Here is a 137,351-nt window from a genome sequence, read left to right as displayed (position 1 = left end):
CCCATAATTCATGCCCTTGTATAATTCCCTCCTGTTGAGTGTGGACAAGACCTGTGACATGTTTCTAATCAATAGAATGAGGCCACGGTGATGGGATGTCACTTCTGGGATCATGTTACCTTATATAAGATCCTGGCTTGCTCGCACACTCCCTCTAGAGACTTTCCTTGCTGTCTTGATGAAGTAAGCAGCCATATCATGAGGTCCACAGGCAAGGAACTGTGGGCAGCTTCTATGAACTGTATGGTCTCTAGGAGTTGAGGACAGCTTCTAGATGTAGCAAGAAGCTGGGACCCTCAGTCCTACCACTAAAAGGAAATGAATTCTGCTAACAATCTAAGTGAGCTTGGAAGCAGTTCTTCCCCCACTCAATCCTCCAGATGAGACCACATCTTGTTTGTGGTTGAGTGAGACCCTAATCAGAGGACCCAGCTAAGCTGTACCCACACTCCTGACCCACAGAAATTGTGAGACAATAAATGTTGTATTTTTATTTTAAGCTGCTAAGTTTGTAGTGATTTTCTACACAGCAATAGACAATACGCCAACTCTCTAGCACGGTGTTCTTCCAAGACAAGATGGTTCTCTCCTGAAGAGAAATTTTGCTTAAAACCTGTTATAATATTAAAATAATAACAATATCCCTACATTATGATATGCAAATTGAGAAACAGGCTCAGAAGGATTTACTGAGTATATTAAGAGGGGTAATTAAGGAGAATTTAATAAAGGGTCTGTTTATAATAAAGCTGTGGCCAGCTCTTAGGAAAAGCAACAGAGCCAGAATCAGTGGGAAAGTTTTACCATCATGTCTGAAGGAGAAAGAAGCAGTTACTAAAACCAGGGACGCTGTATGGGAAGGGATCTGGGTAGGTGGGAGCTAGCAGACTAAATACCCTGACCTCACTCTCCTCCCTCCTACTCCAGCCAGAGCACTACTTTTGCTGAATTCAACCAAAGCCAGAAGGAAAGAGGCCCCACTGATGTAATTCATCCAGGCTAGCCTCCCAGGGCAAGGAGCAAGGTGGAAGAGAGTGAAAAGCAAATCTGTAGGGGACATTCAAAGAAATCTGGTACAGGGGCTTACCCAAGATCTCACAGGGAGTTGGTGACAGACATGGGACCAGGACCTATGCCTCTGACCTCCAGACCTATCTTCTCTGGCCCAAAGTAGGTCAGAGACAATGGGGATGATGGGGTGTCCAGAGGAAGAAAAAGTCGCCATTTGTAGAAGGTTTTCCTTCTCCTAAGTAGTGTCTGGTATACAGTACATCTTCAATACAATTTTACCAAATGAAGAATATAAGTGATTAATGAAAGAAGTTTGACCAACTCAACTTCTACAGGGATTCAGCCAGGCATGTTCACAGACCCCTCTTTCTCCATAGGCATGAGCTTCCCTAACACCATTTCACCCACCCTGAGTGAGCCAAGCACCTTTGGGTGAAGGCAGGTCACTAAGTCCCAGGCTACTTCAGTTCTCTCTCCACCTGGCAGTACTTGACAGATGACCCCAGCATCTACCCAACCATGTTTGTCCTCAGGTATCATATGGCCCTAAAACAACCTTCTGGTCACCAGAAATGCAGAAGAACATTAAGGGCTGCAGCCAGATCCTCTTCTACATAAATTCTATATAAGTTGTGTGTCCAGACACAGGTGAGTAGGAAGAACACTGGAATAGAAGTAGGCTGAGCTGGGTCCCAGTGCCCTCTCTGTCCATAGTTTATACATTCGTTTATTTATTCAACAAACCTCTATTGAGAACCTCTCCTGTATCAAGCACTGTGCCATGTGCTGGAATTACAATGATTTTTTTTTTTTTTTTTAGCGATACGCGGGCCTCTCACTGTTGTAGCCTCTCCTTTTGCGGAGCACAGGCTCCAGATGCGCAGGCTCAGCGGCCATGGCTGACGGGCCCAGCCGCTCTGCGGCATGTGGGATCTTCCCAGACCAGGGCACGAACCTGTGTCCCCTGCATTGGCAGGCGGACTCTCAACCACTGCTCCACCAGGGAAGCCCCACAATGATTTTTAAGACCCTGTATCTACCTTCAAGGAGTTTATACTAGCCAGCTGGTCAATTCGGGACAACTCACTTGACTTCAGCTTTCTCATCTGAAAAATATGGATAATAACACCCACTATACTTCACTTCCTTTTTAACAGCATCAGTTTATAGATGGATTTCACACAGTTGTTAGGGAGCAAAATAAAATGACTTATAGGAAAGTGTTCTGAAGAGAAGATTAAATTCTATGCAAACTCACCCTTCCATGCAGAGAATTAAAAGACGGCCCTTTCCGGGACTTTCCTTGTGGTCCAGTGGTAAAGAATCCATCCTGAAATGCAGGGGATGCATGTTCGATCCCTGGTCGGGGAATTAAGATCCCACATGCCGCGGGGCAACTAAGCCTGCGTGCCGCAACTGCTGAACCCACACGCCTCAACAAGAGAGCCCACCTGCTGCAAACTACAGGGCCCATGTGCTCTGGAGCCCGCACACCACAGCTATAGAGAGAAAACCCACACGCCACAACTAGAGAGAAGCCCACGCGCTGCAATGAAGAACCCTCATGCCACGACAAAGATCCTGTGTGCTGCAACTAAGAGCTGACACAGCCAAAAATAAAAAATTAAATAATAAAATAAACAAACAAAAACAAAATGCTTAAAAAAAAAGACTGTCTTTTCCTTTGAGCACCTGCCTAAATGGGAAACATTCTTTGACTTGAGATAAAAGGCAAAAAATTTATACCTATATTACCATTATCATTATAATTATTATCATTATCATTATTCTTTATTCTTTCCTATCCCCAGATTATCATTATCATCCCCAAATACCAGCAGCTTAGAGCCGAATTATTTTTTGTTTGTTTTAAACATATGACCACTCCAGAGTATATCCAGAAAAAAAACCCCACTAATTCTAAAAGATACATGCACCCCAATGTTCATAGCAACACTATTTACAATAGCCAAGACATGGAAGCAATCCAAGTGCCCATAAACAGACGAATGGATAAAGAAGATGTGGTGTCTATATACAATGGAGTATTGGAACCATAAAACCATAAAAAAGAATGAAATTCTGACATTTGCAGCAACGTGGATGGACCTAGAGAATATTATGCTTAGTGAAATGTCAAAGACAAATACTATATGATACATGGAATCTAGAAAATAATACAAATGAATGTATATGCAAAACAGAAACAGATTCACAGATATAGAAAACAAACTTGTGGTACCAAAGGGGAGAGGGAAGAGAGGAGGGACAAATTAGGAGTATGGGATTAACAGATATAAACTACTATGTATAAAATAGATTAGGGACAAAGATATATAGTATAGCACAGGGAATATTATATATTTGTGTTACATATTCTCTATATAAGGAGGGTGTTTAGTGGTTCTCTATATCATACCCCCTTTAATATACATAAGTATCTCAACCCTTTCTGTAGTTTGTTTTAGAAAAAATATATAAAAATTTTAAATTATAACCAGTGTATTGAATAATCCAGACTCCACAGTGTGCAAGCAAAAAACAATGTAGTTTTTTCTCCCCACTGCCCTTGCAAATCCTCTCTGATTGTTCTTTTCTGTCCCTTGGATGAAACCTTTGGCAGATCTCATAGCTTTTCTTGCCATTCTTGGTAATAAAAGAACATTCTCCTCGTTTTCAGGTCTTAAATAATCCAGTTCAGTGAAACATCTAAACTCTCATGTGATTGAAAACATCTCTCCTCCCTCCTTTCTGCTCAGATGAAATCAAGACCTGCAGGGGTGATGCCTCAGTTTCTTCTCTCTGTCTCATGTTATCCTACCCCCCACCTGCTGGCTGCAGTTTAGAAGCCTTTATAGGTTTGGAGCAGGGGTGAAGGAGAAGCATAACAGGCAGGAACAGTCCTTGATGAGTACAGTTTTAATCTGGGTGTGCCAGTTTCCAAATGCATCCTCTTTCCTTCTGGGGAAACATTTTGGGTTCTCTAGTGAAGCCCCACCCTATCCCCCTCTGTACCCTCTCGCCTCTGGGATCAGCTGTCTCCACTTCCTTTGATGTAGGTGATGCCTCCTTAGGGGACCCAGACTCTGCTTCCGCATCTGAAGGTTCATCTGTAGCTTCTTCCCGCTGTGGTTCCCTCACCCTTATCAGAAGGCCCTCTTGGGCATGGCCAATTTCAAGACAACAACCCATGCCCAGGTTTAATCTGCAGGGTCCACTCTAGCCCAGGAGAAATATGCTTGTGTTCTTGACCCGCTGAACACTTTCTACCCTGTCAAATCCAGGTGCAACCCCTCAACTTCAGACTTTTCAGGTGTGAGTTCAGTGTCAAGCTCTGTGTCCCCCCCAACTCCAGGGATGTATGTCAAGTTCTCCAAGTGGTTCCATTGAAGCCTATTGCACCTGGCTTCAGCTGAAGGTTCAGTCTCTCCCTTCTGCATCTCTCCTTCTTGGGGGCAAGAAGAAATGCACAGAACCCTACCCTCCTCCCAAGTCTCTTTCAAACTTGAATGCCCCCTATTTTCTCAGATAGTCTGGAAGTGGGTCATGGGCGATGGCAGCAGGATGGGACCATCCTGAGGTAGCCTCACTTTTTCTTTAGGGTGTGAGAGTTATTAGTACTTTTGTATTATTTTTGGACTTTGAAACTGAAGGGATTTAGAACAAGCCTCCCCAGAATGTGCCAGTTCGGTCAATGGATTATTTTGAGTTGAAGACAACAGAGGCTCGAAAGACTTAGGAAGAGCTTTTTTCCTCCCCCTTAACTGCTTAAAAGAATTTATTTTTTAAATTAATTTTTATTGGAGTAGAGTTCCATTACAATGTTGTATTAGTTTCTACTGTACAGTAAAATGAATCAGCTATACATACACATACATCTCTTCTTTTTTGGATTTCCTTCCCATTTAAGTCAACACACTGCATTAAGTAGAGTTCCCTGTGCTATGCAGTATGTTCTCATTAGTTACTTATTTTATACATAGTATCGATAGTGTATATGTGTCAATCCCAATTTCCCAGTTCCTCCCACCTTTCCCCCTTGTCCCCACTGGTATCCACACATTTGTTCTCTACATCTGTGTCTCTATTTCTGCTCTGCTAATAAGATCATCTATACTATTTTTCTAGATTCCACACATATGTGTTAATATACGATATTTGTTTTTCTCTTTCTGACTTACTTCACTCTGTATGACAGACTCTAGGTCCATCCATGTCTCTACACATGACCCAATTTCATTCCTTTTATGGCTGAATAATATTCTGTTGTATATATGTACCACATCTTCTTTATCCATTCCTCTATTGATGGACATTTAGGTTGCTTCCATGTTCTGGCTATTGTAAATAGAGCTGCAATGAACATTGGGGTGCATGTGTCTTTTTGAATTATGGTTTTCTCAGGGTATATGTCCAGTAATGGGATTGCTGGGTCATATGGTAATTCTATTTGTAGTTTTTTAAGGAACCTCCATACTGTTCTCCATAGTGGCTGTATCAATTTTCATTCCCACCAACAGTGCAAGAGGTTTCCCTTTTCTCCACACCCTCTCCAGCAGTTATTGTTTGTAGATTTTTTGATCCTGGCCATTCTGACTGGTGTGAGGTGATACCTCATTGTAGTTTTGATTTGCATTTCTCTAATAATTAGTGATATTGAGCATTTTTTCATGTGTTTGTTGGCCATCTGTATGTTTTCTTTGAAAAAATGTCCATTTAGGTCTTCTGCACATTTTTGGATTGGGTTGTTTGTTTTTTTGATATTGTGCTGCATGAGCTTCTTGTATATTTTGGAGATTAATCCTTTGTCACTTGCTTCATTTGCAAATATTTTATCACATTCTAAGGGTTGTCTTTTCATCTTGTTAATGGTTTCCTTTGCTCTGCAAAAACTTTTAAGTTTAATTAGGTACCATTTATTTATTTTTGTTTTTATTTTCATTACTCTAGGAGGTAGGTCAAAAGAGATCTTGCTGTGATTTATGTCAAAGAGTGTTCTGCCTGTTTTCCTCTAAGAGTTTTATAGTGTCTGGCCTTACATTTAGATCTTTAATCCATAGATAAAGGGCCTGGTCCAGGAAGAATGTTATCACCAGAGACAACTACAGGGAATATGAGGTAAGTGTGATGGGCTGGGGGGAACTGGGCAGGGCCTGTTTATTCAAAGTCCTCTCTGTCTCCCACTGTCTCTGCATGGCAAGGCAAACATTTGTTTACCAAACACTTGCTCTTGTCATCTTCTTGCAAATTGTTTTCCTTCCCTTAGAAGCCCCAGGACCCTACCCCCTTCTTCTTAGCTCAGAAAGGCACCTAAGCCTCAATTGTCTGTCAGAAGCCTCTCATTGATTTTGTGGGGGTCCTATACATACGTAATTAAATTTGTTTATCTCCTATTAATCTCTCTTATGGTAATTTAACTAATAGAGCAGCCAGAAGAACCTAGAAGGGTAGAGGAAAAGTTTTCTCCCTTACAAATCTTCTGCTGAAACTTTGAGATAACAGGAAAAGTTCATTTAATATCCAATTCCCAAGGTATATTATAATATTAAATAAACTTTAAAAATGAATATTTTCTCTCAGAGATTCCTAAATACTACTTCCAGGGGCAGTGCCCATCCCCCATGTAGTTGAGGAAGATCACTGTTTGTTTTTGTTTTTGTTTTAGCTGTGCCAAGGCTTGTGGTATCTTAGTTCCCCGACCAAGGATAGAACCCCTGGGCTCTGTACTGAAGCGCGGAGTCTTAACCACTGAATGGCCAGGGAAGTCCAGAACACTGTTTTATACATAAAAAATATTAAATCTTCTTGAGCTTTTTCTTGGGGCCCCAGGCATCTTTGAATCCACCCAAATTTGGTACCTGGGATCAAGGATCTGTAGGGACCTCTACCCAGATAGAGGTAGATTACTTTTAATTTGTAAATTTATTTGGACATTTGGACATTCCTTTTTTGCCTGTATATATACGTGGTTTTTTTTTGTAAATTCGGTGAGTTGTAACTGGTGGTTGCATTTGACAAGTTTTACAGCAAAAACTGAAAATGCTGAGACTCTTCGGCCATGCTACAGTTACAGTCCCCTAGGTCATTAGAACTGGAAAGGCTCTGTCTGTCTAAGGGGTCAATATGACCTGAGCTTTGAGAGATCATTTCAGCCACTTGTTTGCTTTCCTTACGATCAGGAGCAGCTTGGGGTTGGAATGCTCATATAAGGCCACGAAGTAGAGTCAAAATGACTGCACCCTGGAGATCTGAACATACAACTTTAGCCTCACAGGCCCTATTCTCATGGCAACTGAGCTCACATTGCAGAGAGCAGTGAGTAATACAGTAGCTGTCCCTAGAATGCTGTTTCTCCCTTTGCCGAGAATGGTTCTAAAATATTTGCAGCTCTCCTCTTGACTAGATCATCAATCTAAGAGTCTGGATTTTCCCATAAAGTCTATATCAATATGATTCTTGGTTTTAAAAGGATTTTAAAGGCCCAAGGAGATATATAAAGGAAAAAATATTCTACCAAGAAGGCTGTAACTCTCAGAGTACCACTCCACAGGACATGATGCTATCAAAGTGTTTTGTTACCAAGGTATCTCTGCTAACCCCAGGTGGCAGCCCAGTAATAGAATAGACACAGTAGATGTGGCATTTCCTCATTGGAGGAATCAGTTCATTTCCCAGATCTTAACAAGTCCTGATGGATTTGGGAATTGGTTTGAAATCTCCTCTAGGAGTTTCTACAAAATTCTACTCTGGATAGGAGCATGTATGAAGTGGTTTCTATTTCTTAAAAGCCCTGAAGAGCAGGAGCAGCATTAATTCTGTGAGTTACGGCTCCTATTAGAGCAGTGCTCTTAATCTTCCAAGGTGGTTGTCAACCGGGAGAAGAGGTAGTATCTCCTTCTGAGACGCTAAATGCCACAGTGCAGCAACTCTTTGTCTTAAGGTTGTACATCTCAGAGTCTGACCACAGAGAGGGGGCACAGGATTCATGAAAATGCAAATGAGACTTCTTTTGAGCAGAGGTTAAGGGTGGGTGATAAATGAAAATGATTTCTATTGCCTAACCTGTAATGATAAGTAATTTGGAGATGATTAATCTATTTTTCTTTCCTATTCTTAGATAAGTCTCATCACTCCTGGCTGCCCCCCCAAACTCCAAAACACACACACACACACAGTTAATGGCTGTTTACAAGTGAATGTCAACCTCAAGTCATATATGCCCTAGATTGTGCTCCACCATGTTGCCTACGAAGATAATAGACCTAAGAGTGGAAGCAAATCTGATTGTCTCAAGTATTATTCAACTTGAGCCCTGACAAGTACAGAGTGTCAGTGTAACAGCAGCTGAACTTTGAAAAATTCACGTTTTTCTCTTTTGCCTTTCCTAGTCATGACCTTCCCTTTAAAGAGTTAAAGCACCCATCTTTGGGGAAGGGTGGTAATTAGGAATGAAAGAAATAACAGGCAGCTTCTGACATGTAAACTAGGATTTTACAACGAGAAACAGTCAAGGGGAAGGAGATTTATTTTCTACATCTCTCTGGCTCCCACTTAACATGTTAGGAGCTAGACTTGGCAAACAAAATCATAGAGCTTTTCCTCTTTCACTTAAACACTATGCCAAGAAACTTCCTACTCTGTAGGTGTGTAGAAAAAGGATAGATAGAGAAGTAAAAGAAAACCTTCCTCTGTGGTCTCTGGGATGGTGAGAAGGAAAAGAGGGATCAGAGGAAGGGAAAGTGGACAATGAAAAACTCATGCTCCAAGGTAGTCATCTTGTCCTTGTGGGATTCCGGGAGACTTATGCTGAGTGGCTTCACTTCACCATGTAATGCCCTAGTATGATTAGAAGACTGCAGTGCTGAGGTCCCTCCCTGAGAGAAAGAGAGAGAGAATGAGAGAGAGAACATAATTTGCACTCCAAAGCCTACCTTGGTACCCATGTAACATGGACACAGAATTGGCAGCCAGAAGCTTGCCATGGGACCTGTTGTGGCAATGGAAGAGATGATCCCACTGTATTTTCAGGATGGACAGCCTGGCCGGGGGCTGGACGGGGGAGAGAACCAGAGGGTCTGCAGCCAGAGAGAGTTGAAGGAGGGCCAAGGAAACAAGGAAGGCATGACCAAGCCCTGACTAAAGCAGGAAAAAATAGACAACTTTAGGAGCAACTGAAGTCTGTAGCCAAAACTTGGATGAACTGACCAGTGCAAAATCAAAAGCCAGGACAGACAAGTCCATATGGACCCCCTCTCCCAACCCCATACCATAAGAATACAAGAAACTATACCCTTCCCCATGTATTTTCAGATAGGAGGGCAGTGAGAAGTGAAAATGTGGGAAATCTCAGAACCTGAGAAGTATCTAATGAGGTGGTTTAAATTACTGGATCGGAATACATTGAAACCAGATCAAATCAAGTTAGTTTTGTTTTGTTTTTTCTTTCCCACCACCTACCAGGTCATAAGACCAGATCATCTATAAACAAAATAAAGAAACTAAATTTTTTCTAAATTTCTGTTATCATGAGTAATTTTGCAATCCTGCTACAAAAACACTGAAATCAAATAATAAGTTCACATCCTACTGCATTTGACCCCACAAAAATAGTCTTTTATTCCTCAGAACTTTGTTACTGATAAAGTTTTTTCTTTATGAGAGGCTTTTGTGCATGAAGAATGATCACTACTATTTGTGCTTTGGTTATTATCCAATATTTTTATCTCGTGGATGTATTAAATGTGGTAGACTACATTATTTGCCCACAATTCTTCCTTCCCTCCCCTCTTCACCATGGTTCACTGCAGGCAGACCATTCTTCCTTACCCCTTTGATGTTGGCCGTGGCCATGTGACATGCTTTAGACAATGGAATATGGGTAGAAAAGAGAGCCTGTCAGTTTTGAGCCAGGGTATTAAGGTAGTTACCTGTTTCTACTCTTCTCTTGCACTTCTGCCATCTAGCTTGAAAAGATCCTTGAGTAGCCACTGGTCCCACAATAGAAACACATGGAACATACCTAAACTCAACACACAACCTGAAAGAGATCCTCACCAGACCCCAACTACAGGCCGTGAACATGAAATAAGCGATTTGGGTGTTACACTTTACACATCAATATTGCAGAAGAAACCTGACTGATGCATTAAGCAATTTGCATTTCTTTAAATAGTAAACAATCAACATTATCCTAAATATTCATACAACATTCATACTGCTGATAAATCAAATCGCAGATTTACAAGTCAAACTTCTCAGATATTCAAACATTGATTATAAACTTATTTAATTATACTCTCTAGATAATGACTTAGGGACTTCCCTGGCAGTCCAGTGGTTCAGACTCCACGCTTCCAAGTCAGGGGGCGCAGGTTTGATCCCTGGTCAGGAAACTAAAATCCCACGTGCTACACAGCCAAAAAATTTTAAAATAAAAATAAAATAAATAAATAATGAATTTAAATCACAAATTAACATAGGTTCTTATAAATGTTTTAAACAACTTATAATAAAAACAATACACACACACAATATTATACTGATTAGTAGCACTAAAGGGTCTGGGTAGGGCTTCCCTGGTGGCGCAGTGGTTGAGAGTCTGCCTGCCGATGCAGGGAACACGGGTTCGTGCCCCAGTACGGAAAGATCCCACATGCCGCGGAGCGGCTGGGCCCGTGAGCCATGGCCGCTGAGCCTGCGCGTCCGGAGCCTGTGCTCCGCAACGCGAGAGGCCACAGCAGTGAGAGGCCCGCGTACCGCAAAAAAAAAAGGGTTTGGGTAGACAAATGACTGCTTCTCAATTGGATTTGGAATCCAATCACACAGTTCTACCCCAAACCACTGATTCTACCCCAAACCACTGGTTACTAAATTAAACCTCTATTATAGTGAACACTCACTCTTACTTTTAATTAATTGCCTTTCTTATAGATTTTAATTTTTTGACACATGGTTTCTCTCTACAAAATGATATGTTCTTTCATGTTTTCTATGTCTGGCAGTATATAACCAAATAGCTTACCACTCTGACTTAATAGTCTAACCTGAAGGTTTAATTGACGACTCCTGTTTCATGAGTACCTCATTATAATTAGCAGAATATCTAGATCAGGGTTTTGTAAACTTTAAGGTACATGCAAATCACCTGCGAATCTTGTTAAACTACAGACTTTGATTCAGTAGGTTTGGAATAGGACCTGAGATTCTGCATTTCTAACAAGCTCCCAAGTGATGCTGATGCTACTGGTCCTTGAAACATACTTTGCATAACAAAGATATAGAGATGTCTTCTCCTGGGTGGTTAAGGATTATGTCTATGTAGCCAATTCTCTTCTTTGGGATAACTGGCTCTTTTATTTTCTTGGAATACATTATCTTCTTGCACGGCTATTGTATGCGCTGAATAGTTGTCATACCCCCATTCTATTGGTTACTTCATGTGGCTGCTGGTGTTGAAGAGTTTCTTGGAACAATATCTACTTCTTCTGTTGTTCCCTGTGTATATTCTTTCCTGTATACAGACATAAAAATAAGGACTTTTATATACTTCATAAACAGACTGCGAGGAAAAATTGTGAAAGACTTTGAAATCAGAAAAAAAAATTATTAACTCTTCTGTCTAGCACAATTTTCCACAGTTCACTGATGGGGTTCAGGACACACTACCACAAAATACGGCAACTTGGCATATTGAATATATTAAGCTGAAGAAATTTGAGAGATGGCGTGTGCAGGAAGGACTTTCTGAACTTACTCTGAAGCAGTTTATGAAACCCTTATGTGAGAAGTGCCTTCCCTGTACTTGGAGGAAAAGAACATCCTTATCTCCAAGACTCTGAGAGGAATCTGAGCAGGCCTTGCTGTTTACCTCAGTTTTCTATACTTAGCTCATATCCCTTTTTTGTCCTATCACATTTTTCCGCCACTCTCTACTCTTTATCAAACCTAGCATTAAAACACTCAGGTATGGGACTTCCCTGGTGGCACAGTGGTTGGGAATTTGCCTGCCAATGCAGGGGACACGCATTCGAGCCCTGGTCTGGGAAGATCCCACATGCCCTGGAACAACTAAGCCCGTGTGCCACGACAACCAAGCCTGTGCTCTAGAGCCCGCGAGCCACAACTACTGAGTCCATGTGCCACAACTACTGAAGCCCGCTTGCCTAGAGCCAGTGCTCCCCAACAAGAGAAGCCACCACCATGAGAAGCCTGCGCTCCACAATGAAGAGTAGCCCCCGCTCGCCACAAGAGAAAGCCCGCACGCAGAAACGGAGACTTAATGCAGCCAAAAAATAAATTAATTAATAAATTAGAAAAAAAAACAAGCACTCAGGTGTAACCACTTCAGGTCTTCATTTTCTTATGAAGTGTCTTGTGTCACATAGAACTTATATTAAACAAATTCATATGCTTTTCTCTTGTGAATCTGTCGTGTTCTTGTCCCAGCCAAGAACTTAGAAAGGTAGAAGAAAACCATATTTTTCCTCCACTGTAAACTATTTTACAACTCTGTAAGCTGTAGTGAACTAATAATAATACAAAGGATTTTTGTCTATAGAAATGCAAATTAACAGTCGAATACAATTTATTATTGCCTGTGGATATATGTCATTTCATCTATTTGTAAATTTATTTGGACATTCCTTTTTTGCCTGTATATATACGTGTTTTTTGTTTGTTTGTTTGTTTGTTTTGCGGTACACGGGCCTCTCACTGTTGTGGCCTCTCCCGTTGTGGAGCACAGGCTCCGGGTGCGCAGGCTCAGTGACCATGCATGGCTCACGGGCCCAGCTGCTCCGCGGCATGTGGGATCTTCCCGGACCGGGACATGAACCCGTGTCCCCTGCATCGGCAGGCAGACTCTCAACCACTGAGCCACCAGGGAAGCCCCATATATACGTGTTTTTAAAATTTTCCTTTGACCAAGTAGTAACATAGGGCTGGTACCCTCATTAATGAATGAGTCACATGGATTTATTTTATGTCTACATAAGAATGTCATATAGAAATAATGCCCGCTTTTAAAAATTATTCTTTAGCAAGACATAGAAATTGAAAAGAAAAAAACTACTTACTGTCTTATTCACTATTTAATATCATTAATAAGTAAAAATTAAACAAATCTATTCATCGTCACCATTTTTTTGTCTTATATCCACCTTTTTTCTTACATTTTATTATTTTAACTTTTTTCTTTTGAGTATTATTGTGAACTTAAAAAATAAAAATAATCATTTGATTCTTAATTTTTCAAAATTTAGAATATGGGAATGCCTTTAATTTATACCTATGCCCTTTCAGCACTGATTCTAATGTTTTTTTTTAAAGAATCTTTGTCTTCTGTCAATAGAAGGATATTTCCTGACCCGTTTCCATTTTTTTTCCTGTCATCTGGGAAACTGCTACCGTCCAAGGAGTCCAGGCTCCTTTTGGTGGAGAAAAGTATCAAAGACCCAAATATGGGCATTATAAGTACACATGAGAGTTGGTGGTGAGTGAATGCTACTGCTGTTGAGGCATTGGAGAAGTCACAGAGTTGGAAAATATAAGTCTTTTTGGTGTCTTGAGTTCATACTCATTTTCCCAAGTATATTAAATTGCTATGTCTTACTTTTCTCATAGGCTGGGGTTTTACTGACCTCTGAGAATTTTTCCCATGCTTCTGCTAAGGAAAACATGCTAAACCCACAGAAAAACACAAGAGACATAGGTTTCCAGATACAAAGGAGAATGCTTGGGGGACAGCTGCAAAACAAAGCTTTCTATCTTAATTCTAACTTATTTCTTTCCCTAATCTTGTATGGATAGTTATTTACATATGACAAGAGGAGGGAAGAGAGTTGGAAACCGCAAAGATTTGGGAAAATCACTTAGGGACATAATGAGGACAAGATATGAACCATGAACAAGAACTCAAATATTCTGTCTTAAACAATCTCCGTTCCTCTGGGTTCGAACTAGATTCCCAAATTGGATGAAGTAAAATATTCATCTTAACCTCCCCCTTGGTAGCGACAGAGAGTCAGTGTTCTCCAAGACCACTGTAACTGTGGCTTATGATCCCCTGGAGCTTTCTCTAAAGCAGGAAATACAAATTTTTTTCCACTGTGAGGTTTTTCACTTGGGCTATGAAAACCAAGTACTACTTGATTCTAAAGAGTTTTCCTCTTACCAGCTAATTCCCCACTGAGTTTCCTCCCCTTAGCTGCACTTTTCATCATAACAAATTGCATCTTGCCCCACCCAGAGAACTGGAACCGTGACTAATGGCAGATTCTTGGATCTAAGCATTAAATACAGCCACGTCTGAGTTAGAGGGCTCAGGCATCCTCTCAGTTCCCATGTGAGGCAGCCAGAGGGTGGAGAGAGAGTACAGCTCCTGTCCCCATGGATTGGCTGTGCTTTAGCACGGAGCTCATGTGACTTGGGGCCAACCTCTCTCTTAAAATCTAGATTGTTTATCAAAGACAATCAAATCAAAATTCAAGTGCCCCCCCTTCACACAGACATACACACACACACACACTCAAAGAATGAAATGTTGTTGTATTACAATAAGATTCTTCCTAAAACTGTATCACAGATTACCAGGTAAAGAATAGACTTGAATGATTTGTATGCACTTTGTGGGAATACTGTAGGGTCTGTCAACTAATATTATATTTCCATCTTGAAAATGACTTCCTCTCTGCTTGTCTGAAGCAAGCAGCAGTTAATGTTGAGTACGAAGCAACAAAGTACTCTGTTCATTTCTAATCACTGGGAAGTTAATATTACCCCAAAATAAGAGAAGTTATCCTTTAAAAATCACAAATGAGGGACTTCCCTGGTGGTCCAATGGGTAAGGCTCCACGTTCCCAATGCAGGGGGCGCCGGTTCGATCCCTGGTCTGGGAACTAGATCTCGCATGCCACAACTAAGACCAGGCACAGCCTACATAAATAAATAAATAGTTTAAAAATAAATAAAAGTGATCACTTAATCATTCAAAAAAATCACAAATGAACCAAATTTGGGGACACATTTAAGTTACTATCTCTTTGAATCATTTGTAAGAGACAAAATTTGGGGTACCTAGCCTCACAAATGGAGGAGGATGAAGTAATGTATAAAAGATTTTCCATAATCCATGATTATGGATGATTTTCCATAATCAAAGTAATGTATGAAAGATTTTCCAAACCTCATGAGGGTGAGGATAACAGGAGACCTTATTGCCTTACTTTCTGAAAAGATGCTGAAATTTGAACAGGCAATTCACAAACTCCATTTATCCAGTTTTATCACATTCCAGTACTAGGTAAAGTTTCTAGACAATAAGTATTTATAGTCTAATTAAATTTGTATATGCTTACTTCATTTACTGAATGTCTACTATGTGCCAGCCCTTGTGTTAGGACTAATGATACAAAGGTAAGGAGGAAAAACAAATCCCTGACACCAGAATTTCTTTTGGTCCTGATTTTATAAGCAGATCTTTGACTCTTGCATTTAAAAGAAGCAGCATTGGTTGTGAAGGCAGCTAGAAAGGAACAGTCATTTTGCCTAAATATTGAACTCAGTGGGGAATTAACTGGTGGGTAATAGACGTTTCTGAGCAGCCAAAACCAATTTCCCACATTCCAAATACTGAAAGTCATAAGTTGAATCCCTAGACATGCCTCCTGGACCCTTTATTCCTATTTTATACACAATTTTAGCCATGGTGGTACAGGAAAATACTGGCTCCCTTACAAAGACATACTGTGAGAACTTTCAATGGAGGAAGGGAGAGTCTCCAGCGGGGAAACAGAGTGAAACTGTGCAGTCCTGGTTTACCTTCATCTGATTCTAGTAGCTTTGTTTTCAAAGTATGTTTGACAAACAGCCCACAACTCATAAAAGGGCAAATGCTGCCACAGCCCTATAAAGCTAGAGGTTACCCTGAGGGATTTGATAAGGTGTTATGATTTTATAGCCTTCAGAGAAAGTAACGCAGAAGATGTTATGGTTTTATTGCCCTGTAGCATGTTATCCAGTTTTGTATCTCAATTAGCCACAATTTTTTTTTGTGAACAGTATACACATCTGTGTGTGTGTGAAAGCATTCAAGGAAACCAACTCTTTTGTCTAATTGCCTAATTCCTGATTCCCTCACTAATAAAAAGTAGGTACATTCGAACAAATACACTTGTTCAAGAATTTTGTTTTTAAAGCTCTGTATTGTTCCACACATTATCTGAGATACTTACCTGCCCTTCAGATACTGACATAAATTCACAGGTATCTCATCTATCTTGCTTTCTTCTTAGCTCCTACCCTGTCTACAGAAAGAGGCAGCCATCTAAACATTCATTCCAGAGTATGTTTTATTGATAGTTTTGATGGCTTTGTGGTTGGGACCAAGAGAGATGTATTCTTAGCTCACAGCAGCTCCCCAGACCTCTCCTTCCCAGCCTCTCATCAGCTGACTGCACCATGAAGGACCTGACCTGGACTTTTTAGGTACATCAATGTAACCATCTGACTATAATAAAATACCAAAGCTCTGTGCCAAGAGAAATGTACCCGGGTCATTTTCTCAAAGAACTTTGCAGTATGTGTAACTCCCATATATTTGCTGTTTCTGTTACTCCTTATTTGTTTCCCTAAAATAAGTGGTAAAACTTAAAATAAGAAGAGCCTATGTTGAGGGATTTTGAGAATAAACTTTTCCTTTTTTATTTCTGTTCAAATATCTCTCATCCCCTATATATAAGCACTGTTAGCAATTTGGTTTATAATTTGGTTTCCAGACAGTTTTTCTATGTATTTTCAATGTGTTCTGCTATCTTTCCATATCAAAGCCTGTCTTTTTGAATAATTTTCTCACAATTCTGAAAGATTTTCCCAAAAGACTTTGAATGTTGGTACAGCAATGGAATACTTGGAAACTGTGCTCAACCTATTTGGGGATTTAGAAAATTGCTTGTAATTTTTCTGTTTTGTCTATTGTTGGAAAGATTTGTGGCGTATGGGGAAAGGTAGGTGGAAATGTGCAGAAGACGATAAGACGAGAAGCTTAGAGGGCTTCCCTGGTGGCTCAGGGGTTAAGAATCCGCCTACCAATGTAGGGGACACGGGTTCACGGGTTCAATCCCTGGCCTGGGAAGATCCCACATGCCACGGAGGGACTAAGCCCGTGAGCCACAACTACAGAGCCTGCACTCTAGAGCCCGTGAGGCAAAACGACTGAGCCCGCATGCCTAGAGCCCGTGCTCTGCAACAAGAGAAGCCACCACAATGAGAAGCCCGCACACTGCAATGAAGAGTAGCCCCCGCTTGCTGCAACTAGAGAAAGCCCGCGCGCAGCAACGAAGACCCAACACAGCCAAAAATAAATTAATTAATTAAAAAAAAAAAGCAGGGTGGTCTTAGGCATGGGAAATGTGACTGGAGGTAGGCAAAAGGTGAGGTAATCAGTGCTCTGCAGAGGCATATCTGCGTTACATGCCTCTTCATGGGACACATGTTCAAAAATGGTGCAGTTTTTAGTCTTCTGATGTCAAAAGGTCATTTACGGAACACCTGGGCAGGCCCAGTTTGGGAGTCAGTGGTCCCAACCACTCTTGGCCAGTTTGAACTGGTCCGTGGGAAACAACTTAAGTCCACCTGTTACTATAGTGACCCATACATCAGAGTTGTTATCTATAGGGGTGGTTAAGGAGTCCTGTAATATATTATCTAGGCTATGTGAAGCTTGGAGGGTAGGCAATTAAAGAAAAACAACAACTAAAGCAGGTTAATTAGTAAAGGCAGGTTACAAACAGAGGGGGTAGTGCATTTCTCCTTTGTACAAGGAGGAACAACCATAGCCTGGGCTAGGACCTGTGGTGGAATTAGAGCCACCGTTGTTTAGGTTGGCGTAGGTCAGCAGACAGCAATCCTGAGGTTCAGTGTCAGCAACAGCAGTGCCAGTGCAGATGGTCACTGGGCAACAGCAGCATGGCCTGGTCAGGGCATGCCTTCAGACTGCTCAGGTTTCAGAAGGCAATGTACCAGGCACCTTAGTCAACACTGCGTCAGCAGCAAATTCTGGAGTTACAGCATCAGGGCTGCTCTGTGGAATCCTCTGGCCTCAAGGGGGCACACTGAGTTTGGGGTTTGCGAATCAAAAATAGCTGGAAGGACGAACATTTGGACATGAACCAGCTTCTTGGATATACAGTATTTGGGGAGGAAAACTAAAAAAATACTGGACTTCCTGCAGTCATGCGTGCCACACTAAATTGTATAAAAAAAGGAAGCATGGCTTGTGAGGATCATATGAGGACATGCTTTTCCACATCACTCTTCAGAGTACTTCTTTTTTGCCTCTGCTGGATCCTTTTCCTCCACGAGTTCTAAATCAGTATTCTACTTTCCCTCATTTGTATTCTTTTATTGGCGTCCTCATCCTGAGTCTTCAATGACTTACTGGATATTTAACACATATATTATCTCACAGTTTACCTAAAACCCACCTTAACAAAGAATGCTTGTAGGTGAAATTCAGCCTCTGTACCCTGGTACCGAACTGAATCTCAGAGACAGAGTTTTGGGTGAAGTAGAAAAGAATAGCTCTATTGCTTTGCCAGGCAAAGGGGGCCATAGAGGACTAATGCCCTCAAAACTATGTGTCCACCTGGAGGAGGTAATGAGGAGTTGTTTTTTTGGGGTTTTTTTTTTTGCGGTACGCGGGCCTCTCACTGTTGTGGCTTCTCCCGTTGCGGAGCACAGGCTCCGGACGTGCAGGCTGAGCGGCCATGGCTCATGGGCCCAGCTGCTCCGCGGCATGTAGGATCCTCCTGGACCGGGGTACGAACCTGTGTCCGCTGCATCGGCAGGCGGACTCTCAACCACTGCGCCACCAGGGAAGCCCTAAAGCTCTTTTTAAAATGGTGATCCCAACGCCTCCAAGCTTGCAGTCAGTTTCCTTTTCCACTTAGGACTGTTTCCTCCAGGTGAATGATCCCTCCATTCGTTAGATATCTTTACAAAAGGAACAAAGGAGGTCTTCTGACATTTAGAAAAGCTAAGAAACCTCAAAAGGTACCCTACTACAGCAAAGTAGGCCTAATCAAGGTTCAAGCAATAGGTACAGCAAGTCTTCTCCAAACACTTAATATGCAAATATATTTGAGATTTTCTCTGAGAATGACATGTTAACTTATTTCACAAAGTTGTATTCCCAGGGATACTATTTCAGGAGAGGAGAGAGGAGAGGGGGATGGTTCACAGCACTAGTATTCTGAAGAACACGTTTGGGGAAATGCTGGATTAAATAATAATAGTTAATATTATTAGCTCAATAAAGTAATACTGTTTGTCTTGCTCTGGCACCAATGTAAGCATTTTTGTAAACCTTATAACAGTGCCATGGAAGGTTCTATTTTTACAGGTAAGGAGAGTGAGACACAAGAGATGTTAAGCAATTTGCCCAAAGTTGAACAACTAGAGAGTGGCGAGTTTGACTTTGCATCCAGGCAAAGCCTAGTGCCTAACCTCTGTGCTATATAACCTCCATGGTCTCTTTAAGCTCTGAATCCTAAGGCTCTTCTGTTTGGTGTTCTATATTCTGTAATACATGAAAGGACTATTCCAACATCAGGTAGAAAGGATGCTGCTCCTTGATTCCTTTACCGTGTTACAGAATAGCACTCCATCTCATCACCAACATTTCTGCCTTTGAATCATGGATCCTTAGTGTCTGCCAAGGCCTTAGAGTAAGAAGACAGATTTCCACTTCATTTCAATTAAAAAATATTTAAATACATTCACTCTTCAGTATCCTAGGTCATTTAATAAGTAAATGAAATTTTCCTCATTTCTAATTCCATTAGGAACAAATGGCTTCCATTGCCAGGGTCCGCTCTAAAGCCTCAAGTTAGAGCTTACTCTTGAACAACAGGGGTTTGAACTGCACAGTTCCACTTACACATGGATTTTTTTCAATAAATACATGTAGTACTACACGATCCATTGTTGGTTGAATCACCTGATGCAGAAATATGGATATAGAGGGCTCATTATGGGACTTGGAGCATTCATGGATTTTGGTGTCCCCGACAGGTCCCGGAACCAGCCCCCCTGCAAATACCCAGCGATGACTGTATTGACTAATTAAAATAGAAGATCTGAGAACCTTTAGATGAAAAGAAAAAAGAAAAGGCACACAAAAACATAAATGTCTTATTCTTTTGTAGAAATGTAGGCTTATATGCCACTTGCTCTTTCATTTGAGTTATACTATATTGTTTTGTTCTCATCAGGAGAAAGCATATTGCTTTGATAGTGTCAATTATTTTACTTAAAACGTTTCTATGTATTCCTATATGGACTTAGGTAGCAAATTAAAGAGGTATGTATAAGTTTTCAAAATGTAAAATATACAATTTCAAATAATCTTCTATATTATCATATACTAGAAAGAATAAATTATTATAGTTACAAAAAGCATGCTCCTGAGTTCTGTGACTAAGTTCCGTGTTTCTGTAGAACACTTGGGGAAGCCTAATTGAAGATTTCTGGACCTGACACCTGATCTTAGTCTCAAACATTGAGGAGTAAAACAGCCTAAGCAAGCAGGCATTCTACATCAAGGAGACATCAGTGGGGATTGTGTGTTCTTGCCTTATGAATCCCAAGCAAATAAATCTTGTACTCCATGCAATAAACCTTTAACTTTCAGTATGTGATAGCCTTTCCTCATTTCATAAATATTTATTGAGCGCCTGCAATATGCCAGTCTCTGATACAGCAGTTAAGAAAACACCAACCCTGCTCCTACGGAGCTTACATTAATGGGAGACTCTTTAATGTGTTCTGCCACCCAATTATCAAAAAAAGATAATCTCGCCACGTAATCCAATTGTGTAAAGTCTGTCTTGGGCAAAGGGAACGGCACACGAACCCTCGGACAACCTTGAAATGAAAACTCAGCCTGTAAAGGAAGGACGCAGGGTGCCAAACGCAAGAGGGCGCCCTTGCCTCGCGCCGCTCGGAGCGGCGCGCCGCTGTGACGCGTAGGCTCCGCCCCCTGCTCCCTTCATAGCGCCCCCGCCCCCTTGAGCGAAGTGCGCAGACTCCCCCTCCGGGTTCTGCTTCTGCAGGAGACGCAGCCGAGTAGCAGGCGTCGCCTCCTCGCGTTCTTCTGAGGGTGGCTGCCGGGCCTTGTCCTACCGCAGTGGCCGCCTCGCGCGGTTCGGGAGCAGGACGCTGCAGCCGCGGTCCCAGCCTCGGTGTTCGGTAAACAGAAGCTCCAGCGTGCCGGGAGCGTGCAGCCCCTCGCCCGGCCCGGCGAGCCCCGGGCGTGAACCGCGTTGACGGAGGATGGCAGCCTCCGGGGTGGAGAAGAGCAGCAAGAAGAAGACCGAGAAGAAACTTGCTGCTCGAGAGGAAGCTAAACTGTTGGCGGGCTTCATGGGCGTCATGAATAACATGAGGAAACAGGTACCGCCTCTGTGGGAGTGACCGACGGCGTCGGGGAGGTGGTCCGGGACTCGGGCCCCTGTCAGCCGCGGCTGAAACCCGCGCCCCGGGGATCGCGACCCTCTTCTTCCTCTGTCCTCGCCCTTCCTTGCATTTTCGCACGCCAGCGAAGCCGCTGTCGGTGGAGGGTCGCGTTAAACAGTTCTCGAGCAAAAGTGCCTCGTCGTCCGCCGATGCTGTGGCTCCTGACTCCTATGGGGCCCCGTGGGCCGGCATTCAGCGTTGGGTATCGGTTGTATAACAGCTGTGCCCTAGTTATCTCTTTGTGAGGCGAGGATCCCTCCATTGGCCAGCCGTTTTAAGGTGTCGTGAGATCTCGGGCGAAGAACCCCATTGGCACAGCCCAAACTGAAGCCCCCCAAGGAAGGGAGAAGCATTGCTGGCCTGACATCAGCTCCTCTAAAATAAGGATCCCCGCCCCCCTTCTGTGTTACCAGGGTGGAGCTAGTAGAAGACAGACCCTCCTGTACGTGTTAATTTAGAGCAGAAACAGTCGTGGATAAATACCGTGCCGCCTTTTAAGGGCACCGTGCGCCTCTGTTAAGAGGAGTTCTTTGTTCTTTGATGTGTGGCGTATTAGTGAAAGTCTTCAGCACGTCGGCGAAAGGTGGGTTATGAAAAGAATGGGTTTTAACGCCAGAGATTGTAGACTAGAGAATCTATTTGTTTTTAAATTCCATAGCATCTTATACCAGTAGGCGTAGAAAAGTCACTTGGTTATTTTCTCGTCCTGGAAGTGGAAGCTTTATTTCTAGAAATATGCATCCAGGAAGATTTGTGGGAATGTTTCAGTTTTGTGACCGTGGTCCTGTTTTTCATGACAGAAGCAGGACATGAGTATAAGTAACTGCAAAACCTAGTTTGCTCATCTGGTGGTGCTGAAACCACACAACCCAGGCAGGGACTTGAACCCACCGTCTTTTAATTGAGATCACACACCTGGTCTCAGGACTTTAATGAAGCTCAGGTTCTTTTTTTGTTTGGGGGGTTTTTTTGGCTGCGCAGTGTGGCTTGTGGGATCTTAGTTCCCCGACCAGGGATTGAACCTGCGCCCTCGGCGGTGAAAGCGCAGAGTCCTAACCACTGGGCCGCCAGGGAGTTCCCAAAGCTCAGGTAGTTTATGTCTCAAGGCAGAAGGAATTCAGTGAAAGACAAGGTGATAGGTAAGAAGTGGATTTATTTATAGAGATATACATTCCATAGACAGAATGCAGTCTGTGTGAAAAGGCGAGAACGGCCTTGGGAGAAACACACTCCACAAACGAGTGCGGGCCATCTCAGAAGGCAAGAGGCCCCAAAATATGGGGTGGTTCGTTTTTATGGGCTGCGTAATTTCATAGACTAATGAGTGGGAGGATTATTCCAACCATTTGGGGGGGAAGAGGCGGAGATTTCCAGGAACTGGGCCACCACCCATTTGTTGGCCTTTTATGGTTAACCTCAGAACAGTCAGGGCACTGGTGGGTGTGTCATTTAGCATATGCTAATACATCACAGTGAGCGTGTAATGAGGAAAAAGGTCCACTGGAAGTCAGATCTTCCACCATTTTGGACCTAGTTGGTTCTAACCAGTTTTTGTCATGTTCTATGGCTATGTCATTCTTTTAAAGGTTGTGCCCTGCCCCCTTTCCTCCTGTTTCAGTTCTGATGGGACTATGGACAACAGTAGAGGAATTTAAGAGTTTTATGAAGATATTAACTTTGGTTTCTTTAAGCAAACTCTGCTGGGGTCTTGTCTTTGTTCATCAGCTCCTGACATTGTGCATGAATGCAGTAGATATTTGTGGGAGTGCCTTTAAATCTTGCCTGGTCTTTGGGCTGAAGTAGCTGTGAATGCCTGAATGCAATATTCTATGTGACTTTCATGTATCTATTTCCATGTATACATTCATGTTCCTTTCCTGTGAACCTTTCTTACATTTAGGACACCACCGACTTTGCATTGCTGGTGCATTTAACTAGTGTCTGCCTCTGAAAGGTAATTGCACTGCAGTTCACCAGTGCCCACATTTGTTTCCAACAACCCTCCCACTCCCCCAAATATGTGTTTGCATACGCAGACTATAGCATTGTAAAGCATTGCCTCATTTCCTATGTACATGGGGTGCAACTGGGTTGCAGCATCAGATGTTTACTTGAGGAGAAGGGGATTGTCTGAGACTGTATGTTTAGCTTTGGGGGTTTAAAAATTGATTCATATCCTTTCTTAGACTTGGCTTTAAACAATATTAGCATCTACTTATTTACTGTTAAAACAGAAATAAAGTTACTGAGATACCAGGTTTCTGTTACTGAGTAGGAAGGGGAAAATGGATGCTGGGTGAGACATCAGGAATTTCTTCGACAGTGGTTAACTGGCCTTAATCTGGAGTTTCTCCTTTTGTCATTGGCTTTGCTTTGTTATTCAGACCGTTCTCCAGTAACACTTTTACCAACTTAATGGAATCCTGCATCTTTTGTAAGATGGGCAGCTTCACTTTGCAGTGGATTTACATTATACATGTATCATTCTGTTTAACATAACACAGAAGAGGCTCACCAAGAATGACTGACAAGGGCAGTTGATGGGAAGTGGCAGAAATAGAAGCTGTTCTGAGCCAGAGGAGGAATGTTTGAGTGAGGACCAGTTTTAAAAGTGTTCTTCTATGGTGAATACTTTTGTGTTATTACTATTTTTGCTTTCCCTTATGATCTCATTACTTTGGGATCAGGATAATGAGTGCCTGGATGACAAGGGCCCCCAGAAACATCCCTATACAAATTTAAGAACACTTAAATTCCTGAATCCCAATTCCTGCTCTATCATTAATTAGTTTTGTGATATTAGAAAAAGATATAGGTCATTTCATGTCTCTGTAGCATTGCAACCAGTCTATACGTAGTGGTGAAGGGGTTCTGCTGAGCCCACAGCAGCCTCAGCTTCCTGTGGAGCCTTTTCCTCCATTATCCTTTCAGTCATTTCCAGCCTTTTGTTTTTAAGTAAACTTTACAATGAAGTATAGGATTCACGAAAAGGATCCAAATCATAAATGTGCAGCTCAAAGAATTATTGCAAAACGAACACACCCCCTCCAAGAAAAAGAACTTGGCTAGTACACCAGGAAGTCTCCACCTTATGCCCTTCTCAATTGCTACCCCCTCAAAGGTAACCACTATTCTAATTTCTACTACCATAGATTTGTTTGTCCTGTTTTTGAACTTGTATACATGGAATCATACAGTATACACGTGTGTGTCTTGCTTTCTTAAAGCTAGCATTTTTTTGAATTTTATTTATTTTTTTATACAGCAGGTTCTTATTAGTCATCCATTTTATACATATTATTGTATAGATGTCAATCCCAATCTCCCAATTCATCCCACCACCACCCCCCCGCCGCCACTTTCCCCCCTTGATGTCCAAGTCTAGAAACTGTCATACAGAGTGAAGTAAATCAGAAAGAGAAAAACAAATATCGTATATTAACGCATATATGTGGAGCCTAGAAAAATGGTACAGAAGAACCGGTTTGCAGGGCAGAAATAGAGACACAGATATAGAGAACAAACTTATGGGCACTAAAGCTAGCATTTTGTTTGTGAGATTTATCTATATTGTTGTGTGTTGCTCTAGTCCATCTTCATTGTATGTAATATCCCATTGTATGAATACACCACAATTTATCCATTCTATCATGTTGGGTATTTGGGACTATTAAAAGTAGCACTACTTTGAATATTTTTGTACATTTTGTACATGACTTTTGATTTGTATATGTATGCATTTCTGCATTTCCGTTGGGAAATACCCAAGCGTGGAGTTGTTGAGTCATAGGTTAGGCTACATTCAGTTTTAATAGATCCTGTGGTACAGTTTCCGAAGTTGTGCCAGTTCACACTTTGGCCAGCTCTGTATGAGAGAGGCTTTTTTGCTCTACATCTTTGCTAACACTTGATATTGTCAGTCTTTGTAACATTAGCCATTCTAGTGGATGTATAGTGGCATCTTGTTTAATTTGGTTGAGCACCTTTTCATTCATTTTTCCAACTTTTTTTTAGAGTACTGTTATTATCTGTTACACTAGAAAGGGGCTCTACAAAGTAGGGCAGGGTCATAGTCACTCTTGCAGGTACCCAGTGCTGTTGCTTTTGTGTTAATGACGTCCAGAAGACCTTAACAATTGAGAGATGTTTTGAGAACTTTCTGAGTACCACTGCAGTTCACAGTTGCCTCAGGTTAAATGAATTAAAACATAATTAGAATTTAAAAGCTTATGTTAAAGCCCCATTGAGAGTTAAATGAGAGAACCACAAAGCTGATTTGAGGATCAGATGCTGGGCAGTCACCTGGACTCACTTACTAACTAAAATGACTCAGCTTCTGTATACTCACCTCTCCAAGACTGTCAGTTACTACATGTCATTAATCTTTAGGGTCTCTTGTGAATAATCTAAACCTTCTGTATTAAATCCTCAATAATAGAAATACTTCTCGAGCACTTATTCTGTACCAGCCATTCTCCAAAGTGTTTTATATGATTGTCTCATTTAATTTTCATAACGACTCCCATTGACAACTCCCATTATCCAGACCTTCCTATTCTTAACTCTCTTCTGTTTTCTCTTTTTGTCTGTCCAGTTTAGGAGATATATCTCTCTCTTCACTCTCTCTTCAATGTCCTAAGCTTTCTTGGCCCTCAGTCCTTTTTTCACATCCTTTGGGCAAAAAGCATTGATGACTGTTTACCTTCTTTGTGCAACGCTTCTAAGCACAGCTGAAGAATATCCCATTACTGGGCAGTCCTCTGCCAGGTGAGTCCTAACTTCAGCTGGGCTGGCAGTACTACTGGTGAGCAGTTCTACTTACTATTTATTTTACTATTTTCCTGTAACCCAAGCCCTTACTCTGTATCCTCACTTTCAGTACATCATCCCTCTTTTGACGTCACAAATAAATAGAAGTCATTAGTCTGGAACTATCTAACTTTTAACTTTCCACCACCAAATCTATAAACCTGTTTTGGCACTTTTTAAAAATTCTGCTACAATGGATAAAGCCATTTAAAGCCAGTACTTTCACCTGGGCTTTGACTTTCTCAGTACTAGTGTAGTCAGATAAGTTACACCATTGGTTATTCTTTCTTTGTTAGGCATCTTTAACTTCTCCTTCTCTTCTGGATTCTAGCCATCAGCATTTAGGCATTTTTTGTTTGTTTGTTTTTTTGCGGTACGCGGGCCTCTCACTGTTGTGGCCTCTCCCGTTGCAGAGCACAGGCTCCGGACACGCAGGCTCAGCGGCCATGGCTCACGGGCCAGCCGCTCCGCGGCATGTGGGATCCTCCCAGACCGGGGCACGAACCTGTATCCCCTGCATCAGCAGGTGGACTCTCAACCACTGCGCCATCAAGGAAGCCCCTTTAGGCATGTTTTAATCTCTCTAGCTTTTAAACCAACCAACAAACCAATACACTTAGTCTCAATATTTCCCTGTAAATAATATCGCTCTCCCCCTTGTTAAAACCAAAAGGGTGGGTAGAATCACTGCCTCTTGGCTCACTGTTTATCTATTCCCCTATTTCAGTTTGGCTTTCTCACTTATCCATTTAGATGAATACTTGTTGAGAACCCATTGTGTGAGACCTACTTACCATAAAATGGCAGGTACGAGAGACTGATAAAAGGCCAGTGTGACTGGAGCACAGAACATAAGGGGAGGATGGTGCAAGATGAAATTGGAGAAGTAGCTAAAGATCTGCCCGTGTATAGCCTCATAAGTCAAGTTAGGGGGTTTTGCTTTTATTCTAAAACCCTTTCAAATATATATATGTGTATGAGAGGAGGAATAGGTGTATCAGTTTTTCTTTTGAAAAAGATGATTGACTGCTCTACGGTGAATGAATTAGCTCTCAGAGTAGATGCTGGCAGACCAAACAGGAAGTTGTTACAGTAGCGCAGTGAGATGGTCCTTTGGACTAAGGTGATAGCAGCAACAGCAATATCAATGAAGAAAAGATGATATATTCAAGAGATTTAGGAGGTAAGATCAGCAGAACTTAGTGATGGTAACGATATGTGGTTGTGATGACTAAATTAGAAAACCAACTTAAGATAACTTAAAACAGAACCTGATAATGAGTAAGCTCTCAATAAATGTTGGCTATTTTTGCTGTTGTTGTGATGGTGGTGGTTGACTGGATGCTGAGGGGTTCTGTACAAGATGTCATTTATGACCTTCAGGGTTCTGAAATGCATAACTAGATGGATGGTGACACAGTTCTCTGAGAGGGGAGATACTGGAAATGGATCAAGACTTTGAGGAAAGGATTATAGTTTGTGTTTTAGATAGTTTAGTTTGCAGTGCCCCTGAGACATTAAGGTATCTGATGAGTTGACAGGTCTGGAGAGTTGTGGGTTAAAAGTATAAATTTTTGAGTTATCTGCATATAGAAGATAAACTTCATTGAAGCTCTGGACAGTTAAGAATCTAGGATAAAGGCTGGGTAGGGAATGAGCCTGTAAAGAAGACAAAAAAGTAATGGCCTGGGGGCTTCCCTGGTGGCGCAGTGGTTGAGAGTCCGCCTGCCAATGCAGGGGACACGGGTTCGTGCCCCGGTCTGGGAAGATCCCACATGCCGCGGGGCGGCTGGGGCCATGAGCCATGGCCGCTGAGCCTGCGCGTCCGGAGCCTGTGCTCCGCAACGGGAGAGGGCACAACAGTGAGAGGCCCGCGTACCGCAAAAAAAAAAAAAAAAAAAAAAAAGTAATGGCCAGAAGAGTAGGAGGAAAATGAGAGTTTTGAGAATCGGAGAAGAAATTGTTTCAGAAGGGAGATGACAAATTTTGAAGCCTAAGAGAAGTCAGAGTAAGATTAGAGCTAGAAATGTTCAGAGGATGTAGCAACAAAGAGGGGTTTATTGACTGTGATGAGAGTTGTTTTGATGGGGAGACGGATGGAAGTCAGATTAGTGTGAGTAGGATATGAGAAGATTGAGACAGTTCATTTGAGATTTGGCCCTGAAGGGAGTGAGGGAATCAAATAAAGCCTTTTTAAATGGAAGATGTATGTGTGTTTAAAAACTAGTAGGAAGAATTCATTTGAAATGGCGAGGTTTAATATATGTGAAACAGAATGGGTGATTGATAGGTGATTCCTGAGATGAAGTCCAAAAGTAAAGGTGGGTAATCTCCTATGGGAGGAGGATGGTTCCTCTTCTATAGGAGTGGGAAGGAGGAGAGGGTTGGTAGGTACATAGGTGGGTGTGTTTGGAATCAAGAGAATGAAGGAGTTCCTATCTAGAGGCTTTTGTTTTCTCTGAAAAGTAGGAGATGAGATCATCTGCTAAAATGAAGGAGGAAGAAGATGAAGCTGGAGGTTGAGGAAAGTTGTTTTTGTGAAGAATAGAAATGGTATGATGGCTGGCAGTGTGGTTTGGTTTTGTTGCTGTTTTGGCTGCACCATGTGGCGTGTGGGATCTTAGTTACCCGACCAACCAGGGATCAAACCCATATCCCCTGTAGGAGTACTAACCACTGGACCACCAGTGAATTCCCAACATCTAAGTCGTCGTCATCTTTTTTTTTTTTCCACACCGCATAGCTTGTGGGATCTTAGTTCCCTGACCAGGGTTTGACAGCAGTATTTTTTGAGGTTAATTATCATGAACTTATAATGAATATTTATCCTTAACTTGGCCTTCAAAGCCCTGTCATAAAGGTTCTATGACTCGTTTCCCTTCCGACTCATGCTTCAGTTCTTTATTTTTTTTTTTTTAAGATTTTTTCATGTGGACCATTTTTAAAGTCTTTATTGAATTTGTTACAGTACTGCTTCTGTTGTATGTTTATGGGGTTTTTTTGGCCCCGAAGCATGTGGGATCTTAGCTTCCCCGACCAGGGATTGAACCCGCACCCTCTGCATTGGAAGGCAAAGTCTTAACCCCCAGGGAAGTCCCTCAGTTCTTACTTTAAAAGCCACTTCTTCCCTGAATGCCCTAGATTATGTCAATCCCCTCTATTACATATGTTCTTACAGCACTCTATTCCTTTCTTTCGTGCACTTATCAGCTCTATAAAGGCAATAAACACTATTTAGTTTAATGCATGTCTTTGCTACTAGGCTCTAAGCTCCATGAGGGCAGGGACTGTGTTTGGCTTGTTCAGCTATATTGCCAGCATCTACCACATAGGTGCTTCAATATTTGTTAATACAATAGTTGATATCATATGTATGGTTGATAACACCTAGAGGATGAGTGGACAGAGGATCTGGGTAGCATCAGCATTTTAAAGGATAGGCAGAAAAGTGCATTGGAGATTAAGGTGTGGGAGGAAGGAAGACAGCAGGGAATAATGTCATTGAAACCAAGCTTAAGTTACAAAGGAGAGCCAGTCGGGAGTATCCAATGCTATAGGGAAGTCAAAAAAGAGATTGTCCAGTGAATTTGAAAATTGGTGGTTTTAGCAAGTAAAGTTTTAATGGCATAGTGGGGGAAAAATGCAAATTTTAGAGGACAAAGCAGGGACAGAGTGGGGAGTACATGGAGAGCAAATTGCCCCCTTTGTGGCCCAAGCTTTCCCAGATGGTATCAATGTTCTGCTAAACTCTATAGTATCTAGTGCATACTGTCATCATGACACCATATGTGTGTTGAATAAATGAGTACAGAAGCACATCTTAAGAGAGACATGATTGTATTAAAATTACCTTCTGAGAAGAAGGGGGACAGTCAAGATTTGGGAGATGCAAGGACCAGGGTAGCCCCAAAAGCCTCTGGCCTTTTTCTAGGACACTGCCTTCATTGCACCTCAGCTCTGACCACTTGCAGTCTGTTTCTCTTTCAGAATTTCAGATCTTGGAGAGAGAGGATCTGATAGACGTAGTCTGGGTTAAATGTTAATCCTGTGAATAAATTATCCTAAGCAGAATAGGGCCATGTAGCACAAACGTGCTCTTGAAAGGCCCATGTATTGAGGCCATTTCCCGAGAAGGAGGAATTGTAAGTCAGGTGGCTACTCCAGTTGGCATCTACTACAAAGATTCATATTAGTGAAATCACTGATAAATTTTTTAGTACATAATAATATAGCATATAATTTAGTTACATTCTGTTGAGCTGTCAAAAAATGTGGTTGATTAACATTTAAGAGAGACACTCTTAAGAATATGCCATCTTAAAGACGTTTTAAAAAAAAAGAATATGCCATCTTATTTCAGGTTAGCTTACTGGAAAATGGTATGCCAGGATTAAATGAGTTCTGCCTTAGACCTTCTCTTTGAGTTGCAATTAAATTGAGTCACAATTTAATATTACACTTTAAGTTATTACTGTGAAAAATTATTTTAAAATGGTTTTGTGTCTTCTGTAAAACTTCTTTTAGCAATTTTGCCTTTAGTCACTCATTGCTTTAGGAAGCAGCACGCTATAGTGGAAGTAACATGGACATTGGATTCAAACAGATTTCTGGTTTTGAATTCTCTGTCTTCTTACTAATTGTGTGTGACGTTGAGCAGGTCGATTCTTCAGCCTTTTATGTTCTTATGTGCACAGTGATCATAATATCATACTAAACCTACCTTACTGATGTTGGGACTAATGAGAGAAAGAATGTGAAAACTCTTGATAAATTATACACTGTTACACAGATATTGTTGGTATTGTTATTATCACAGTGAATCTGCTGGGATTCTTGGTTACCAGCAACAGAAACCATTCTGTCTTAAGTAAAAGTAATTTATTGCAAGGGTATCGGGAACTTACACCATTCACCGTAGGCTGGAAGATGAGCAGTCCTGGCAAACAAGCCCAGGGATTCTTTGGTAGCTAGGCTGCAGAAACCCTGGAGTCAAGGTTACAATGCAGGAATAGTCTTGACGACTTGCTGGTGCCACCATAAAGACATCCCGTCGTCCCCCACACACTGCCCCATCTTACTGTCATTCACCCAAGATTCAAAATCCTGGAAGTAGGTATCTGATTGGTTGGCCTTAGATTGTTTGCCAGATTAGGGCTCTGCTAAGGAATGAATAGAAGAATTATCTGATTTACTAGTTCCATAACGAGAGGCAGGCTCTGAGAATTGCCCTCTCCCCAAGATAGTTCATAATGAGGATTTTTTCCAGAAATGAGAGTTTGGGGTTCTAGGAGGCAGGGGAAATTGGATGCTAGATTGCCAGAATCCACAAATATCCACAATGACCTATACCTTAGGTTGTCCAATGCAAACATGCATGCTCTTATTCTGTCCTATAATTTAAAAAAAAATTTTATATATATATATATATCACCAATTAAATTTTTTCACTTTACCATATCTAACTCCAGGATCACTTGGTGATATCCATTCCTTCTATAGGCATTTTAAGACCCTAAGGATATATGTAATAATAGATTCTTTATATGATCGTGGAGGGGAAAGGAAACTAGTTAAAACTTAGGTAAATATAAAAGCAAAGATGAAAATAAAAGTAGAAGCCACATTCATTGTTTATTATTTTTTCATTGTTGTATTTGTGACTTCTTCCTTCACTGGCTATTCCTATTCTTTGTCTTTAGCCGACCCCTTAAGGTTCTTTATCTGATGGGGTGACCTGGTCTTTTATTCCTAGGTATCTTGAAACTTTGGTCTTGCCTGTATAGGTTTACTTTAGTCTTACATTAACATTTACCACTGCAGTTGGCAGTACTAGTGTTGGGTCTGGGATTTGATTTTATGCTACTTAAAAGCTGATTAGTTAGCCTGTTGCTGTTTAATGGATGCTGGCAGAAGACATGAGACTCCTAGGTCAGAGACAACAGACTTGATTGTTCACAGCATCACCAGCATCAACATGTATGCATCAGTTCCCCTTGCCCCACAAGTACTATGAGGGTGACATGGTGGGACCCAGATGGATGTTAGGGTTTGTGTTACAGCTAAGGAATAAACAGTAAGGAATCTGCCACTTTTATAGCAAATGATAGGCAAGCTTGCTGTTTATCCTGGAGGGGAGACATTATCTCACCCTTATGGTCGCTTTCTGCCAGCAAAACCCTGAGAAATGATGGCCTGGGTAAAAAGTGGTGGATCCTTGCATTCTTGGCATGTCCAGGAAGATATGCAGGAACTCGAGACCCATAGAGAACTGTCTCTCCCAACAACCAGGAGGTATCCAAGGGGGTCCCCCGAGTTCCAGTCATCTTCTGTCCCATGGAGGAAGAGCAACAACTTTTTTCTTGATGGCCAGGATCAGGCGCCTACCCAAATGTAATAACTTTTTACCCAGTGGCATGAGGAGGCCAAAATGGCCAGGTCACAGTCTTAACTGTCAATTCTGTGGAAATGTTGTTATATCGCTTGATTAAATGATTCTTCTTTTGGGTCCCCAAATCTCTAAACTGCTAGCAGAACCCACCTCCAGAAAGACTAATTGCTGAGATCAGAAACAAAATGTTTGTAAATGAATCCTTAAGCATATTAGTGAGGGGAGCCTCTTCCATGCCTTGGTTGCCAGGCTAATTCTGGCTAGAACCCATTCTACCTATACAAATTAAGTGAAATCCACTTAATTTATATAGATAGAATGAAAATGGATTGAAAATGGATTCAGCTACTTAAAGAAAAAGGTTTGAAAACCACTGATCTGAGGCTTTTCCCTGAAAAGAGAATAAACTGTGTGTGTCTTTCTGTGTCTAAGCGGTGTTGAGAACAGAGGATTTGCAGGGGTGGTCTTAAGCAAAGCCTCATCTTCCAACTTTATTTTACTAGAGAAGCACTGCATATGGGGGATTGCCAGGTAGTTGCCCATCTGTCAATAGGGTGTTCTATTATGTCACAGTTGGCTATTGATCTTTACATAAACTCCCTGAGTTGAGAATCTCAGAGAGCTGAATGGTAGAATTCAGGCACCAAATCCCCTCACAAAAGTTGGCTGGACAAAGTACTGTGAGTTCGAATTCCCAGGTTTGCTTTGTGTTTTAGTTGTTCTGTTTTCTTACTGGCACAGGGAGTGCTTTGTTCTATCTTAAAGGCTGACAAGGCAGCCTCTATCAATGGCTGTTCCTTTTTGTAGCCTCTGAAGAACAGTTGAAGAGGTTATTTAAATTTTTACTCCAGAAAGCTCTGGAATGGGTCGATACCTCTTAAGTTAACTCTAGACTGGAAGGTCATTTCCATTTCTCGTCTCAGAGTTTTCTCAGCCAAGATGTCATCCATAGCTCTCCGGATTGTCTGCAGTGAACCGAATGACAGCACTCCATCTAATTCCATACTAGCAACAGAAAGTCCCCCAAACTTGTCTGTTATGAACCCTCTTATTATTAAATTCCCACATCTGTAATCTCCATGTAAATTAAAATTAAAGCAATTGAAAGGCAAAAGTCTGCTCTCCCTGGTTTCTTAAACTGCTCAGTCTCAGCCAGAAGGCGTTCACGTAAGTGTTTGGGTCAAGTCAGGGTAACTTCTTCAGCAGCTTCAGCGTAGGCGGTCTTCCATTGGAATAGATTAAGTTAGTTTAGCACCTCCAAAGCCGAACATCTCCAATTTCAAGGTAGTTTGTGTCACATGTTTTCAGTATGTCAAAGGGTCTCTGGGACTTCTAAGATTAGCATAGTGTCACCCCCACCCCTAGAAACCTGAAAAGATACAAGCACATCTCCTCTCTCTACAATAAATAGTGCAGATGTTGACACATTATTATACAGTCCTAACCCACCTTATTGTTCCCAGCCAAAAACAGAAACTTCCTTTCTGGAGGAGCAGGGTTCTCAAAGTAAGAAAATCTTGGCTTTCGGTTTTGACAGATTGCCAGTCTGTGTCAGCTCTCTGTAATTGATAGACCCTAAGTAAGACTATACTCAGCTGGGAGGAATCACTTAGCAAGAGGCTAATAGGGACACTATGTGTACTGGATAGGGAAGGAATTTCACATATGCATAATAATGTTTCATTGGCATATGATACATTGTTTCTCATGGGCAAAATATTAGGTAATTGCCAGGGGGATTTCTCAGCTGCTCAGTCTCTTAGAGTTTCTTTTTTCCCCTTGTTGTCCATCCTGCATGTTTAAAGATTAATTTTCATTTCTTTTTTGAACCCTGTGGTCCTGGCTACTCAGTGCAGAAAGGATTGAGTTTTGTCTAGTGACAAACTCTTCCCTCCCTTTTGGGAGGAGAGTGATCCACATTTGTAACAGGCAGTTGTGCAGAGCACAGTTTGTGGCCTTGAATTCTCTACAGTTCTAATCCTTCTGGTTGTTCTGCACCTTTGTGACCTCATTAGAAGCCTCACCTCCTGTGAAATTCCTTATATATATACATATACATGTATATATTTAAAATATATTGAAGTATAGTTAATTTACAATGTTGTGTTAGTTTCAAGTGTACAGCAAAGTGATTCAGTTTCTTTATATACATTAATCCTGTCTCTTGGAAGAGCCTTTTCTTTTTTCCCCTCCATTTGTCTCAGCTGGAGTGTGACCTTTAACAGATTCTTCTAAGGCCTGTGGCCCTTTACAGTGTGCTCCTCAAAACCTTGCCTTTCTTCATTTTTTGTTTTCCAGGCCTTGGAAACTTGGTGGTAGCAGACACATTCCTTTCTGTTACCTATTTGTGTCAAAATAGGCTGTCTTTGTGTCTGTTCCTTCCACACAGCCCAAGCTGAGTTATTAACCTGTTTTTAAGTTGAATACTTTCCTATCCTGTAGAGCTAACATTGTTTAGATCAAATGCCTCTTTTCCTTTTCTTTTTGGGCCCAGATGTTTTGCTAACCTACTTCTACTAGTGCCTTTCAAAGTCTATAGATTTTGCCATGGTGGAAAATAAGAGGTCTGTGTGTTCATGATTACTGCCAACCCTTAGCACCCTCAGTAAGGTAATTTTAATTATGGGGAAGCCCAGCATCTAACTTAGGTCTGGACTATGTCTGAATTATTTGGCTTCCCTTAAGGTGACCTAGTACTCTCCCTTAGTCTTATCTCCACAAACTTCCCATATACGTTGCACTAGAGCATATACCGTTCCTGTCTTCCCACCAGATCACCTTGCAGATTATTTAACAATGCATGAAATACTCTATTGCTGCTCTTCCTTTTCCCTTTTCAAATCAATCTGAACTTACTGTAATCACCTACTATAATTGTCCCAGGCTTTTGAGGGCAGTCCTTTAATTATGTGTTTGATTTCTTACCTTTAGCTTTAAAAGAAATCTTATTAAAAAAATTCCAGGACCAAGCTTCTTTCTGAGAGAAACGATTTAGTCTGCTCCTGAATTCTTTCTTCCTTCATTATATCTCTTTGGTCCATATTGCTTTTGTATAAATAACAATAAAAATAACTTTTTTTTGTTTCCTAATTTCGTCTTTTAAAGAACAGTTATACCAAAGTTTATCTCCTTTCCCTTTCAGAGCTGTTTGGCCTAGCTTGTCATACATATGTTTCCCTTAAAGAAGGAAATCCCCTTTTCCTTTATTAATCTAGGTGTGTTCCTTTGTTTTTCTTTAACTTTCCCACTTGCCTTATTGTGATTATACATGTGTTTAAGCCCAGTGCTGTTTTTCTTGCTTTTCTGAACAAGGATGATTTCTAAAGAGGCCTTTTAAATTTTTTCTCTTAACCTTTGGGTTTATTATGGCTTTGTTGAGACTTTTCTAGTATCTCAATCCAACATGATGATTTACCCTATATAATAAGGGTTCCATTTTCGTTTATCCTTTCAGTGATTTAAATCTACCACCCAACTATAGTTGAATCTACAGTCTACCCAGGGATTTGTACCCAGGGTCAACTTGAAATCACGCTGGGAGGGACTGATTGCAGAACCTTGTTGACAAGCTACATAAATCCAAAGGTTAGTCATTCCTCAGTCCTCTCCTTGGGATACAATAAAGAATAGAATTTGGGACAGCTGCTTGCATGCCTCCTACTAACGCCAGCACATATTGTTAAAAGCTAGAACCTCATGCAATGCTGTGGAGCTTTCAGGAACCTAAAGTGCCTTTTGCAGTCCTGTCTGGCAAATACATACAGAGAGCAAATGGTTATTCCACTAATGCATGCCTAAAATGCTTGCCTGTTTTGAGGTCTTTCCAAACCAAAGGAGTCTTCCCTCAAAAGTGTCTAATACTTGCAAACACTAAAGTAGCACCAAAGTTTCTGTTTGCCTCTGTTTGAGTGTCTCTGCATATGGATTTGAGGGGCCCTCTTCTTCTGGTTCTAAATATTTGAGAAGTAGAGGTAGGAGACAGATAAATTAATGGTGATGACAGACTGGTGAACATGGCGTTGAGTTGAGCATAAAACGGGCTTCCTCTTCTTTATCCCCTTAACTAAAACCTTACCCAGTCTGAGGCAGAGCAGCTGAGGCATGGGAACAGTCCTCTCCTGCCTTAGTTAGGGGCAAGCCTCCCAGTGAATTACGTTCTTCTTTGGGGGCAGGTTAATGGAAGAAGAGTGAGCCAGGAGGCCTGGCTGTGTGTGGTCAGTGACCTGTACCGTGCTCTTGCTCATCCTGTAGTCACTTTTCGACAAGCGACAGTTGGAGAAAAGGACTGAAACTTCCTTCCCAGTACTGACCTTCCCCAGAGGAAGAGAGAGTACTTCATGACAGAGAAATCTGTTGTTTCTCAAATTGATATGTTATCCCATTTTTTCAATGATCAAATCTCTCACCACGTTTTTTAAATTAAACTTTTCTTTTTAGAGCAGTTTTAGGTTTAACAGAAAAATGGAGCAGAAAGTGCAGTTTTCGTTTACCCCCTTTGCCCCTCCCCCTCACCCCAGTTTCCCCTATTATTAACATCTTGTCTAAGTGTGGGGCATTTGTTACAATGGATGAGCCATTGTTACATTATTGGTTCACTCTTCGTGTTGTACATTCTGTGGGTTTTGACAGGTGTATAATGACATATATCCACTGTTAGAGTATCATACACAATAATTTCACTGCCTTAAACATTACCTGTGCTCCACCTTCGCACCACATATGTGAAATGGTATCTTTATCATATCCAAATGCCCATTAATGTGGATCCCTCACATTTCTTAGGTTTATTTCTCAACATTTAATTATTTTGTTGCTGCTATGACTGGGATTTTCATTTCTCTCATTTATGTGTTTTCTAATGGCATATTACTCACATCTAATTGCTTTTTCATGTTTATCTTATTTGTCTAGCCACCTTACTAACTTTTCATATTAGTTCTACAAGTGTTAAATTGATTTATCTTTATTTCCTTAGCGATATGGTTAAAATTTCCAGAACAATGTGACAGGGTGTGTGTGTGTGTGTGTGTGTGTGTGTGTGTGTGCGTGTATATTTCAAACTTGAATGAGAATGTCTCTCCTGCTTCACTAGTTTGCTATTGATTCTGATGAATGACCTTCAACATACAGATACATCATTTTCTTTATTAAAGAATCTCAGGAAATAAATTTTTAATTTTATCAAACACGCTTTTGCCCATATATTGAAGCTTTTCTTTTTTCTTTTTTTTTTTTTGGCCAAGCCTCACGGCATGCAGGATCTTAGTTCCCTGACCAGGGATCGAACCCGTGCTCCCTGCAATGGAAGCGTGGAGTCCTAACCACTGGACCACCAGGGAATTCCCTGAAGTCCTTCTACATGAAAATTTTCTCTTTTAACCTGTCAGTATGATGAATTACATTTATAGAATTATCATTCTTGAACCCTTCTTGCGTTCCTGGAACAATACCCTGCTGGATTCAGTTTGCAAATACTAAATACTTGACAGATCTGTAAATGAGACACGTAAAGGAGGAAAAAGTCCAAAGAAAATGTGACCGAAATAGCAACCGACAGTTTAAAAAAAAAAAAAAAAGAAGACAGCAAGGAAACAGAATAAATAGTATTGGGGCTTCCCTGGTGGCGCAGTGGTTGAGAATCCGCCTGCCGATGCAGGGGATACGGGTTCGTGCCCCGGTCTGGGAGGATCCCACATGCCGCGGAGAGGCTGGGCCCATGAACCATGGCCGCTGAGCCTGCGCGGCCGAAGCCTGTGCTCTGCAATGGGAGAGGCCACAACAGTGAGAGGCCCGCGTATCGGGGAAAAAAAAAAAAAAAAAAAAAGAATAAATAGTATTTAAAAAGATGGCATATGTAAGATGAAACATAAGTTATCAGTAATAAATAGAGATTCAACTAAACCTACTAAAAATAATCCTTAGATGGTGAGAACTTCAGACTAAGTTACACAAAAATCTATACTGTTTATAAGAGGCTAAAGATTCACAAGCTGAAAATAATAAATACAAAGATATAATTTTGGGAGGACATAAACAGAAATTGCAAAGCTTTTTGGTTTGTTTAATCCAGTGAAGATGTATTGTTCAAAAGGTAGTTTTGTTTGTTTTGTTTCTCTTCCATTCACCTAGGACTTGTTACCTCTCATTCTCCAGATCACCTGAATCTCTGTCTCTTCCCATTTCCTGTCTTTGCATACTCCTCTTCCCCAGGGGATTGATAGCAGGAGGGACCCCTGCCTTTAGGTCGGTCTCATTTCTTGTTGAATAGGACCTATTAATCTATTGTAGTCCAGTCAAATAAATGCACCATTTGGATATAAAAGATTGCTCCCATTTCACCTCCTCCTACTCGCCACACACAACGTTAATATCTGGCTAGAGATTAATCTTTGGCTAAGACTAAATTGTACAAAGATCCCTCTGATTTCTCTAACTTCCTTCAGTGCCTGTAAATTCACTACACTAACATTCCCCATTCCTGAGTATGCCTTGGAAAGGTTTTTTGCTACATTTCAGTTTAGCTTTACATTTTCTGGAACTTCCCATCAGCAGCCATAGGTCCCTCCCCTATCTAATTTGCTTGCTATTCTGTCAGTATTCTTTCTTCCTCTCCCTCCTTTTTTCCTTCCTTCCCTCCCTCCCTTCTCCCTTTCTCTTTCTTTATCTTCAGCAACTTGATCAGCTTGTTTTGATAGTAACCAAATAGTTGGCTTGGTTTTGCTACCTGGTATTTTTGGGTGTGGCAAAATCACCTGAGAGCTATGCCTATTCTGTACCCCCTCCCCAAGTAAAAGGAAATTAAAATTTAAAACACTGTTGGAATAACAGTAGCTTTAACTATAATCTGCATATAATTTCTAAGCAATAGTCTATAGGCCTTATAAAAAAATATTTAAGTAAGCTGTAAGAGTGAAATGTACATCCCTTAGCCCATTAGTTGGGACCCATTTCTTTTCTCATTCTAAGCATTACCGTCTTATTTGGGTTTTTTATTCATGAAGTAATAAAGTAGGAAATAGCAGTGATTTATCTATCAGAAACTATATCAGTAGTTTCAGTAAAATACTTAAAATTGGGAAAACGCCATATCCTCTGAGCTCTTGAGCCATTATTCAGTTTTGTGAGTGAAATTACTCTGAAAATATTATTTACCTCATATTCCCAGTGCCTAAGAGGGTGCTTTACAAAATTTTTTCTGAGCCCAAGCTGTACATTGTCTTTAACTTCATTAAAAAATTGAAATTTTATTTGATAAAAAAGACATTTCTTTTTCCTTGAAATTCATCTTTAAGGGTTCCAGTGAATCTTAAATTTTTCCTTAATGTACCCCATTTTTCCAACATTTTAAGTGTATAATCTAGATCTGCTTCTTTCAGTAACCTAGAGTGACACATTTTGGCCTAGGTCAGAAATCACAATTTAAAAGTGGCTGCTATCCAGGTCCCATCAGAAGTGCATTTTAGAGAGATGTTATTTAAGGAAAGAGTGCTGAATGGACATTTGGTTCATCCACTCTGTATATTCTGAGTTGTTTCTGTTGCAGGTTAGATCTATGAAGGCAACTTTCTTGGAAAATGCAGTGTGCACCTGCATTTTATCAAGAACAATTTTTAAAAAGCAGATTGTTATATTTGAGAAACCATCAAGGACATTGCCATTAATTAGGTCATTTAACGACCCCATAAAATCTCACCATGAGAAATATCTTAGAATTTGTGTCAGAAAAAAAAATTTGGCTTCCCCTAAAGATTAGTAGACTACTTTTTTTCTGATTATAAAGATTTTTTTTTTTTTCTGACTGTTGGGAAGCTAAGTGCCAAATTTTGATACAGCACACTCATGACAGCAACTCTGTAAGTCCTTCCTAAATAGGTTTTACATTAAAAACAAAATCTGTGCTGGAAAAAGACTGGATTTAAATACAAAATAGAGATAAAGCATTTGGCAAGCGCCTGTTTTATATCTTTGCTAAGCCATGCCCATTGAACCCCTTTTAATTTTATTTATTTCTCTCTTGATTAGAAAACATTGTGTGATGTGATCCTTATGGTCCAGGAAAGAAAGATACCTGCTCATCGTGTTGTCCTTGCTGCAGCGAGTCATTTTTTTAACTTAATGTTCACAAGTAAGTATCTTAAGATAAAACATAATATTTTTTCTATGAGAATTAGGTGTGGGGTCTAATTGAAAATATGCCATTTTTCCCAGGTTTAAAAGCACTTAAGTTAAGGCCACAGAACAGTGAAGAGATTAAAGAGTGGTCATGGTGATGATTGATCAAAGGAAAACTGTCCTTTCGTTAGCCCTAAAGGCCTGAAGTCTTTATTAATGGAGATATAGCTTCTGCTTGAATACCAGGTTTTTTTCTTAACCTCCGGTGGAAAGGCAAAGGAGCAGATAAGTCTTATGGCATTTTATCTAGCAAGTTAAACTAAATAAAAATGAAACATATTATACTAGAAAGAACCCTAGTTTGGAGTTGAGAATTGGGTCCAAGTCCTGGTTCTACTTAGTGCTGCTTGTGAGCTTGATCAGGTTATATAATATATCTGCCTCAAGTTTTCTCTTTAGTGCTCTGGCTACCTACCAGGGTTTGGGGGAAGAATGAGAGCTTTGCTAGTGAAAGCTGACTATATATATAATTGTCATTGTTCTTGTAGGTTTGTTCTGGCTACATCAGAGGCATTTTCCCCATAATAATTTAGGAGAATGCTACCAAATTAATTTAGGAGTTGGGGAAATATTAAATGCAGTTTTATGTCTCTCTGTTCACTTGGGCTTTTTTTTTTTAGAAGTACACTAATCCACTAATTTCTTAAATTATTTTAAGGCACATGTCAAGTATGGAGAATGAATTTGCATTTATTATAGGAATGTGTTGAGCTTTCTGAGGTATTTTCTTTCAGAGAGGTCTCTGTCCTGTTATTTTTCTCCAACATTTAACACAGCCTAGAATGATCGGGTTCTTCAGTTAAACTCAGGGTAGTACTCATGCCATTTGTGTTTCTTCTCTTTGTATTAGCTAACATGCTTGAATCAAAGTCCTTTGAAGTGGAACTCAAAGATGCTGAACCTGACATTATTGAACAACTTGTGGAATTCGCTTATACTGCTAGGTAAGTTAAGGATCGTTTCTGTTGTGGAGGAGTAAGGTCAGGATCTGCCATGACAAAGCGTTGTTGTAACAAATTGGTGTGCTCCAGAGTCTTCAGAATGAAAAACTACACGGGCAGTAGGGGCGGGGTTTGAGGATCCTATGCCGTACTAATTCAAGGGCTGAAGAGTTTAATTTTTTGTTTAATTTCTGGGGCTAGAAGCATACATTCTATGGTAGCATTATTTAAATAATAAATTGTAGAAAATTAACATTCACTTTAACTTACTTACAGAATTTCTGTGAATAGCAACAATGTTCAGTCTTTGTTAGATGCAGCAAACCAGTACCAGATTGAACCTGTGAAGAAAATGTGTGTTGATTTTTTGAAAGAACAAGTTGATGCTTCAAATTGTCTTGGTAAGAAATGAGATTCCTATTTTTTAAAAAAACAAAAAACACCATTAATGTGTATTTTAATAAAGAAAAAAGCATGGTTATAAGTGTCCTCATTTAATCTTTTTTTTACCCTCATTAAATCTTTTTTTTTTTTTTTAGTTTCTGCTTTATAACAAAGTGAGTCAGTCATACATATACATCTGTTCCCACATACCCTCATTTAATCTTAAAGATGTTGTCCACTACAAAATTTTCTAGTAATATATTTTATTTTATTTTATTTATTTATTTTTAACACCTTTATTGGAGTATAATTGCTTTATAATGTTGTGTTAGTTTCTGCTATATAACAAAGTGAATCAGCTATATGTATATATCCCCGTATCCCCTCCCTCTTGTGTCTCCCTCACACCCTCCCTATCCCACGGCTATAGGTGGTCACCTAGTAATATATTTTAAGAGGAGGTTAGGGAGGTACATACTAACCTGGGCAGAAACAAGCCATAAAATACCGTATCAACATTTTCCAAAATAAAAAATAGCCTCAGTAATGAGTTTTTGTGTGTTTAGGAAAAGGAGTAATGATTTACTTCAGAAATGACAGAATGATTCAGTATTAAAAAACCAAACATAATATACTATACTAACATGCTATAGGAAAAAAATACTTAAAATCATAGCAACAGATGCTGAAGGCACTCTTATGTTTTCAGTACCCATTCCTAATGTTTAAAAAAAGCTCTTAAACTAGAAATAAAATACCTAAGTTAACCTGTATGTGTCTGAAACCTAAAGCTAATATTCTTTGCATGGAAGCATGCTACCGTTCAGCTTCATGCTGAAAATTTCCACCAATGTAGTCAATCAAAAAAAATAAATAAGGTAACAATAAAAGTTTCCTTATCAGGCATAATCATAGCAGTTGTTTGTTGGCTAATTTAAAATTTCATTAATGCAGTGAGTGGTTAAACAAGATTATATCTGCCGTAAAGGTGTTATTTTAGTGTAACATAAAAATACACCAATCTGCCAATCTGTGACTGTAAGACCAAGTCTATGATTTGAATACTGATCCATTGTCTGTCTTACCTAAATCACATCAATAATATATTATCTATGATTTTTTATTTTTAGTTTCCTTAAAACGAATTGATAACTGAGCAAGACAGTCTGATTACAGAATCCCTCTAGAATTTTGCAGTGTTTTCCCAGATTTTATCAGGTGTCCTGGTCATGCTTAATTCGAGCTGTTTTCAAGTCTGTTGTAAAGCTTTGAATTAGTTTTCATAGAAGCAACTGCTTTCTTTTCACATTCATATTTTATTGATCTGCATGATATTTAATTGAGTTGCATAATTACAACAAATTCAACTGCCAAAAGTTAATTAAAAAACAAATACTGGTTCTTGGTGTAAATATCATTTCCCTGGTGGGAACATAAATGTTCAGATGTAGCAGACTGAGCACATAGCATGCCATGGCATTGGTCAGTACATTTAGAAAATTGCAACTAGTCTAAGTCACTAGCAGGCATCAGTTATGAGAACCTTTATGGTTATAAATATGAAAGTGTCAAAACTATCTGAAGACAACATGAAGTTGAAACATGGAAAATCAAAGCTAATAAACTAAAAAAATTCAACTGATGACTTTGAATGGAGGCCTGCCACAAGATCATATACAGTAATCAGTGGTTTTATTTAGCAGAGGTTGACAAACTTCCTATAAGGGCCAAATAGCCAATATTTTAGGCTTTGTGGGCCACGTGTCACATGTGGTCCTTGTTGCTCCTCTTCCTACTTCTCCCTCTTCTGCTTCTCCTCTCCTTCCCCTCCCCCCTTTTCTCCCCCACTCCCCCTTTTTTCACAATCCTTCAAAAATATGAAAAACGTTCTTAGCTGCTGACTCTACAGCTAGATGTGGGCTGGATTTGGCTCATGGACAGTATTTTGCAGACTCCTGATACAGAGCATTAATAATCAATTAGGGGGGATCTTCCCTCCTAAAGAGAAAATAAAGTAGCTGAATGGAAAAGATATGGGGTTTCTATGAAGAAAACTGTTAATTACATTGAAGATCATTAAAAAATGTAAGTGGAGATCTATGTCATGTTCCTAAGTGGAACTCCTCCATGTTGCAGAACAGGCAACTGTCCCTAATGTAATCCAAAAATTCAGCAATCCTAATTGAAGTCATATCAGGATTTTTTAAAAGTAGAATGTTATAAGCTTATTTTAAATTTATTTGAAAGAGAAAATGTTATACCTGTAGCCAAGAAAAGTTTGAAAAAATGCTGAAGGGGGCCTGTCCTACAAAGTACCAAATTCAGCCACCCATAAGAGAGTGTATTGGCATAACAATAGACAAATCAGTGGAAAAGAAAAGGATCCAGATTTATGAAATTTATTGCCTCATTTTCCTGGAGTCATACTTAATCTTTAGTGTATATGTGTTTGTTTTTTAACGCATTCATTTTTTATTCATTTGTTTTCTTTCTGTGTTCAGGTATAAGTGTGCTAGCAGAGTGTCTGGACTGTCCTGAATTGAAAGCAACTGCAGATGACTTTATTCATCAGCATTTTACTGAAGTTTATAAAACTGATGAATTTCTACAACTTGATGTCAAGCGAGTTACACATCTCCTCAACCAGGACACTCTGACTGTGAGGGCAGAGGATCAGGTGACTAAATTGGCTTCTCACATTTTTCTTAGTAAAAATGTCCCTATGGATTTCTTATGCTTCATTTTTGGATACATGACAAAAGAATCATATTAGGAGAGAGTGTGTTCTTTACACTAATTCCAAATTCTGTTTCATAGGAAAAAATAACTTTTGGGTGCTCGTAGAGGCTGGCTCTTTGAGAGACAGGGCACTTGTAGAGATGCTGTTGGGTAGGTAAAACAATGCCTCCCCCAAAGTTGTCCACATCCTAATCCTTGGAATCTGTGAATGTGTTACCTTACATAGCAGTTGAGACTCAGCAGATGTGGTTAAGGATCATGAGAGGAGGAGATTATTGGGTGGGTCCAATGTAATCACAAGGTGCTTAAATACGGAAGAGGGACAGAAGAGTCAGTGTCAGAGTGACGTGATATGAATTAGACTTGGTTGGCCATTGCTGGCTTTGAAGATGGCGGAAGGGCCGCAAGCCAAGGAATGCAGATGGCTGCTAGATGTTAGAAAAAGCAAGGAAATGGTTTCTCCTCTAGGCCTTCAGGCAGCCCTGCTGACACCTTGATTTTTGCCCAGTATGTGACCCATTTTGGACTCTGACCTCCAGAACTGTCAGATAAACAGTCAGAGGTGTAAGCTGGGTACAGGTGTTGGGAACTGGATGGGGTAACACTTTGATATGCAGACATTCACTTAAACCCTGTTTTCAGTTCCCCATCCTTCTCTGTATTTTAAGTCAATAAGTTTGTAATAATGTGTTATAGCAGCAATAGGAAACTAATAGAGGTACAGTAAGATCGCATGCTGTGAGTTACTTTTGTTCTAGAGATAAAAGGTTTGCACTGAGCCGTATTCTTTCTCCCAATCTTCGTGGCCCAGAGTATTAGTTTGCAAGTTGACAGGTTGGACCCGGAGAACCCGAGTAGGCATAAAGAAAAAACAGTTATATGAGCAAAATTGACTGACTTATATATAGTATAGAAAGGGAAGAATAAGTAATTTTAGACTGAAGAAACCTGACAAACTTGATGAACACTACCTACAGGTTAATATCATCAGTGATATCATGTACTCTTGTGTAACGAGGATGGCATGTTACCTCTGTGTCTTCCTCCCAAAAAAACTATAACCCCAGCCTAATCATGAGAAAAACATCAGACAAACCCAGATTGAGGGACAGTCTATAAAATACCTGATCAGAACTCAAAGCTGTCAAAAAGTCCTCAAAAACAAGGAGGGTCTGAGAAACGGTCATAGTCTAGAAGAGCCTAAGGTGACATAACCACTAAATGTAATGTGGTATCTTTTATGGGATTGTGGAACAGAAAAAGAACATTAGACAAAAAGTAAGGATTATTTTTTAAGTATGGCCCTTAGTTAATAATAATGTATTAGTATTGGTTCATTAGTTATAATAAGAGTTTCATACTAATATACTATTTTAACAACTGAGTGCAGGGTGTATGGGAACTCTGCACTATCTTTGCAACTTTTCTGTAAATCAAAAAGTGTTCCAATAAATAGTTTATTTAAAAAAACAGACCAATTCCCATAAAAAATTAACTGTCTCAGACTTAGGGCTTATTAACACCAACCCAAAATAACTAATGTAACTAACTCAAATGTGTGTGGTAGATGTGTATGTATATGAAATAATGGGTTTGTTTTCAGTGTATTTAAACTAGTGATTTACAAATCCAATTATGTTACTAAACTTGGGCTTGTTTGGTACAGTTAAATGAATGCTACCATATTATTTTGGAAAGCAATTCTTATGTAAATATCCTGTAATTTATTTTTTATATATAGAATTTTTATATCATAAAGTTTCCAGAAAGTAAGTCTGTCAATTCATAATTCAGGAATAAAATCATAGATGACCTTCATATCTCTTGGGGTAGAAGGCCTCTGAGGAAATTAACCTGTTTTCCTGGTACCATATGAACACATATTGAAACTCTCTTTGACCAATAGATTTTTTTCAATGGAAATGTACATCATATCTCCTTCCAAAAAGGAGGCTATATTTTGTTTAAAAACAATTATAGATTCAGCATCCTACCTGTCATTACATTATGTAGTAGTAATTAGTTCTAAAACATATTACCTAGAAGAATCACTAGAGCATTGTGTAAACTGTTCTGAAGTACAGATGGTGTTTGGGGATGAAAGCAAATATCTGAATAAAATATTGGGAATAAGAAGTTGTGTCTTCATGAGACTCTCCCCCTTCAACGTGAGAGTAAACATAGGTAATTGGAAGTGCTGCTGCCTTCTAAGAACTTTACTATGCTGTTTTTCTCCCCTTAGGTTTATGATGCTGCAGTCAGGTGGTTGAAATATGATGAACCTAACCGCCAGCCATTTATGGTTGACATCCTTGCTAAAGTCAGGTTTCCTCTTATATCAAAGAATTTCTTAAGTAAAACAGTACAAGCTGAACCACTTATTCAAGACAATCCTGAATGCCTTAAGATGGTGATAAGTAAGTTGCCTTAATATCCATTTATAACTTATCGTGTAGCCAGTTTCTCATGGGCTTAAAACCCTTCAGAATGGATCAGACTCGGTAGCCAGGGAGAAACACTCAAGACTTTGCCCTTCTGGATAATTAATCTATTGGGGTTCTCAGCTGTCTGTCCGGAGGGAACTTAGCCTCAGCCCTTATTTTACAGGAACATGTGTGATAGAAGTTTAAAAATTACTTATGCTTTGTCTCCTTTTGTGTACAATAACTTTCATTCACTTTGTTTTTTGTGTTTCCTTTTTCAAATAATTTAACCAAGTAGTGTACTGTGATCACATTTTCTTTCTTAAAGAAAAAGGTTTGTTTGTTGCGCGTGGAGCACCTTTTTTGCCACATTTTTTTTTTCATTTACTTAATTTTTCTTGACTTGCAGGCTAAGTTCCAAGCCCTCTGTAAAATGCCTCTTAATAAAATTGTCTGTACAATTAAACAATCTATTGCTTTTATATTTTGGAAACACATTTCTAGAGCCTTCCTTCTGCCTATTCCAGTATGGAGTGTTTGCTTTTTAGGCTTAAGGCACAGTTCTTGTCCTGGGACTTCCCTTCTCTGCCATACTGGGATGTTCTTTCACTCCTAAGTTAGATTCACTATCTTCCTCAATCTCAGGTCTTCACCTTTCTTAATTCTGTTTGATTGAACATATCCTTAAAAGGTTCCTGAGAGGGCTTCCCTGGTGGCGCAGTGGTTGAGAGTCCGCCTGCCGATGCAGGGGACACGGGTTCGTGCCCCTATCCTGGAAGATCCCACATGCCGCGGAGCGGCTGGGCCCGCGAGCCATGGCCGCGGAGCCTGTGTGTCCGGAGCCTGTGCTCCGCAACGGGAGAGGCCACAGCAGTGAGAGGCCCGCGTACAGCAAAAAAAAAAAAAAAAAGGTTCCTGAGAAAGGATATATGATCAATAAATATTTGGAGATTTGACAAATCTCATATCTTTATCATAAAATGTTGAAGGATAGTTCAACTGGGTATAGAATTATGTTGAAAATCATAGGCATTCTCCATTATTTGCTAGCTTTCATTGTTGCTTTTGAGAAATCTGATGCCAGTTTATTTATTCTTCCTTGTAAGCATTTAAAATCTTTTTTTTTTTTATCCCTGGTGTTTTGAAAGTTCACAGTAATGTACCTTGGTGTGCATCTTTTCTTTTTTTTTCTTTTTTTTTTAAGTTATCATATTGGGCATTTTCTATCTTTTCAGCCACAGATTTCTCAGTTCTTTATTATTGATATTGTGATTCTTTAGGCATTGAGTCTCTAATCTTAAATCTCTCTTGTTATCCACCTTTGCCTCTTTGTTCTATCTTCTTGGAGATAGGCTTAATTTTTCCTTCAGCACTTTTTTTTTTTTTGCTGCACCGTGTGGCATGCAGGATTGTAGTTCCCTGACAAGGGATCGAACCTGTGCCCCCTGCAGTGGAATTTGAGTCTTGACCACTGGACCACCAGGGAAGTCCCATTAAATACAGTAATTTTATATTCTGTGTTTGATAATAGCAATATCTGAAGTCTTTGAAGACCAAATGCTGCTGTTTTTTCATTGACTTATTCCTGGTGGCTTAATTCTTTGTGTTTTATAATTTTGGATTGTGAGCTTTTTTTTTTTTTTTTTTTTTTTTTTTGCTGTACGCGGGCCTCTCATTGCTGTGGCCTCTCCCGTTGCGGAGCACAGGCTCCGGACACACAGGCTCCGCGGCATGGCTCGCGGGCCCAGCCGCTGCGCGGCACGTGGGATCTTCCGGGATAGGGGCACGAACCCGTGTCCCCTGCATCGGCAGGCGGACTCTCAACCACTGCGCCACCAGGGAAGCCCTATGAGCTTTTATATATATATATATTTTTTAATTTTATTATTATTATTATTTTAAATTTATTTTTGGCTGCGTTGGGCTTTCGTTGCTGCGCGCGCGCTTTCTCTAGTTGCGGCTTGCGGCGAGCAGGGGCTACTCTCTGTTGCTGTGCGCGGGCTTCTCATTGCAGTGGCTTCTCTTGTTGCGGAGCACGGGCTCTAGGTGCACAGGCTTCAGTAGTTGTGGCTCGTGGGCTCTAGAGCACAGGCTCAGTAGTTGTGGCACACGGGCTTAGTTGCTCCGTGGCATGTGGGATCTTCCCGGACCAGGCCTCGAACCTGTGTCCCCTGCATTGGCAGGCAGATTCTTAACTGCTGTGCCACCAGGGAATTCCCGATATATATATATTTTAATATTTATTTATTTGGCTGCTTCGGGTCTTCCTTGCGCCGTGCAGGATCTTTAGTTGCAGCATGTGGGATCTAGATCCCTGACCAGGGATCGAACCTGGGCCCCCTGCATTGGGAGTGCAAAGTCTTAGCCACTATACCACCAGGGAAGTCCCATGAGCTTATATTTGATCGATCTTAATCTCCAGAGATATTGGGAGGTGTGGTTTGTATTCCTCCAGGTTTTCCCTGTTTTTCTTAAGAGGAGAATAGTGTTTGCTTTTGCCAAGTGCCCTGGGCCACAACAATCCAGGACTACTTTGAATTTTTCTTGGCTTATGGGTTTCTAGACTTGTAGACAGGTAAATTCAAACCTCAAACCTGTATCAGCTGTCATTATAAATTCTCAAAAGAGAGAGACTTTACCTCTGCCTGGAGGTGAAATTGCAATAGGCAGATTACTAGTTTTCCTTTGTGCTATTAGACAGTTTTCTTAGCTTATCTTCATTAAAAGTATAACCAATACAAGTGATCCAGCTTTAGATAGAGCTCTCAGTTCTAACACTTGTGCAAATCCAAGACCTAATCTTATTTCCCTCATGCAGCCAATAATATCAATTTCTAGGTTTCAAGTATTATCGAAAGCTCTCAGAGTAGCTCCAGGGTCTCTTAATGCTCACTCTTCTGGTGTTTAGTTCACTCTCCATTTTTGGCCCTCTGCTCTTAGCTATGCACTTAAAAGAACATTTGTTTTATTCTTTCCAGCATTATAGTAATTTTGTAGCAGAAAGTTATTTCTGAAAGTCTCAACTGTCATACTGCTGTAAGTGGAAGTTCAGCTTGTTCTTTAAACGGGCCTGAAATGTGTAGTGTATGACTGTGATATGCTGAGATAAGTATGCTCCTGCTAACTCTACCAGGCTCTTCTTGAGTTCCCATTCATCTTAAACCAAAACCACATGGACAGTATCCACACATGGGATAGCAGTATAGGTTTCAATTAATATGTAATGAGCAAGAAAGCCTCTCCTAGAAGGTATTTAGAAACCTACTTTGAAACCTTAAGTTGTTTTTGGCATTCATTTGCACATTTCATTTAAGGTATAGCTGGTTTCAGACACAAAATTAAGGAAGGAAATAAAAGAGAAATGAGAACTTTCATTCCTGCCTAAGATACCCTTCTCAAGAGTGGCAATAAGTTTGAGTGCCCTGATTAATTACTTTAATTAATTACTTTAATTAAAAATTACTGGGCTTCCCTGGTGGCGCAGTGGTTGAGAGTCCGCCTGCCGATGCAGGGGACACGGGTTCGTGCCCCGGTCTGGGAAGATCCCACATGCCGCAGAGCGGCTAGGCCCGTGAGCCATGGCTGCTGAGCCTGCGCATCCGGAGCCTGTGCTCTGCAAGGGGAGAGGCCACAACAGTGAGAGGCCCGCCTACCGCAAAAAAAAAAAAAAAAAAAATTACTTTACTTGAATTAATAATTATTACTTCCAATTATTAAATTGGAAGTAAAGTAAAATTTCTATCAAACTTATCACATAGCTACTACTTAATATTGTTGTGGTTTTAGGTAAGTTGACCCAATACTGTCCCCTAGTTTGGAAAAGTATTACAACATATCCATACAATGGAATGCTCTATATTTACTAAAAATATTTTAGATGAATATCTAATAATATAAAAATTTTTCATGAGTGGCAAAAGCATAAGACAGTGCATGGTATAATACCTTTTGGTTACAGTTATGGTGTCAAGGGAAAAAAGAAGAGGGTATGAATCAAGGATACATCCTTGTGAATATCTACATTTAAGGGGTGGTAGACAAAGAACCGGGAAAGGAGAGTTCACCAAGCTACTTGAACCACAGGCTGGTATCTTTTTTTTTTTTTTAACATCTTTATTGGAGTATAATTGCTTTACAATGGTGTGTTAGTTTCTGCTTTATAACAAAGTGAATCAGCTATACATATATCCCCATATCCCCTCCCTCTTGCATCTCCCTCCCACCCTCCCTATCCCACCCTTGTAGGTGGTCACAAAGCACCGAGCTGATCTCCCTGTGCTATGCGGCTGCTTCCCACTAGCCATCTGTTTTACAATTGGTAGTGTATATATGTCCATACCACTCTCTCACTTCGTCCCAGCTTACCCTTCCCAGGCTGGTATCTTGATAACCAAGATGTAGGGAGTTTTAAGAAGCACAGCATAGGTTGCCACTAGTTTCTTGAAGTACAGGGACGTGAAAGAAAATCAGGACCAAGAAGATGCCTTTAGATTAGGACTTTCATCTTTTGGATTTCACAATATCAGATTTTTTGTTATGCCTCTATTTGCAAACTCTGTTATATTTCTAGTTTCATTGGGTAGAGAACTGCACCTGTTTCTTCATACATGGTGTAAGCTGTTGAAGATAAATTAGCCAGTCTCAGTGAAGTATTTAGTTCTTATGTGGATTCTGAATTGATTTAGAAACAGGATACCAGGATTATTCAAGAAATCCAAACGTGTGGGGATTAGGGTCTTGAGCAGGAATCTATGTTTTTTGTTACATTTTTTTCTTTTTCTTTTCCTTTTTTGTTTTGTCTTTTTCTAATAAAGAACTATGAGTTCTAAAATTCCTTGACTAGGCACAAGCAGCTGAGACTCTTTCAGGCTTTGGAGCTTGGGTAGAGCTCAGTGGAGGAAAGAAAGCCTCCCTTCCTCAGATCATCAGTTACCTTCCTACCGTCTGATTTAGGGTCTGCCTTTTGAGAGAAGAAGAAAAACAAAAGATGATAGGAATATAGAATAAAACTAAACTGAAAGAATTTACAACTAAAAGAAAACAAGTCATAAAAACAAAATGAAGAACACAGTCAAAACCCTAACAAAGGGGCTTCCCTGGTGGTGCAGTGGTTAAGAATCCGCCTGCCAATGCAAGGGACATGGGTTTGAGCCCTGGTCTGGGAAGATCCCACATGCTGCGGAGCAACTAAGCCTGTGCACCGCAACTACTGAGCTTGCACTCTAGAGCCTGCGTGCCACAACTACTGAGCCCACGTGCCACAACTACTGAAGCCTGCGCGCCTAGAGCCTGTGCTCTGCAGCAATGAGAAGCCCGCGCACCACAACGAAGAGTAGCCCCCGCTCGCCACAACTAGAGAAAGCCCACACGCAGCTACAAAGACCCAACACAGCTAAAAATAAATAAATAAATAAATTTATATTTTAAAAAAATAACAAAGGGTCAGACTAAGCTCTTATTCAAAATTTGCAAATGACAGTACCTGACTCTCAAAGGAATAACTCCCAAAGGAATAAGCCTAAGGAGCAAGGCGTTTCTCAGGAAAAGGTGCCAGAGAGTTTGTCCCCAACCCTGTCCTGGGAGAGAAACAGCCCATCAGTGAAGGAGCCACAGTTTGTGCTTCCTCCAGGGTTGACCTGGTTAGCCACAGTCAGCCACTTTTAACCAGTGGCCTGTTGCCTGGAACAGTTCCGTCCTGTTTCTCTCCTTCCCTGCTGCCTGTCTTCTCTTGTTGGGAGTATTGTGTTCATAGATTCCACAGTACACCTCTGACCTGTGTGGAGCCCTCACTAGAGCAGCAGCTCTCAAACCCCATAAGATCTGTTCAGGTGTAGTGTTCAATCATTTGGATTTCTAACACGTTTCCAAGTGATGCTGCTAGTCAGGGAACTATATACCTTAAGAACTACAGTCTTAGACCTAGAGTGAGAGAGGAGGGAATGTGGAAAAGTGGTTTTTGTAATTGTAAAGGATTGTAAAAAGCAAACAAATGAAGAATATATGATAGAAACCATATGTGTCCTGCAGAGCCTAAAATATTTGCTGTCTGGCCCTTTACAGAGAAAGTTTTTTGACCCCTGACCTAGAGCAGGCTGCTGAGTGTTCCAGCTGTTCTAATGCACAGTGCTTCTACTCATACTCTGAAATAGAAGGAGATGCTAGAAATATTGATACTGATTTTCATTCATTCACAACCTGTTTTCCAAACGTGTCTTCTCTATCTCTTATAAAGGCCCAACACAGCCTCATGAACAGAAGTGTTTTCTGCATGTATTGAGAATTGCTTACATTATCTTATTTTTGGATCAGTAATACTGCACATCATCTACAATTCAAAAAGGTATAAAAGGGTATATGGTGAAAAGTAAGTCTCACTGGAGGTAACCATTATTATCTTGTATATCCTTCCAAAGGTAGTCTTGAGTTTGTGCATATACAGTAATTTACTGACATGTATAAATTATGTATAAAACTATATATGAATAAAGATATAAATTTTTAAAACAAATGGTATCACACTCTGTGTACTCTTTTATGTCTTGCTTTTTTTATTTCTTTTTTTTCTTTTGGCTGCGCCTCATGGCTTGTAGGATCTTAGTTCCCCAACCAGGGATGGAACCTGGGCCCTTGGCAGTGGAAACCCTGAGTCCTAACCACTGGACCACCAGGAAGTTTCCCATCTTGCTTTTTTTCATTCCACATTATTTCTTGGAAATCGTCCCATGTGTACATGTTACCCTTCCTCGTGTTTCTCAACAGCCACATACAGTATTCCATTATGTGGATATACCGTAATTTTTAACCACTTGCCTGACAGTGAACTTTAGGTTGCTAAAATCCTAAAAGGGGAATTACTGGCTAAAGGGTGTGTGCATTTGTAATTTTCACAGGTCATCCTGTATTGCCTTCCAGATAATTTGTACCCATCCACATCCCCACCAGCAGTGTAGGAGCGTGCTGCTTCCTTTATCATACCCTGTGTTCCAGATAGTTTGATCTTGTAAAATCTGTTGAGTGAGAAAGTATGATTTTAATTTGTATTTCTCTAACTAGAGCAGTTGGGCATCTCTTCATATGTTTGAGAGTTATTTGTAATTAGTTCTTCTTCTGTGAACTTTGTTCAGATTATTAATCTAATTTTCTGTTAGTTGATCGTCTTAATATTATTAAGGATATCTTAAGGTCTTTTATATGATTTATGAATACTTTCCTAGTTTGTCATTGTCTTTTGATTTTGTTTTTTCTTTTTGCCATGAACTAGTTTAACTTAAAATTTTATGTGGTTCTGCATATTTTTTTCATAGTTTCTGTGTTTGTCTTTTCTTACGCTTCCTCGTTCTGGGTCTTTTTTTTTTTTTTAAACTATCCGATTTTTCCTATAGTTGATTTGTGAGGTTTCTTACATTTTAAAATATTCTATTGATTTGGAATTTGCCTTAGAGTAAAATATGAGGTAGCGGTACAAATATTTTCTCCATATCATTGTCTAACATCACTTATTGAACAATCTACCTTTCCCACACTGATTTGAAATGACATCTTAAAAGTTTTTAGCTGTCGAGTGTCCCCTGACTTGACAAAATTAAGGAATTGCTTAAAGGAAAAGGGTCATGTTAGATCACAGTCGTTCTGAATCCTCACTGCATTTTAGAATTGTCTAAGCAGTAAGTACTTCTCACAGTTTTATGTGCATCTGATTTACCTTAGGATTTTGTTAAATATGCGGATTCTGATTCCGTAGGTCTGGGATTCAGTATTTCTAACAAGCTCCCAGGTGCTGAGGCGGCTGATCTTTTAACCACATTTAAGTGGCGATACCAGTGCCTCAGCCCTACCACCAGAGATTTTGATTTAACTGGTCTGTGGTAGGGCCCAGGTATAGATAGTTTCTGAGATTTTCTAAGTGATTCTAATGTACAGTGAAGATTGAGAACAGCTGGGTTGGGAGATCTGAATTTCAGTAATTAGTATTATGGCAGCTGTTGCTTGAAAAGCTAGATAATTCCCTGGTATTTAGTAAGTGGGTGGGATAATCTTAGCATTAATGGTGATTGCTGAGAATAATAAATTGATTAGGACTCAGATTATTATTCATTTCTCCTGCTTCTTCTCCCTCATTCCTTCCTTAAATGCTATAGAGGGATGATTAAAAAAAAAAAAGTTCCAGAAATAAAAACACTATTTTGTTAGGGTATTTCCTTTTCAAAGTATTAAAGTGCCTGAAGTTCTTGAAGAGTTGCCATGTATTTTTCTACAGGTGGAATGAGGTATCATCTCCTGTCTCCAGAGGATCGAGAAGAACTGGTAGAAGGCACAAGGCCCAGAAGAAAGAAACATGACTACCGCATAGCGCTATTTGGAGGCTCCCAACCACAGTCTTGTAGATATTTTAACCCAAAGGTAACTAATTTTTATTCTTGTTTTTGTTTTTAAAAGCACTGAGCACATAGACACGCACCTACCACCGGTAGTAATAACTCATATAGGAGACGTTATAGTTTATGGTGTTCTTTCAGAGACCTTACAAGATACATAGTTATCACCTTCATTTTACAAATAAGGAAACTGAGGCTCAGTCTGATTTCAGATGTTTCCATGATTGATCTGGAGTGCTACATAGTAACCATTATCAAAGAAAACGGGAAACAGTTCTGTCTTTTGTTAGGAGCTCCTTGCATTCATTACAGCTCCTTGCTTTCCTTATGTGCGATTTTCATTGAAAATCTGCTTCTAGAGCTATGTGGGGTTTTTTTTTCCCCCTTAGTAATTATGTTTGAATATAAAATAATACACAGTCATTCTAGAAAATGTGGAAAATCTAGACCATCATGAAGAAAAAAAGATAAAATTACCTTTAATCCAATCATCTAAAAAATATAATTTTATTTATTTTTGGCTGCGTTGGGTCTTCGTTGCTGCACACGGGCTTTATCTAGTTGCAGCGAGTGGGGGCTACTCTTCGTTGCGGTGCGCAGGCTTCTTATTGCGGTGGCTTCTCTTGTTGTGGAGCATGGGCTCGAGGCACGCAGGCTCAGTAGTTGTGGCGCGTGGGTTCAGTAGTTGTAGCTCGGGCTCTAGAGCTCAGGCTCAGTAGTTGTGGCGCATGGGCTTAGTTGCTCCGCGTCATGTGGGATCTTACCAGACCAGGGCTCAAACCCGTGTCCCTTGCATTAGTAGGCAGATTCTTAACCACTGCGTCACCAGGGAAGCCTCAACCATCTAGAAATTATTACCAATTTTAATGTGTTTTCCATTATGTGTTATGCCAGTTGGACAGCAGAGCCTGAGTCATAGGTCTAGGAACACAATTTTTAAAAACAGATCATGAGAAAATGCGCTCCTGTTTCTATGCCTTGTTTCTTAGCACTGTGTTTTTTGGCTGTGGGGGAGATAATACCATATTTTGCTGTTACTACATGTATTGCCCAAGCAGAGCAGATACCATAATCCTAAAATATAGCACCCCGACCTTGCAAGGTGGTACCCATAACTGATGTTGAATCTCAGCACTTAATGGTCTCTTTCAACATCTCATAGGCCCATTTTTTGTTGATGATAGATAACCTGGTGAGTCCAGAACATCCTTTTTACATCAGGATACTTCTGTCTCTGAGAAGTGGGTCCTTGGAGGCCTTCTGTGTAATACTGTAGTGGTGATATACAAGGCATTTATAAAAACACATATGATGGTGTTGTCAAGAGTGCAAAAGACAGCAAAGGCCAATCCACATCCAGAATAAGTATCAATTCCAATGAGGACAGAGCTTTGTCCCTTCAACAATGGAAGGGTTCCAGTGTAGTTAGCTTGGTATTAGGTAACTAACTGGTTCCCTCAAGGTGTGAAAACAAATCAAGTTCTTAGAATCGGTCAATATTGCCAACAAAGTGGGTGCTAGCCAGTAGTGGATAGCCACATTGGCCCAGGGAGGGAAAGTCCATTAGCTTCTGTAGCCACTGACTTAGGCAGTTACTGCATGCATATCTATCACTGCCACTGGAGTCACTCATAAGCCCATTGAGCAAGCATCGGATTGGGGAGGAAAGATATAGATGCAGTCCTGTCCACATGATTATTAAGAGACTTTGCTGCAGTTGTGGGCACTCTGGTAAGAATTCATGTGGGACCCAAATTTGTTTCCTTTCTGGAGTGCATTCTACATTATCCTTCCTCACATCTCCTTGTCAGCAGTCTTTCGTGCTTGCTTGTTTTAAGTCTGTATCCATCTGGGAAAACCATTAGTCACCATCCGAGAATGGATAAAAACTGACCTGAGGCTTTCTCTACTGAGAGGTGTAATGGACAATAAAAGGAACTGCTTGAAAATCTGCCATATCAGGATATGTCTCTTCTGTATTATCCTTCAGTACCATTCCTGAAGGGAGTATAATGCTTAAGCAGTCCACTTTTGGCTAGTACTATCACAAATGAACCAAGCTCAGGTCTCTCAATTTTGTCAGCTGATCTGTAGGGACCACCTCCATGAAGACGTAACCCTGGGTGAGGGAGAAGGCCTACTGAGTAAGGGTTGTGATTATCCCATTTGGGTATTCTGTGCCTTTGGGACCTCCATATGCCCAGTTTTATGTATAAATACTAGATCATGGGTTGAAAGCATGCTATTTGTGATTTGGTAGGTCAGGTAAAACTGTTCAAAATGGGTTAATGATATGGTCACCTGGTGTCCCTTGGTGTCAGACATTTGCTGTCTGTCAGACCCTAGCAGCCAGCCAGGAGCTATTTACTGAAAAAATGGTACCTGCTTAAAGTAGGTTGGCCTTGCTCCAGAATCCCACACATGTGCTCTCTGGTCATATTGAGACATGCCTGAAGTTATATGCAGCATCTCAATCAGCATCCCAATGCCCTAGGATCACAGGATAGCCTGAGCAGCTGAGCCATATGATTATAGCCTGTCCCACTTAGAAAGCTTACCCAGTAAAAGTATAAATGTAGGACAACCAAACACAGGATATGTGTCATCTGTAAAATGTTAGAAGATGGTTGGGGCAGCAAGCTGTCCTTCCTTTCCAAGGGGCTATGCCAACATGCTGTAGATCAGGGCTTGGCAAACTTTTTCTATACAAGACCAAAGAATGTTTTTAACTTTTTAGGCTACACATTCTCTGCCATAACTGCTTAACTCTGATGCTGTAGCAGGAAAGCAGCCATAGATAATACATAAACAAGTGGGCATGGCTGTATTCCAGTCAGATTTTTTTTTTAAACCGTGTGATGAGGTTTTTTTTTTTTTAATTAGTTTATTTATTTGTTTTTGGCTATGTTGGGTCTTCGATGCTGTGCGCGAGCTTTCTCTGGTTGCGGCGAGCAGGGGCTACTCTTTGTTGCAGTGCACGGGCTACTCATTGCAGTGACTTCTCTTGTTGCAGAGCACGGGATCTAGGCGCGCAGGCTTCAGTAGTTGGGGCACGTGGGCTCAGTAGTTGTGGCTTGTGGGCTCTAGAGCGCAGGCTCGGTTGTGGCGCACGGGCTTAGTTGCTTAGCGGTATGTGGGATCGTCCTGAACCAGGGCTTGAACGTGTGTCCCCTGCATTGGCAGGTGGATTCTTAACCACTGCGCCACCAGGGAAATCCCTCCAATCAAATTTTATTTACAGAAACAGTCATTGGGTTGGATTTAGCCTGCAGGCCATAGTTTGCCAACCCCTGCTGCAGACCTGTGGACATCTAGGGACTCTGAAGTGACCAACTCTGTACTCTAGGATAACTTCTGTCCTGTGAAGCACTTGTCTCACCAAGACATATGGGATCCTTTCCATTTTCTGTTCAGTTCTGTTTCCAAGACTGATCAGTATTATAGGCATTAATATAGGAGACCTTTGGCAAGGTGAGATAGACCAGGGCTCCTGCAGCTGAGATTATAGCAGAGAGTTAGTCTAGAGATCTTGAGGTCAGACTATGAAATTGTTTTATTTTCCCTGCCAGTTGAAATTCCATGTAATGATCTGGGTAAATAGTAACAGAAATACACATTAGCCAGAGTGTTAACTACAGACCAAGTTTTAGTCAATCTGGTCCAGTAAGGAGACCACATCTGGCCCTGCTACAATAGTTAGAGTCACCAGTGTGAGTCATATAACTCATAGAGTATATATGCTGCCAGATATCAAAAAGACCTCCAAGGAAAGAGTATCAGATTAGATTGGTTAAATACCATCATATTTGGACTGTCCCTGTGGGCTGCTCTCAGGTCATATATCTATCTCTGGTCCATTCCTCCATCTCCAATATATAGGCTGATTTTTTACTAAAGACGTCTAGCTTCCTTTCTTAGTAGAAGGCTGAGTGACTGGCAGGTACCATGAGGTTTCATGGCCTGTGCAATATAGTTCAATAAGCACAATGTCAGTGTGCTTAACAGGTTGATACACCTACACATCTGTTTCACACCAGGTAAGTTTTAAGACTACTGACATTTCAGTGGCTATTTAATTTCACTGTTTTTTAATTTTTCAGGATCCTTTTGAGTCAACAGCAGGAAATTTATAAATGAACTTTTTTTTTTCCAAGGAAAATCTGAAGTCATAGGAGCTTAAATCTATGAACCACAGCTTTCAGGTGTTGATAATAGTTACACCCCTCTTATTTCCCAAAGCCTAACTTTGGTGTTGATGTTGACAGTTAAGAAGCAATAAAGTATATTTTGGTAGAAAATACTTTATCTTAAAGTAGATGTCTGCTTTGATGTACAGTGGGGACAAGGAGAATCCTGATTTCATTTGGGAGACAGCACTGTTTTCAGAATAAGGCTAATATGGAATGACTACTAGCACTTTGTTTTTGGTCTGTAGTTGTAACACTTTCCTTAGTTTTTTTTTTTTAATTGGACAGATGAAAAACAAAAAGACGGATATTCTGCACGAGCCTGGAAATGAGACTGTAACTTCAGAATTCTCATTTGATGTTTTACTTTGCTCTTATAAATGGCACGTTCCTAGTGCTCTTTTGTATACTCAGTCACAAGTTTTTAGACTTTCAGTGGAAAAATTTAAATAACTGAGGATATAACTACCAATAAAAACATCCTCATTCCATCGGTTATTACTTTATTCCCTAATGCTGACACCATTAGAATCCCATTACAATATTTATTAAATATTTCTATTAGAAGTACCAACCTCTCCTTTCTTTCTGCTAAAAACTTCATCTTGAAAATATCACCATTTACTATTATTTATAATATTTTAATATAAGTTGGTTGTCTTTATTATTTCTAATATTAAAACAATTGGGAAGGCTGATTTCATTATAAGTTATTATTATTTACCTTGAATCTCCCAAGGTGAACATTATTTCATTATTTCAGTAGACTGCTTAATAATAAGTACTGTATAGGAATTGTTTTAAAATTCTTGAACTTAATATTTTCAGAGATGCTAAAATGGTTTTAACTGTCATTAAATGGAACCCACTGATGTGTGTCCTATACCAACCCAAAATGATTATTGATCTTCAGAGAGACAACTTAAGCAGTACTACTTAATTGAATTATCTAGAATTAAGCCAACTTTCCTATAAACAATTATCTTTAGATATTCCTTGGATATTGCCCATGAGAGGCAGCAAATATTTGTATTAACTGCTGACTGAAAAAGGATAAGAAAGAAAATCTTAACATTTTTTCTAGTAGATAAGTAGATAAAGGAGTAGATAAAGAAATCTTGGGTTGCTGTATTGAATTGAAATGATACTCTGCTTGTCAGGGCCCTTTCACGAAGCCTGCTGAGTCTCCCCTTCCCCGCCTGTACCTGTTTTTAAAGTTTTCAAGTGCTTGTTGATTTACTAAAAGCTATTTTTCTGAATCCAGTGCTCTGTTCTCTTAGAATTGGTGTTCTCAACTTGTAGTATGGGAACATTCTATGATATCGATGCCAAATAAAAGTTGACTTAATTGACCAGATTATTTGGACTATTCTTGTCAGTGAAATGATCAGCTTTGAGGGCTTAAAACTTTGTAGGGGTCTTGGCTCACCACTTCATATGGTGGAGAAATAGGAGACTATGGGACTTCCCTGGCGGTGCAGTGGTTAAGAATCTGCCTGCCAATACAGGTTCGATCCCCGGTCTGGGAAGATCCCACATGTCACGGAGCAGCTAAACCCGTGCACCACAACTACTAAGCCCACGTGCTGCAACTACTGAAGCCCGAGCACCTAGAGCCCATGCTCTGCAACAAGAGAAGCCACCACAGTGAAGAGTAGCCCCTGCTCGCTGCAAATAGAGAAAGCCTGTGGCCAGCAACAAAGACCCAATGCAACCAAAAAAAAAAAAAAAAAATAGGAGACTATGCTCTAGAGAAAAAGGGATTCTGCATATTCCCTGCCAAAACCAAACAAGGAGTAAGACCAGCAGAGTCAGGACTAGACCCTGTAAATTGCAAAGGCAGAAAACCATATGGTGCCATATTTTATGGAACCATCAGGTTCAAAAGGTTTACCCTGAGTACCTTTTCTTCTTTTTTTTTTTTTCGTCTCACCGCTGGGGCTTGTGGGATTTTAGTTCCCTGACCAGGGATTGAACCCAGCCCTTGGCAATGAGAGCAGAGTCCTAACCACTGGACCACCAGGGAATTTCCTCTTAGTACCTTTTGCTACTTAGAACTCTGAAGTAGACTCATCACTGAGCTTAGTGTCTGGGTAGTCAAGTTTGTGAGGATGAATGAACCAGTATAACTTCATATAATATTTCATAAGCAATTTTGTCAGTTGGTTTTATAGGACTGGATTTAAATATAGGTGGGCCCGAAATCAAAATAAGTGAAGTTACTTTCAACACAAAACACATTTTCCTCTTGGAAATATTGTTTACTAAAGGTATCACAGTGCCTTTTCTCACAGTATCATAGCTACCTTCCCTCTTAAACAGGCCTTCACTAAGGAGACACTGTCATCAGGGTGGAAACTGGCAGTTATACGTTGCATGTGATTTTAAAAGACCTGTGTGTAAAAGAAGTGTAAACCTTGTAGGAAAATGGTGTTACATTAAAAAATTAATGAAGCTTTTGTAAGAGTGCATCAGTAGTGTTTGTCACCAGCAAAAGAGTGTTGTAGGAACAGGGTGCTGGAGTCAAAGAGTGAGTGCTGCTAAAATGATCAGGGGCACCTGTAAGAAAAAAATATCCAAAATGGACAGCAGTAATCCCAGGTGGTTTGGACCTATAGCTGTGTCCCGCAGGGACTGACGTTGCTGGAATGCAAGTGTGGGTCAACATGGGTATCCCTTAAGCTTCCTTACTGGTCAGTATAACAGGCGCTGATGGTAAAAATCAATGTTCTTTACCGCTTATGCACAATAAGTATTTCTCATACCTGATTGTTTGCAGGCAGTTTGGTCCTCACATTCAAGTAGAAGAGATTGGAACACATTCTGAGGTATATTCTCAGTAGAGTGCCTTCCTAGAATGTCTTCCAAAATAGGAGTATTGAGGACCTCTGTTTTGTTTTGTTTTCAAGCATCTCCATAACACACTTTTGTAGTTTTGTTGTAAAGTCAACCTCACAGCCCTTGTACCCTACAAAGGTGCAGTACCTGAAGTTCCCACCTTCAGGGATCAGTTTCCTTTTGTGTTTAGTCACTGTGCCTGCAAAAAACCCCAGTAAAAATACGACTCACCAAGAGAGGGATGACTTCAGACTCTCTGTAAGCCACAGCCAGCCATAATTATTATAAATTAACAGATCAGTCCCCTTAAAGACAGAGAGAGCAGAAACAAAGCTGTAGGTATTTGATTGAGGGCCACAGGTGGGAAGGGATAAGGAGACTAGGGATGATAAATCTGTGTGGTGGTGTTTTAATTTAAAGGACTCTCCTCATCCTGGAATTAGCTGGAGGGTAGTGGCTACATAAATGCAGGGCTAGAGGGTAAGAGGCTGAGGGAAACCAACAGGAAATGAAATAAATATTTACTATACCATGTCATTGAAAAATTACTGTTGGCTACCTTTGGTGATTGTTCATATGATGACCCAAAGGCACAGTAAGATCTTTTATCCTAGAAGTATTAAATCATGTTCAGATAGGTTTCTTGTGATATTCTTTGAAAATTGGTGATCAGTATAAGAGAAAGCTAACCTCAGTTGCTATAAACAACAGCAGATTGTACCATAGCATATTGTACAGTTAGCTGGTTATAAACTGCAGTTTGAACAAATATTTTGTCATATATTACCAGTATGACAATTCATCTAGAATTTGAAATTTTGGGGTTGGGCTGCAGCAAGGATTATGAAGGAGTCAAACTCAAAGTGTATGAGATGTATACAAGCTTGAAGCAATTAGAGAACACAGAGGCTGAGGTTGGTGAAGCTGCCACTGAATGTAGCCAATTAAAAGTCCCAGTATGGGATAGGTAATGACAGCCTTGGTGGTCTAAAAAGAAGAGATTCCCCTGGGTTGAATTTGTCCATGGAAGCTTCATGGAAGTTTTCTTGAGGGACACATATTGGTAGAGTTTAGATAGGAAGAAAGAGAAAGAAAAGAATATATTGAGTCCTAAGTATGAATATATCTTTTTGGTTTGATAAGTATGAGTATTAAAAGTTTTCATAAAATGCATACAAAGTATTATTTAACTGAATGGAGTCTAACTTTTTGCTTTAAAAAAAAAGAATTTAGATATAGGTGGAAGAACTGAAGGGCTCAGCCATTGGTCTTTTTTCTTTCGTGAGACCTTTTTTTGGTCCCTTGTCTTCCTTCCTCCCTCCTTTCCTTCCTTCTTTCCTTCCTTCCTTCCTTTATTTCTAAAAGAAAGAAGCTGTTTTGGAGAAAGAGCGTTTCAAGTCTAGGTATCGGAGCTTAGGCAAGTCAGCCTTTCTGAACTTCAGTTTTCTGGTCTATTAACAGAAGGTTTAAATCTTAGGATTTGCGTGAATATCAATTATGTTCATTTGACTCTTGAATCTTCATTCACTGAGCCTCTTTCTCCCTGCCATCCTTAAGTTTTTCTCATTTTCCCATATTTATATGTAAAAAGTGGGGCTTCCCTGGTGGCGCAGTGGTTGAGAGTCCGCCTGCCGATGCAGGGGACACGGGTTCGTGCCCCGGTCCAGGAGGATCCCACATGCCGTGGAGCGGCTGGGTCCGTGAGCCATGGCTGCTGAGCCTGTGTGTCCGGAGCCTGTGCTCCGCAATGGGAAAGCCCACAACAGTGAGAGGCCCACGTACCACACACACACAAAAAAAATGTAAAAAGGCTTACCATCTCCATTTTGGTTTTTTTCTTTACCCTGCCTAACTCTTCCAAACCTCCTGACTGGGTGCATTATCCCCTATACTCCACACATCTGAGACAGAGTTGATGTTTGTCCCATTGGTGAGAACATTTTATTAAATGGGTATGATGTTACTGCATTTTGAGATTTGAGATAATCATTTAAAGTATAATATGCCTTCCTGTGCCAAGATAAAAAATTACACGTCAAAGTTCATCTAAAGGCAAATCTTGTCATTGAGATATCTGGCAAGGTGCTAGTGCAGAGATGCTCCCCTGCTATTTCATGTATTTTTCTACTGAAAGGACAAGAGCTGATATTGAGCATAATACTCATATCAGGTTTTACTTTTGAACTGAGTTTCATCTCACTTAAATTTCTGAGTAGATTTGAGTTGTGTGTCTTGGTGGTATGGTTTTAGTTTGAGAGTGGAGGCGGGAGAACATGTTGTGACTTTATAAACAGTCGTGATTCTTAATTAGTAATTCCCTTTGAGCTGGTGTCTGGCCTCACTTCCCACTCCTTGCTAGTTTTAACTGATCAGTAGCTGGGAACTGCCGGTTATATGTTCACTGTTCCTGAGTTTATCTAGCAGCTTACAGTAGCACAGTCACGCCCTGCCCACCCACCCACCCCCCAATTTGTGGAAGCCTTTTTTCTAGCTGTGATGCTATGTTTTATGAAGAACTTAAGTTACAAGAGTATTTTCTTCCAATAGCTGATTATTAAATCACTTTCTGGACTTTGGGAGGTTAATATGTTTACAGAAATATCTGTGTGATCCCATTGAAAATGAGTGCATTTCAAAGTGGGTGCAGCCTAGGAAATTAAGCACAATCAAGTGTTCACTTCTAAAATACTAGAGTGCCCTAACAGTGTGCTATTTGGAAGGAAAGCAAAGACTGGTTCTGATCCATCTGTAGTTGAAATTCAGCCGCATAGTATAATAGCTATTTAAGTGTTTAAATTTTTAAAGCCTTAACTTAAATTACTTTTAAGTCCACATTTCTGTTAAAACATTTAGTACTATTATAAGCATCTGATGTGAGAAGTTGTTTTCTTTGTACCATACTTTTGGTACTACTTGCCTAGTTGTTATATTTACTTTTTCTGTTTAAAAAAAATAATATATGCTCATTGTAGAAAATTCAAACATAGCAAGATAAAAAGGAGAAAGCCAAAGTGCTCCCAGCATAACAGACAGTCATCAGTAGTTGGTGAACATCATTCCAGTCCTCTCATTTTTTTTTAATTTGGAATTTTTTATTTTTTTAATTTTATTTTTTATTTATTTTTCTGTTTTGGCCACACCTCGTGGCATGCAGAGAGCTTCCCTGACCAGGGATCAAACCCATGCCCTCGGCAGTGGAAGCATGGAGTCTTAACCACTGGACTGCCAGGGAAGTCCCCAGTGTTCTCACTTTATATATGTGGGATCATGCCATACGTGCTATTTTACAAAAACTTTTTTTTACTCTCAGCATTTATATTGTGGTGGTATTTTCATGTCAATGAAAATACCATCCTTTTGAAGGGCTGTGGAGTATTCCTCATAAGGATATATAATATTTTGACTTATTTGTAATAGTGACTGTTTCTGTTTTGTAAGTAAGTTCATTTGTACCATTTTTTTAGATTCTACATTATATGTGGATATCATATATTTGTGATATCATATATTTGTCTTTCTCTGTCTCACTTCACTCAGTATGACAATCTCTGGGTCCATCCATGTTGCTGTAAATGGCATTATTTTGTCCTTTTTTATAAGCCACAGTGTTTTGATGTACTTTTCATGACACTGCTTCTAGGAATGTTGTGGCATCTGGCATATACCTCCTCTCTCCCCTAGCTTTGCTTGATTTTTCTCTCAAAATGATGCAAAATAAAGTCCTCAAGTCTTAAAAAGTTTCTTTCATTTTGCATTTTGGTTGTCTTGATTATTATTAAAATTTACATATGTAGTGTTTCTATTATTTGAGGATTCATGTGTTTTCAGAATAAAGATTATATAAAATCAATCCTTACTCTCAAGGAAAATAGCAGGCTGATGTTTTTACCCTAAGGCACTTGGAGAAAAATATTACAGCCCTTCAACTCGGGAAGGGCTTTCACTTTCACTTCCTGTAGCAGTGTCCTACAGCTGAAAAGTCACACAAGACAAGATGTAATGGCATACTCAGTCATCAACTGCAGACTTCAGTGTGGTGGGGATTCAGAAAAAGGAAATCAGGGAAGCTTGCAAAAAGAAAAGGAGTCTTGAGCTTGAAAAAAGTCTAGAATGTGATATATCACAGCAGAGGCAAGAAAGACTGACTGGGACCAGGAAAGACAGGACTTTATACATGGGTATGTCTGCATATATATGTGTGGATGCATACATGGCTGATGTGTCAGAACTTAAGAAATCCTTCTACCTGTGTTTTTTCTAAGCTTTCCGGTTTTCTCATTTTCATATCTTCTCAGCAGCTAAGCATAGAACCTTGCCTGGAATAGGTACTCAATAAAAACTGCATTAAATTATATTTTTAGGGTAACAATTTCCTGCCCACACACATACACTGTGACTCTAGTGCTATTCACCCATCTGTTGCTAACATGAAAGCTCCATGCCCCTCTAGCTTTGCCTTGTAGCCTGCGAGTGCTGGGAGCCATAAGTAATTCTTCCTCCACCTACAGGCCCCAGGTTGGGAGTGGTCCCATGACTAGAATAAAACCTGGCAAAGATATCCACTGAGCTGACAAGCCTGACTTCCCATCTGTTTTTTTCCCCTCTCTGCTTGCTTCTTCAACTGCACACATCTCCTAGGTAGTATAACAAGTTATTAAAGGGCAAACGTTAAATCACATTCTCAGTACTTTATTTTGGATGGGGGGTAGATTGAGGGAATTGAGTAGATTTCCAAGGGAGGTTGGCCCATACACGCACAGAAAAAAAAGACCATAAGCTCCCCTGTGTACAACCAAAGGCAGATATGCTCAAACATAGGTGCATTTAACACCTGACAGGTATATTTAATGAGCCCAACTGTAAAGCATTACATTTTATCTGAAATGAAGTCTATTTTGCATTCCAGGTAAAAAGAAAGATATTTCACTTACCTGTGTAGAAGATGAACTGTTAGGCAGAATATTATATATACCTAGTATTTATCAAGCATAGTGTTTAACATATACGGTGACCAATGACAGTATTGGGAGAGTTGGAAAAGATTTAAAAACTTGAGGACTTCTAGAGAAATGAGAGCCCACATTGCAAGTAGATAGAAACATGTGCCTATTCCCGTGTTACACACACACACACACTGCAGACACACAAGCTAATCAGTTTTCCCTTGGGCTTAGAGTTCCGAGAGAGCAGTGCATTTTAATTCTTAAATATGAAGTATAACCAAGTCCTGTATGACTTATGATCATCCGTTCCCTGCTCAGACCCTTGAGTAGTATTGGAAAGTTAGAATTATTCTGTTACCAAGCTCTTTGAAATTATTTCATTCTTTGGAACCTCATAATCTTAGTATCTAAGTGTTTAAGCTCATCTAGCTAAAAGAAGTAGTATATTGTTTTTTTTTAGTTCCAGCTTCTACTGGGGCAGTTCTTTTTAATTTGAAGAGTATCAGGTCTTGGAGACCATTTCAAAGAATATCTGACCAACTTTCTCATCCTGAAATTAAGGAAGAGTTTAGAAAGATAATGTTCTTAAGGATGTCTTTAGAAATTATGGGAAATTTTGCATATTTCTAATAATATCAAATTAATTGGGTGTAAGAGTGGCAAGACTTGAGATTCACTAAGTTAATGTACCTTATTAATGAAATTGTATTTCTCTGCTAATGAACCTGGTCAGGTAGGAGCTATGAGTAGATTTGCATAATATGTAAGAGAGTAATTTTGTTTACTTTTGAGGTATTGCTCCCCGTAGGATATTTTATCACTTACTTTTTTTCATTCTGTGGTACACAGTTTCCCCAAGAAAACACATTTTTAAAATATTCTTCCTCAGTTTTTCAAATCCATTGAGTAAAACCGAAGCTTCAGGAAGATGTTACATTTATCCTGCAGTTTTGTGTGCCTACCAATAAAAATACCACTGAGTAACCCAGGGGGCTTCATAGACCCTAATTTGAGAAGAAGAAAGGGATTAAGGCTCTGTTTCTCTGGTCACCTAAAAGGCAGAATGTTTATCATCACTAGAAGTCAAGATATTCTCAATCAGGGACTCTTCTTTTTCCTAAGAGACCATTTCTTACGTTCTATGATGCTTTGATCTAATTCAGTGCATGCCTGAAAAACAGGACATTAGCATGATAGATATCAAATTTTCCCAAAGGGAAATCCACATTAATAAATCACACACAGTGCTTTGATTGATGAGATTGGGACTTGTTTGGATTTCTGTCTGACCCTAATTATTTTCAACCATTTTCAGAAAGCAGCAGGAACACTGTAACTTCCTTGCTTTAAAAGGGGGAGGATCCAACAAGCTATAACTTTGGGAGCACTCCCCCACATATTTACATAGAAGAAGGGCACAGGTGTCCTTGGATGTCATCAAACAGGAATCAGTGGTGCTGTGAACAGCCTTTATTGTGAAGTACTGATAGGTGCCCATTGCTTCTCATTGAGAAGAAAAAAGTTGTTTCCAGACTACTCAGGTTATTCAAGTATTTCATAATATCACAGCTTTAAGAGTCTGGCTGACTATACTGGCTCACCTGAATATTTACAGAAAATTAATATCTCTCAGAAGTCTACAAAATGCCTTCTGGCTTTACACATTAGTAGGTTAATGGCAGTTAAAGCTTCAAATTATCCATTGATTCTTCATATCCCTATACATCCGGCAAAGAAGGGATGCACATATTTACATTTGAAAAAAAAATCTTTCTTTAATTAACAAAACTGCTTATTTTAGTATTTTCTTGTATTGTTATCCTCAATAACAGAAGGAATAGAAGACTGGGTGGTGGTGATACATACAAATGTATTAAAGTTTACTTTAAAGCCAGAAAAGACCCAAAGCCGTCACTGTCTTCCTCTTGCCTTCTGCCACGACTAACCAACATTCTGAAGAAATCACGCAAGATTAAATAATAGTCTAAAGCCAAACATTCTTATATGTACTCTGATAAATTTAACATATTCTTATGTTTTATATGTTCTCAATTATATCTTTGCTTCGTCCTTTTCTATTATAGTTTTCCATTACTGAAACCTTCCTGTCCTTTCCTGTTACAGGATTATAGCTGGACAGACATCCGCTGCCCCTTTGAAAAACGAAGAGACGCAGCATGCGTGTTTTGGGACAATGTAGTTTACATTTTGGGTGGCTCTCAGCTTTTCCCCATAAAACGAATGGACTGCTATAATGTCGTTAAAGATAGCTGGTATTCCAAACTGGGCCCTCCAACACCTCGAGACAGCCTTGCTGCCTGCGCTGCAGAAGGCAAAATTTATACATCTGGAGGTTCCGAAGTTGGTAAGGACTTATTCAGTATTTGTGTGTGCTTTAAAGCTGAGGGTCTTGGCTTTCATATTTAAACAAAATTGGTATTATTTGTCCAGATACTTTTTGACAAATTTAAATACATATCTGTCATATTTTAGAGCACATTTCCCTGAAGGTTTACCTTACTCTTTATAAGTCATTAATTTACGAGAACTTCAACTTCCTAGATAATGTTAACTGTCCATTTTTTGTCATGACAGCGGTTTCATTGACGTCATCTGGATTTTAGCTTCTCTGTTGCCATCTGGATTAGTTATTTTATATATGTAATATTATTTGCTTTAAAGATTTTGGAGTTTGGCTTACTCATAGACCCACATTCAGGCTTTTAAAATCTGTATTATCTTTGCTTTCTTTGTATCAGAAAAAAGTAAGAATAATCTTTTTCATTTGCTTTATTCTTTAACTTTGTTTTTTGCTTTTGGGTGCGTCGGGTCTTCGTTGTGGCATGCGGGATCTTCGTTGCGGCGCGTGGGCTTCTCTCGAGTTGTGGAGTGCAGGTTTTCTGTCTCTAGTCGTGGCACGTGGGCTCTGTAGTTAGCAGCACTCGGGCTGTCTAGTTGAAGCGCTTGGGCCTAGTTGCCCAACCAGGGGTTGAACCTGTGTCCACTGCATTGGAAGGCAGATTATTTACCACTGGACCTCCAGAGAACTCGCTATTCTTTAACTTTTTAGTGTAATGATTGGTAGTGGTATCTTAAGCTTATTGGTCAGAACAGGGTGTGGGTATGGGTATAAAAACCTTTCTCCGGCTTCCCTGGTGGCGCAGTGGTTGAGAGTCCGCCTGCCGATGCAGGGGATGCGGGTTCGTGCCCCGGTCCGGGAGGATCCCACATGCCGCCGAGCGGCTGGGCCCGTGAGCCATGGCCGCTGGGCCTGTGCGTCTGGAGCCTGTGCTCCGCAGCGGGGGGCGGGGCACAACAGTGAGAGGCCCGCGTACCGCAAAAAAAAAAAAAAAAAAAAAAGTAAAAACCTTTCTCATTGACAGATAATTTGTAAGTGTCCACTAGTGTTCATTTATTAAATGAATAATTTTTCTAAATGAATATTGTAGGTGCAGACTAGCTTTTATATGCTTTCGTCTTTTCAAGTAATTTCTTTAGCTAAATAATGGGCTTATAAAGAAAACTAGGAAAACCAAGTAAATCTAAAGTGTGGAATTTAAACGTTGTCTTTTTGTTTTCTTTTATGATTTTTATATTAGCCCAAAGACTGTTTTACTTTTGGTCCGCATATTTATTTGTTTTAAGTTTCTACCCCCGCTCCCACTAGATGCAAAATGAATACAAGAAAGATTATGATTTTCTAAATGTGACTTAAGAGGTGACCTTTCCCCCTTTTTTAAAGCATTCTCACAGAATGTCTAATACAGCATATTTCAAATACAATAAATCCTAAATATAGTAGGAACTGTTTTATAGATATCCTTTTTTTGTGGAAAGTATAGTAGATAACTTCATTTCTTTAGCATTTACTAAGTCAGTTTTTCACTTAAATAGTAACTTTTTTTAATCTGCTATATACTGTATATTTCCCTTTAGTGTCAACCGACTGAATCAAATTTGAAATGTTTAAAAAGTTAAAAAGAAGTTACTGTTAGTCATGACTATTACTTCTTCTGTTTGTTACTCTTTGAACTTTGCTCTTCATAGGCTTTGGTTTTGATAGAGACTTATAAGGGTGTTATTGCTTTTAAGCGTTAGAAAAGTCCAGAAAAGTGGGAGGGGAGCAATAATTTGATAAAGTTCTAGCTTCGTTCTTCTTGGGAAAGAAAAAAAGCACTTGATCTTTTTTTTTTTTTTTTTTTTTTGCTGTACTCGGGCCTCTCACTGTTGTGGCCTCTCCCGTTGCGGAGCACAAGCTCCGGGCTCGCAGGCTTAGCAGCCATGGATCACTGGCCCAGCCGCTCCGCGGCATGTGGGATCCTCCCAGACAGGGGCACGAACCCGTGTCCTCTGCATCGGCAGGCAGACTCTCAACCACTGCACCACCAGGGAAGCCCAGCACTTGATCTTTAATGGTTATCATTTCTAAAACTCTTTATTGAGCTCCTAAAATGTGCAGAAGTTGCAAAACAGGATGGATGTGTTTTGACGTTAAAATGTATAATCAAAGTACACCAGAAATACATAACGATACTTTGAGTGTATATTCAAGAATGGACTGGCATGACTTCAGGGCCTACCCACACAACTGCTGAGAGCAGTCAGGAAGAACAGTTTTGTTAATGATGCAGTGGCTGTTGTAGAACATTAAATGACAAGCCTGAGGATACTCTCAGATAGTAGTCTTCATATTTTAAGGTATAGACTTACCATCTATAAACAGCTGTGTTTTTCCCCCTCTCTATAAACTTTTGAGGTTCAATTAATTCCCATCATGCATAACTGGGCTGGAAGACATACATAATGTTTCTTATTTAATTTGAAAATCTTTTGAAATCAAACCAATTTCTTTTTTTTTGTTTAATTACCGATTAATAAGTCTCTCCAACAGATCCTTTTCTGAATATTTTCCAAGGTCTATACAAACAGGGGTAGCTTTTTCTGAAACTATTTCTACGTTTTGTTGTTGTTGTTGTTGATTGAGTAGAGAAAAGACTCTACAACCCTAAATTCTTTCCTCCAGTAATTAATGATTCAACTCTACAGTCAACTCACTCCAGGCCCACATACACACTAAGTTAAGCAAGATGGGGTCCTTTTCTTTTACAGGAAACTCGGCTCTGTATTTATTTGAGTGCTATGATACAAGAACTGAAAGCTGGCACACAAAGCCCAGCATGCTGACCCAGCGCTGCAGCCATGGGATGGTGGAAGCCAACGGCCTGATCTATGTTTGCGGTGGAAGTTTAGGGAACAATGTTTCTGGGCGTGTACTGAATTCCTGTGAAGTCTATGATCCTGCCACAGAAACGTATGTATCAGTTTAAAACTCTTACTACACAATTAATTGTATTCTATAAGCTCAATAGAAGAAGATGTCAAAAGGCAGAAGGAACCCAGCAGAAGGATTTTTGAATGTACTAGGGTCAGGGGCATGTTTATAGCCTTGACCCTTCCTCTACACCTTAAGAAATAGCTTGACCTTATACCCTATGGGAGCCCCTCTCTTTCTATTCCTGCTTGTGCAATAAATAAATGTGAATAAGAAAATATGACTGATTCATCAAACTCAAAGTATTTTTGTTTGAGAGATCAGGAAGTGTAGAGAGGGGGAAACAATTTATGACCAGCAGTAAATTTGCCTTCAATTAGAAATATTATGTATTGGTTCCTGGCATTAATGAATCATACCCCTAGGTATAATGTCTTTTTTGAGTTTGTGCTTACTAAAGTATGTTTGGATTTATATTTATTAAATAAAATTATTCTTTTTAAAAAATATTTATTTACTTATTTATTGGGCTGCTCCATGTCTTAGTTGCGGTATGTAGGATCTAGTTCCCTGACCAGGGATCAAACCCGGGCCCCCTGCATTGAGAGCGCAGAGACTTAACCACTGGACCACCAGGGAAGTCCCTAAATAAAATATTCTTAAGTCAACTGGGAAGTAAAATAACTGCTTTTAAAAGGCAAAATACAAAGAAATAAATGGTTAGCCTGTTTTTCTGATCTTGTAATTAATGATGGAACCCATTCAATACAGCCAAAGGATATGAGCCAGTTATTGATAGTGGGGGGTGGTAAGTATAGTGTAATTAACTAACAGGAAAATAAACACAGGTGATGTTCCAGTCAGACCTTTTGTTGATAATCAGAAACATCCAAAGATCTTCAATAAGAAAATTAACTTGCTCGTTTGAAAGGATTGTTCTTCCTTTAGGAGAACAAGTTATTGGGCAAATATGTTCAACTTAAGTGTTATGCCAAAGAGCCTCACCAAAACTCTTGTGCTCAATTTTTGTATTTAGGAAATATTTCCAGGCTACAAAACATAGAAGTCTTCTACTCCAGCTATTGCTTTTATTAAATTAAGAGTAAAGATTTAATTATAAAATATGATTGCCATTTGCAGTTATTTATGCTTCCCACCTATTTTTGAAGGATTTAAGGAAGCAAAATCAGTAACTCCTTTCCCAAAGAAAAGTGCAATTACAATTGTTCTTTTCTCATTTTTTGCTTAACTAGTCACCCATGTTAGGGATAGAATTGAAAGAAGCTTATCTTGAAACTTATCTTTTGCTAAGTGTCTAGACTAGGAAATCTCTTGAGATCATCAAACTTAATACTTCCCAATGTTTTTTTAAACTGTACCTTTGTACTTGCCAGGGCACACTGGGGATACACCTTATCCTAATCCCATCATCCATCCATCCAGCTATCTATCCATCCCCTCTTGTCCTAAACCATAGGAGCAGGGTATATACCAACTGTCCTCCCTCCTATATCAGTCTCTACTTTACCTCCCATAAATCCTATACTCAAAAAGCATTACAGCATATTAGTTGGAAAGCTGTAATCTCATTCATTCTGCTGCCTAATTATTGTTTCGTTTCTAAAAAAAATATCTTAGAGTAGAACCCATCCCATATGAACTCCAGGCTTCTAAATTCTGAGATCTTTATTCAGGCAGTATCAGTGTAAATCAATATATTCTTGTTTATAGTAGCAGAGAAAGAGTATAAAGGGATTCTACAACTTCAATAGTTTTTAAAACTAGGGGAATATAATCAGTTTGGGGAATATTTTAAAACTTACACAACTTAGCATTTCTTTTGTATATATTGAGCTTATGTATTAAATTTGAATTCTCTATATTCTCTAAATTTTCCTAAGTGAAAAGCTAGTGTGAATATAATTATCCAAATCTCAAAATGAAAGATGTTATATACTACTATGATTTCCTTTCTAATATGTTGTGTCCATCCAACGTATTTTTTGTAAAACTGTTTCTTCCCAATTTTGACAATTTTTAAAGTGTTTTTTAACTAGAATATGTTCGATTGGAAGCTAAGAAATGAAACCTATGGAAACAACACAACACAGTTTCCACAGTTAGAATTTTGAGGAAAGCTACTGAACACTAAACTCACGTTGGAGAGGGCAGAGACCTAGTGCATACTCTGCATGTGAATTATAGGAGGAAGGAAGCGTGTTTCACAAAGTTCCTTAATTCTAAACCTTGAGGAGACTTACATATACATAAAACATTCTCTTATTTTATATCATAGACATATTTAGAGAAGAAAGGGGTATGTATATTGAATTTTTCCAAGTCAGATACTCTGTTTAACACACTTTGACAGCTCACTGTGTGGAGAGGCTGTGGAGGTCGAGTACTGGCTCTCCCACTTTCGAGCTGAATGCTGGTCTTTTCACCTGGAGGAGCACATGTGTTCGTCCTGAAGAACAGGAGGACTTACTTTAACTGAATGCTCAGAAAATGAGAGTGGTGACTGTCAAACCATTTTTTTTTTTTTTTCTTTTTGCGGTATGCGGGCCTCTCACTGTTGTGGCCTCCCCCGTTGCGGAGCACAGGCTCCGGACGCGCAGGCCCAGCGGCCATGGCCCACGGGCCCAGCCGCTCCGCGGCATATGGGATCCTCCCAGACCGGGGCACGAACCCGTATCCCCTGCATCGGCAGGCGGACTCCCAACCACTGCGCCACCAGGGAGGCCCCTGTCAAACCATTTTTAAAACAAACCAAAAGTATGTAAATACAAGGCAACAAGTTGTTGATATTTCAGAGTTCATCATTATGCTCTAATTATGTTTTGAAAAGTTAAATGTATTAAAGTATTTAAAAGAAGAGTTATAAATAACCATATTAGAGCATTACACTTACGCCAAATTGCCCTTTTTTTTGTTTTTGTTTGGAGTCTTTGGATTTATATCAGCTGTTAAGAGCTGTGTGCTGATACCACCTTCACAATCACAAATGTCAGTTACCTGTATGGGAGTACATGCAAAAGAAGAGATGAATCTCATAGAAAACAATAACAAAATTGTGTGTTTAATGCTGCTACCTGTGAATTAGTATCCTTCAACACTTGTGTCCACATTTATATTCTCAGTCTCTTTCTTTATAGTAGTGCCTGTGATCACAGCAACGTGCTAATAAGTTATTAAACGTGACAAAATGATAGGAGCTGCCTGAAGTTCTAAGTGTATATTTAAAGATGTATGTGTGAATAGTAACAGATATGCTAATTTGCTGATTGCTAGAGGCCCATGACAAATTTGTTTTACTTACCCTATGTAAATATTAATTAAAACCACATGTGACTAAAACCATATTAGTACCTTATATTTTCTTACATATCTTCCCTGTTTTGTTTTGTTACTGTTTTACAAGTTATTGTGAACTATAGGAAATGGATGTCTTCCAGAGACATGTTAATAGTCTCCAGATATCCTGTTTCCCATATCCTATTGGAGTTGAAAGGAATAAAATCCCTATTTACCCCACCTATAAATTACTGAAAACCACTGTTAAACTTTTGTTTTCTAGCTTTCCAGACGTGCATGCGCACATTTGTTTGTGTGTGTGTGCATGTATACACATATGTGAGTGGTAAATGAGCGCTTACTTGGGATAACAGACCTTTCTTATAAATTCGTATGAGTCCTTTTACTTCTTGTGAACATGTATACTAAAAACTTTCCTTTGTTTTTTCAGATGGACTGAGCTGTGTCCAATGATTGAAGCCAGGAAGAATCATGGACTGGTATTTGTAAAAGACAAGATATTTGCTGTGGGTGGTCAGAATGGCTTAGGTATGTGAAGTTAGTTCATTTTTCAACTTTTGCAATGAATTTGCTGATACTTCCTTATCTTAAGTTATGAAAATGTTTCTTGATCACATACATCATTAGACTTTTTTTATATAGTTTCTGTGAACTAACGGTTTATGAAACATTTTAATATACGTTTAACATTTCTGTCCATGAATGTAGGTAATAGCCACCAGTCATTGTGACAGTCTCAGGTGGCTTTAGCACATTTCCAAATACCCTCTGGGGAATGGTATCACATTAGCTTAAGAACTATTGAGTGGGGACTTCCCTGGTGGTCCAGTGGCTAAGACTCCATGCTCCAAATGCGGGGGGCCCGGGTTCGATTCCTGGTCTGGGAACTAGATCCCACATGCTGTAACTAAGAGTTCACGTACCGCAACTAAAGATCCCACATGCCATGACTAAGACCTGACACAGCCAAATAAATAAATATTAAAAAAAAAACAAACACTATTGAGTGACAGAAACATTTGAACTTTAATATAACTTTTAAAACTTTTTAACTTAACTTTTAGGACTTGTATCCAGACTCTGAATGGCAGTGTTTCCTAAACATTTTTAAACATTGCATGAAAATATCAGTACTACTTTTTTAAATGAGTAAATTTGATCTTTTTATTTTCTTAAATAATGTACTAAAGAATCTTTTTTTTATTAGTTTCTGCTTTATAACAAAGTGAATCAGTTATACATATACATCTGTTCCCACATCCCTTCCCTCTTGCGTCTCCCTCCCTCCCACCCTCCCTATCCCACCCCTCGAGGCGGTCACAAAGCACCGAGCTGATCTCCCTGTGCTATGCGGCTGTTTCCCACTATCTATCTACCTTACGTTTGGTACTGTATATGTGTCCATGCCTCTCTTTTGCTTTGTCACAGCTTACCCTTCCCCCTCCCCATATCCTCAAGTCCATTCTCAAGTAGGTCTGTGCTTTTAATAATGTAGAATTTGGACTGAATCTATAGATAAGATTCCACAAAGCTTATTTTAGTCAGTACCTTTAATCATTACTTAAGTATAACAAAGAAATAGCTTTATTTTCTTCTTCTGTCTCTATCCATTGCTGTTTTTCATAAGCTGCTGACAGATAAATGGTAGAAGGAAAAAGAAGGACAGTTGAATGATTATAATCAAACTTAATCAGAAGGAAACGTCACTGGTCTACTTTTTAATTTTTCCAGAGCAGATAGAACATCTTTAATTTTATAGAATAAATATAAGTATTTATGATTCTAAAATGACAAATGAAAATTAAGTTAAATTTCTGTTGTGTTCAAGTAAGAATGGGGATTTAAATGGTAGATATGTGAGGATTCATTGTAAAATTCTTACAACTCTTCTGCATGTTTGCAGTTTTTCATAATAAAAGGTTTGGAAAAAATACAAAGAATTATTACTTTAAGAGATCTTAGAATTGTTCATATAGCTGTTCACGTTTTATTCTTTTGAAGGTGGTCTGGACAATGTGGAATATTACGATATTAAATTAAACGAATGGAAGATGGTCTCACCAATGCCATGGAAGGGTGTAACAGTCAAGTGTGCAGCAGTCGGCTCTGTAGTTTATGTCTTGGCTGGTTTTCAAGGTGTGGGTCGATTAGGACACATCCTTGAATATAACACTGAAACAGACAAATGGATCGCCAACTCCAAAGTCCGAGCATTTCCAGTAACAAGTTGTTTAATTTGTGTTGTTGATACTTGTGGAGCAAATGAAGAAACCCTTGAAACATGAAAAATGAGTGAACTTCAAGACTCACTGGAGACTCAAAAGTATGGCCACCAGTGCTTTGTTCCAAGAGTTTGGTTACAAAGTTTTAGTTTGGTGTTCTTTTCAAGGAAGTTTCAAGTAAAGTAAGATTCCTATAAAATAGATTTTCTTTTATATGGGATTTCTTACTTCATTCAAAGACCATATTTCAGCTGACCACATAACCAAGAACATATCTAGCAAGAAAACTTGTAAAGTTATAAGCATTTGGTGAAAGTATGAATTCTTAAATGAATTTCACATTTGTAACTATGATTATGGCAGAATGGGGGATTGACTCACCATAGAAGCAACCTCATCTTAGCTCTAGATTCTATTTTCATACATCATAGAAGTGCTATGTAGTTAGGTCTGTTTGTTTCTGTTCAGTCAAGAACTAAGAAATAGTATGAATTGTAAGTCAAAGATAGGCAGTTCTGATGGAGCAGCTTAGTCTCACGTAATTTTGCTTGTCTTCATTTGTTCCATTTAGTGCCAAATGTATTGCATTTTAAAAGCAAGCCAGAGTGAGTCAAAGCATACACTTATATCTCACAAAACTTCATAAACACATTGTGAGAGTTAAAAACGTACCCAACTCCTCATGAAATATATTCTATCCAATTAAATAATTCCATCTTTTTAACACAAAATGTCAAGCCTAGCACCCATTACTAATTTATATCACGTTTTCTCCCAGGGGTTAAAAAAGGATTATGCGTCTTCAGTGCTCACTCTGTTAAATAAAATCCAATCATTATAAGAATTATTACCTAGCAAAAGAAAGCTACTTATAGCAAATTTCTAGGTCACTAGAATAGCACTGATAGTTATACATTTTGAACTTCTTACAGATTAGAAAGGTACATGATTTCTCTTCCTTAGCAGACCACATCATTGATATTTGACCCAGTTGTCTCTAAAAGTTTTTTAGTTGAGTTAAATATTTGTCATCTTGTATTAATTGCTTATATGTGATCAGTAAATCTTTTACAAACCCAACTATTCATTTCTTTCCTAGTAATGTTTTGCCCTTTTACATTATGAAATGTATGGAGTGAGCCACGTAAAACTGTCACCATCCATGTTTCTACCTGGTAATATTAAATATTTTTAAACTTCAAGTAGACCACTAAGTTCATTCTTCATTTTAAATGTGTTAGGTAATGGTTGTTTTTTGAACTTGTGAAACAATGTTTCTCTTTAAATTTTTATTGTTTTCTTTATAATGGGGGTTATAAGCTTAAAACCTAAAAATGTTTAAATGAAAAAGGAATTATAAAAAGATTATGGTAGATATATTTCTATTTATGTAAGGTTTTATGTACATAACAGCTTTATTAAGATATAATTTACATGTCGTACAGTTCACTGATTTAAAGTGTACTATTCAATGGTCTTTAATATATTCAGAGTTATGCAACCATCACCATAATTTTGGAACACTTTCTTCACCACAAAAAGAAACCCCATCCTCATTAGCAGTCACTCCCCATTTTCCCTGTATTACCTTCTTATGGCTCCTGTAACAAATTACCATAAACTTTGTTGCTTAAAACAACAGAAATTTATTCTTTCACAATTTGGGAGACCAGAAATCCTAAATCAAGGTGCTGTTAGGGTTGAGTCCTTCTGGAGGCTCTGAGGCAAAAACTTCCCATGCCTCTCCTGTAGCTTCTGATGGCTGCCAGCAAATGTCGGCATTTCTTGGCTTATAACTACGTCACTTCAGTCACTGCCCCAGTCTTCACATGGCCTTCTTCCCTGTGTGTCTCGTCTCTCTGCATCTTCATGTGGTGTTATAAGAACAACAGTCATTGGATTTAGCTTACCCTCCTCATAATCCATTGTGACCATATCTTAACCAATGACATCTGCAAAGACCCTGTCTCCAAATAAGGTCACATTTTGGAGTTTGGGGGAGACATTATTCAACCCAGTTGCATCTCCCAAACACCCCATTCCTAGGTAACCATTAATCTTTCTGTCTCTAGATTTGCCCATTCTGAACATTTTTATGTTGGATTTTGAATTTTCCTCTCCGTTGAAAAAAATGTGTCAATGTTTTTTGAGGGTAGAATATCCATTTATTATATTACAATGGTTATATTACTTAATTTGATACAATAATTTCCCATATGGGAATATGCAGCTGTTTAAGGTATTTTAAATAACTACCCTTTTCTTTAGGCTGTATCTGCTGACTAGAGCACACTATGATAAGTTATGTAGACAGCTTTGATGTAGGTTATAATGACGTGTGTGTGGTTTTTTTCCTTAGTAATCTTAGTAATTCTAATTAGTGTCTGTTTTCTGTCCTGGAAATAGTCTATGATATTGTCAATATCATGATAATGAGTAAAAGTACAGTATGTTGGCGAGTATATTTTCTATTACTCCCCCACCCAAAATTCCTATCCTGTATAGTGCTCTACGTTCTTTTTAGTAGATACGTGATTGTCAATGTTATATTTTTTGCAGTGACACGACTTTGATGACATAGCAGTTTAGCTTTTACTTTTGAAAATCACAATGTGAACGTGAAATTTTAATGTCTTGAAAAAAATTGTTGCTGTCAAAAAACAGTCATTAATTACAATTGTGACCTAGCTTTCAAAAATGTGACATAGAGTGTCATGGAAAATTTAGAGTCATGAAAAGGAGACATCTTTTAAAACCAGTGGTCTGTTTTCCTTTTGCCTCATATACTGTAAATGGCAAATATTTTGGATTTGCTGCAGAGGCCAGGGTAAAGGAGATATTTGAAGGAAATTTTGCTTTTTAAGGGTGGTAGTGTTAACACACACCAACAACTTCAAAAATTCACTCCACTCAAACATGGCACCAAAACAGCTCTCACTAAGTCCCCGTAATTTGTTAATATGAAAGAATATTTTACAGGTTACATCATTCAGCACTTGATAAATCATTCCTTTAAATAACCCCTTTCTCCTTACAGTTGCCTCAAAAGACTTTTAAAAGCTTGAATCTACTTTCATCTTCCTAACTTTCCTCCTTCCCAAGGTGATTCAAACTACTTTAGGAGAAAATCTGTACTGGGAAATTGTCTGAAATGTCATCCTTACTAACTAGAAAGCTTTTTTACTTTCCAGAGCTTTAAACCTATTCTGATAACGAAGCTGTAAAATGGGGTTCAAGGTCTGGTTCATTCAGTTCTTTTTTTCTTTTTTCTTAACATCTTCATTGGAGTATAATTTATTCAGTTCTTATAGGGGATTTCCCTGACTTTATCTTCCAACCATCCATTGAATTTGTTTCCACTATCCATGTTTAATTTCCAAGAGCATTTTCTTTTTAGAATTGTCCTTTTATATAGCATGCTGGTCTTGTTTCATGTTGCCCTGTCTGAGGATATTTTAGTTTCCTTAACATTACTTATATTTTTGGTGTGTTTCTCTTTCCTCTGACTTCTTTTTAGATTGCTTTGCTCTTTCCTGTTGGAGTCTTTCCTCAAATATCTGGTCCCTGGCCGTGCATTTATATTTAAAATTAGACATTAAAAAGTTGTGAACTTTTGTTTACAAATGTGAGCTGAATTGTCAGTGAATCTCATCATATGTTAAGGAAATGGCTGCCTGTTTTTTAATAAATTTATTTATTTATTTATTTATTTATTTATTTATTTATGGCTGTGTTGGGTCTTCGTTGCTGCACGCGGGCTTTCTCTAGTTGTGGTGAGTGGGGACTACTCTTCGTTGCGGTGCACGGGCTTCTCATTGTTGTGGCTTCTTGTTGCAGAGCACGGGCTCTAGGCGCACAGCCTTCAGTAGTTGTGGCACGTGGGCTCAGTAGTTGTGGCTCGCGGGCTCTAGAGCTCAGGCTCAGTAGTTGCGGCGCATGGGCTTAGTTGCTCCGCGGCATGTGGGATCTTCCCGGGCCAGGGCTCAAACCCATGTCCCTTGCATTGGCAGGCAGATTCTTAACCACTGCGCCACTATGGAAGCCCCTGCCTGCCTGTTTTTGTTGGAGATCCTTAAGAGATCCACAGATCTTTTTCTGGGATGTTCGATTCTCCAGAATATAAACTTACAAACTCCTGCCCCTTGGGTGGGGGAGAGCAAGCTGGGAAGAGACTGACAATAAGCCTGGCTGCAGGATTTCTGGAGCTCAGGCAAAGCGCCATTCAACAGGCAGAGTTCGGTTCCTCGTTTGTCAGTACCATAACTTGACCCTCTATAATTACATCCTGGACTCTAAAGCCTCTCGTTCCCTTTTTTTCAAGAAAAGAACCTATCTCCCAACAGGTAAGGATAGTCACCTAATGGATTTCTAACTGAACCTCATACAGATTTTCAAACAGTCCACCGTTCTATGATACCTGGTGGTTCTTAATTCTTGTGGCTTTTCAGCCTTCTCTGGGGACATCAGTTGTCCATCTTACAGGAATATGATTCTTCCTCTAAGTAATTTACTATGTACTCTTCTATGTGCATTCAGTCTTCATAAATTGTGGTTTGAAATTACGGTTATCTCCTAGTATAATCAAAGACGATGTTTTTGCTTGTTTTCCCCCTCATTTTGAGATATTTTCAAGAGGAAAGGGTGGCAGAGGCATTTTTACTCTGCCACCTTGAAACCAGACGTTTCCTTCTCATGACCTCACTCTCCTGATTTCCACCTACCCCTCCCCTATCACTACTGAGTCCTACATGCCTCAGCCCTAGGCTGTCATCATCTCACAGCACTTTATCCAGATGATTTCAGTCAGGATTCTGGCTTTGCCCACCTCTCCACCTTCACGGAGCACCATACACACCCTCGTTTAAGCTTCAGCCTAACTGGTATTATTTTAGGTCTTTGATGCTGGCAGAGTCCTTACACATGCTGGCATTTGCATGGATGAAAAGTCAGTGAACACAGTGAGAGATTCATTACTACAAGGGGACTGCTGAAAATAAGATATGTTAAGAATGATGGGAGCCAAGTTTCTCACTATGAAAGAAAAAAATACAGAGGGCAAATAAAATGAATTCTGTGATCTTGGGTTGAAATTGGAGGTTATCAGTGTGAAGTCATAGTTTTTAATAGACATATAGATATAGGAATATGTATTAATGTAAATGTGTGTCTGTCTATAATATGTATTCTCTAGCAATGCCCATGAAAGGATTTGGGAACAAAGATACCACAATAGCAATGAGCAAATTTAGAGCTCAGGTCTTGGCTTCTAAGTGCCACCAAAAAAGACCCAGGGCTCCTTGGAGAACAGGCTGATTCCAGGACTGAAGCAGGGAAAGTGTCAGATGACCTTGGAGCATCTTTTAGGCCAGGAAGTGAAGTGCTCAAAGAATCATGGGATGTGTCAACTGGAAATGATTTGAGCATCACAATAAATGATAGTAACAAATTATAACCCAATGAATAAAATTGGAAACCATAAGTCATACTGATAGGAATAAATAAATGAGTGAACTAAAAGTTTGGTGAGGAATGAGGTTTTTATATACTTTCAAAGTCTCTCCCTACAAAATCCTTATTACTAACAGGAAAAGAGTAATTTTACAGTGGAGCAGCTTGCCAGACAACACCTGAAGTGATCAAAGTGAACGTGACAATGTGACAAACAAATTGTGCACAACTTGACAGATACATTGTGAAGACCATGTATGCCAAAGATGCATAATCTAAATCTAATTAATAGAAAACAGATAAGTCTGCATTAAGGAAATTGTACAAAATAACTAGCTGTAATGTTTGTGTCAAGGTCATGAAAGTCAGGGAGAGACTGAGAAAATGTTCCAGAATGAAGCCTGAAGAAATATGAGTAAGGCAACAATGATTCCGAACTGCATCCTTGTCCTTTAAAGGACATTACTGAGACATTAGGCAAAATATGAATAGAATCTAAGGATTAGATAGTAGTATGCAGCAATATTCATGTCCTGATTTTGGTGATTATTGTGGTTTAGAATGTCCTTGTCTGTAGGAAATACAATAAATAATTGGGTGTTGGGGCATGAGGTCTGCAATATAGTCTCAAATGGTTCAGGAAAAAGATCTTTGTACTATATATACATGTAACTCCTCCATAAATTTTTTTCAAAATAAATGAATTAAACTGATTTAAAAAAAAAATAAACTAGGTTGCACCAGTTATTCCCAGTGCTCCTGTAGGTTCTGCTGTCATCAAAATCCAAACAAAGTATATGAGCAAGAACAATGGCTAGTCATCTTAAACCACCGGGGACGAACCTGTAATCCAACAAAGTCAGACTTATTGACGCATTGCAACCAAGGAGACTGCACACTAGAGGAAGTGTAGGGTGTCTCACCACACAATGGAAAAGGTAGATGTAGGATTTGTGGGAAAGGTGGAGTTCAGATAAAATCTAAATGAAACAGTTTTGATAGTCTCAAAGCAAAGCAGAGCGGTGTAAAGAGGCATCAACATCACATCTGGAGTGAGAAGTGGGTGTAGGGTCATGTTCTCTTGGAAACCACAAAGTTAAGAGAGTAAGTAATGTTCTTTTCAGGAACCCCTTGTCTGCAGTTCCGCACCTGATTAGAAATAGAAGCTGCTTCTCTGTGTCAAAGTGTCTTAGATCCTCCAGGCAAGAGTGGAATGTTTCATTCTTACTGATAAAATTTCAAATAGCAACGTTTACATGGACTTTAAAGAACAAGGTTTCTCCGTGTAAGAATGTAGTACTCATCCAAAGACGCGGGTTGTTATGATACTTTTTAGTTGCAGTTTGTCCTTAAAAGAAACTTTCCTGTAAACGTTACAACTGGCTTTATCTTATACTGTTACCCATCCTGATGAATGGCTGGGCAGATTTTTACTTTCTCAGCAGTTACAAATGAAAAATACGACTCGGTTTCTCAAACCACAGCTGATCCTCCTCTCAGGGCCTTGCTGAAGTTATGGGTTTGCCTGACCAACTTTATTTCCTCTCATTTTGGACCTCAAGTTTCCCCTGATGAACGAGACGCTGCACCACGGTCGTCAGCGCCTTTCTCCGCGTAACCCTTCAATCATCCTGCCTTCGCAGGTCACGCTCAGTGCGTGGGGGGGCGGTCCCACTCTTCTCAAATCATATTAAGCTTTCTCTGCGGTGGCCGGAGAGGTACTCCGGCGAAGAAGGAATCTCTTGCTGGGTTTCTGGCCAACCCACTTCTGTCGGCTCCGAGGCGGGAAGCGCCTTTTCCACAGGATATCAATGCAAGCCTGAATAAGAAGAAGAATTTCTCCCTCCTAAGCCATGGCATATCAGTTGTACAGAAATACCACTTTGGGAAACAGTCTTCAGGAGAGCCTCGATGAGCTTATACAGTCTCAACAGATTACCCCCCAACTTGCCCTTCAAGTTCTACTTCAGTTTGATAAGGCTATAAATTCAGCGTTGGCACAGAGGGTCAGGAACAGAGTCAATTTCAGGGGCTCTCTAAATACATACAGATTCTGCGATAATGTGTGGACTTTTGTGTTGAATGATGTTGAATTCAGAGAGGTGACAGAACTTATTAAAGTGGATAAAGTGAAAATTGTAGCCTGTGATGGTAAAAATACTGGCTCCAATACTACAGAATGAATAGGAAAAAAATGGCTTTTTAATGCCATCCTGTTATTGTTCATCACTTTTTGAAGAGAAGCATAGAAGAGACTTTTTTTAAATTTATTCTAGCATTGCAGAAGTGACTACACTGTGCCGTACTATCAGAGAATTCCAGTAGAAAGAAGCTTATAATTCTGTACCTTGTTACATTACCTTGTTATACAGCATGAAGAAACAGAACTTTTTTTTAATGACAAATCAAACATTGTGGCCTTCCTAAGACCATTCTTTAATAAATTCATTTTAAAACTCAAAAAAAAAAATCATATTAGATAAAATCCACGCCTCTCCGCACTGGGGGCGGGACAAGAGAGAAAGGGCCTTTCCCAGGCGCGAGAAGATGACGTCACAGCCGCGGAGCCGCGACCTCTGGCTGCTTTCGGCTCTGCTAGGTGAGGGTGTCGACTGAAAACAGTTCCGTCCGCGATGCCGTCGCCATGACCATTTGTCAGTTCTTCCTTCAAGGCCGGTGTCGCTTCGGAGATCGGTGCTGGAACGAACATCCCGGCGCCAGAGGTGCGGGCGAAGGACGGCAGCAGCAGCTCTCAGGTAACGTTCTCCTCCATCCTTCGCCCCTAGCCGAGCTGGGGAAGGCCTGGCGTGGGGCTGGGCCCACGAGGAACGGCCGTCCCTCGTGGGCCCAGCCGCTGGGCACAGCGCCGTGGCGCACCAGTCAAGTGACGCGGACGTCCCCGCGTCGTCCCCTCGCCCGCCCCGCCCACCGGCTTTTTTATTCATTTATTAGGAACTCGGTTGGCTTTTGTTGAGCGGTTGGAGGCATGGGCTTGGTCTTGGTTACTAATGAAAAACAGTTAATTTTTAAATAGGAATACGTGTCAGAACTTACCTTGTCTTTGGGCGGCAGTGGTCGCAGAATTGGCATAGGTCGACCCAGACGCCTCCTTTCTTTACTACTTTACTACCCTTCTGCGTACTTGTTTTTTCTCCTTGATGCCTTGAATATAATTTTTTCTAAACTCTTTTCTAGGGAGAGGCTAGCAACTGGGGTCAGAGTCAGGATTCTTAACTTTGGGAAACTCCTTTGAAGATCTAATAAAAGCTACAGAGCCATTGACCTCAGATAAATGCACATGCTCATAAAATTTGGGGTAAAATCGAGAGTGGGATGCTCAGTTAAGAACTCTGGGCTATGAGGGAAGGGGGTGCAGGACTACGTTGACCTGCTTCCTGGCCTAAGTCATTGTCGAAGCTTTTGGAATATTTCACTAAACCAATTGTGGATTTTGCAAAAGGATTGACTGTCTTCGAGGAGAGGAGGGGTCCGAAATGAAACCATAGTACAATGCAAGGTTTTAGAGGTCAGATGAATAGTTAGGTTTTCTTAGGACTGAAACTTAGTCCTTAAAGGTACCACAAGATGCTGACCACCTCTACCTTCTCTTTCCTCCTTTAGGGCTATTCATCTGACCCTTAAACCTTGTGTTACATTGTGGTTTCACGTCTGATTCCCCTTCTTGGAGACAGTCTTTTTGCATCACCCACAATTGGTCTAGTGAAATATTCCAAACCAAAAATTAAGACTCAGGATCTGATAAATGTACGAGTGTTTCCAGGAACAACAAAACGTAATATTTGGCATTCTGTTGAGACTCACTCTTAATGCAGTAATTAGAGAATAAATGTTGAATGGATAAATGTTAATGGATTTTAAAAGTGGAGATAAAACTAGTCAAGTAAACAGTGTATTTAATGCCCAGAAACAAATAAATGCTTATGGAATTAGTAAGTATGAAGACCAAAAGCTGTATACAAAAGATGGAATGAATTTCTTCAGTTGTGTCATCCCCGCGAAGGATTTGAAACTCTGGGAAAATAAAGTATCATTAACCCATACTTGAGGGATCTGGTCTAGCAGTCTGCCCCCTTTCCTCTTAGGTTTCGTTAAGCAGTTTTAGAATTGGGAGGTGAATTTTCATAAAGGAATGTATCTCCCATCACTCTAGTTTTTAATATACATATTTAATGGCATATCTCCTAATTCAGTCAGAAACAAGGTGAATTATCTTGACCCCAACTAAGAAGTGATGAATAAATGAGACGGTAGAAGTGAAAAAATTTTGTAAAATATAGAGACAGAGAGGAGAAAAATGTTGGCTTATTTTGATAATTGTAGAATACTAGAAATCTGCTCATAAAAGAGGAACTCAGTGCACTTTATTCATATGTAAATTACCTCTATAATCTCTCTATGGAAGGTAGGTAGGTAGGTGTTGTTTTCTCAGAGAGAATACTGAGTCAAATGGATTTACCTATCTGTTCAAGGACGGAAGGTAGAATCTAATCTTTTATATTGAATACACTTCTCAGTACATTGTCTGTTTTTCAGATTTTACTACTATATAGGGCCCAGTTGGGGAGCAAAGAATGATACAGACACATCTTTTTATCATGAAGGAGCTTATGATTTCAGATACATGCCTTCTGTCCACTCCATTATCGAACAGTTGTTTACCTAATAAACTTAGGTCAGCTGAATTTAGTTATATATCATTATTGTTCTGTGGATTTACAGTCTTCTCAATCTTGTTAAGTTAGACCATTATGTGATTTGTTGATACTACACGTACCTATATAAATTGAAAATGAAGAGTTTTGTAATTTAAAATGAGTGGAAATGTAGTGCTTGTTGAATCTTTACATAATGTGTGCACATAATAAGACAGACTACAGTGAAATTTTAAGAGATTTTAAAAATGAGTTGCTAGTAAAATTGTTTATTTTGTTGTTTATTTCAGGTAGTAACAGACGAGGATGGAATACCACCAGCCAGAGATATTCCAGTGTTATCCAGCCATCCAGTTTCTCCAAATCCACACCATGGGGGGGCAGCAAAGATCAAGAAAAGCCATCTTTTGCTTCTGGAGCGTCAGCTAGCAGGAACAGGGGGTTTGGATTGTCTCAGAACCCATTTGCTTCACCTAGCTCTGATGGGCAGAAAGATGAAAAGAAACTTCTGTAAGTGGAAGCCTTCAGAAAAATTCCTGCCCATTTGCTTATTTTTTTCAAAAGTACCTACAGTACTTTCCTTAAAAAAGAGGTAATGTTATTATTACTTTATTAAATTATTAAAAAATCAGAATAAGCAAAAAGCAGAAAAAACATCCATGATCAGAGATAACTACTATTTTGCAGGTATCATACTAGACTTTATTTCACTTAAAAATGTCATTCTTCTTTATCAATACAGTGAGTTCTTGGGGATAATTATGCTTTTTCCACTTTTCTATTGATAACACTGTACTGTGAATATCTTTCTAATGTAGTCCTGCTTATATTAAACTATGAGTTCTTTACAAAGTATGAGGTACTTGTGATCTTGGAGGTCACTTACAGCATCTTGTATTCTTCTTTCTAAAACTTTTACTTCAGTAAGCCCATGCAAACATTTCATTTGATTTCCTTCATTATTGTGGAGTAAATTTCTTACCATTTATTGAGAACATTCATAATAGAATTTATGATTCCTACCGAAACAGTGCCTGTCTGTGTATAACTGTTCCGTCAGCCCCCAGCAACTAGGACAGAACTTAAATATACTCATTAGTCTTTTACATCCCATAACTAAATTAGACTAGTTGTAAACATTTTGAACCATGTACCATATATAATTAATTAAAATAAATAAATAAAGTAAAAAACCAAATTAAAATTAAAAAAGAAACCCTCCTTCCTATATTTGATGTTGTCATAAAAATCCTAAATTTTATTATTATTTTATTATCAGTTATTCTTATTTGATTAATTCCGTTCTGGATAAGGGGAAAATATTTAATTTAGACCCAGATATATCCATGACTTTGCCAACAAGTTAACCATGGACATGGGTCTGTTCCCTTTTTGCAAAATGTGAGAATTAGACAAAATCTCTGAAGTCCTAACCACTTAAATATTTTATGGTTCTTTATTACTTACTGGTTGTTTCTTTCCCAGTTAAATGATCATTGATGTTAATGATAATGAACAAAGAAAGATTAAACTTAGTATTGTGTATTTTATTATATTTCAGTTCTTTAAGATATGTATGGTATGATAGTTGAGTTCTCAGTAAATGTATCAGTTAATGGTTCAGTGTATTGGAAAACCAAAATTCCGAACTTCTTTGATATTATAATATTTATAATCATGAAATGTAGCTCATATTTCTATAAGCTTCTGCTTTAAAGAGCACTCCTCAGCAAATATAATGGAAAAATCTAAAATTACATATTTACTACAATTTAAAATTTCAGTCATTGAAAATTATAAATGATAAATTTTAACAATCAGAAGAAAAAGATCTTTTGCCCTTTTTTTTTTTTTTTCAGGGAAGGAATTGTAAAAGATATGGAGGTTTGGGAATCATCAGGGCAGTGGATGTTTTCTGTTTATTCACCAGTGAAAAAGAAACCTAATATTTCAGGTAACTAGAAATTATGTATTTTTAAAATGTGTTTTACAACTATTGTTTTCTAAAACCAAGACTATGTCAAATAAAGAAATCGACCACAAACTTAGCTACAGTTAGAAGAGTTTGGACATTGTTTAAAGTATCCGAGTATTCTAGCAGAACTTCATAATTCAGAGACTGAGGTTGGAAGATATAGTTCAAGATATATAGATCCCTTGGGAAAAATAGTAGAATCAGGACCCACCACATTTCCAATTCTGTAAGCCCAAGAAGAGGCTCTGCTTCCTTGGTTTCCTGTAGATACAACTTCAGAACCCTTTAGCTGCCTGCAGTGAATAGAAGAGTCCCATTATGCCAAGGCTTTGGCTGCCTGATTCTGTTCTCTTTCTCCCCTATCTTTTTTTCTAAGGATAGTTATTTTTCATAAAGCATGTTGAGATCTATTCTGGGGGTAATATTTGAAGGTAAGGAGCCTTAGCTGGGCTACAGAGATAGCATTTCTGTAGAATACTCCTTTCCTTCCCATTTTCCTTTGTCCATAGCCCTTTTTGGGCTGAAAGCTAGACCACCACAGTTGTTTTTGTTTTGTTTTTTTGACATCTTTATTGGAGTATAATTGCTTTACAATGGTGTGTTAGTTTCTGCTGTATAACAAAGTGAATCAGCTATATGCTTAGACCACCTCAGTTTTCTAAGCCTACGCTGGGTGGTTCTGGGCCCTATTAAGTTGAACAGCAAGTGCCTAGAAGATGAGAGCCCTTTCAGTCTCTCAGAACTCTGGGATTTCTGTCTGTCTCTGCTCTATCTGCTCATTCTCTGTGAACATTTGTGTCACACCACTCCTTAGTCGTTTATTTACTTAATCATTCAACAAATACTTAATGAATTTCTTTTGTGCCAGGCCTCATTCTAGGTGCTAGAGATATAACAATGAGTAAGATAGATAGGATCCATCCCTTATGAAGTTTATGTTCTTGAGGGATGGAGGCCATAAGTAATACAAATAAATAAGATAATTTTAATACTTTTTTTTTTTTGTGTGTGTGGTATGCGGGCCTCTCACTGTTGTGGCCTCTCCCGTTGCGGAGCACAGGCTCCAGACGCGCAGGCTCAGAAGCCATGGCTCACGGGCCCAGCCGCTCCACGGCATGTGGGATTTTCCCGGACCAGGGCACGAACCCGCGTCCCCTGCCTCGGCAGGTGGACTCTTAACCACTGCGCCACCAGGGAAGCCCAATAAGATAATTTTAGATACTGATTTTTCTGTAAAGAAAATAAGTGTTAAGCCTTTTTTTAAAAGTTCAGAATTGAACATAATGCCTAATGCCCTAGAGCAGTGGTTCTCAGTGTGAAATGTAGATCCATAAGCAGGGTTGTAAGATAAAATATGGGACATCGAGTTAAATTTAAATTTCAGATAAACAATATTTTTAGTATATGAATATCCCATGTAGTATTTGGAACATACTTATACTTTTTTTTTTTTTTTGGCTGTGCCGTGCAGCTTGTGGGATCTTAGCTCCCCAACCAGGGATTGAACCCGGGCCCACGGAAAGCGCCAAGTCCTAACCACTACACCACCAGGGAATTCCCGGGACATACTTATACTTTTAAAGTATTTGTTGTTTGTCAAATATTCAAATTTAACTGGGCATCCTCTTTTTTTTGCCTAAATGTGGCAACCCTATTACTAAAATCCTTTTAGGGCTGTACAAGTTTAGAAATATTTTCATAATAATACTAAGACATTAATTGCCATTTTCACTGTGTTGACATTTGCACTGTTCGTACAAAAGCTTTGATGAAGCACAGGCAACAAACTGTACTAGCAGGTTATAATAGTCAATAAAAAAAAAATTTAACGCCATTTTCACTTAAGAATGTCCTTGATGAAGAGGTAAAAATTATTAATTTTATTAAATATTGACCCTTAAGTGTACACCTTTTAAATATTCTATGTGACAAAATGGGAAGCACACACAAAATAACATTAACAAATTTTTTGATATTGTAAGATGACATGTGCCAACATTTGGAGGTTCTGGATAACTCAGTGAACCAATATTTTCCAGATGACCAATGTGTGATGTTACAAAATTATGCATGTTTGAAAAACCCTTTCTAAGTGCAAGATAAAACAATTAATAGTTTTGGTTTATTAATATGATTTCATTCATATGATTTGAGTCCACATTATAGCTAACCTTTAAGAAACTACTGTCTGTCAAGTTTTGGTATAGTATCAAGAAGGATATCCACAATTATCTGAAAAGGCCATTAAAGTCATCCTTTTCCAGCTACACATCTGTGTGAGAACAGTTTTTCTTCATATACTTGAACCAGGCAATTCACTGAAACAGGTTGAAACAGATTGAACAGCAGAAGCAGATATAATAATCCAACAGTCTTCTATGAAGCCATACATTAAAGAGATTTACAAACATAAGACAATGCCACTTATATCACTAAATTTTTATTTTTTGTTTTGGAAAATAGTTTTTTCATTTATGTTGATATATTTCTTATTTTTAAGTAAATTAATATTTTCTACATTTTTTCAGTTTTCATTTCAAATATGGTAAATATTGATGTATGTAACCCATGTGAGCAAAAGGTCTGGCATCCTTATTTATTTTTAAGAATGTAAATGGGTCCTGAAACCAGAAAGTTGGAGAATCACTGTCTGTAGGCATCCATTATAATGAATTAATTTTTCCTGTGCAGCTAGAATGATACTAAGTTTGTACCACCCTTGAAAGAATTAAGGAAATAGTCACTCAAATCATTTCCTGTCTTCATGGTTCAGATGAGTAACAGATGGAAGGAGGAGAAAGTAGCCAGAGGGATAGTGTTTCGTCACAGAGAGTGGTTATCTATTCTTAGGAAGCAGTATTGGAGCTGAGTCCTGAATGAAGAGAAGATGTCACTTACGGGAAGATTTGGGGGAAAATGTTCCTTACAGTACAATAGCTAGTGCAGAGGCCCTTGTGGAAACAAGGTTGGCATGTATTTAGTCTAGCAAGGCCTGAATTGCCAGAGGAGAGTAAATAAGAGAAAGAGTAATATGACATAAGGCCAGAGAGAGGCAGCCAGGGGCCAGATTATGTTGGGCCTAATTGCACTAGGAAGCCAGAAAGAGCTTTGAGCAGGAGGAGGGATATGATCTGATTAGAAAAACCTCACTTAAGGACTTCCCTCGTGGCACAGTGGTTAGGAATCCGCCTGCCAACACAGGGGACATGGGTTCGAGCCCTGGTCCCGGAAGATCCCACATGCTGCGGAGCAACTAAGCCCCTGCACCACAACTACTGAGCCAGCGCTCTACAGCCCGTGAGCCACAACTGCTGAGCCCACGTGCCACAACTGCTAAGCCCGCGTGCCACAGCTAATGAAGCCCGCGCGCCTAGAGCCCGTGCTCCGCAACAAGAGAAGCCACCGCACTGAGAAGCCTGCACACCTCAGTGAAGAGTAACCCCTGCTCACTGCAACTTGAGAAAGCCCGCGCACAAGCAACAAAGACTCAATGCAGCCAAAAATAAATAATTAAAATAAATAAATTAATTAATTTTTAAAAAGCTCACTTAGACTGTTGTTATGAAAAGAAATGGTCTGTTGGGGGCAAAATAGCATCAGGGCAATGAGTTAGGAGACAACTGCTGATGACTGAGAGTTAACTAGCAGTGGAGATAGAATAGGTCAGAATTCGTGTTCTGTTTTGGAGCTAGAACTGGCAAGAGCCTTATTAATTAGATATAGGGAAAGAGAGAAATGCAGCTTATTAATTAGATATGGGGAAAGAGAGAAATGCAAAGTGATTATAGGTTTTGTGGTCTGAGCAGTTAATAAAGGTGGTAAAGACAAGTTGTTAGAGAGCCTCCAGGATTCTGATTTGAATGTTTAGTCTTTTCTTTATTCTGAGGTAAGGGTCTTTGAAGTTAATGGTGTCTGGTTATAAATAATTCTCTGTAGAAAAATATCCTGAACTTTTTTTCCCTTTCTTAAAAAGTTTTCCTGATCATGAAAGTTACAGCTATTGCCATAGAAAATTTGGAAAATAGAGGAATATGTGAATAAAATCAACTAATCTCAGAGATAACAACTGTAACATTTTAGTGTATTTCTTTCAAAACATGCACACACACAATTTCTTATTTATATGTATAATTAGGAATCATAACCTAGTGTTGTATTCTGCTTTGTTTTCAGTGTCTCTATTACTAAAAATACTAGAATGAACATCTTTTTATGTAACACCCTTTGTTTATACATTTAATTATTTCCTGAGGTTAAATCCTAGAAATTCTAAGATCAAAAGGTATGAGCATTTTTAAGTCATTTGACATTTATTGACAGTTTTCCTCCCAGAAAAGTTTTACCTTTTTGATTTCCATAATGGCAACTTAGGAGAATGTCCATTTCACCACATCCTTAATAACAATTATTCATTATTAATTTTTGTCAGTCTGATAAATAAAGCATTGTATCTCTATTTAAGTTGTATTTTTAAATTGAACTTTTTTTTTGGCGTAAACTTTTTAATTTCATTTATTTACTGGCTATTTGAATTGTTTTGTGAATTGCCCGTTCATTATCTTTGCCCATACTAACTTATTTTTCTTACTGATTTGTAATAGCTATTTATACATTGATGTTAGCTCTTCTCCTGTCATAGCGCTTCTTCTCATGTTGCAATTATGGTTTTCCCAGTTTACTGTTGCCTTTCAATTTTGCTATTGTAGTTTCTGACTTACAGAATATTTTTTTTAGAAGTATGAATGTACATGTAGTCAACTCTTTCTTGTTTCTTTTGTTTATTATTCCTTCCACTCCATTTATCTTTAGAAAATTTTTCCCCTTCAAAGATCAAATAACCAACTATATTTTATTCTAATTTTATACTTTATTAAATAGAGTATAGGCTTTGAATTTTTTCCTTATGATTATGAAATTTTTCTAATGATCAAGATTAGCATATTTTCCTGTCTAGCACCTCTTATTTTACTATACTATCAAAAGTATTGGTATTTAAAGATTCCAATTGATTCCTCACTTCAGGTTTTACAGATATTTCACCAGAGGAGTTGAGACTTGAATACCATAACTTCTTAACCAGCAATAACTTACAGAGTTATGTAAGTTTGTTTCCTATTCATCTACCTAACAGATTAGCTGTGAATTATTGTCTTCTCTGTAGTAGCTTGTTTGTGTGTTGGCAAAGCGGATGAGGTCTATAATTTTTTTTCAGAACAAGGCTAGTTTTATATTCTAAATAAAAATTTAGAATTTCTTTGAAATTGGTTGGTTATCTAAAATGGTGATAATATACTTTGACTGTAGTAACTAGGAATGTCATTATTTTTATTACGGGTTATCCAGCAATCAGTCCCAGAAATCATACCTTTCATTATTTGGCAAACATCTATGGAGTGAGTATCTCTTAGGTGCAGACACCACAATGAATGCTAGAAAAACAAACTTAAATAAAATGCAGTGTTGTATATAGATTAACATTCTCATATATCAAATATCAAAAAATTGAAAAGCTGGGCTTGAATAAGGTCAGTGCCTAAAGGAAATGACATAAATCCTGTGTTTTTCTATTGCCTACAGTCAATATCATGTGTTTCAACTAGTACACATGTTTGTCTCTGTACTGCCAGGTACTTATGATTTTAACTAGGTGATACAAGGAGTTGGAGAACAGGGAAAGGGGTCTACAGCTGGAGTATCTTGGGCAAGTAGGGGTAGGTCAATGCAAATTTTACAAGTTATGGGCCGTAAAAATGTTTTATAAATTTATTGTGACTTTGGAAATACAGACATGAAGTTGTTGGAGAGATTATCTTAAACACTCAATATTGACTCATTATTTTTCTGTCTTCTCTCCAGCTACATTCCATCCAACAGTTAATAAATCAGTGGAGGAACAGGGTAAATGAACTGAAAAGTCTAAATACATCAACTACAATAGCTTTGGTGAGTATTGGAGAATTTTCTACAGGGAAATGTCTTACCTATTGCTTTTTTGCAGAATTTCACTTTGGATTTGGAAAGCAAAGCTAAAATTCTCTGTCAAGAATTGTGATACACACATTCTCAAGAACTATATTATTATTTAGAGTCACGGTCCTGGAGTTGTTTTCTCTCTGTTCCTTAGTCAGAAAAGCACAGATAATTATGCTTTTCTAAAACTATTTTTAGGATAAGGTTTTTAACTTTGGTGGTACTAGTTTTAAAAATTGGAAAATGTTACATAAATTCAAGTATTCCAGGTTATCAGCATTTAAAAAGAAATTGCTTTGAAAAATATGAATGCATATTTAGACTAATGTATACTTTTGTGACTGAAGGACCATATGTTCCTTGTCTTATACAGAAATGCCTTTAGGAGATATATGCCCACTTGTCCCCAAAGATACATGATCCTACTGCAGCATATTCATTATCTCTGTCAATAAAGTTTATTTTGCTACCCGCATAAGAAGTTCTTAAGAATATTATTTTTAAATAAGGTATTTACATTTAGAATTTGATACTTCCAGTCTCCTAGGTGGTTTTTCTTTGTACTTTCTGAAAAAGGCTATGAGAGTAGTAGCTGCCTAAAGTTAGTGAATGACTGTTTGAAAGTCCCGACACCCTACTCCTTTCTTTTTTTTTTTTAAATTTATTTATTTATTTATTTATTTATTTATTTATTTTTGGTTGTGTTGGGTCTTCGTTGCTGCGCATGGGCTTTCTCTAGTTGTGGCGAGAGGGGGCTACTCTTCATTGCAGTGCGCGGACATCTCATTGCGGTGGCTTCTCTTGTTGTGGAGCACGGGCTCTAGGCACGTGGGCTTTAGTAGTTGTGGCATGCGGGCTCAGTAGTTGTGGCTCACGGGCTCTAGAGCTCAGGCTCAGTAGTTGTGGCACATGGGCTTAGTTGCTCCGCGGCACGTGGGATCTTCCCGGACCAGCGCTCGAACCCATGTACTCTGCATTGGCAGGTGGATTCTCAGCCACTGCGCCACCAGAGAAGTCCCCCTACTCTTTTCTTAAATATGTGCTTCTAAATGACTAGTCTCTTTTTTTTGGCATTGCATTTTTTTTGTTTAATTAATTTTTATTGGAGTATAGTTGCTTTACAATGTTGTGTTAGTTTCTACTGTACAGCAAAATGAATCAGCTGTACATATACATATATCCCCTCTTTTTTGGATTTCCTTACCATTTAAGTCACCACAGTGTATTAAGTAGACTTTTCTGTGCTATACAGTATGGTCTCATTAGTTGTCTATTTTATGCATAGTATCAATAGTGTATATGTGTCAACCCCAATGTCCCAATTCCTCACACCCCCCCAAATGACTAGACTCTTGTGCAAGCTAATTTCTTCTACCTTTCAATTGTTGTAATGCCATTTAAATTCAGTAGGACTCCTCGGAAGTATTTTTTCTCTAGATGAGAGGTTGCCCGCCATCACCATTGCTGATATAGAAGGGATAACAGTCCAGAGAACTACAGAGCTTCCTTCAAGGTTGGAAGTTCCATGTTCTTTGCCACCTTCCTAGGGGCCCTTCTGTAGGTGAGAATCTTGGACAGCCTACCTACAACTGGCTTACCATATGTCAATTCTTTATGCCAAGTGATTGGTTTTTTTAAAATATTTATTTATTTATTTTATTTTTGGCTGTGTTGGGTCTTAGTTGCGGTTAGCGGGATCTTCATCGCGGCATGCGGGATCCTCCACCGCGGCACCCAGGCTCCTCATTGCAGGGCGCGGGCTTCTCTCTAGTTGTGGCCCGCGTGCTCAGTAGTTGTGGTGTGCGGGGTTAGCTGCCTCGCGGCATGTGGGATCTTAGTTCCCCAACCAGGGATCAAACCCACGTCCCCTGTATTGGAAGGCGATTCTTAACCACTGGACCACCAGGGAAGTCCCTGCCAAGTGGTTTATTCTTTATTCTTTTAATCTATTATATGGATATAATTTGTTTATCCACATACCTGTTAATGACTGAGGGAGAGAAGCTAGAAGAAAAAAAGAAAAAGTACATACTAAATGATTCCATTTATATGACACCCTAGAAAAGACAAACCTCATCTCTAGTAATAGAAAGTAGGTGAATGGTTCACTGGGGCCAGAGGTTGGGAGAGTGTTGACTGGAAAGGGGCACAAGGGAAGTTTTATGGGTGATGGAAATATTCTAAATCTTGATTGTAGTGGTGGTTATAAGTTTGTCAAAACTCATCAAAATATAGATAGATTGTTTTAATGGATGCATTTTATTTTATGTAAACTGTACCTCAGTAAAGTTGATTTTTTTTTTTAAAGAAAAAATGCCAATAGGGGTTTTTTTCTTTTCTTTTTTTTTGCGGTACGTGGGCTCACCGCCGTGGCCTCTTCCGTTGCAGAGCACAGGCTCCGGACGCGCAGGCCCAGCGGCCATGGCTCACGAGCCCAGCCGCTCCACGGCACGTGGGATCCTCCCGGACCGGGGCACGAACCCGTGTCCCCTGCATCGGCAGGCAGACTCTCAACCACTGTGCCACCAGGGAAGCCTGCCAATAGGGTTTTAAAATGAGAGAAATCTTATATGCTTAGGTTGATGAGGGAAGACTTCTTAGAGGTAAGGATTAAGTGAAAAGTTCCTTGAAAAGGAGATTAAGATTTCAGTAAGCAGACACGAAAGACATTTCTAGAGCAGAAAATAGCAAGAACATAAAATATTTTCAGGGAAAAGGAAATGTTTAATAGATTTTAGTGGTAAGCTTTTAATAATGTAATTGTGAATTAACTTCAGTTCAAACATTTGAGTAAGTAGACTGGGTATCCTCTAAAGACCCTTTACCTAATATCTAGGTTTTTTGATAAATGCAGATCAACCAGTAGAAACTAAAATCTAGAATTAAAAAATATTTTCCTGATTTTAATATGTGTTCATTGAAGAAATTTAGAAAGTGTTTTAAAAGCATAAGTAAAATAAAAATAATTCATAATTCATCAGCCACACAATCACTTCAAACTCATTGAGGTTTGCCCATTTTTTTCTATGAACATTCACTTGTAGGCATTTTTCTATGTTAAACAAAATGAAGAGGTTTTTAAGTGCACATATTAAAAATTGAATTTGGCTATAAAGTGTATAGAAAAGGTACTTGAGAATTATTCACTTGCCTACCTTTTTTTTTAATAGCTCTCTGATATAAAGGGTGGAGTAAATCAAGCAGCACCTGCATTTGGATTTGGCAGTAGGCCATCAGTAACATTTGGGTCACCAGGTAAGTGACAAAGTAATGAAGGACTTCACTGATTCAGAAAAATAGGACTTTATAGGTTTCAAATATAAAGCCTGAAGTTTTGTTTAGTGCCATTTTAAGTCACCCTTGCAAATTCTACCACCTTCCATAATAGAGCTTCAAAGAATTTGGCTCATCAAGCATTTGCGAAATGGGGTTCAGAATGGGCATGTTCTTTGCAAGACCCTATGGCTCAGGCTTTAGAAGTATATTTTAGGAATGTTTTTTCAAGACTTCCATAGGAATACGTAGTTAGAGTAGCAGCACCTTTGAGGACTTTGTTGTCCCTGTATATAACAGCATAGTATTGTCCTCAAATGACAGCTCCGATGAGATGAGGGGACAGGTGAAGTAAAGGTTCACTCCCTAATCCATGAGGTTTCTCAAGAGCTGCCTCCTTGAGTATAAATTATGGTGCAAAGGAGATCAATGTAGCAGAAAGACAGGGTTTAGTGGGTTTGTCCTAGCTTCTCATTTTCACTTTTCTCTTCTTCCTTCCAATAAGTTAATTATCATCTAAATATCACAGAAATAAGAAAAAAAAAGGGCGGGTGGGGAGTAGTAATATAGCTACATTTTCTGACTAATAGATTCTTCTATTCTTTTTCTGGTTTTTGTAGGTTTTCCAGTGAATAACAACAGCAGCATTAATGCTCAGAATTTTAGTTTTAAAGCAAGCTCTGGATTTGCTACTGCCCCTTCTGGAAGCCCTTCTGTGTTTGGGAATACTCCAGCATTTGGAGCTGTACCCTCCGCCAGTTCTGCCATCACTGCTTCTACTCCAGCTTTTGGACTTGGGAAACCCCAAATCACATCTGCTGCTTCATTTTCATTTAAAACCCCTGCAGCTTCTGGTTTGGGATCATCCGGATTTTCAGGATTTCCATCTTCTATGGCAGCAGGCTCTGTTGGAGCTCCAAAGGCCCCAGCCTTTGGAAGCGGCAGTTCTTCAGCTGGTTTTGGTAGTCCAGGCTCACAGTCTCACACTGCTTTTTCCAAGTCATCCAGTGGCACCTGTGGAAACAGCAGCATATCCACCTCTCTCTCATTCTCAAATGGCAGCACCAAGACAGATAATGTATTATTCACACCCAGGGATCAACTAACAGCAGAAGAACTGGAGCAATTTCAATCCAAGAAATTTACTCTGGGAAAAATTCCATTAAAGCCACCTCCTGTGGAATTTCTAAATATTTAAACAAGTAATTTTAAATACAGAAAAGAACAGCTTTTAAAATTCTTTTGAGTGGTTCATATGAAAGGGCAGATATATAGATATATAGATATATAGATATACACACACACACATATATAAGAAGTATAAATTTTCAATAATAGGAGTTTTTATATTTAGCATTTTCTTCCTGAGTGTAACTATTTAAGTAAAACATAACAAAAACTCAGCAGTGGATTTTTTTTTCTGCTATAATTATGAATGGAACTGAAAAAAGTGTCAGGGTGCACTGAATAAAGTACTTTTCTTATTCTACATCACTTTACTCTCTTACCATTTAAAATTTTACCTTTAGGGGCTTCCCGGGTGGCGCAGTGGTTGAGAGTCCGCCTGCCGATGCAGGGGTCAAGGGTTAGTGCCGCGGTCCGGGAAGATCCCACATGCCGCGGAGTGGCTGGGCCCGTGAGCCATGGCCGCTGAGCCTGTGCCTCCAGAGCCTGTGCGTCCGGAGCCTGTGCTCCGCAACGGGAGAGGCCACAACAGTAAGAGGCCCACGTACTGCAAAAAAAAAAAAAAAAAAAAAAAAAATTTTACCTTTAAACATTTTTTTTTAAAGGAAGGAGATAATTTCTAGACCCAGCAGAGAAAAAATGCTTAAATGTTTAGCCTACTTACCAAATAAACATCAGTAGCATGACTTTCCTTCATGTTAAAGAAGATTCTCTTAAAGAAAGAAAGAACAATTTTTAAAGGGTGAAAACGTTTTAGGACCTAAGAAGCATTTTCCTCTCATATTTTTTCCTCCTCAGTTTTGGCTCTCTCATGGACCATTTGAGTTTTCTTCAACAATTTTGGGCTAATTTTTATCTTGGCCTAATTTTTATGTAATTCTATTTTTTCCTCACATTATCCCATCAAGCGGATGGATTGTAAGAGGAGTAGAAATTATGATCTCGTGTGAATAAATAGTGTATATATATCCTTTGTAGTTGCATAAAACATTTCTGGAAGAATATGTAAGAAACTTGCTAACAGTGATTACCTCTGGGAAAAGAATTGGTGTCTGGATTAGGAGAAATACTTTATATACCATTTTGAACTGTTTGAATATCTTACCATGTACATGCATTACTTTGTTTTTTAATTAAAAGAAAATCAGGAAAATTAAAAAAGGATTAGGAAGCTTTTTTCAACTATAAACAGCAACATTATTGGAAAGTTTAATGATACTTATGATCAAGCTAGTTTTTCTAGCTGCATTTTTGAAAAGCATTTTTTTAATATAAATTTATTTACTTATTTATATATTTGTTTTTGGCTGTGTTGGGTCTTTGTTGCAGTGCACAGGCTTCTCATTGCCATGGCTTCTCTTGTTGCAGAGCACAGGATCTGGGCGTGCAGGCTTCAGTAGCTGTGGCACAGGCGCTCAGTAGTTGTGGCTTGTGGGCTCTAGAGCTCAGGCGCAGTAGTGGCGCACAGGCTCAGTTGCTCCGCGGCATGCGGGATCCTCCCAGACCAGGGCTTGAAACTGTGTCCCTTGCATTGCCAGGCAGATTCTTAACCACTGCGCCACCAGGGAAGCCCAAAAAGTATTTTTTTAAAACTAACAAATAACTCTTTATTCAAGATGCATCTTCTATAGACTTTTTTTTTAAGTAACAAAGAAGGGACTTTATAACTGGAAAAAGTTTTTGAACAAATCTAGGCTGCTTTCTTCCACCTCCATTTACATTATTAAGGTATGCTCTTATTCCTTTATGGTATATTTCTTAAAACACTTTTTTATAAAATATGTTTATTATAATTTTGGAAATTTCCAACAAGGAAATTAAAATTATCAGTAATCTTCTCCCCGCTTCCCCCAAATAGTTTATGTAGAACGGTGAGGATTCACCAGCTGTTTCTAGAGTTTCTATTAGACTTCTCAGACATGTTTGGTTCTCCCTGTGTCCTCAGATTGAGGGAGTAATATCTTGTATATCTTATATATGGTTGATCCAAATACCCAGAGACCTGTCATGAGTTGAAGCATATGTGTCAGAGTTCTGTGTTCCTTTCTCAAGCCTCAAAAATTACACAGCTAGCACTGTGAGAACAGTTTCCTAACACAGATCTGGCATTGAAGTCATTTTTTTAAGTGAAAATAAAAACTATTAAAAGATATGCACTCCATGTGATTTTAGCATACATGCAAAGGGTTTAATCCTCAGGGGATCCAAATTCTCTGTTACAGTTTTTGAAGAACTGTATGACTCTAACAGTTTTGGAACCCCAGCATTTAGAATAAAATCTACTCAAAGGGGTGTATGTTTGAAACCATCCTTGGTATAGAAGTGATAAATAGACCCTAAGTTCCTGCTTTGGTCGTAAGCTCTAAAGACTTTCCAATGTTTTTTTCAACTTACAGTTGACTCCTAGAGTTGTCCTACCCTGATGGAATGAACGCTGTGCTACCGTTAGGTTGGTTACAGGCTTACCAGGCTCCCTTGGGTCCCAGTTGAACTTCCCAATGTCCTGGAAGCTCTGAGGGTGCAGATTAAGGGCCCAGTGTTTCTAAATCTGCCTGACTATAAGGATCACCTGGGGTACTGATTAAATAATATATCCATTGGGCTAGGCCTGGGAATGTGTTTTTTTTTAACCAAGTGACCCATGAGATCCTTCAGGCAAGTTTGGGAAACTAGCCTATCCAACTACATTTAGGCTACTTAGTAATATGCAATTTGGGAGTTGTAATTGTTGGAAGTCTATTTTCTGTGCTCTCACACACACACAAAAATGAGATCCAAAGTTGTCAGATAGTGCACTTGTCAAAAGTACAAATAGGTGCTATGAGTCCCTTAAAAGTCTGAGAAACTAGGGCTTCCCTGGTGGCGCAGTGGTTGAGAGTCCGCCTGCCGATGCAGGGGACACGGGTTTGTGCCCCGGTCGGGGAAGATCCCACATGCCGCAGAGCGGCTAGGCCCGTGAGCCATGGCCGCTGAGCCTGCGCGTCCGGAGCATGTGCTCTGCAACGGGAGAGGCCACAACAGTGAGAGGCCCACGTATCGCGCAAAAAAAAAAAAAAGTGTGAGAAACTAAAGCAAAGAAGTCCACAAAGTAGAAGTCAGCAGTATGCATGCATACTGGTATCGGAGTCCAAGGAGGCCAGGAACTCCTAGACAGGCCCTAAGGAGCAGCAGGGCTTCAGAAAATCAGAAACAGGTAACACTGAGGTGGTGGTGGCCAGGCATAAAGGTAGATTGAGTTTCAAGACCCTAAGAGAGAGTGGAAGGGAAAAGGCAACCACAAGGCACAAGAGCAAGTGCCACCATCTGGGTTTATTCAGTGAGGCAAGAACCGATTCTAGCAGAGTTGGTCGAACTGAAAGTACACCCAAAATAAGCACAAACAGCCTTCCTTCACAGCTTCTACAACAGCTGTCCCTTTTACCTAGGACTTAGAGCAAGAGACAGAATTGTATATAAGGTTTTATTACAAGTAAACTGATTTAACTAGGTTGATTATCTGATCACAGATTAGAAGGGGAGAAGTGTAACAGCTGAGAGCTGACTAGAAGGGGAGAGAGAAGCTGATATTAAAACTATTTAAAAGGCCTAACATGATTTTGCTACATAGTATTGTTCATAAGAGTAAAATAATTCAATCCAGTGTCCAACAACAGGAAATTGGTTAATGTGGTAGGTGCCCATATTGGAATACTAAACAGCCTTTCTAAATGACCTAGAAGAATAGGGAATAAACTTGGAAAGCTTTTACTCTGTAGTCAATGGGCAAAACCTGTTATAAAACAGCATGTACAATGTGGTCCAGTTTGGGGGGAAAGTGTATATTCATGGGAGGAAAAAACCTAAAATTAATAATAGCTCAGATTTGTTTGGTTTTTTTATTGTGGTTAAAAAAAAAACCACATAGGGCTTCCCTGGTGGCGCAGTGGTTGAGAGTCCACCTGCCGATGCAGGGGACGCGGGTTCGTGCCCCGGTCCGGGAGGATCCCACATGCCGCGGAGCGGCTGGGCCCGTGAACCATGGCCGCTGAGCCTGCGCGTCCGGAGCCTGTGCTCCACAACGGGAGAGGCCACAACAGTGAGGGGCCCGCATACCGCAATCAATCAATCAATCAATCAATAAAATTCATCATTAAAAAAAAAGAAAAAAAAAGAAAAAAAAACCACATAACATTAAATTTACCATCTTAAACATTTTTAAGTTCAGCGGCATTAAGTTACATTCACGTTGTTGTACAACAGATCTCTGGAACTATTTCATCTTGCCAAACTGAAACTGTATACCCACTAAACATTAATTCTCCCTCCCTCCTTTCTCCAGTGCTTGGCAATCACATTTCTACTTTCTGTTTCTAAGATTTGACTACTTTAGATACCTCATATAAGTAGAATCATACAGTAATTGTCCCTTTATGCTGGCTTATTTCACTTAGCATAACGTCCTTCAGGCTCATCCTTGTAGAATGTGATCGAATTTTCCTCTTTTTTTAAGTTTGCTTAATATTCCATTGTATGTATTGTATGAACCACATTTCGATTATCCATTCAGCTGTTAATGGAATTTGGGTTGCTTCTACCTCTTGGCTACTGTAAATAATGTTTTAATGAACATCTCGTAAAGATCCTGCTTTGAATTCTTTTGGATATATACCCAGAAATGGGTTTGCTGGATCATATGGCAGCTCTGTGTTTAGTTTTTTGAGAAACCGTTACACTGCCCTTCATAGGAGTTACACCATTTTACATTCCCAGCAGCAGGGTTTCAGTTTCTCCACATCCACCCCAACACTTAGTTTCTTGTTTTGATAGTGGCCTTCCTAATAGGTGTGAGGTGATATCTTGTGATTTTGATTTGCATTTCTCTTATGATTAGTGCTGTTGAGTATCTTTTCATATGCTTGTTGGCCATTTGTATATCTTCTTTGGAGCACTATCTATCTATTGAACCCCTTTGCCCATTTTTTAATAGGGTTATTTGTTTTCTTGTTGAGTTTTAGAAATTCCCTATGTATTCTGAATGTTAACCCTTTATCATACATATGATTTGCAAATATTTTCACCCATTCCATAGATTGCCTTTTCACACTGTGGATTGTTTCCTTTGACACACATAAGTTTTGAAGTTTGATATAGTCCCATTTGTCTATTTTTGCTTCTATTGTCTGTGTTTTTGGTATCACATTCAAGAAATCATTGCCAAATCCAATGTCCTGAAGCTTTTCTCCTATGTTTTCCTCTAGTAGTTTTATACTTTTAGGTCTTACATTTAGGTCTTTAACCTATTTTAATTTTAGTCCATGGTATAAGGTAAGTGTCCAACTTCATTCTTTTGCATGTAAATATACAGGTTTCCTAGTACCATTTGTTGAAAAGACTATCTTTCCCTATTTTGTAGTTTTGACATCTTTGCCAAAAATTATTTGGCTATATAGGCAAGGGTTTATTTCTAGGCTCTAGGCTCTGTTTTATTGGTCTGTATATCTGCCTTTATGCCAGTACCAGACTGTCTCAGTTGGTGTTGCACTGTAGCTGGTTTTGGAATAAGGAAATGTGAGGCCTCCAACTTTGATCTTTTTCAAGATTATTTTGGCTATTCAGGGTACCTTGAAATTTCGTATGAGTTTTAGGATTTTTTTTCTACTCCTGCAAAAAAATGACATTGGGTTTTTGATATGAATTGCATTGAATCTTAACATTGCTTTATGTAGTATGCACATTTTACCAATATTAAGTCTCCCAAACCATAAGCACAGGATGTCTCCATTTATTTGTGTCTTCTTTGATTTCTTTTAGCAATGTTTTATAGTTTTCAGTGTACAAGTCTTTCACCTCCTTGGTTAAGCTTATTCCTGTGTATTTTATCCATTTTGATGCCATAGTAAATGTGATTGTTTTCTTAATTTTCTTTTCACATTAGCCATTATTAGTGTATAGAAATACACCTGATTTTTGTGTGTTGATTTTGTATCCTGCTACTTTGCTGAAATTACTTATTAATTGTAACAGGGTTTTTTTGTGTGTGTGCGTGAAGTCTTTAGGGTTTTCTACATATATGATCATTGAATCTGTGAACAGAGATCATTTTACTTCTTCCTTTCCGAATTGGGTACCTTTTATTTCTTTTTCTTGTCTAATTGCTCTGGCTAGGACACTCGGTACTAAGTTGAATACAAGTGGTGAGAGGGGGCATCTTTGCCTTGTTTCTTTTTTCTTTTTTTTTTTTTTTTTAATATTTATTTATTTATTTATTTATGGCTGTGTTGGATCTTCGTTTCTGTGCGAGAGCTTTCTCTAGTTGTGGCAAGCGGGGACCACTCTTCATCGCGGTGCGCGGGCCTCTCACTGTTGTGGCCTCTCTTGTTGTGGAGCACAAGCTCCAGACGCGCAGGCTCAGTAGTTGTGGCACACAGGCCTAGTTGCTCCGCGGCATGTGGGATCTTCCCAGACCAGGGCTCGAACCCGTGTCCCCTGCGTTGGCAGGCAGACTCTCAACCACTGCGCCACCAGGGAAGCCCTCTTTTTTCTTTTTTAATGGACACTTTTAATCCTAATTGCTTTTTTTTTAATTCATTTATTTAATTTTAATTTTTGGCTGCGTTGGGTCTTCATTGCTGCGCATGGGCTTTCTCTAGTTGCAACAAGTCGGGGCTACTCTTCGTTGCAGTGTGCAGGCTTCTCATTGTGGTGGCTTCTCGTTGCGGAGCATGGGCTCTAGGCATGCAGGCTTCAGTAGTTGTGGCACGTCAGCTCAGTAGTTGTGGCTCACAGGCTGTAGAGCACAGGCTCAGTAGTTGTGGTACACAGGCTTAGTTGCTCCATTTTGCCTTGTTTCTGACCTTAAAGGAAAAACTCAGTCTTTCGTGGTTGAATATGATGTTAGCTGTAGCCTTTTCATATATGGCTTTTATCATGTTGAGGTAGTTTCCTCTTTTCCCAGTTTGTTGGTTGTTTTTATCATGAAAAAGTGTTGACTTTGTCAAATGCTTTTTCTGCATCATTTGAGATGATCATATGGATTTTGTCCTTCATTTTGTTAATGTAGTGTATTATATTGACTGATTTTGTGTGTTGAACCATCCTTGCATTCCAGGTACAAATCCCACTCAATCATGTGTATTATCCTTTTAATGTGCCGTTGAATTCAGTTTACTAGTATTTTATTGGGGGTTTATGTATCGTTATTCATCAGGAATATTTGTCTGTAGCTTTCTTGTGTCTTTTTCCAGTTTTGGTATCAGAATAATGCTGGCTTTGTACAATGAGTTTGGAAGTGTTCCCTCCTCTTCAGTTCTCTGGAAGGGTGTGAGAAGGATTGGTATTTTAATCATTTAATTGTTTGGTAAAACCCCTCAGTGAAGTTATCTTGTCCTGGTTGGGAGGCGTTTGATTACTGCTTCAATCTCCTCATTAGTTATAAGTCTGTTCAGATTCTTTATGATTTACTTTTGGTAGGTTGTATGTTTCTAGGAATTAATCCATTTCTTCTAGGTTATCCAGTTTGTTGATACATAATTGTTCACAGTAGTCTTTTTTTTTTTTTTTTTTTTTCCAGCTGCACTGCACAGTTTGAAGGATCTAAGTTCCCCAACCAGAGATCAAACCCATGCCCTCTGCAGTGGAAGCACAGAGCCCTAACCACTGGACTGCCAGGGAATTCCCCACAGTAGTCTTTTATAATGCTTTTTTATTTCTGTGACATTAGTTATACTATCTACTCTTTCAATTCTAATTTTAGTTATTTGAATCTTCTAGCTCTTTTTCTTAGCTAATCTAGATAAGGGTTTGTTGATTTTGATGATCTTTTTAAAAGACCATGTCTTAGTCTGCTTGGGCTGCCAAAATAAAACATCATAGAATGGATGGCTTAAAAAACAGATATTTATTTCTCACAGTTTTGGAGCCTGAAAGTCCATGTCAGGGTGCCAGCATAGTCAGGTTCTGGTGAGAACCCTTTTCCTAGCTTGCAGATAGCTGCCTTCTTCTTGGGTGCTAAGGTGGCCTTTTGTCATGAGTGTGCATGAAGAAATAGATTTCTCTCTCCCGCTTCTTACGAGGGCACTAGTCCCATCATGAGGTTCCCACCTTCATGACCTAATTTAAACCTAATTATCTCTCAAAGGCCCCACCTCCAAATACCATCACTTTGGTGGTCAGGGCTTCAACATATGAATTTAGGTGAGGGGACACAAACATTCAGTTGGTTTTATTGGTTTTATTGATAATACCAACTCTTGGATTTATTGATTTTTTCTATTGTTTTTCTATTCCTTATTTCATTTACCTCTCCTTTAATCTTTATTGTTTCTTTCCTTCTGCTAAATTTATGTTTAGTTTGTTCTTTTTCTATTTCTTCAAGGTATAAAATTAGATTATTGATTTGAGATCTTTCTTCTTTTTAATGCAAGCATTTATCTCTATAGGGTTCCCTCTTATCACTGCTTTTGCTGCATCCCATAAGTTTTGGTATGTTGTATTTTTCACTTGTCTCTAAGTGTTTTCTAAATTCACTTGTGATTTATTCTTTGACCCATTTGTTGTTTAAGAGTATGTTGTTTAATTTCCACATACTTGTGTTTTTTCCTTCTGCTGTTGATTTCTAATTTCATTCCATTGTGGTCAGAGATACTTTGTATGATTTCAGTCTTCTTAAATTTGCTAAGACTTGTTTTGTGACCTAACATATGGACTACCTTGGAGAATGTCCATGTGCACTTGAGAAGAACGTGTATTCTGCTATTGTTGGGTGAAGTGTTCTGTATATGTTTGGTTCAATTATTCTATAGTGTTAAGTCCTCTGTTTTCTTATTGATCTTCTGTTTGGCTGTTCTATCCATAACTGAAAGTGGAATATTGAAGTATCCTACTATTATTGTGTTGCTGTCTTTTTCTCCCTTCAGTTCTGTCAATGTTTGCTTCATACATTTGGGAGTTCTAATGTTAAGTGCATGTATATTATAACTGTTATATCTTCCTGGTGAATTGACCCTGTTATCATCATGCAGTGTCCTTCTTTGTCTCATATGATAGTTTTGGTATTAAAGTCTATTTTATATAAGTATGGCCACCTCTGCTCTCTTTAGGTTCCTGTTTGCATGGAATATTTTTTCCATCCTTTCGCTTTTAGCCTATGTGTGTCTTTAGATCTATAGCATGTCTCTGTAGACAGCATATTAGTTGGTTCTTGTTTTTTATCCATTCAACCAATCTGTGTCTTTTAATTGGTACATTTAATCCATTTACATATAAATTAATTATAGTCAGGAAAGGACTTATATTGTCATTTTGTTTTCTGTATATCTTATAAATATTTTGTCCCTCTCTCCATCCTGCTGCCTTATTTTGCGTTTTGCTGATTTTTTGATAGTGACATATTTTGATTCCCTTCTCATTTCCCTTTTTGTGTATTCTATAATTTCTCTGTGGTTATCACTGTAATTACATAAAATATTTTAAAGTTATAATCATATGTTTTAAACTGATAACAACTTTAATCACATATAAAAACTCTGCTCCTTTACAGTTCTGCCTCACCCACTTTATGTTATTGAGACATAAATTATCTCTTGTAACACTGCATATTTATTAACATAAATTTATAATTACTTTTCATGCTTGCTTTTGTTTTTTTAAAATCTGTATCAGGGCTTCCCTGGTGGCACAGTGGTTGAGAGTTCGCCTGCCGATGCAGGGAACACGGGTTCGTGCCCCGGTCCGGGAAGATCCCACATGCCGCGGAGCAGCTGGGCCCGTGAGCCATGGCCGCTGAGCCTGTGCGTCCGGAGCCTGTGCTCCGCAACGGGAGAGGCCACAACAGTGAGAGGCCCGCGTACCACAAAAAAAAAAAAAAAAAAAAATCTGTATCAGATTTAAAAGTGATTTATGCACTTACATTACAATACTACATAATTCTAAATTTATCTATATGTTTACCTTTACCAAGGAGTTTTATATTTTTGTATGGTTTTTGTTGCTCTTTATCATCCTTCTGCTTTAACTTGAAGGACTCCCTTCAGTATTTCCTTTTTTTCTTCCTAGCCAGTTTGTTTTCTATTGACACCACAATGCTCAGGTCTCGACCATGTACTTTGATGGTGTTCTCAACCATTACTTCCATTGCTGCTGCTTGATCTTCAGGTTCTCCTCACGCTTGTTGAGCTGGCAGTGCATAGTACATATTTTCCTGGGCTGCAGTCCCAGGGGTTTGTACTTCTTGCCCTTGTAGAATTTCCTGAGGTTCTCTTTCTGAGTCTGGTTAATGGCAGCGAGAACACAGGCAATAGATTTGCAAACAACTCGAATCTTATAGAGCTTGGATGCTGCACTGCCTGTCACTTTGGAGACATGCAGCTGGGGCAGCTCCACTTTCAGGTCATCCATCTGTTTCAGCAGCTCCTCCTTCTTCTAGCCTGAAAGTCTCAAGACAATCTTGGCCATGGCTGCACAAGGATGCTTTAAAGTATGAAACAGATGAATGAAGACATCTTCTTTACCCAAAACATTAGTTTATGTTAAAAATTATTGCAGGGCTTCCCTGGTGGTGCAGTGGTTGAGAGTCCGCCTGGCGATGCAGGGGACGTGGGTTCGTGCCCCGGTCCGGGAAGATCCCACATGCCGCGGAGCAGCTGGGCCCGTGAGCCATGGCCGCTGAGCCTGTGCGTCCGGAGACTGTGCTCCGCAACTGGAGAGGCCACAACAGTGAGAGACCCGCGTACCGCAAAAAAAAGAATTATTGCAGAAGAAGAAACTCAAGGGGTCTGACTTCAATAATACTCATCAAAGGTAAATTAATATAACAAAATACCACTTCATGACCATCAAATTGGCAAAAATCAAAGTCTTACAATAACAGTGTTAATGAAAATGTAACATTGTGGAGACTGGTGAGCTGCTGATAGGAGTGTGGATTGGTGCAACACTTCAGAGAGCCATTTGGCAATATCTAGTAACTTTGAAGATGATCATCCTCTACAACCTAGAAGTTTTACTCCTCTGCAAGGCCCTTGCTCCTCAAAGCGTGGTCCTAGGACCAACAACATCAACACCATCTGGAAACTATGCAGAATCTCAGGCCCCATCCCAAACCTACCAAAACTGAGTCTGCATTTTAACAAGATTCACCAGATGATTATATGCACATGAATATATGAGAAACTACTGCATGTGGGAAAAGGAGATGTATAAAACTTTAACTTGTATTGTTTGTAGTAACAAAACATTGGAAACAACCAGAAGTCCATGCCCATGATAACAGATACACTTTGGTATAATGGGATACATCTGTACAACAACTTGAATTACATGTATAAACAGCCAAAAAAGCACAGGTGCAGAATGATATGTATAATATACCACTGAAAGTACAAAGTACAAAACAATATTATATATTGTTTATGAATTTATAAACATAGTAAAGGAATAACAGCATGAGAATAATAAGCACCAAATTCAGAATAGAGTTTGTTCAGGGCAGGGAAAAAAAAGAATGAGACTTAGGAGGCATACACAGGGGGCTTTTTATCTGTGACTTTTTAAAAATTTAAACTTAATACGACAATAGTAAAATTTTATAGAGTGGGTGACGAGTACATAATTATTCATTATATTTTTTCTGTACTTTTCCATATACTTGAAATAAGTTTACAAATTTTTAAAGGTTTAATTTAGAAAAACAAAAAAAGGAATGCCTTCTTTCCCACCCTAAATTTTGTATTATCGAGTAGCTTTTAGATTTCTGAAGTGATCAATATGAATCAACTAGTTTTTCAAATTGTTTCCAAGTCTTGAATTAAATATTCCACTCTGAATATTCCATTCATTCAAGTACTGAAGTACAAGGGGTAAAACTAGTCTAAAGAACAACTGACTGTGGATGTAGACCATGTTATTTTTGCTGCTAATGAAATGTTAAAGGTACACATTCAAATATTTGTGGAGCAAAATGGAAATTACATTTGATTCACTTATTTGGGTAAGAATATATGTTTGTCTCTCTACTTACACCAGACAAGGAAGATAATCTAGAATCAATATGATAACCTTGAGGCTCTTTTCTTAACCATATGTTATCAACCAACTGGAAGTCTAGTCTTGTTTCCTTGGTCATTTATAATGTAAACAGCATTTAGTCCTGTCAGCATTGAAGCTGAGAAATAGAGGAATTCTCTGCCACTGATATTTTTTTATCACAATGGTTGTCAAGCTTTTCCATTTGGAAACCTTCTATTGATTCTATATGATTCACATCTCCCCTACACCAAGAAAAAAAAACCAAAAGAGGACATGACTTTACTGGAATTATCTATTAATTTAGAAGCTATTCAACTGAGGGACATTTACATAATTCAGTAGAGAAAACATACAGTGCTGTGTAAGAAAAAGATTGCCTGGTTTATAGGAACTGTTGATCATCAATATTAAGGACCCACCAAATGCAAATGTTACACTAAGGATACAGTCCTAAGACATACTGAGAAAGTTTGGAAACAGGCTCTGAAGGATTATGGGAAGTTCTAAACAAAGTGGCAAGTCTATCAAGGAGCTCATCATCAAAGATGAAGATGGAGGAGAATAGAATCATATGCAAATTCAAACGGTAACATATATACAAAAGCACTGCAGTGAGTACATCAAAATGCTACAGAGTAAGGTTAATGGAGTCACGAGGAGCCATGAGCCTGTGTTAACTTCCCAGAGGAAATGAATTTTAATAGTTTTGAGAGGGAAGTGAAATCATAATGGGAAGGAGAAATAGCTCAAAGGGCCAGAAGTGAGCTTCTAAAGCGAGATAAGCTGAGCCTGGGAAGACTATATTCACTTTATGATATAGAGTTTGAAAAGATTATCTCTTTAGATGATCTAAATGTGAGCTTGGGCAGGTTAACTTTTCTAATCCTCTTATCTGTAGAATTGGTAACATTCACCACCCAGAGATTGTGTGATTAATAATGAATGTAACGGGCTTCCCTGGTGGTGCAGTGGTTGAGAGTCCGCCTGCCAATGCGGGGGACACGGGTTCGTGCCCCGGTCCGGGAAGATCCCACATGCCGCGGAGCAGCTGGGCCCATGAGCCATGGCCGCTGAGCCTGTGTGTCTGGAGCCTGTGCTCTGCAATGGGAGAGGCCACAACAGTGAGAGGCCCGCGCACCACAAAAAAAAAAAGAGAATGTAATATGCTTAGGAGAGAAATTATATTCAGTAATTCCATTATTCACTAAAATTATGCTTGTTCACTATAGAGAATTCAGACCACATAGAAATACATAAACTGAAAATTATACTCCACGTTCCCATTAACATTGTCTTTAACATTTTTGTGTGCATTTCTTCAATCTTTATTCCTTTTACATACTAATAGTTATTATCATTATCGATGCTATCATACTATTTTGCATCTTGTCACTGAACAGAATGTCTTGAAGAACCTTCCATGTCAGTACATATAGATTTACCTCACTGTTTTTTGTTTTGTTAGATAAGTAGATCTATTAATATAGGATGCTTATGAAGGATAGAAGCAGGCAAGCAAGAGAGCTCTGCCCCGAGAACTAAGTGGGCTACACTTTTATAGTCAAAGGAAAAGTGGAGAGGGAGAAAAGACCACCTTCTTCCTCTTCCTTTGTAAAGTCATTGCAGGAAACTTGGGCACAAGAGGATGGTCATGTCCCAGGTGAGTCCCTGGGATGGGCCACCAAGTGAGGATCCTTGGCTTCACACAGGAAAGAATTCAAGAGTGAACCATAATAAACTGAAAGCAGAGATAAACATTCCATGGGCAGAATGCAGTCTGTCCCAAAAGGCGAGAGTGACCCCAGCAGAAACATGCTCCACATACAGGGTGTGGGCCATCTCAAAAGGCGAGAGCGGCTGACCTCACTGTTTTCAAAGTCCATATAGTATTCCACTGTGTGTCCATTGCTTAATTTACTTAACCAGGCCCCTATTTATGGGCCAACAATCCTTCACTAGGACATTCTAGAACATATATCTTTGCATTGTGGTAGTGTTTTGTAAGAAGCAAAAATGCTGAGTTGAAAGTATGAAAAGTTTTCATTTTAATAGAGTTTGTTAAATTGTTCTTTGAAAAGTCTTTTTGATTTATCCCTCCCCACTTTCCTCCCCACCATGTAGGTGCTGAAAACGGAAGACATAACCTATTCGTATTTCAAAGGATAATAGATGATGGATTTTTTGTCTTTGAAAATATACAGCAATAATAGCCATGAAGAGTGGGAGACTGATCAGCAGTGTTTCCGTAAGTCCCTTCCAGTGAAGCCCCTGGACCAGTCTTGCATGGACATTGCCTCAGGTCTTATGTGCTTTTTTTCATCAAAACCAGAGATCCGTATATATATAATACATCCATATGCATACATAATCAGATACATTGTTGCTATTATTATTTTGAACAGACTGATATTTGTTAGATCAATTAACAGTAAGAAAAATAAAACTTTTATTTTACCTTCAAAAAAACAAAAAGAACAATCCAGAGACCCAGAGTGACAGGATTCCCAACTGCTCTGAAGATGCCATCTGCCCTGCAGACCAGTTTTTGTGCTTGACCAAACAGCAGAATCTCATCAAAACAGAAGGGAAAAAAAAATTTCTTGGCAGAAAGTACCACCTTAGGCAGCTCACTGGTGAGGGCAGAATTGGACAGGGATGGCTTTAAGAAACCCTAGCCTTCTAACTGGCCAAGCAGCTTCTCACAATCTGCTAAAGGAAGAGGAAAATGAAACTCTAGGGGAGAGAGAACTATCCCCAAGTGACTGAGGCACCTCCTGACCTCACATGCTTCCTTATCTAGCTTAGACCCCATGGCCCATCAGTCAATCACTCTTAAAGATACGTAACTGCAACTCTTCTGCACGCCCTTCCTCCAGGTACTTACCTGGCCAACCTGAAACCCAGGAAGGCTGTCTCCTGTGACCAACACACCTGCAGGGCAGAGTGCTGCTACAGACAGCTGCGTTGTAAGTCATGATCTACGATCTCGGTGACACTGCCCAGAAATCCACACAGTTCCTCCAGGGGGCTCGGCACCTGTTCCCAACTAAGCCGTTCTCCACTGTCGCCTAATCTATCTTCTCTCTGAAAGAATGACCCCTCCTCATACTTCACAGAGAATTCGAAGCCATCCAAGAAGACATTGGTCATTCTCTTCTGCACTCCAAGTCCAGCCCTCACACATGTTATATGACACCACCAGTTATCCACTCCCCCTTCACCGGGTCTCCCATAAATGTCACACATGCTGTAGCATCTCCCTGCTTGGGGGGTGGGGACACAAATGCAAAATGCTCTCCATCTCATCTTCTCGCCACCACTCCAGCTCTCTACTCCCTGTAAAAGCCATGTGTCTTTAAATGTTAGCTTCACTTGATGGCTCCCCTCCTCTGCCCAGTCTCTTCTCACTCTTCAACCCATTTTTCTCCCACCTGCCATTCATCTGAAACTGTCCTTGGTAAGGGCTCACTACCAGTTAGGCTTCTTTTCAGGCTCCCTTTTCATCTGACAACATTCCTGCCACAGCTCCAGACTCTACATCTTCTCTGAAAGTCAGTGAAGAAAAAAAGATTCCAAGCAAAATTCTCACAGCCTCTCTGGCTCTGCTCAGGGCTATGTGCCCATCCTGGATCAGTCATGGGATACACAGAGGCTCTTCTGATGTCCTGACCAAACTCTGATACAAAGGTCTCCTTTTTAATGGCTGCATAGTATTCCATTGCATGAATGTATCATTATTTATTTAACCTCTCTTTTGCTAATGGACATTTGGGTCTTTCTAGCAATTTACTAACATAAATAATACCAGGATGCACTTTCTTGGACCTTGCCCACCAACATACACACTCATACTCACACAGTTCTTTCTTCACCAAACTCATAGAGCTCATGACTGCCGAATTGTGCTTTTTGTGTTTTTGAGGATCTTTCCATCACACCACCAACATGTCACATTGTATGTTCCTGTGACCACTATGAGGAAGAGAAGGGGGGAGGGGACACTGGAGGCTGCAATGTCTAGACTTTGTCTTCATTGTCTTCAGTTCACTAAATGTAGTCCAGCTGTCAAGAAAGGAGCTCTATGAAGTTTAACCTAAAATTAAAAGAAAAGGAAGCTTCAAATTTCTATGGAAGTCTCATTTGCCTTCTAATTTCTCTTGGTGGCCTGAGGGTGCAGGGGGAGGCAACTTTCTCCTCATCTGTTCTGCCTTGTAGCCTCTGTTTCCACCATAGCAGTTCACAGGAGCTGTTATAAACCTTGACATTTCCCATTTCCCTTCTTTTGCCATTGTCTAAGAGCTGCTATGACCCAAGCTGCAGAGAGAGCCTCTACCACATTCCTCCAACCTCCATCCTCAAAGAAGTGACAGCACCCCCAGACCAATGCCTGACTTCTTAGCCCTTGTCCTGGTCCCCTGGTTTGTGGTACTGGCCTTGCCTGTCCCACAATGCCCTTATCCTGCCAACCCATCACTCTGAAGCTATAAGCCAGCACTTCTGGTTAGCTAAATGCAGCATCTCTCAGAATGTCATGTGTTCTGTTTGCTTCTGATGCCTGATTTTTAAAAAAATAATGTCTTTACAACCCTCTCTGGGCTAGCTTCAGTTTAGAAGTCCTAGAACTCAGCTCTAACACTATCCAGATCTGAAGTTAATACTTGATTACACTTCCTGTCATTTTTTTTTTTTTGCCGTACGCGGGCCTCTCACTGCTGTGGCCTCTCCCGTTGCGGAGCACAGGCTCCGGACACGCAGGCTCAGCGGCCATGGCTCACGGGCCCAGCCGCTCCGCGGCATGTGGGATCTTCCCGGACCGGGGCACGAGCCCGCGTCCACTGCATCGGCAGGCGGACTCTCAACCACTGTGCCACCAGGGAAGACCCTTCCTGTCCTTTTATTGTTGATAAATAAGCTTTCTCTTCCTTGACTTGCGGAAAATTTTTTTTGCATTTTTTTCTCTTGTGCCTTCACATGCTCAGTGCCATGACCAAACATCACCAACCCCATTCTCCCGTCCTCACAACAAAAGTCCTCTTCGCCCTCCTTCTCCCCCCATGCCCAGCAGGGAGTGAAAACACAGACTGAAAATATTCTCTCTCCTACCCCTTTCTGACGGGATCCCTGCCCCTCTCCATCAGCATCCACAACTCCACAGGGGTTCCCAGTGAAAATCCCAGCCCCCTTTGGAATACAGTCTTCCCTCAGGTCACATTTGCTGATATTTTATAAACAAAACTTTCTTTTACTGGCACTTAGTAAACTGAATGAACAAGTATCAGTACTACTCATAGGGACTTCGCTCGTGGTCCAGTGGCTAAGACTCCGTGCTCCCAATGCAGGGGGCCCAGGTTCAATCCCTGGTCAGGGAACTAGATCCCATATGGTGCAACCAAGAGTTCACATGCCACAACTAAAGACCCGGCACAACCAAATAAATAAATAAATATATATTTTAAAGTACTACTCATAAAATATAGAGAGAACTTACAACTGCCAGCGTTGTTTCTAAAGGGTGTTACAAACACTGCACTACTGACATTAGTTAACACATTTGTTTTAAAGACTCAGTTTTATCAGAAGCTTCAAAACAGAATCAGGAATGGTGTACAAGATATAGTCCCTACCTTGTGATTATTTTGGTTTTCCAAAGCCTAATTTTTTTTCTAGATCTGCATACATGAGTGACTCTTTATCCTGTGAAAGTAGCACTTTATCACTGTATAGCTCCCTAATTCCCATTTACTCACAAGATTTAGAAGAGAGGAGCTCAAAAGGAAAGTTATTCAACTTGAAACAAAATTTCTACTAAGAAAATAACTAAGCAGGCTTCCCTGGTGGCGCAGTGGTTAAGAATCCGCCTGCCAATGCAGGGGACATGGGTTCAAGCCGTGGATCAGGAAGATACCACGTGCTGCGGAGCAACTAAGCCCGTGCACCACAACTCCTGAGCCTGCGCTCTAGAGCCCGCGAGCCACAACCACTGAGCCCTCGTGCCACAATTACTGAAGCCCACACGCCTAGATCCCGTGCTCTGAAACAAGAGAAGCCAGCGCAATGAGAAGCCTGCGTACCGCAACAAAGAGTAACCCCTGCTCGTTGCAACTAGAGAAAGCCCATGCGCAGCAATGAAGACCCAACGCAGCCAAAACTAAATTTAAAAAAAAAATAAGAAAATAAGAAAATAACTAACGCTTGAAGCAGAAGAAACCCCAGATGGCCTATTTCCATTACCTAATTAAGAAGGTAAATCAAGGGACTGCCGTGGTGGTCCAGTGGTTAAGACTCCACACTTCTAATGTAGGGGGCACAGGTTTGATCTCTGGTCGGGGAACTAAGTCCTACATGCTATGCAGCGTGGCCAAACAAAAAAGAAGGTGAATCAATATACTAATGTTTGCTGATTTGATTAATTTGGGGGGTGGTGAATTACATTTATGATATTCAGTGTCTCAGTCTATAATAATGCACATATGTACATATGACTCTTTTTTTAATTTCCTTCCTTTTTAAAAATTTCTTTCTTTCTTTATTATTTATTTATTTATTTTGGCTGCATCGGGTCTTACTTGTGGCACACGGGCTCTTTGTTGCAGCGCATGGGCTTCTCTCTAGTTGTGGCGTGGGCTCCAGAGCACGTGAGCTCTGTAGTTGAGGAACACGGGCTTAGTTGCCCCGAGGCATGTGGGATCTTGTTCCCGTACCAGGGATCAAACCCACGTCCTCTGCATTGGAAAGGGGATTCCTAACCACGGGACCACCAGGGAAGTCCCACATATGACTCTTTTAAAGGACAGATTCTCTGATCCCCCAGGTCCCACTGGAGCCAACACTTTTCTGCAGTCCTATGAGATCCAGGATTGTTTTCCTCTGGTTTGTCCCAGAGTGTGGCACGTCTACCTCTGGAGGTAACTGAGATGACTTTTGGAGGTATGTGAACACATTTTTAAATTTCAACCGCTTTCCAATATTTATTTTACAATAGATTACTTTTCTATAGCTACAGTAGATTATTTTTCTACAGATAGAAAAAAACATAGCTAGCGTATCAAACTCCTGAATTCATGAGTACTATTGCTTAGGGTGAGATTAAAGTATCACTAGTAGATCCAAAGATAAATATTAAGTAAAAACTACAATAAAAAGTACACAGATATGACAAGAATCAGGAAGGTGGTACAAGGGTGACTGAGGTTGAGAAGACCCTGCTCTCTCTCTCATGCTGCCTGAAACATTATGGTGCTTCATCAGAATTCAATAATGTGATACCTGACCCTCATCCATCCGTTTTCCTGCAATATTTCAAATAGTCTGCCACAAGCAAGGTGAGTTAACTTAGTGGCTGGCTTTCTGTGCTTCCTGTTTCCTGCATAGCTGGTGCAGCAAAGCAGAATCCACCTACTGAACTAACTGTGTTGAATTTGGGCATCACAGAAGATGCCGGTCATTTATCTGCTCAGTGGCTAGTGAGTTCTTTTGGATTTGTTTTACTTTTGAGAAAGAAGAAGAGGAAGGTTAATGATCTCCTCTCCAGGAGCCCTGGGCAGCTGACTCGGGGTCACAGGACTTGCTGGCCTGGAGGCATTTCAACACCGGGCTCGGGCCCTTGCAGAGCAAATCCCATGACTCCAAGGGACTGCCCGCACTCACTGTTGTGCCAGAATGCCCCTGTGAATGATACTGCTCAAGTGAGTAGGTCCTGGAAAAATCTTCTTATGTTATAAGAATTTTATGGGAAGAAGGTGCTTGATCTTGTAGGATTTAATTTATTTTAATAATTGTTATTTATTTATTCAGGTATAACCTTATTCTAGAAAGGATATGAGATGACTTACAGAAATACTCACAGTAAGATAAAACTTTAAACAAGTAGATGAGGAAACTGGGGCAAAAGGAAAGTGAGAGCAGGAAAGATAAAATGGAGCCAAGAATGTGGACTGTCACCAACACGCATGCAGTGCGGGCTCTGCACTTTCTAGCGGTGGTGGCACAGGGGCCTCTAGGCTTCCTCACGGCGTGAAGGCAACAATGAGTGATGAACCCATAGTGACCCTGACTTTTTTCCTAAAAAGAGAACACAAACAGGGCTTCCCTGGCGGCGCAGTGGTTGAGAGTCCGCCTGCCAATGCAGGGGACACGGGTTCGTGCCCCGGTCCGGGAAGATCCCACATGCCGCGGAGCGGCTGGGCCCATGAGCCATGGCCGCCGAGGCTGCGCGTCCGGAGCCTGTGCTCCACAACGGGAGAGGCCACAACAGTGAGAGGCCCGCATACTGCAAAAAAAAAAAAAGAACACAAACAAACAGCTGCTCAAGACAAGGCTAACCATTCCCTGTGCTGAGATCAGAGGAGTTTCTAGTGTCCATGTGATGCCTTCAATAGCATCCTCAGTAATGTCCCTAGGATGCACCATGGTGGCTTCACAGGGCTGTTAATACCAGGTCCTTAAGCAGAGGTGGACAACTGATTTTTGACAAATATCTGAAGGCAATTCAGTGGAGAAAGGGTAGTCGTTCAACAAACAGTGCTGGAACAATTGGATATTCACATGCAAAAGATGAACTTTGAGCCATACCTCACATCATACATAAAAATTAATTCAAATGGACCATATTTTCATTTTAATATTTAATTTAATAGCTGTATTGAGGCCAAATAAATAGTATATTGCTCATATTTAACGTGTACAGTTAAATAACTTTGACACACATACATATCCAGGAAGAATGGAATTGCTGCGGAGGGAAGGCAGACTACATCATCAGTCAAGGTTCAGCTGCAGAGAACAGAATCCACTCTAGCAGAAAATCCCTCTCTAGTTGAAGCAGAAAAAGACATTTCAGAGTATAAAATGATGTAGGGGATCATTACAAGGGCAAACAATAGAGGCTCTACCCTGAGCTTCTAGGAACAACTCTCAGTCTCATGACCAAGCCAGAGTCAGCAAGCTGCTTCTGCTAAGCTAGGAAGCCACCCTGACTTCTGCAGGCCTCAGAGCTCTACCACTTCTGCTGCACTCCTCATTAGTAAAGAGGTGCATGTGCCCTGCCTCTCCTCATAAAATCAGTTCCAAATTCAGGTCTTGCAACTGACTGTCAAAACCTAACTGACATCTGGAACTCTTGCTTCAAGAAAGTCTGGGCAATGTAGTTTTTAGCTTTCCAGCCTCTGCAGTATTGGAAGGCGCTTTATTTATTTATTTATTTATTTATTTATTTATTTTATTTTTGGCTGCGTTGGGTCTTCGTTGCTGTGCGCGGGCTTCTCACTGCAGTGGCTTCTCTTGTTACAGAGCACGGGCTCAGTAGTTGTGGCACGTGAGCTCTAGAGAGCAGGCTCAGTAGCTGTGGCGCGTGGGCTTAGTTGCTCCGTGGCATGTGGGATCTTCCTGGAGCAGGGACGAACCCATGTCCCCTGCATTGGCAGGCAGATTCTTAACCACTGAGCCACCAGGGAAGCCCTGGAAGGTACTTTAGAAGGAGCTTGGGGTAGATGTTGAGCAAGCAAATTCACAATACCCATCACGCTGTGGAAGGAGTTGGTTTGGGGGACAAAATCAGGAGTTCAGTTTTGAGCACGGTAACTTTAAGGTATCTTTTAGATATAATAGTAGAGGTGTATAGTAGGCAGGGGAATAAAATGCTGCAGCATAATATAGTGGTACAAGCACAGATTCTGGGTCTTGGGTTGGGTTTGGGTCTGGGTCTTGAACCCAGTCTGCTGGTGTTCATATCATACCTATATTATTTATTAGCTGTCTGACATTGGAAAAGTTACTTAACATCTCTGTGCCTCAAATTTTATCACCTATAAAATGGGAATAGTAATAGCATTTGCCTAAGTAAGGTTGCTATGAAGACTTAAATGAGTTAAGTTTTGTAAAGTGTTTAAAACAGTACCTGTCACAAAAGAAGTGTCTTTGCTCTAGTAATAATTACTATTGTCTTAATTAATAATTATTGTTTAATTAATAATGCAGGTGGTCCTCCATATCATGGGTTCTGCGAAATAATGAATTTGTGCTATTTTTTTTTTTAATTTATTTATTTTTGCTGTGTTGGGTCTTCGTTTCTGTGCGAGGGCTTTCTCTAGTTGTGGCAAGTGGGGGCCACTCTTCATCGCAGTGCGCAGGCCTCTCAGTGTCGCGGCCTCTTTTGTTGTGGAGCACAAGCTCCAGACGCACAGGCTCAGCAGTTGTGGCTCACGGGCCTAGTTGCTCCGCGGCATGTGGGATCCTCCCAGGCCAGGGCTCGAACCCGTGTCCCCTGCATTGGCAGGCAGATTCTCAACCACTGCACCACCAGGGAAGCCCTGTGCTATTTTAAGCCACTAAATGTGTTTTGTTACATAGCAACAGGTAACAAATACAGTGGCCTAAGTATGAAGTGATATTAAAGAATTATTAAGTTAGAACTGTTACAATTTGGAGTCACAAAACATGTTCTTTTTACCCTGGGGTGCTGCCTGCCTGCCTCTCCCAGAGAGCCTCAACCCCTGTGTTGGGCCCAGTGACGCTGCCTGGACAGTATGTGCTGACCAAGGCAGCCCAGCCCGATGCCACCCGCTCCTGTTCCATCCAGCCCCAGGCCCTGGTGGCTTCCACCCCTGCCTCTACCCTCTGACTGGGCTTTGCATGTTCCACTGACCCAGGGAGGTGGTGGGTGGAGGCGCCAGGCTTCAGCTGCCTTCTGGGGTAGAACGCTAACCTGACCACGGCGGGCCTGTGGTGCTCACCCCAGTGAAAGCAATTCCAACTTTAAAAAAAAAAAGGTGATTTTTTTTAGTGATACATATGGAAATATGCAGGAAGTGTCTGGGACTTATTTTAAAATAATGGTAAAGAAATAAATAGATTAAAATATATGAAGAAAACACAGTAAAATGTTAGTAATTACTAGATCCAGGTGGTGGATATACATGGGATCACTGTGCTATTCTGCTTTTAGATATGACTGAAATTTTTCATATTAAAATGTAAATATACATACATATAGATGGGTGTGTATAGAGAGAGAATTCTGTCTTAAAGCCCCTTTCTCCTCTTTCTCCTTTATGTTGATGTTTCCTAATTGTCCCTTCCATTTGTCTCACGAGGGTATCCCCTTTGGGTGGACTGTATTTCTAAAAAGATGTCCCTATTAAAGCATACTTTTATAATCTTCTCCTCTTAAAAGTTGGATTAAGCCTGCAAACTTCAGCTCTGTGTGTCCTGCAGTCCAGTGTGAGCCCCCCCAGGGGGACAGCCACCTCCTCTCAGCAGGTCTGGTTGAGCCCCTGGGGGCTGGAACGTCCTTGAACAATGGCCCTTATTTGCTGCCTTTCAGGGGGCCTGGCGTTCTCTCCTGGTGCCAACCCCAGCTGTCTTTTTCACCATTCTGAGCTCTCCTCCTCCGGCACCTCGGCCTAGCCTTAATTCTTTCTCAGAAACCCGATTCCTTCGGCAGAAGCCATGTGTCCGCTCAGGCCCCATCTGACAGCTGTGGCCCCTGGCCTGGCCCTACAGACATTCAGTGTTCCCTTTCACAGGCCGTGGCGTGTTCCTGCCAGAAAAGTCCACTTCCTTTACGAGTCTCTTTTTCATGGTGTCGCTCTTTGTGGCCTTGAGTGTCATGCCAATTCCTTGCACACTTGATGAAAGGATTTGGGGGCAGAAAACTTGAATGAATGGGGTCTTTTTATTTTTGAACATCAGTAAACAGCACAAATCAGTTCAATGAGCTCAGACTCAGTTATTTCCATGCTTGGTGCAGTCTCTACCCAGCATTAAATCCCACTGAAAATGCCTCTTATTATCTCCAACTAATGAAGAATGTTGCTCTTTTTTCGTGGTTTGAACACACTCCAAAACACTGGCCTGAAAGATCAGTTGAACACTGGACGGCACTGAATACGAAAATCTTTAACTTTCCCTTTTCTACAGCTCACTGACATTCTAATCGTTTTCTTTCCTCTTCATTTATTCTGCTCACTGACAGTATTTTTATCTGTTTGGTAGTGTAAAATGAAACCATTTGTTTTTGAGACTAATGAAGACGTGCCAGGATCCTTTCCATTGATTCAGTTACGAATAATATAATCAGAGATTAAGAGGTCCAGTTAACCTGTTAATTTGTCATAGTTGTACCTCCATCAAAACGGCCCCTTCTCACCTGTGTCATTCTCAATATCCAAACCCAGGAAGAACACTTCACAGTATATTGTGGCACCAGCAAAGAATATGACCCTCAATATTTTTTACTTAAAAATAATTGGTGGTATATGAATTTATTGAGAAATAAAACCACAGAACAAATATTCCTGAAAGAAGATTTTAAGGCAAAAAAATCTATATATTGTCCCCTGTAATACTGAATGCCCCCATATTTTTAAAAGGTTAAAGCTTTTATAGTTAAACCACTAATACCACGAGCATAAGTTAAGTGGTACCAGTGATATAGCTTCATCAGGTACTGATAACACCTAGTGAAACCCTCAGCCCAGCAAGAGGGTTCAGTGGCAGATTCCAGAACCAGACTGCAGGGGTTCAAGTCTCAGTTCTAGTACTTACTAACTGTGTGGCCTTGGGCAAATTACTTCACCTCTCAGTGCCTTAGTCCCCTCATGTGAAAAATCAGAACAATTAGAGTACCTATTGTCTCCCCTCCTCACCTTGGTGGGTTGTTGTGAGGATGTAAAACACTTAAGTTATTGTCCAACATACGGAAAATAATCATTGTCACTGCCATTGTTGTTATCCTGGGTGCATGACCATTAACTCTCTCTGCTCTAGCCTCACAGCCCTACCAGAATGTTCCTCCTGCAGCGTTGCTGCCATCCTTTCTCACACTAGCCCACACTTGACAAAACCTCTGGCATTATTTCACTCATCAAGTGATCTGCCACCCCCCCTTGGGGGAAGTTTCATTTCTATGGCAGGATAAATCACCAGGCTTTCACTCAGAAGGCAGGAATGATCAGGAAACCCCAGGTCACAACATGAAACAGATCTGGTTTTTCAAGATCCTCATTAACTTAAAAAACTTTAAAAAAATGTTAACCTAGATGGAAAGTTGAGTTAATTTTACTCCTCTGTTTGAAGCACATTCTCATTAGTCTCCACATAAGTCTGTTCCCTTGTTTTATATTTTACTTATTCACTTTCCTCACTCCCATCTTCCCCCACCCCAGCATTCTATGTTTAAGGTGACTCTCTGTTTCGGGCTTTGTGAAAAGTCGGTGTGGCAGTGGTGAATGCATGTGTCTTTAAGTCACACATGTGTTATGTGTGATGTTCCCCCTACAGTCTTAAGGTCCACGCGGCTGTGAGGACTTCTAGGCTTCTCTTCTCCCTGATGCCCGGTACCCCAGAGCACCAATCCTTACATCTGACTCTCCTGGTCCCCAGGTGACAGACACCCAAGTTGCTCCTAAACATCCTCTACAACAAGCCAGGGAAAAGAGGGGTTCTCGGAAGATGGTCTTGGGAAATCTTGCTACTACGTGGATGAAAATAAAATTGGATCCCCACCTGCCACTATGTATGAAGTGAACTCTAGATCGATTAAAGACCAATGTCCGAAAACTGAAACAATGGGCTTAATAGAAGTAGGTGTGGGTGACTATCTAAGTGACCTGGGGGAGAAGAGAACACCTTAAACTAAACCTCAAAAGCATGAAAGTCCTTGAACATTTCTTCCATTCACCTTGGTTTTCCAGTCCTCCCTCACCTCTTGGTCAGCCCTTCTCAATTGCCGAGAGGTTATCTTTTGTTTAAAAACAAAAGTGGAACAACAAAACTTTCAATTCGCCCTTCCTGTAAATCAAAGAGATGGTCTTTTTTCTAGGGTTTTCCTTCGTCCAGCTCAGGAGTCAGTAATCTATGGCCCATGAGCCAAGTCTAGCCTACCTCACAGTTTGGTACAGTGTGCTCAAAAAGGTTTTTACATTTTCAAATGGTTGAGGAAAAAACAGAAGAAGAATATTTTGTGACACTTGAACAACCTATGAAATGTCAGTGCCCATAAATAAAGTTCTGTTGGAACGCAGCCAAAATCACTTATTTCCATCTTGTCTACACCTGCTTTCTCACCGCAGCTGCAGGGCTGAGTAGTTGTGACAGAGACTGTACAACACACAGAGTCTGAATTTTTTTTTTTTTTTTTTTTTTGCGGTAAGCGGGCCTCTCACTGCTGTGGCCTCTCCCGTTGCGGAGCACAGGCTCCGGACGCGCAGGCTCAGCAGCCATGGCTCATGGGCCCAGCCGCTCCACGGCATGTGGGATCCTCCTGGACTGGGGCACGAACCCGTGTCCCCTGCATCGGCAGGCGGACTCTCAACCACTGCGCCACCAGGGAAGCCCACAGAGCCTGAATATTGACTCTCTGGCCCTTGACTGGAAAATGTCTGACAACTGGATTGCATGCCCCTTGAGGATGGGAGTCGTATCCAATAGGTCTTTTATTTCCGTGATGTCTTAGTACAGAGCCTTGCAGGTAACCAGTGCTATTTATAACACATAGGACTACTTTTGGCTTCAAGTAACAGTATACCCTACCGATAGGGTTTTTAATTCTAACGTGACAAGGAATCCAGAGATAGGGCTGGCACTGATTCAACAGCTCAAGGTCTCTTCCCCTGTCCCCTCAGGGTTGCAAGAGAATAGAGACAGCTCCTCAGAGAGTTTCTTCAAGTGACCATGTTCAAAGGCAGAAAACTGGCAGCAACAAGGGCAAAGAAATGACCTGGTATACCCTTCTCTTATAAGAGAAGAAAATATTCCCTGAGACACCCCCATCCCAGCAGACTTCCCCCCTTGGTATTAGCCAGAAGTGGATCATGTGTTCACTCAGGCCAGGGGCTGAATCCCCCTTCCTTGAGAGCTAGAGATCTCCACCCAAAACTCAAACGGCATCAGAGAATGAGGAATCAGGCATGGCTTTGGAGTAGGCAAAGAATAGCGTCTGCCTAAGTATTAACTAATGATGAGGCTGATTTTTGAACTTGGAAAGGCAACCCAAAAATTTGAACTATTTTTTTCTGAGTGGAACCAAGCAATAGCTTGATTCCAACCTTCCCTATGATTGATAATTCATTTTAAAAGAGAATAAACTTTTCAAATAGTTTCAGATGGTTTTCAAACTGTAGAAGCACCAAAATTGACTGAGTAGCTTTTACAAGTTCTGTATGGTCTTTTCTAATGAAATTTAACGGTCCACACTCAGGCCCCTCAGCTGCACAGAGTCACATGGTGGGAGACCATAAATTGAATAGCATCCCACAGCCTGCCCTCTTACAGTCAAAACTCTTATATGCATAATGGCTGGTCCATCAGGATCACGGGGGTGATCTTTCACAATGGTTAAACAAGCAATCAAACAGAATGATAGTAATGGCTTCCAACCAAAGCATGCTGCTGCGTGTAGGAAAGAAAGGCCAGGATGTGAACACACAGGTTCCAGAGAGATGTGAAACCAATGCCCAGCATGTGATCTGGGCCCCTGTGATTCAGAGCCGCCGGCTCTGGCAGCCTGCCCCAACAGGTGGCCCCTTTGATTCTCCCGACTCACGTGTTTCACATTCTGTTTTTGAACCTCTGCACACTCAGTTCAGCAGATGAGCAAATGAAGACACAATCAAACAAGGACAAGTAATAGCAAGAAAAATAATATAACTTTTTTTTTTTTTTGCGGTATGCGGGCCTCTCACTGTTGTGGCCTCTCCCGTTGCGGAGCACAGGCTCTGGACGCACAGGCTCAGCGACCATGGCTCACGGGCCCAGCCGCTCCGCGGCATGTGGGATCTTCCCGGACCGGGGCACGAACCCGTGTCCCCTGCATCGGCAGGCGGATTCTCAACCACTGCGCCACCAGGAAAGCCCCTACTATAACTTTTAAACCTAGAAATCTCGAAATGCCAGCTCTGTAAAGAGAGTGTTATGATGTGGTGGGTTTTATATACTTTTAGAAGATTTGGCTGCTCTTCTTCCTCAATATCAGTGTTTTCCAAATCTTTTTCAGTCTATGACTTTGTGGGATCTGTCCCCACACTCTTGTCCTATTCTGACAGTCCCACCTGCCTTTAAGACCCAGGCGTGAACATAATCCACACAGTCCTGCCCCACAAAAACTTGGGGGAAATAGGTGCAGGGGTAGAAATTACAAATTTATATGTAGCGAATAAAACACTTTGTTTCACAAAGGCAACTTCCTTGACCACTTCAGTGCGTAGCCTTAACTTTGTAGATCAATGTTTCCTAATGCCAGAAGAAGGTAAAGAAGTGGTCAAAAGAACAACAACAAAACATATTTAAAAATTTAAACTTTAAAGCATTGACTCCTGCCATGAACCATAGTCTACCCAAACTTCTCCCAGAAATTCAAATACAGCTATGGAGTTGCTCTCTCTGCTTCAGTCAGACATTACACTTTTTATGACCTGTTGTCAATATTATCGGCACCCCCAATACACACACACACACACACACACACACATACTCAAAAACTGTAATAGAATTTGCATTCTGTGGTGAATGGGTGAAAAGAAAGGGATCCATGAGAATTGGTGTCAGCTTCCAACTCTATCCCCTTCTCCTGGGTCTCTGGGAGAAGCAGGGGGTGAGGCCTGTGATACTGGGCCCTAAACCTGACTCCACTCACAGGTCTCGGCTCTGGAACAGAGCATGCAGCTGGGCACACTCTTCACTGAACTGGAGTTCTTTTGCATTTCCGTATTTAGTTCCAAGTATTGAGAAAACCCCTGTTTCATTTTCAGTCATTTCGTGTAAAGGATTAGTGAATAGATACCATTTAGCTCTAAAACTACATAAGCTTTAGAATTCACATGATTCATAAAAGAAAGATAAATAAATGTGCAAGAAAGTTTTTGTCCAAACCCACCAAATTAAGGAAATGCTGAAGATAGAGAGCAAGATGGAATGTAGCCTCTTTATAAAAACTGATCTGCTCTAACGAGAGAGATTGTGTTATTATGTGTGTGAGCTGAGGTTTGTTTCATTATAGTTATGTATGTCTTCAATGAAATCACATTCTAAACATTTTCAGAATTTTCCCATATATACTTAAATCAGAAGCTTGCTGCTTTTTATGTGAAGGAAACTTCAATTTGTTTTATAAATTTCATGTGAGAATTGCAATAGCCCTCTCTTATTGGCATAAGGCTTCCAAACCTCAGTCAATAAGAATGGTCCAGAGCCTACTCTATGCCTTGCCCTGTGCTAAGTGTTTGTATATACTTACTTTTAAGTAATAGTCTCTTCAATTTAGTGACTAGAAAAGTGTTCAAAATTTATTAGAAGATGTGATGCAATAAAAAGGAAGTAGTATTATTTATGCAGTACTCAAAATGCAGAACCTGAATGTGAGCATGAGGAAGCATGAGACAACCCTAAAATGAGGGGCATTCTGTAAAACACTGGCCAATAGTCTTCAAAAATATTAATGTCTTGAAAGATAAAGTAGGCTGAGGGAATGTTCCAGATTGAAGAAGACTAAAGAGGGCTTCCTGGGTGGCGCAGTGGTTAAGAATCCGCCTGCCAATGCAGGGGACACGGGTTCGAGCCCTGGTCCGGGAAGATCCCACATGCCGCGGAGCAACTAAGCCCGTGTGCCACAACTACCAAGCCTGCGCTCTAGAGCCCACGAGCCACAACTACCGAGCCCACGAGCCACAACTACTGAGCCCACGTGCCTAGAGCCCATGCTCCGCAACAAGAGAAGCCACCGCAATGAGAAGTACGTGCACCGCAACGAAGACCCAAGACAGCCAATAAATAAATAAATTTTCCTTTGGAAAAAAAAAAGAAAAGAATGCTGGAGACAGACAGTTGGGTGTAGGGAGTGGGCATTAAATCAATTATGTGTAATGGGAACTCGACCTCTCTGTTTCCTCTTCTTTATCTCCACTCCTGGGAAATAGGTCAGAGAAAACAGTATCAGATGTGCATTAAAACATCGTCCCTATTACACTCACTTTCCGTAGAAATCAGGCTTGACCCTCTGCCCTGGCTGTAGGGTGAGCATGTCACCCTCATAGCTCCCCTCCAGCTGTAGCCCCCAACCCCTGACTTGGTTGCCTGGAGCAACACAAACTCCAGGCCACTGCTCAACCCATGGGGAAGCTCTTCCTGTCCTTCTGGAGCTGCTCTGTGTGACACACCAGCCACTGGCACATGTGGCCAGTGAGCACTTGCAACGTGCTGGTCTAAATTGACACATGCTGTAAGTCTAAAATACACACTGGACTTCAAAGACTTTGCATGAAAAAAATATAAAATATCTAGGCTTCCCTGGTGACACAGTGGTTGGGAGTCCCCCTGCCGATGCAGGGGACACGGGTTCGTGCCCCGGTCTGAGAGGATCCCAAATGCCGCGGAGCGGCTGGGCCCGTGAGCCATGGCCGCTGAGCCTGCGCGTCCAGAGCCTGTGCTCTGCAACGGGAGAGGCCACAACACTGAGAGGCCCGCGTACCGCAAAAAAAAAAATAAATAAAATAAAATATCTCATTAATAATTTTACACATTGATTACATGCTGAAATGATGTTTTAGAGATATCGAGTTAAATGGAACATAGTCTTAAAAGAATTTCAACTGTTTCTCTTTAGTTTTTTAAAATGTGGCTGCCAGGAAATTTAAAGTTACACACATGGCTCACATTATGTTTGTACTGGACAGTGCTATCCAGCTGGGACTGAGCAGCCCCTTTCTTCGTGCTCTCAGTGTGCACCCTGACATGTTTCTACCGTAGCACCTGCACATGCTTCTTCACCTGGCTGCTAACTCCAACTGGACTGCCAGCGCCATAATGCTCGGTGCCTTTTTATCCTCAGTTTCTAGCATCGTGCCTGGCCCACCTAACAAAGGGTGTCATGGAGTTAATCATTACTGTTCTTTTTTTTTTTTTTGTAATCAGAGTGAAATTCACATAACATAATATGAACCATTTTTTATAGTAAATATTTTATACTTTATTTATTTATTTATTTAACATTTTTACTGGAGTATAATTGCTTTACAATGTTGTGTTAGTTTCTGCTTTATAACAAAGTGAATCAGCTGTACGTATACATATGTCCCTATATCTCCTTCATCTTGCGTCTCCCTCCCTCCCTTCCTATCCCACCCCTCTAGGTGGTCACAAAGCACCGAGCTGATCTCCCTGTGCTATGCGGCTGCTTCCCACTAGCTATCTATTTTACATTTGGTAGTGCGTATATGTCCATGCCACTCATATGAACCATTTTAAAGTGAACAATTCAGTGGCATCTAGTACATTCACAATGTTTTCCAACCACCATCTCTATTTAGGTCCCAAACTTTTTCACCATGCCAAAATAAAACCCATACTCACCTCCCTATAGCCCCTGGCAATCACCAATCTGTTTTCTTTCTATGGATTTGCCTATTCTGGATATTTCATATAATAGAATCATACACCATGTGACTTTTTTGTCTGGTTTCTTTCACTTAGCAGATTGTTTTCCAGGTTCATCCACGTTGTAGTATGCATCTGTGCTTCACTCCTTTTTTTAAAAAGTGTTCCTTCTTCTATTCCTACCTGAATGCACTCTCCCCATGCCTCCTCTGTGCTTATCCAGCTTAACTCATCACTCAAGAACTAAGTCATACTTTCCCCATAAAGATTCCTCTACATCCTCCATCTCTCTGAACTCCTTTAGCTCTATCTACATTACTTAATTTAAATGCCACACACCAGTGGTGTGTAGGATTGGTTTTTAAATAATCCAGCAGATAATGGTGTGGGGAGGGGGAGGAATAAGATAAGATTGGCCATATATTGATGATCATTGGAGCCAGTGATGCGTACATGGAAGTTGATTATGTCATTCTCTCTATATTGTGTATGTTTGAAAGTCTCCAGAATAAGAATTTCAAAAGGTGTTTCATACTATTACCTGTTCTGAGTCTCATTCTCCCCATGAGATCCTATGCTCCTCTGAGGTCAGAGATTGTCATTCATGCCTTGGTTGATGATGGCTAGTATAGAAAGGCAGACCTCCACTGGTGAATTAAATTCTATCTGAGGTGTTAAAAAATTTCATTGAGAAAAAGCTGAATTTAGACATGAGAATAAAGATCCAAGAGGGTATTCCAGCTTCAGTTTCCTGACCTTTCTTCTACAGTCAAAATCCCTTTTGATTTTTGCTCTAACTTCTTTCTTGGGCTTACAATTGATCTCCCATGAATGAGCTCAATGCACTGGCTCCTGTGTTCTGAGACATGTCTGGATAATCCATAATTATCAAAAATCTGGAAGCCAGGTTTCCATTCAGATTTCTATTTTTGCCCCTCCCTTCTTTCTCTCTGCTTAGATCCTATTCTAGTTCTCTCTTGTGTCCCACTGATCTACGGGCACCAAAAGTAGAAAAGAAAGGCATCGTTGCTTCCACATCCACTCATTAAACTTCCATGTCTTATTCTCCTTCTACACTAATGATTCAGAGAAAGTACTTTAATAACAAAACTAGGACTTAGTATGATAACCCACACTTTTCTACACCTACTGCTCTTTCTAATTTCAGGGCTTCCCTGGTGGCGCAGTGGTTGAGAGTCCGCCTGCCGATGCAGGGGACACGGGTTCGTGCCCCTATCCTGGAAGATCCCACATGCCGCGGAGCGGCTGGGCCCGCGAGCCATGGCCGCGGAGCCTGTGTGTCCGGAGCCTGTGCTCCGCAACGGGAGAGGCCACAGCAGTGAGAGGCCCGCGTACAGCAAAAAAAAAAAAAAAAACGTTTGCAGGACTTCCCTGGTGGCGCAGTGGTTGAGAGTCCGCCTCCCGATGCAGGGGATGTGGGTTCGTGCCCTGGTCTGGGAGGATCCCACATGCCACGGAGCGGCTGGGCCCGTGAGCTGTGGCCGCTGAGCCTGCGCGTCCAGAGCCTGTGCTCCGCAACGGGAGAGGCCACAACAGTGAGAGACGTTTGCAGCCAGCACCCCAAGAAGAAAACTCCTTTACCGGAGTCTAGTGTCCGATTCCTTCAGGTAGAAAATCAGGCTAAAAATACAACAGCTGTTGCCACTTTGTGATAGCAGAGGTGACCAGAAAATGATGCACTGACCTTTTCTCCTCTTTCCCTGAAAAATGAGGGAAAATATTTTCGTGGAAGAGTAATTTCAAAGCTTAGCAAACCTAGAAACCAGGGGGTTTAATTACTTATTCATGTGGGGAGCACCCAGACAGGAGAGGCTGAGGAACTGGACCCAAAACAGAAGTCTCTGCGTCATTTGTTAATGCTTAAATCCGAAAACTGTGACTCTGATTATAACACGTTAAAAAGCCCACATTAGGACAAAGCAGTCACATGGGCTCTCTCTCTCTCTGAACTGATTCCTTTATCTTCAGTTTATTCTTGCCTTCTGCTCTGCCAAATATCAAAAGCTTTGTTTCAACAAGTCATGTAACCTCTGAGAGTCACTTCCCATCACTGCTCTTATCACACACTCTTCTTATAAACAGAATTTTTTTTGCTAAATCACCTGCTGTATAACTGTGATAGGCAAAATAATGGTGCCCCCAAAGATGTCCACATCCTAATCCCCGGAACCTGTGAAGGTGTCCTGTGGCAAGAGGGAATTAAAGGCTGCATATGGTATTAACGTTGCTAATCAACGGACTTTAAGGCAAGGAAATTAACCTGGATTATCCAGGTGAGCTCAATGCAATCACAAGGTCTTATAAGTGAGAGAGGGAGAAAGGAGAATCAGTGTCAGAGAGATTGTGTGTGAGAAAGACGTTCCCGGCCACGGCTGGCTTTGAAGATGGAAGCGGGCCCCAAGCCAGGAGGAAATGCAGGGAGACCTCTAGAAGCTACAAAAGGTAAAAGAAACAGATGCTTCACTGGAGCTTCCCTGCTGCTGCTTTGATTTTAGCCCGCTGAGACCCATACCAGAAAGCAAGGTATTAGGCTGGTGTAGTTTCAAGCCTCCAGGTTTCTGCAAATTCTGCTAACAGTGGCGATAGGGAATTTATCCAACAGCTATTTATGAGTTGGAGAGGAAAGGGCCTTAATTTTTATTATCTTGCTTAAAAACATCAGTTTGAACTAAAAAATTCCTAAAACTAGAGGGAACTCCCCCACTGCCTGCCGTGACACCTGGGTTTGGCTGCCACCTGCCCCTCCACGAGCCTTCCTTGAGGTGGTTGCTACCTTTCTCCCAGCTCAGGGGCTACTCCTCAGGTTGGGACTGTGTCCGCACGAGGGGTGCCAGAACCCAGGCCGCTGAGAGGCCATTTAGGACGTTCTCAGAAGTTGACTATTTGCTCAACAGCATTTCCACCAGGATAATCCTGTGGATAATACCAGGTAATTGCGATGGTTCCCTTCTTTGAAGGAACTATTTCAAACCTTTTTCACAGTATAATTTTATTTTACAAGGAAAAAAAACAAGCTTGAAGATATTTCTTATCCAAAATAGCCCAGTATCTTGAAACCTACAAAGTACTTTATATGTTGTCAGCTGTTGATTATCAAGGCACTGATTAGCCAATTTGAAGTGCTTTGAAATTAAGAATTTCTGGTGCCTTTGCCTCCATCCAGCTGCCTACGTTTTGCCTGTTGCCTTAGTTCATTGCTATCCCCTGTTGATGGGAGAGGGAAGGAGAGAAGACAAAAGTGAAGACTTGATCCTTGTGTCTGTCACCCTAAAAAAGATCTCGTTACATAAGAGTCTGCCACTTCCAGTTTTCTTAGAGACAGAAAGAGCTAATCTGGCCAAAAATAGAAGCCAGAACTAATCGTAAGCAACAAAGGGAAATCATACTTTGCAAAAATCAATAGTAAGTTTCCCCTACACTGAAGAGTTTTTAATTATAAGTTATTCATGTTGTAAAAAGAAAACAGAACTATATAGATTATTCACATTACATAAAACCAACAACTACTTCCATTATTCACTTACTCATCTGTATTTGAAAACAGTTTTGTTTCAGTTGTGCATATGTTCCCTTCCCTGTTTTTCGCTTCATATTTGCTTCAAAGGCTGTAAAAGCAGCTCTAAAGAGCTGTGTGTGGCCTTAGGGTAGGGAGTTTCACAGACTATTTTTCTTCTATTCCTCATTAGCACAACTGAAACATAAATCACTACCACAAATTTTCCCCTCACCCCTGACCGGGGCTTCTATATGTACTGAAAACGGTTATGTGGGTGTGACTTAGAGAACGATCACATTCAGTAAAGTCATGTTGCCACATTTTCTGCACATTCTGTAACCAGAAACGATTTGATAAGATGTATGTTCTAGGCAAGCTTGTTTTTACATTTAATGCTTGCTTTCTGTAACATGAAATAAATATGCTGTATGTTGAATGGTCCTGAGTGATACAACACAAATAAATGCTTTGAGAGCAGTTATCAAAAATGATGCAGGTGGTTCCAAAAGTTATACGGAATTGCACAGATATCCTAAATGCACTTTTTTTTTTTTTTTTTTTTTTTTTTTTTTTTTTTTTTTTTTTTTTTTTTTTTTTTTTTTGCTATACGTGGGCCTCTCACTGTTGTGGACTCTCCCGTTGCGGAGGACAGGCTCCAGACGCGCAGGCTCAACGTCCATGGTTCATGGGGCCAGCCGCTCCGCGGCATGTGGGATCCTCCCGGACCGGGGCACGAACCCGTGTCCCCTGCATCGGCAGGCGAACTCTCAACCACTGCGCCACCAGGGAAGCCCCCTAAATGCACTTTTGAGTAAATTTCTCAGCTACCGGAGATGGTGCAGCTGTTTCAGTCCCCTTTCGGCACAGCGTATGTTTTTATCCATGTATGTCATCCACCATTTCAAGTGATGGAAGAGATCGCTCCCCATCTTAGTTTCCTCTTGGGGGAAGGGGATGTACAAGCACTAGCCAGCACTGGGAAGAGCTGGTCATCTAAATTATGGCAAAAGCATAATTGTGACATTTCAACATGAGCTGGGTCAGTGAATCAGCAAAGGAGTCACAGCAAGTTAATAATCAGTGAGGTTGGAGAAAAATGGTACAGATGAACCGGTTTGCAGGGCAGAACTTGAGACACAGATGTAGAGAACAAACGTGTGGACACCAAGGGGGGAAAGCAGCGGCAGGTGGGGATGATGGTGTGATGAACTGGGCGATTGGGACTGACATGTATACACTGATGTGTATAAAATTGATGACTGGGCTTCCCTGGTGGCTCAGTGGTTGAGAATCTGACTGCTAATGCAGGGGACATGGGTTCGAGCCCTGGTCTGGGAAGATCCCACATGACGCGGAGCAACTAGGCCCGTGAGCCACAACTACTGAGCCTGCGCATCTGGAGCCTGTGCTCC

At 40.0% G+C, this 137,351-nt stretch overlaps 3 protein-coding genes and 1 long non-coding RNA gene across 5 annotated transcripts; all 4 read left to right on the top strand.

Moving 5' to 3' along the window:
- The first annotated feature begins 21,098 nt into the window (after positions 1-21,098).
- On the top strand, positions 21,099-79,732 carry KLHL7 (kelch like family member 7). Of its 2 annotated transcripts, XM_081244643.1 has the most exons (12): positions 21,990-22,105; positions 36,174-36,304; positions 40,742-40,844; positions 41,742-41,835; positions 42,109-42,233; positions 44,718-44,893; positions 47,198-47,372; positions 55,636-55,778; positions 69,846-70,086; positions 72,831-73,032; positions 76,739-76,836; positions 78,310-79,732. In XM_081244643.1, exons 3-12 carry the CDS (start codon positions 40,766-40,768, stop codon positions 78,591-78,593), a joined length of 1,617 nt encoding a protein of 538 aa, XP_081100769.1. In that variant the 5' UTR covers positions 21,990-22,105; positions 36,174-36,304; positions 40,742-40,765; the 3' UTR covers positions 78,594-79,732. The 2 variants fall into 2 exon arrangements, with proteins under 2 accessions (XP_081100768.1, XP_081100769.1); XM_081244642.1 differs by lacking the exons at positions 21,990-22,105; positions 36,174-36,304 and adding an exon at positions 21,099-21,459.
- Positions 79,733-85,679: 5,947 nt separating this feature from the next.
- Positions 85,680-86,442, top strand: LOC308623004 (transcription initiation factor IIA subunit 2). The gene has a single exon (XM_081244828.1). It carries the CDS (start codon positions 85,832-85,834, stop codon positions 86,159-86,161), a length of 330 nt encoding a protein of 109 aa, XP_081100954.1. The 5' UTR covers positions 85,680-85,831; the 3' UTR covers positions 86,162-86,442.
- Positions 86,443-86,467: 25 nt separating this feature from the next.
- Positions 86,468-102,215, top strand: NUP42 (nucleoporin 42). Its single transcript, XM_081244825.1, has 7 exons — positions 86,468-86,734; positions 88,942-89,161; positions 90,511-90,605; positions 95,649-95,725; positions 96,483-96,569; positions 99,767-99,851; positions 100,490-102,215. The coding sequence occupies exons 1-7, from the start codon at positions 86,623-86,625 to the stop codon at positions 101,065-101,067; spliced, it is 1,254 nt and encodes a 417-aa protein (XP_081100951.1). The 5' UTR covers positions 86,468-86,622; the 3' UTR covers positions 101,068-102,215.
- Positions 102,216-115,188: 12,973 nt separating this feature from the next.
- Positions 115,189-119,978, top strand: LOC308622492. Its single transcript, XR_014016645.1, has 3 exons — positions 115,189-115,302; positions 115,934-116,023; positions 119,869-119,978. It is a non-coding gene; the product is annotated as an uncharacterized lncRNA (long non-coding RNA).
- Positions 119,979-137,351: the final 17,373 nt, after the last annotated feature.

The sequence above is a fragment of the Mesoplodon bidens genome, assembly GCF_964165515.1.
Source record: "Mesoplodon bidens genome assembly, chromosome: 9".
Taxonomy (NCBI): Eukaryota; Metazoa; Chordata; class Mammalia; order Artiodactyla; family Ziphiidae; genus Mesoplodon; species Mesoplodon bidens.
The sequence above is the reverse complement of the archived record's forward strand: the minus strand, read 5'-3'. Positions and strand labels throughout refer to the sequence as shown.

Bases quoted from the DNA above. Each gene is read 5' to 3' on its own strand.
- KLHL7 (XM_081244642.1), top strand. From the start codon at position 21,340: ATGGCAGCCTCCGGGGTGGAGAAGAGCAGCAAGAAGAAGACCGAGAAG. The intron at 21,460-40,741 runs GTACCGCCTCTG...TCTCTTGATTAG, and splicing joins TGAATAACATGAGGAAACAG to AAAACATTGTGTGATGTGAT. The intron at 41,836-42,108 runs GTAAGTTAAGGA...ACTTACTTACAG, and splicing joins GAATTCGCTTATACTGCTAG to AATTTCTGTGAATAGCAACA.
- LOC308623004 (XM_081244828.1), top strand. From the start codon at position 85,832: ATGGCATATCAGTTGTACAGAAATACCACTTTGGGAAACAGTCTTCAG.
- NUP42 (XM_081244825.1), top strand. From the start codon at position 86,623: ATGACCATTTGTCAGTTCTTCCTTCAAGGCCGGTGTCGCTTCGGAGAT. The intron at 86,735-88,941 runs GTAACGTTCTCC...TGTTTATTTCAG, and splicing joins ACGGCAGCAGCAGCTCTCAG to GTAGTAACAGACGAGGATGG. The intron at 89,162-90,510 runs GTAAGTGGAAGC...TTTTTTTTTCAG, and splicing joins AAAGATGAAAAGAAACTTCT to GGAAGGAATTGTAAAAGATA.